Genomic DNA, 144179 nt, shown 5'->3' with positions numbered 1-144179 from the left:
GATGTCCAACAAATTTAATATAACTTATTCCAACAGTAGTGCAAAGTACATTTGACATTTGCCTCACTGGAAAACATTTCTTTCACTGGCACATGGCAGCAAAAATGTGATTTTGTCGTATTTAACTCCAGTAGACCCTTCGTCAAGAATGGTATGCAAAACACCAGTCTTGATGAATTGGGACTGTGAGGTTTATCAGGTATTGCTCTTTGTAGAGAATGGCTGGCATAAGGGTCCTGGGTGTCTGACAAATTTAATATAATTTATTCCAACAGTAGTGCAAAGTACAACTGACATGTCCCTCACTGGGGACAACAACTCATCTGTCGTATAGGTCATCAATATCCAATTGTTGGGTGTTATCTGGTCCAATGGTTATTAGCCTAATAGCACAAGGTTGGTGTTACCAGCTCCATCAGCAACCGCAACAGTGATCAGTGCTGAACAGCACAGCTCCACACACTATGCAGTGGATGATTTCAAGTAGTGTGGCTCAGCTCCTATTGAAGGAAATTGGAGCATACATAGAGTACGATACGGTGCTGTTTATATCCAACCAGCAATGAAGATGAATGAATAATCGGATCCCCACTGATCTAATATTAAAGAAGCCCAATCGTAAAAAGGATTTTTTTAGCCTCAATTGTATGTATTTAAGTAAGAAAAACAAATGGTCCCCAAAAGTGGTCAACCCCTTTAAACAGGATGTCTGGTCTTAGGGTACAAGTCTCCAGTCACTCTGGAGGCTTGAGTAAGAGGTGCCAAATTCATTGTGTGGGTGTGCCTCTTACAGGACTTGACTCATCTTCCCCAGTGTAATCCATTACTCCAGTGTAACCCTACAGGTCTATGTAGACAGTAGGAGGGAGGAGCTAGATACAGAGCTCCTCCCTCCTCGCATTTAGATAGAAGATGGCGGCTGCTACTGATACAATTCTATCTCAATAATGGGGAGATTTGTCTTGACTTAATACAAGAAATTTGATAATGAAACCTACCTGCCTATTCTGTCCTGCGACGATCTCTCCTGGATTCCGAGTGGTCATGGACCACCACTTCTTCAGGCCAATCTTCTGCTTCCAGTGACGTCACACCGACAGAGTAGCTCCTTCTCTTCCCCTGTCCCAGTTTATGTCATGCTGATTGATAGCCAGTTTCCTGCTGCCTAACTGCACAGAGCCAGCTGTCAATTAGCATGTTGTTTGAAGTGACAAGCCATCAACAGAGCAGACCTAAAGAGACAGAGCTGCTTTGTTGAGATCAGATGAAGCTAAAGAATCATTGCCTGAACTAGGAGAGATGACTCAGGACAGGGCAGGCATGTAGTTACAAAGTACCTGCCGGTAAGTTCTTAGCCCAATAGCCAAAAGCCCCAAAGATCTGGATAACCCCTTTAGTATTGATGGCTCATCCTTAGTTTAGGTCATGAACATAAAATAGGTGGCAGTGCGATACCTGGCACCATTGCTGATCAGCTGCTCCTGGTGTCAGCGGCAGCCAGATGTGCTTAGTTGCGGAGTGGAAAAGCATAGCTCCATCAATTGCATAATGGCAGCAGCGGGATACTGCAGATCCACACCAATTCACTTGAGTAGGAGTTAATGTACTATACTCAGCCACAGCTTTTGTGCAGTTGATGGAGATGTGCTGTGCAGCTCTGCGACTGCTCACATCTGGCTGCTGATGGCACCGGGATCAGTAGATTAGGTTAGTGGGGGTAACGGGTGTCATAGAATGACCGATCTGATATTAATGACATATCCTAAGGATTAGGATTAAGGTGAGAGTAGGCAAGGGTAAAATATATATTAGAATTATAAGAATAATTATATAAGTCTTTCAATTTAAGACTTTAATTTATAAAAGCACAGTGATAATGTCACTGTTTCATAACTGACTGTGGCATAGGGCCACTGTGAGTGACATCTCAGCAGCCCTATGGAATCTGGAGTGTCCTGGACTGTTGGTTGTGTGAGTGACAGGTCGGTCATCCAATCTGATCCTGGGGCATTCTGGGCTGTCAGCATTCTGATTAACAGCCCTGCTGCTCAATATGGTTTAATCTGCGGGTGTTTCCCCAGGTGCCTACCATCCTTAATCTTTTGCAAGGTATTTAGCTGGCTTGCTGTTAGTAGTCAGTGTCAATTGTAGCTCTGGTTAAGCTAGATGTGTTTGCTTAGGTCTGTGTCTCTTTCCTGTGACCCTGTTGCCAGACCTAGCATTTGTTGTGACTATTCTTGAGGATTCTCCCTTCTGCTTTTGACACTCTCTGAGTTCAGGTATCTGAACCCGGACTTCGCCTCTGACTATCCGTTTTTTTGTACTCCATGGTTTTGACATACCTTCCAGGCATTTGACGCCAGACTGTTTCCTGACCACGCATTTGACTCTGTACTACGAGCCCTTCTGGTATCTGACCCCGGACCACCTGACTACCGTATCTCATGGCTTGCACATGAGTACTAGCTCAGCGTCACAAATAACAAGTTTTTTCTATCATTTTACTAAAGTAAATTTGGCATTATTAATTATTATTGATTAGCCATTTATAAAGGAAGTGGAGCTGTGGTTGGAGTTAGATTTGGAAAATAGAAAAATAGAAGAGTAGGAAGTTTGTCTCTCTACAAAGATTCTACAGCCCTCTCTTCAATCAGCCACAATACTGTAAAGTATTTTCTAATCTTAGTAAATTTTAACCAAAATCGAATGTTATTCTTTTAGTAGTGTTGAGCGATACCGTCCGATACTTGAAAGTATCGGTATCGGATAGTATCGGCCAATACCCGAAAAATATCGGATATCGCCGATACCGATACCTGATACCAATGCATTTCAATGGGACGCAAAGTATCGGAATGGTTCCCAGGGGCCACCGGAGAGGTGAGTATATCCATATTTTTTATTTTAATTCTTTATTTTACACATGAATATGGATCCCAGGGTCTGAAGGAGAGGAAACTCTCCTTCAGACCCTGGGATCCATATTCATGTGTAAAATAAAGAATTAAAATAAAAAATATGGATATACTCACCTCTCCGGTGGCCCCTGGATCTTACCGCTGTAACCGGGAGCCTCCGTTCCTAAGAATGAGCGCGTGAAGGGCCTTCGATGATGTCGCGGCTTCTGATTGGTCGCGTGACCGCTCATGTGACTGCTCACGCGACCAATCAGAAGCCGCGACGTCAGCCGCGACGTAATCGAAGGTCCTTCACGGGCTCATTCTTAGGAACGGAGGCTCCCGGTTACAGCGGTAAGGTCCAGGGGCCGCCGGAGAGGTGAGTATATCCATATTTTTTATTTTAATTCTTTATTTTACACATGAATATGGTTCCGATACCGATTCCCGATACCACAAAAGTATCGGAACTTGGTATCGGAATTCCGATACCGCAAGTATCGGCCGATACCCAATACTTGCGGTATCGGAATGCTCAACACTAAGTATGACTTATTCTTTCCATCCAAAATGCCCAAATATATTCCTTGCGAAGTCTACATTACATGATTTTAGTAAGAAGTTGAAAAAATTGATTAATACGTTAGGAAACCAACTTACAACTCCAGAGTAATAACGAATTCAATGATCAAAGACTCATCCACTGCCAAAAAGTAGTTAAGCCATTTTTCACATCTTTTTACAAAACCTCTAAGTCTCTTATTTAATTAGTCCAGGAGCAACTGGTCGCAATGTTCTGCAAAGCTATCCGCAGCGGCATCTATGACTTTACTCATGTAATTGTTTTATGGGTCTGCTCTACCTCATTTGTATGGTACGTAGGTCGACTTACAATTAAAAATTGCTTGTGTTAAATGGGTTCCATCACTTTGAGTGATAGGCTATGTAACGTTGTCTGCAAAGAGACCTCTGAGCAATTGTTTTTGGCTAAGCAAGTCTTTCTCATCAAACATTTTTGAAATATTTTGCTATCCCTGGGTTTAAGTAACGCTTTCCTTCTGACTGCCGACATCATATTTCCGCAGCCTGTTACTAATTTGAACTGACTTGAAGGACCTTATCATTCGGGGCAGACTTGAGCAGCTGCAGACCTTTGTGTTGTACTTGGAGTGTAGGCAACATATGACCTCAGCAGATGTTTCTGTAAAGGTGCAATTAGGATTTCCTTCTTCCTAATTACTGGAATTGACATCAAGAATCAAAACATAGAAGCAAAAGGTGCTTAGAAGGACCTGAGGTCTTGGCTTTTCATGATGTAATATCTCAATAGCATTACAGATCTGGTCTCTACGGAACAGCAATCAAAGCTAGAAGCCTCCATGAGGTTAAAATAATATTGATAAAATAGAAAAAAGTGTGAAAGAATCAGAAGCCTTGACAAAAGGGGATATGAGAATAGTTGCAGTATAAAGGGCTACATAAAGAATTTCTGGAAATTGAGAAATACATTCTTGCCCATCACTGAAATGCCAAACTAGCTGACTGTTCAATCATTAACCATCTATATCAGTGTCATAAGGGGATTTCTAAAAAGAAGTCTGCATTTATTTTATTAAGCATGTTGAGAAGCACCACAAATAACATTAGTTTAGACCTAGCAATAACTAACACGTCTCGACTATTATAGCACAATGTCCTCCTTCTGGCTGCCTTAAAGGTGCCCCAGTTGGATAAATCACACTTTTTTCTCCATCACATGAACTGGGAAACTTTGGGTCCTGACATTAATATGACAGGTAGCATCTACATAAACATAGTTTTATAGTCAAGATATTCCTCAAATGGCAGAGACTATAGTGTTAATTTGGCCTCCATTTTTCCTAAATATCAACTAGATGAATTACCAGTGGAATTTTCAAATTAAACAACTCTAAAGCTGGCCATACACATAAGATGGCTGTTGGCCGAATGATACTTGGCCGATCGTTCGACTGACAGCCATCTTAGCCAACTCTCTGTTCTCCAGAAAAAACAATGCAATCGGCAGTTTGAAAATGGGCATGTCCAATCAACATCTCTCCTAACGATCAGTCAGCCGGCTCCCCCTTGCACATTAGATAGTCGTCCAAACCTGTCGATATCGGTAGGTAGAGTCAACATTAATCCAGTGTATGGGGGCCTTTATGTATGGATTCCACACTATTATTGGGGTTATGCATAACTCCATTTATTAATACAGGCTCAAGTATAACTCTTTTCACATACCAGCAATTCTACAATCATTACTTTAAAGCAAGAAAACTTAAAGTACTTGACCGGTGAAGAAAAGTTATCATATATCCACAGAAGAGGTGATAACTCATAGACCAGTGTCGAGGCTGAATGCTAGGACCCATCGTGAATGGTAGAATGGGGAACTTTTATCCCTATTAGAATAGAGTTTAAAGTGCACGTTCGACTGCCGCTTTTTTAATTCCCTATGGGACTATCGAGAGTCGTGCAAAGCTTTTTCTTTTTCTGGTAGAATCATAGACAATGAATGTAACGGAGGTTAGGCATGCACTTTAGAACGTGGATAAAAGTTTCCAGGTTCTGCTGATTTTCCAGTGGTTGGATCCCCATCGATCGATAAGTTATCACCTATCCTTCTCATAGTTGATAACTTATTTTCACCGGACAACCTCTTTAAAGCCATCTTGAACAAAGGTAGACAAAATATTTTACCCATAGCTGGTGTCACGTGCTTAACTCTAGAAGTGTTTGTAAGGAAAAGTCACCTGGCAGGCATAAAAGTAGTACACAATAGCTCCCGCTCTGCCATAAGTGTCTAATCAAGGTTGGGATTGATTACTGCAAGAGGCTGACTCTCAATTAGACTACTCATACTCATTGGGTGAAACATTAGGTCTGGGACATCTGAGGACATTATAGAGGAGAGTTGGAAATAGTATGCCAAACTGAAAGGATTTATCCATACAACCTCAACAAGAAATTACATTTGAACTTATTATTACCAAAGTGTGGCCACAATGCTTGTAGAATTCCTAATAACACGAATCAGACTCACAATTGAATGGTGAGTGGCAAGGAGGTAAAGAAAACTATGTGTAAAATGGAATGGCTGTGTTGCATCTGGTGACTAACCCAAGACACCATTGTAATACCAGTAGGCACAGTATTTACTGGCGTGGATTTGGTGCAAGTCCAATATGTGATAGACATTACAATGACCCTCATTAAAAGAGAAGACAGTTTTCTCAGATCAAAGTTTAGAGCTCACGCATGTTCTTAATGGCATCAGGAAGACATAGACTGCACCCTTTCACCCATCAGGGTATCAAGGTATACAAGTGTTTCAACCACCTACAACTATGCCTAGAAACCCTTAAAGAATAAGGAACAAAGCAATTCAGTGACTTGCTATGGTCTACAACCATACTTGTCACAAAATTACAAGGTGCGCCCCTACTAATAAATAAATACTATAGGTAAAAAACCACAGGACAACTTAAGAGTTCTCATGAAGTCCGTAGAGACCTACACAATAAAAAAAGATGGTGGTAATTTTATGGCTGATCTGATATTTCTATATGTAGCATGACATACAATTATATATTTTATTACTTATGGTACTCATTTTTCTAAAGAAGTGCATTTGATTTATTTTCTTAACATGTTATATTTAATTTTATAAATTTTTGGGGAGTGGAATAATTGAGGAGTTTGAACATTCCGCACCATTTTTTGTAGCAGTTTTGCAGCATTTATATTACAATTAAGCATGTATACTTCCTATAACTTTTACAAAAGAAAGTAATTGTAAAAATTATAGACTGTTCAGTTTAAATTTTTTAAATATGTTTTATCACTATGACGTTACTGTAAAGACAATATAGAATGCTACTTACTTCTATGCAGTGATATATTCAAGGCACATACATACAGTACCATAGATTAATTCAATTTGCTTAAAAGCAGCAGAAGTATGACAACAACTCTATTACATTCCCATAAAGCAAGGTAGTTATAGCCATCAAATACTTATTGGTATCAAACCCTCCATAATTGGTCAAAATTACCGTCAAAATGACCAATTACCATCAACTTTGCACTGGGAATATGGCTTGAATTTAGCTTGTGACAAATTGAAAAGAGCATTAAATATGATGACTACCTTTTCAAAGCTCTAAATGGTTTCATCACTTTAACTGGTTCCAGAAAATATTATACAAAATGTTCTTTTGCTTGCAAAGACTGGAAACTTTGAATTCACCAACATTTACACAAGCCGATTTACACAAACCACAAGCGGTAAACAATCGCTTGCTATATGCTAGCCAAATGGCACTCATTTACTGTCCAGAATTCCATATCTACAGTATAATTCTTAAAGGGGAATTTTCAAGTTGTCTCTTGAGCAACTCCGAGCTATGCAGTCTCCTCACTTCCTGATTTCTGTCCTCCTTGAGTGATAGTTCAGATGATTGGTAGAACTGTTGTATTAGTAGAACTATAAATCTCAGCACAAGTTCTGCTGTAACACATTCAGATATCAGTGGTTTTCTCTGAGTCTACACTGTTATCAGTGTATTTATAGAGGTAACAGGGGATTTGAACAAGCACACGGCTGCAGACAGTGAGAGTACTGAGATCAGCAGGATCTTACATTAAAAGGGGCATTTGATGTCAGCTGACTGTTGGTGATAGAGTAATCTATGTTGACCAAGCCTGGAGTAAGGAGCTCTCTGGTTGCAGTGGTGTATCTGCTGGTTTTGTGGAGTTTGTGGTCTTGGTGCCTACCCTCTGCTGTGTGGTGCTTTGCAGCAGAGAGAGTTGTTAAGTTCCCCTCTATCTGTCTGTCTTGAGTTTGCCACTCTCCCTGTCGTGTTCATCATTTGCAGTGGTGAGGCTAATGTCTTTGCTGGCCAGTGCACTAGTCAGGGATTAGTGAGGTGACAATCAGGGGTCAGGCACATGACGGCGGTGGGTGGAAGGACCTGCTTAGGGTGTAAGGGGAGTGTAGGGATAGGCTCAGGTTGGAGTTGAGAAGGTTCCCCCATCCCTTGTTCCCTATGGCTAGGGCCTTCCTCACCTCATTCCATACCGTTACAAGTATAAGTTGTGCCATCCGCTGGTCTTAACCTTGTCTGTGGAGACATTTTCACCGAACAATACTTTTTTTCGACTCTGTCAACAGCCCAGAAACAACAGTGCTGAAAACTGCTTCAGCGTGACCGGGACCTGTTTTCAGAGTTACCAGGATGTATGCAAATTGTTGAGCATGAAATCCTGACAGAACTGCATGTGCGGGCAAACCAAAATCTGCATTGAATTCGCAAAGCTTGCCGCAAAGTGATTTTGAAGGAGGTGAAGAGAGTGTTTAGCCTAGGCGTTATCTAGGAGTCAAAGAACGGCTGGTCCAGCCCCATTGTTGTGGTGCTGAAGCCTGATGTAGAATTGCATTTCTATAACAATTACAGGAAGCTAACTGAGGTGTCTAAATTCAACGCATATCCTGCCCTGCGTTTTACCTGTGGATTACCTGTGGATTTACTGCGGTTTTTGTGAGGAATTCACCTGCGTTTTTACACCTGCAGATTCCTATTAAGGAATAGGTGTAAAACACTGCGGAATCTGCACAAAGACTTGACATGCTGCAGAAAATAAACCGCAGCAAATCTGCGCTGAATTTTCCGCAGCATGTGCACAGCAGATTTGGGTTTCCATAGCTTTACATGCTACTGTAAACCGCATGGAAAACAGCTGCAGATCCGCAGCGTCAAATCTGCAACATGTGCACATACCCTTAGGGAGTTTCTGGGAATTGTGGGATCCTAGCGACGATTTATCCAGAATTCGGCCATGATTAGTGTTGAGCGATACCTTCCGATATGCAAAGGTATCGGTATCGGATTGGATCGGCCGATATCCAAAAAATATCGGATATCGCCGATAACGATACCCGATACCAATGCATATCAATGGGACACAAAATATCGGAATGGTTCCCAGGGTCTGAAGGAGAGGAAACTCTCCTTCAGGCCCTGGGATCAATATTCATGTATAAAATAAAGAATAAAAATAAAAAATATTGATATACTCACACCTCCGACGGCCCCGGCTCTCACCTGTCCAAGCGTCTGCCTCCGTTCCTAAGAATGTAGAGTGAAGGACCTTCGATGACGTTGCGGCTTGTGATTGGTCACGTGACCGCTCATGTGACCGCTCACGCGACCAATCACAAGCCGCGACATCATCGAAGGTCCTTCACTCCCTGCATTCTTAGGAACGGAGGCACCGCTAAGAGCCAGGGTCCGCCGGAGGGGTGAGTATATCAATATTTTTTATTTTTATTATTTATTTTTTACATGAATATGGATCCCAGGGCCTGAAGGAGAGTCTCCTCTCCTCCAGACCCTGGGAACCATACGCACCGCACACTTCCGATTCCGATTTCCGATATCGCGAAAATATCGGAACTCGGTATCGGAATTCCGATACAGCAAATATCGGCCGATACCCGATATTTGCAGTATCGGAATGCTCAACACTAGCCATGATGGCTACACCCTTAACTGACTTCTTAAAGGCGTCAATGCCTAAGTGGTCTTCTGAAGTAGAGATGGTGTTCCAGGAGGTGAAGCTCGCCTTAGCAAACAGCCGGTCTTGGTCACATCTGCCTTACTTAGAAATGTTTTGCGTTTTATTTTTTCTTCAGTACATTATATGGTGAAATGAATCAAAACTAAATCTCATCCCTCAATTCTTCAATCCCTCATTTGGCTATGTCAGTGGAAATATAACAAAAATAAATGGCTCTTGGGAAAAGTGGGGTAAAAAAAATTCTAATAGAAAAATTGGCGTTGGGTGATTAACATACAGTATTACAGAATACTCAGTTATTTGATAGGTGTACATTTGCAGGACACACCCAGAGTAGATAGCAGTTGCAAAGATGGTATATAGTGGAAAATTCCTTCAAGGACTTTTTAAAATGTACTGCAGGTGTTAGGCTAGTTTCACATTTGTGTTAGAATCCGCAGCGTTTAATCCGTAACCGCAAATGAAGGAAAAAAAGCATGGAAACGCGTACAAACACAGCATTTTTTAGATGCATATGGTAACGCATGCGGCTTAAAAAGCGTGGCATTTTCATGCTTTTGCATGCATTTGCGTTTTTTGTGCGCATGGTGGAAGATTTTACAGGAGAAAAATATAGATAACTAGACACTGCCAATGGGACTACAGAGGGCGTGTATTATGGGATATCTATATATAGACCCTAGGACTGCTGAAATCGTAACAGTGTGATACTGTATCCTGTGTCATGATGGATCTTCGCATGGAGAGCTTTTATTTCAACCTGGATTTAAACATCAAGCTGTTTCTTGCCTGTGCGTTTGCTTGGGAGCAACAAAGAAATCAAGAAAGACAGAGAAGGACACGGTGTCGGCGTTTTTGGCGACACCCCACTATCGAACTCCGGGAGAGCCGTGGAACCTATCACACGCTATATGGCGAGCTTAATGCCAACCCGGACAAATTCCCGGAATATACCCGGATGTCGCAAGACTCTTTTCGGGATTTGCTTGGTCGTGTCCAAGGAGCTAACCGGAGACAGGACACCCAGCTCCGCAGAGCGATTCCTGCAGAGGAACATCTGCTGGTTACATTAAGGTACGTAATAATTCTAAACAAATGCTAGTCATAATTATTGTTGGTCTGACATGTATTCTTTGTATTTTCCTTTATGTCTTTAGCAGAACAGCGCCATAAAGGGAATTGATTGTAATTTATTTTTTATTTACTTTATTACAGATTTCTGGCAACCGGAGAGAGCTTATCATCCCTCCACTTTCAGTACCGGCTTGGAATTTCCCCCCTGTCTGGAATAGTTGCGGTCACCTGCCGGGCTTTGTGGAATGTTCTCCGGGATGAATTTATACCTATACCCACCGAGGACATGTGGATGGGAATTGCCGAGAAATTCTGGAGTGAGTGTGATTTCCCTCACTGTTTGGGTGCGGTGAATGGAAAGCACATACACATTATCAAACCCGCCAGAACTGGATCGGAGTACTGGCAATGGAGCTCATGGAAATAGCAGATGCGGACTGTCGCTTCATCGCCGTAGACATTGGAGCTTTTGGCCGTGGCAACGATTCCCAAACTTTCATGAACTCGGATATGGGCCAACGTGTGTGTCGTAGCTGTTTTCATTCTGACCCAATGTCAGTACGCCAGATCACCAGTGAGAGCCAAATCAGGTAGTTACGCCCGTTATTTTACAAGCGCGCTTGGAGACAAAAAGATACCTCACACATATATGGCAAAAATTGTAATTTGCCACGACCTCTCCCCAACACTCAAGGCCCACCGATGCCATTTGTTATGGTTGGGGACGAGGCCTTTCAGATGTGTGAAAACCTACTGAAGCCATATTCCAGTCTGGACTTGTTCCACACTAAAAGGATCTTTAACTACAGACTGACCAGGGCCCGAAAAACAGTAGAATGTACCTTTGGGATTCTTGTCTCAAAATGGCGCATTCTTGCAACAGCCATTAATCTAAAAATGGAGACAGTCGATGAGGTGGTCAAAGCCTGTGTGGTTCTCCATAATTACATTATGGCTAAGGAGCGACCCAACATTGAACTGGATGAACCAGTTGCAAACCCATTGCCAGATTACCAGCATTACCCGCTGCGGTCAACTGTTGAAGTTAGCCACATGCTGGAACAATTGGCTGCCTTTTTTGATTCTGATATTGGACGTGTGGCATGGCAGGACAATATTGTGTAAAATGTCCTGTTGGGTTTGGGTCTGTACCAGTTATGTTTTAAATGTTGCTAATATTTGTTGTTAATAAACTACGTGTTTTGTTATCTTGATCGTGTCTCCTATGTATTTCCTCTACAAACCACTTAGGTTGTTAGTGGTAAGGTTGTTGACGTCATTGCATCCTGATTCTGTTCTGCAATATCAATTGGACGCAGACTGAAGAGACGATGGCTGCTTACAAAACAGATCTATACTCATCAAGTCAGGTGTCAGAAATAATGAATTCATGATGCACAAATAACAGCCTCATGAATTCACTATTTCTGACACATGTCCAGGTGAGTATAGATATGCCTTGTATGACCTCCATCGTCCCTTCACTTTGTGTGAAATAGATTATGAACACAGAAGATAAAATGGAGGTTATACAAGGCAGTTCTCTACACACCAGGTCAGGTGTCATAACTAATGAGTTTTTGGACACATGACCTGTTGAGTACAGTTCTGCTTTGTATTACCGCCATTTTCTCTTCAGTCTGCAACACAAATTCACAAAGTAAGCAGAAGGAAGAGATTGTGGAGAAAATACAAGTATTATTTTTTTGGGCCACCTCATATCTCTATACCAAACACACACAAAGCTGCAGTGTTGTACTTACTAACTACTGGAGCTATGAGGCTGCAAAAAAATAAAGTGTGCGGCGCAGTGTTTCGGCGCATGGTGTGTGTTGCCGGCGGCGAAATACACAATTAACCAAACATTATTGGGGGCAAAAAACATTATTATTTATTTTTACCCCCAAAAAAAATTAACTGCTCCTGCTTGGGGTAGAGTGCCGGAAATGGGGTGTATGTAGCTGTGAAGCTTGACTAACTGTGGACGACACAGGAGTGGCAGGAGAAGGGGCAATTAAATTACTGGGGTCTGGCAGTTTGGGGATGGGGCTTGACGCACGAGAGGGCAGAGACACACTGGAAGGGTGAGACAAACCAGACCTTACAGACACATTGGGAGGTGAGGGGGAGGGATAGCAATAGTCCTCTGTTTCTTTTTTCATTTCCCATTTTGGGACCGGCGCTGCGGTACGGGGAGCCTCGTTGGGCTCATTTCTAGCGGCCTGGCCGTGGTGGCCGACCTGTCAGGGTCCGTGTGCCATTGCATGGTTGTGGTGGTGGGGAAGGCCATGCCAGGGTCAGTGTGCTGCTGCTGCTGCATGGTTGTGGTGGTGGGGAAGGCCATGCCAGGGTCCGTGTGCCACTGCTGCTGCATGATTATGGTGGTGGGGAAGGCCATGCCAGGGTCCAGCTGCTGCTGCTGCTGCTGCTGCATGGTGGTGGTAGGGAAGGCCATGCCAGGGTCCGGTTGCTGCTGTTGCTGCTGCTGCATGATGGTGGCAGTGGAGGAGATCCAAGCAGGAGCAGCAGTTGTCATGGTGGTGGTGGTGGGCTGTCCAACAGCACTCGGCATGGTGGTGGTGCTATAGTGGTGTCCGGCAGTGCTTAGAATAGAGGTGGCCGTGCAGTGGTATGCAGCAGAGGACGGCATTGAGGTTAAGCATGACAGTGTAGGCACAGGTGGATATGCCGCCACTGTCTGCTGAAAATACCGACTCTGCTGCATAGCGTGCACATAAGCAGCATTGCAGGCCTGCATGACACTAAGCTGAAGATCAGGAGTAAGGTGTTCCGACATGCCCTGTTCAATTTGATTTAAAAAATGATGTGCTGGCCTCTGGAGGTCAGCTTTTACTTGGTCAAGGCTTTTGGTAACCTCCTGGATACGTGTATTCATATGGCTAATGGCAGTATCCAGTCGGTTACCCATTGCCTTGAGTCCATCATGAAAAACCAAGCTCAAGTGCAAAAACTCGGGCATGAGTGACCTGTCCAAGGCCCTCTGCCGCTGCTGGGAAGAGCCCCCCAAAAAATGGGCAGAGGCAGAGGACTGGGAAAGGGGAACACCTGATGGACCAGCTTCCTGGTCTCTAGTTTATGTGGCAGGCCCATTTGCTGCAGCGCTGCTGGATGGCTGGGACGGATCCGTGGCTGTCTGATGAAGGACCGCTCCAGATCTAGGGTCAAGAGTGCTGCTCCATGTGCTGTGAAAAAAGAAGGAAAAAAAATTAATACCAAACATTTACAAAACGCCAGCTCCTGTGGAATAGAAACCTACAGATTATGGCAATACAACACAACCTAATACACCAAAAAAATGCTTACGTTCTCTGGGCAAGGACCGGTCTCAAAAATGCCAGAATGTGGTGGTAGTATTTATATTTTTGGATCCTTGCTCCAGAACCACTAGGAACCCGGCTCTCTTGACGAAGGTCCTTGCCGAAGCGATCCTTCATCGAATGCCAATGTGTTTTGACTTTGAGCACTGTTGAAAAAACAAAAAAGAATGGTTAGACAATGGACTTTTGGCCGTGATCACACAACTGTGTGTGATGAGAGAAACTCCTGAGAGTTTCTCTCATCACACACAGTTGTGTGATCACGGCCAAGGTCACTGCTGCATCAAACTGCATTGCAATACTTACAAAATGCATTTCGGACCCAAGTTGGGGCGTTGTCCCAGCCATCCCACATCACTTTGGCCACGTTATTCCATAGCCACCGGATCGTCATGTTGTCCGAGTGCTGCGGAACCCGGGTGTCCCACAACGGGACTCGCTCCTGGACCAGGGAGATGAGGTGGTCATTTTTAATGAGGTTCTCATCCCGTTCTGGAACCTAAAAATTAAATAAAGACATTAATGTTGAATACATTAACATAAGGAAAAGAAAGAAAACAGAGACAGAAAACTGGCATGAATATTGAAAGTCAAGAAACAATAGGAGTCAAGAAGAAAAAGGGAAAGAAAGAGGAAAGTAAAGAAGTGAACATCCAATAGTAAAGTGAGGATACAATAAACAGTTAGCCAGGTATACTTACACGCTGCCGCCTTGCCACCCGACTGTGACCCCGCTGCTCCTGCTCAGCCTCTGCCGCAGTGGAAGAAGTGCTCCAAAAAGGGAAAAAAAAATTGTCATAAGTGTAGATGTGACAGTGAATACTTACCAATCTGAGGAGGTGTGTACTCACTTCACTGACATGTTCGGCTTGAGAAGGCCCATGACATTGCTCCTCCTCAGAACATGACATTCTGATGCACGCAGAAGGAAAGAAATGGCATAAATTAGGACATATAGAGACAGAAAATAGAAAATAAAGACATTGGCTAGGATATACTCACATTGCTGCTGAGTAGTGACCTGCCAATGTCCACTCCCTCCTCTTATCAGTTTGTATGCGCGGGGGTGGCTAATCAGTGTCTAGACATGTTTTTCTCTGGTGCAACACATGCGTTCACAAACGCAAGCAAACGCATGTGCTTGCGAACGCATGCGTTCACATACACAGCAATGTGTTTTTTTGCCGCATTCCTTCCACTAACAACTGCATACGTTTCTAGGCGGCAAATTGACGCCTCTAAAATTACTACATGTAGCGTTTACCGCGTCAAGCCGCAGACGACGAAACGACACATGCGTCGTCAAACGCGGCAAAATGCAATCGATCGCAGACACATGCGTCCCTAATGTTAAATATAGGAATACACAACGCATGCGGATAATTGCGGAAGAAATGCTGCGTACAGAACCGCAAATGTGAAACCGGCCTTAGCTGTCTCCTTGCAGACGGTGGCAGCATTTTATGTGGATATGAAATCTTTAGGATTCTGGGCCTGCAATAGATGACACCACAAAATCAACACAGTCCTTTCCACTGCTGTCGTCACCCTACATTGATTGGGGTACCCTTTTCCTGACCCTTTCACTGCGCTGCCCCAACACATTGAGCTCTGTCTTTATTGACCGTAACATGAGTAGGGGCTGGAGGTCACTGCCTCCCACAAAATCATCACACTCCTTTCCTGCTTCTGTCCGTAATTAATGTTATGATATCATAGGCTACTAATTGTTCTGCTTATGTCCACTTCTGACCCTTTCCTATAAAGTCCTGTTCTCAATAACATATAAATTCACATAAGTGACTAGTCATCACTGCCTTCCACAAGATCAGCACATGTCCTGTGTCTCCCGCGATAAGCAGCAATCTGACATCTATATTCTGAAACATTTGCACATACCTCTTCCAAAGTTTTATTAGACTTAAAGGGAATATGTCGCATTTTTGTGTATATTAAATATTTATTGGTTACATCATTTATTTTTAGGACAAAAGGAAATTACATGTTTTAACATATATTTATTATTTTTTCTGCAGCCATTTTCTATTTGCTGACGTGTAATGCTATGTCTACACTTTGCGTTTTTGAAGCGTTTTTTTTCCAGAAGCAAAACCTGCTCTATTGGCAGTAAGAAACTTGCTTCAAGAAAGCTGGTTTTGCTCAGTTTTTGCTGTGTTTTTTTTCTGCAATTTTTTTCTTGCGTTTTTGTCAGGGTACATTTGTCTCTTGTGCATGTTTAGAAAGTTTAGTGAAAAAATATCTGATTCTACTTCATCAGGATTTGGCACAAAAAAAAACACATCGAAAAGTGATTCCTATGTTTTTGCAGGTTTTTTGCAACACTAAGCAATGTGAAAAGTGATAAAAAATGCTGAAAAAACACTGAAAGAAGTGACAGGCTACATTTGGCAAGGACAAAGGTATTGCACCAAATGCTGAGGACAAAAAACCAAGCCGTGTGCATGAGATTTCTGAAATCTCATAGACTTTGCTGGTACTGTAAAACGCAGCTGAAAATTTGCATTAAAAAAAATGCTGAAAAAGCGCAACGTGTGGACATAGCCTTAGTATCCGAGTACAACACTTACTGCAATTATGGCAGCCCCTGTACATAGGAGACTGCAGTTGTTATCTGACGCCATCTACTACACTTTGACTGCCTCAGCTCTGAACTGTGCAGGCCCCCTGGTTTGTCCAGAGACAGACGGTCAGGGCAGCAATGGTGGGCAGAGATCAAGGGCAGCGACAGTGATCACTATCCCGAAAACCTGGCACTATACTACTAATCGCAGATTAACGAGCTGTTCCCACCACTGGGATATGTAAACTCCGCTGTGCTGCTATTACAAGTGAGAGCAGAACTGCGGTAGAGACTTTTTGCAGTGGTGAGAAAAGCTCAGTAGCCTGGGATTAGAAGTACAATGTCTGGCTGCCTGACTTGTGCTCACCACCGCTCTCATCGCTAGTGTTCAGAGCACAGCAGAGAAATCATCATGTGACTGTGCTGAAGACTGACTCAGCTCCACACGAGGAACGGCGTAAAAACAATAAAATCAATTCTTCACCTGCTGTAGATTTGTTTATTCTGCCTCCCAAAGATCGCAGTAAGGCTCGGTGCCCATTTATCCTGTGCTCCGTACTGAGCGCTCTCATCGCTAGTGTTCAGGACACAGTAGAGAATTCATCATGTGACTGCACAGAAGACTGACTCAGCTCTGCTCAGTCAGTATAAAGCCTCATTCAGATGTCTGTAATGCAAGGGCGACTAAATGAGGCTTTACTGGTGAGTCTGCAAAGCTCTTGGCATATGCAGAAGTAAAGCCTCATCCAGTCATCCCTGCATTACAGACATATGAATGAGGCTTTACACTGACCGATCAAAGCCATGTATCCAATTCCTTCATATGTGATATAATCCAAATAGCCATGTGTTGTTTAACCCTATCTTGTGTGATACTGTCTGCTGAGCCATGTATCTAATCCCATGAAATGTGATAGTCTGCTGAGCCATGTATCTAATCCTGTCATGTGTGATACAGTTTTCTGAGCCATGTATCTAATCATATCATGTGTGATACAGTCTGCTGAACCATGCATCTAATCCTATCATGTGTGATACTGTCTGCTGAGCCATGTATCTAACCTTTTCATGTGTGATACTGTCTGCTGAGCCATGTATCTAACCCTATCATGTGTGATACTGTCTGCTGAGCCGTGTATCTAATCCTATCATGTGTGATACTGTCTGCCGAGCCGTGTATCTAATCCTTTCATGTGTGATAGTCTGCTGAGCCATGTATCTAATCAAATCAAGTGTGATACAGCCCAATGAGCCATGTATGTAATCCTATCATATGTAAAATTGTCTGTGTTTCCTAATGCTATCATGTGTGATACAGTCCACTGAGTTACATATCTAAACATATCATGTGTGATGCAGTGTGCCGAGTTGTGTATCTAATACAATCATGTGTTATACAATGAGCAGCGCAGTAGAAACTAACAGAATCATCACTGCCCGCCATCCTTGGTGACACTGTCCACATGTCAGAATCGCATTGCGGTCACCAACAAAATGTCTCCGCGCTGTGATCCTGAGTGCCATCCTCCCTTATCCTTTTGCAAACACCCAAAAGAGGAGGGGAGGAAACATCAGACACATGATCAGACCCCGCCCACATTTACTGCAGTCGTAATGCGAGCTATCACCAAGCTAGCTTTTCATGGCAAATTTCAGCAGCTGCTCCCCCTAGTGTTTAAAAATTGAAAATATCTAAACTTTTTAAATTCTTGTTCATATTTATGCTATTAACCCCTTCAGGTTTATAAGTAGTTACCGATCTTGGACTTATGGATACATCCAGTCGACTTTGCATGCAAAGGAGCTGTGCATGCGTGATTGCCACCAGATGTTCAGGGATTCTGAGAGCTGAAACCTGGCACCCACTGCCAGAAGTGCCCGCACCACTTCCAGCACTTTAACCACCCTGTGATCGATATTGATCACAGCATTCAGAATCCAGGCAGAGGGAGGGGGATCCCTCTGCAGTGGCGTACCGCCAAGGTGCCCATGAGCTGGGAGAGCCTGGTTTAAGCGCATGCAAAGGGCCTCCCCTCAGCCTGTCTGTGCTGGCACTCTGCACGTCAGCACCCACACCGGACCCCTCTCTGGCTGTCAGCGGGAGCAATGATCCATCATTCTTCCTCCGTATCTGGCATCTTAGTGCTGTGTGCACGGTGATGTCATTACAGCGCGACCACTGTACGGAGATGTGCAGCACTTCACACAACATGCTCAGGAGTAGGGTGCATTGGGTGAAATGAAGAGAGGCTAGTATTGTATTTTTTTAACCCCTTCAAGACCTTTGTTGTATTGCTATGTCCAGGTTGCTAGGTACTTACCGACCTTGGACGTATGGATACGTCATGGTGCAGGGTGTCAGCTGATTCTGACAGATAATACCCGGCACTCAGTGCCAGGAGTGGTGCTCGACATCTGAGTCACCAGAGCTAGCAAACTTGCTACAACATGCTCAGAGCATGGTGTAGCAAGTTTGTTTTGTATGTCAGTGCAGCGCTGACCATTTGTAAAGCACAGCAAAGCTCCTGGACTGCTATGCTTTTTAAGGGTGGTTTCACACTTGCGTTGAGGAGGGCTGTGAATGGCAGCTTACTTCCTCCTTTCTTCATCCATGAAGCTCGGCCCACATCCGCATACAATGCATGTCCCTGCATACCCAATGTTAGAGATAGGTACGCAGGGAAACGCAGGATGCATGCGGCAGTAGGTGGAGCATGGGCAGAGCTTCACAGAGGAAGAAAGGAGGAAGTAAGCTGCCATCCGCAGCCCTCCTCAACACAAGTGTGAAACCAACCTAAGCAATCAGCCTGCAACAAGTGAAAGTCCAATTGTCACGGCTCTGTTGTTGGGTGTCCCCGGACCAGATGCTCCTACCCTGTCCCAAGGTGGATGGTCAAGGTGATACTTCAGGACTGACCTTAGGTAGATGGCAGCTGAGCCCCTAGAAACGGGTAGCTGGGATGGCCCGAGGGAATGTCCAATAGATGCAGGCAGGTGGAGTAAGATGACAGGTACCACAGATGCAGTCAGGACTGGCTGACAGAGAGGATCAGCACTGGCAAGTGCAACTGGACCTGGTGACATAGAAGTGGGTGAGCCCTGGCAGGTGGCAGGTGCTGCGGGAGCGGCTGACACTGAGATGACAACTGGCAGGTTCAGTGAGACCGGCTGACATTGAGATGAGGTCTCATGTATAAATATATATATACAAAAAAAACCAACCCAAAGAATAAAGTTGCCATATCACTTATACCACACGAGGAATGGCATAAAAAAAAAATAAAATCAATTCTTCACCTGCTGTAGATTTGTTTATTCTGCCTCCCAAAGATCACAGTAAGGCTCGGCGCCCATTTATCCTGTGCTCCATGCTGAGCGCTTACTCCGGGGTTTCAGTGTAAATTTCTTAAATACGTGATTCTGACGGAACCTCCGTCGGGATTATAATGAGGCAGATGGACGTATGTGAGGACGTATGAGGAATAGGATCAGTGATTTGGCTGTGTCTGTCTTTTTGGGATTGCATAAAAGTGCCGTCGGCCACAGTTTTGTGCGCTTCTCAAAAGAAAGACACCACTCAACAGAGGACAGATGGAGTCCAGAGTAACTCTGCTGCCTGATTATAGTGAATAGATCCTTCGGGAGTTTCATCTGAATCATGTCACTTGGAGTTTTAGGCGGAATCTCCTTGTAAGTGCTCAGCGTAGAGCGCCAGATAAATGTGATCCTTAATGTCATGTAAAATGTTGCCATTAAAACCTTCAAATCAATCCACAAAAAAAGAAAGTCCCAACTCAGGTCCATCATCTGTTAACAGAAGTATAGGGGGCTTCCATGTTACTTGTAGTACAAAGGCTCTGGAAAAATGCTATGATTTCTCACCCACTAAAGAAATCCAGCAAATTCTGTGCTTCCAAATACAAATGCCCCCCTCCCTTCTGAGCCTTACAGTGTGCACAAAACGACATTTAGTGTCTAAATATTTGGCATTTCTGTAGTGATGAGAGTCCGCCTAATTTACGGGTACATGTCTCCATAAACATGAACTGGGCACTATCACTTACAGGGCACTACAACGTACTAGTCACTACAATGTACTATTCACTACAACAGCAGTTTGCAATTATCACTCAGCAACATCCACTGCTGCTTGTTTCTGGAAAACACCCATGGAGTCAAAATCATCACTACACCTGTAGATGCATTTTCAAAGGAGTATAATTTCCAAAATGAGGTCACTTGAGGGGGAATTCTGCTCTTCTGGCACTTAGGGGCTCTGTATACGGAGTCTGCAAACCATTCTAGGAAAATCTGCGCTCCAGGAGGCAAATAGATTTCCCTTCCGAGTCTCCGTATGGCAATCAGTACTTTACAGCCACATATAGGATATTGCCACGTTCAGCAGAAATCGTGGAACAAATTTTGGTGCTATTTTTACCCACTTCTCCATGTGAATGTGTAAAATCTGGGGCTAAAACAAAATTTTGTTGGGAAAAATTTAATTATTTTTTTTCACTGTCCAATGGTATAAAATTCTGTGACACAACTGTGGTGTTACCATGTCACTGCACCCCTAGATGAATTCATTGAGAGGCGTCATTTGTAAAATGGAGTCATTTATGGAATGCTCTGCTGTTCTCCCACTTCAGACACCTCCCAGTGGGTCATGGCACCCGCAAACCTTAATAGTGAAATCTGCACTATAATTTGGCGCTCCTTCCCTCGTGAGATTTGCACTGTGCCTGAAAAGTGTTTCCTGATTACAAGTTGGCACACTAAGCAGAAATTTTTACAACAAACTGAGGTCTTTTTTTGACTCCTAGCCTGCAAAAAAAATTAAAAACTTGGGGCTAAAACAACATTTTAGTGTTCGAAATTGAATTATTCTTTCTTCACCACCCATTATTATAAAATTCTGAGACACATCTGTGGTGTTAATATGATCACTGCACATCGAAATTAATTCACTGAGGGGTGTAGTTGGTAAAATGAGGTCACATATGGGGGGTTTGTGCTTTTCTCGCATCTCAGGGGCTTTGCCAATGTTACATGGCATCCTCAAACCATTCCAGGAAAATCTGAACTCCAATATGACGCTTCTTCCTTTTGAGCTTTGCACTGTGCCTCAATTTTTTTTTTGGTATCGGTTTACTCAGAAGAAATTGCACAACAAATTTTGGGTTCCTTTTTCTCTTGCTATCCTTATGAAAATGAAGAAAATTGGGGCTAAAATAAAAAAGATTTTGGTGAAAAATATATATATTTTTTCATTTTCACTGATCACTATGGTAAAATTCTGTGTAGCACCTGGGGGTTCAAGGTGCTCACCACACATCTAGATACATTCCTTAAGGGGTCTAATTTCCAAAATAGGGTCACTTGTGGGGAATGTCCACTGTTCAGGCACCTCATGGGCTCTCCAAATGCGACTTGACACCCGCAGACCTTTCCATCAAAGTCTGTGTTCCAAAACGTCATTACTTTCCTTCCGAGCCCTGCCGTGTGCCCAAACAGTAGTTTTCCATCACGCATGGGGTACCTACTTACTCGGGAGAAAATGCACAACAAATTTTGAGTTACATTTTCTACTGTTACCCTTGCGAAAAAAAAATTAGAGCTAAAATAACATTTTTGTTTTAGGAATATGATTTTGTATTTGTATTTGTCCCTGCCCACAAGCATGTGTCCGTGGTTAGGTGGACTTTCCCAGTAACAGCATTGTTGGGGGCACGGGTAATGTTGTGGGACATGTGCTGGTGGAATGCCGGTACGGCACACTGGGAGAAATAGTGGTGGCTAGGGACCAAGTACCTTGAAAAGACCGCTGCCATCAGATTGCGGAAAGCTTCCATCTCCACCAGCCTAAAAGGCAACATTTCGAGTGCAAGCACACGGAAAATGTGTGAATTTAGTACTGTGGCCTGTGGGACATTGGCTGCGTATTTCCGCTTGCATTTCAATGACTGAGCAACTGAATGGACAACTGAATGCTGCGCTGGGACAAGGACGTGGACGTGCTTGATGATGGTGCTAGTTGACTGGGGGCAACGACAGGTGCAGGGCATGAGGCATCTTGCATGCACCGTGGACAGGGGATTGGCTTGCATGCACAACAGTGGAAGAAGCACTTAAAGGTGCATATATGTGTTAACTGTGTGGCTTAGTTGTCCAAAGAACTTGTATTCTCTGGTCGGATAGATGCTTTTAGCGTTTTTTATGGGACTTCTTTTTACCTGTGTCTTTCAGTCCTGTTGATAGCTGGTTTAATCACCTGTCTATCCTCACTAATATTATTATATTTTATATGTAATTGTCAATGTTGTATTTATGTTTAATAAATTGCCTCTGGTTATCTGATTGTTTGACTCCAATTGCTCTAATTTTGATACTGTTCAATATGTGGCCTGAATTTTTTACCCCAAAATACTGAATAGACCGAGGGTAACAGACAGCAAATACAGTGGAATGGAGGCCTGAAATGCCCAAATTTGAATTCCACACATAGGTCAGGGGTCTGACTGAGGTACCACACTGTTCAATATGTGGCCTGTATTTTTTACCCCAAAATACTGAATAGGACGAGGCTTACAGACAGCCAATACAGTGGAATGGAGGCCTGAAGCCTGAAATGCCCAAATTTGTAGCCCACAGATAGATCAGGCGTCTGACAGAGGTACCACACTGTTAAATATGTGAGCACGCAAATAAAAAAAATGGGGGCTCTGGATTGCTTAATCTGGATTAAGATGCCAAAAAAATTCTTCCTAGCCACTGATCCCTGGGGCTAGGTATATATGTAATAGGCAGCAACAGCAGACAGTAATGGAATGGACCCTCTTGATGTATACAATGATATCCAGATACCCACATACAGTGCCTGCAGGCCTTGCACTGATATGTATAGAGCCACATACACTCCCCTGCCTACCTAGATCTGCATTCTATATACTCCGTAATTAGTCCTTAGAAGGACTGCTGGTTTAGTTGGATTTGTGGATTTTATGATGGTAGACCCACACTAATAAATCCCCAAATCTGACCCTAACTTGACAGCAGCCCTCCCTACACTGTGTGAATCCGGAGCTGAATGCGCCGAAAAGCGTGGCGCCAGGTCTCTTATAGACCTGATGATGCTGTGCGGCCAGCCAATCACTGTAATACCACAACAAAAATGGCTGCTGCATTACAGTGTGAGTCGCCCACCAGGACAGCGGAGTACTCGGTACCGGGTCCGGTCTTAAAGGGGATGTCACGGTGGCTGTGACCAGGTCCGCGGCCCTGTGTGCCCAATTAAAGGGGAAGGTCTTTTAAGGGAATTTGTAATGTCTATGTTCGTGATGCCACCTGTGGTTTTTGGTCAGTGAGGACCAACGCTGCTTAAAGGGGTCCTCTGGGGTGATGGTATGCAGCAAGATGGTGACGCTTCCCACAGGTGAAGCGGGGTCCCCAGGGCTTTCCAAGTGTATGACAAGATGGTGTAAGCTGATAAATGAGCAAAGAACGAGGACACAGGTTCGCAAAGTCTTTAACTGGTTTACTGATGGTAGTAGTAGTCCTCAGTCCAGGGTACCAAGTGCAGGGTAGCTGTGGTCCGGCCGGCTTGGAGGCAATAGTAGGTCTCTCTCCCAGGTGAGGTCCATAACCCTTTCCTACTTGCGCTGTTTAGTTGGTTAGGTCCCTGTCACTTGAAGCTCAGTGCAAGTCCCCTCTCTCCTATCCTAAGAAAGATGTCTGTACGATAGGCAGTTCGAGCTTGTTTATAGGATCTCTATCATGCCCTGGGCTCTAAAGTTACGGCTTCACCTCAGACTTGATGCAGGCAATTGACATACAGTCCTATGCCCTCCGATTCTGCTAAGTGTCCTTGAGTCCCACTATAGCCTTGGGCTCCCGGTTCCCGGTTCTGCACTTTGGCTCCCAGGGTGTCCTTCCGCTGTTCCCCTGCTGAGCCTCTTCCTCCTTTGTGCTTCTTCCCTCTAAGCTCCTCCACAATTCAACTCTCCTTCTGCTTCTCCCTCTTTCAAAGGGTAAGCAGCTCCCTCGTGGCTGCTCGGCCCCTACGTCTGCTCCAGATATCCTTCTCTTCGCCTCACTCCTCTCAGACTCACTACAAACTGTCTGGCTCCTCCTCCAGACCAGGACACATAAAGTGTAAGGAAGCTCCCCTGAATCCGGGTCCTGAGCTCCCCCTCCTGGCCTAGATTCAGATATGTTGAATGCGAGTGCCTTACCTGAGATATAGAATCTCCCTTGCCTCCAAGCGTGACATCACCCTCCCCGAAAGGAAGGCAACATCACTGCAACAACCTGAGGTATTGCACAGTGCATGGCACACAATGCCTGCATGTTGATTGGCTCTGTAAAGAGCACCAATCATGCAGGGCAGAGACCAGAGCTGCCGCTGAGCAAACCCGGAAATGCTCCGTGCTCGCCAAGTACCACGAGTACAGCAATGCTTGGGTGAGCAACGAGCATTACCGAGTATGCTCGCTCATCACTAGTTATAACTGCACCATAACCAGCGACTATGGCTCCTGAATATCCAGATGAATCTGTCCAGTATGGCTATCCTCTATGGATGAAATAGGTGAGACTGACATTTTTTTGCACTCTTGTAGCACTGTGGCACTTTCTATTTCTGTTTGTCTTATTAGGTTGTGGTACATTTTTACTAAGGTGATGTGATTGGTAGTAAGTCTGGTTACAGTTTCTACGAAGAGTGTCTATACCAAGGATAATTAGTACTTATAGGTCTACTTATTATCAATGCGGGTCCTAAAATACCCACTTTTGGACCTACAGTTTAATTATTCTGTATCCAGTTTTGCATCTTAAATTATATCATTATTATTAAAAGTGATATTTTAATGAATCTTTCCATTCTAAAATAATAATACAGTTTTCTATGTGACATCATCTTTGTTGTACAGCTCTGGCAAAAATTAAGAGACCACTGCAAAATGTTCAGTATGTCTGATTTTTCTCTATATAGGTATATTTTTGAGTAAAATGTAAATTGTTCTTTTATTCTATAAACTTCTGACAACTTGTCTCCGAATTTCCAAGAAATAAATTTTGGATTTTTTTTCTGAAAAGGAGAAATGGTCAAAATTAAAAAAACAAAAAAAAAAATAGTGCTTCAGGATACATCGGGGGCTTATCTACAGCATTACAGAATTCTATAGATAAGCCCCTGATGCTGGTAGGCTTAGCTCACCTTCGATTTTGGGGGTGACAGGTTCCCTTTAAGATGGAAGGTAGTTTCAAATGAAAAGTGCCTGTTTTGATTTGCTCTTCGATTTTTAAAGAGACAAATAAACCTTGGAGTTTGTTGAAGTGAGTCTTCCAACAAATGTCTTTTGTGGACAGCTAAACTTTTTTACCAGAAGACATAGGAATTAGTTATCTATGTTTACCTGCTCTCCTTTTTTGCTTTAGCCACAGCCGTAAAAAGATTGGACTGCACCTTGATCCAGATTTTATGAACCTTTTGACAAACTGTTTACTGCTGAAAGTTGACTTTGAGAGGGAATTGCAAAGGTAGACAAAGTTCTAGACCAAACACTTTATTGAAAGATGGTTTTCTGGAAGGCTCATAAACTGAATTATTGTGAGCAAATTTAGCCGAAAGAAGCAAATCTATACCGTTGCCTTGGTTGGTACTGGAGAACATCTGAAGGTATTGTGTCATAGACTAAGTGATCCTCTAAGTTTTGCCATTTCTTTGAGTGTGAAAGGCAGAGCAGAAGTTTATAAAGATTATGAGTATCTTGCAAAGTGAACTTAATGAATCTTGAAACTAACTTAGTCAGAGATTATGAAAGCAAGAAGGCTCGGGAAGCGAAAAATCCCTCTGAAAAAATGTTTGCCCAGCTTTGAAGGAGATGGAAGACCAGACTGGTAATAGAACAAAACAAGACATCTTTGAAATAAATCCACCACAGCCCAATTGGTAATAACCACTTATGCCTCATGAAGGTCTTAACAAAGTCCTTAAAAATTTCAGCGCAGTGTTGTTGTGGAATAGGTAGTGGCTGCAGAGGACCAAGAGGCACTTAAATTAAGTGCATTGATGCCATGATGCCTCAAACTGTTTACGCTTAGGCCACCAATATAAGCAGAAAAAGAGTTCAGCAATTCATTAAACACCCTGTTGACCTGAGAGTAGTGAAGAATGGGCCAAAGATACAACCTTCCGGTAAAGTGTTTAGAATCAAGGTCCTTTTGGTGGAGTATTAGATAAAGAAAAGATAGGAGCAAGAAAACATCCTGGTTTAATTATATGAGAGAGTGTTTCTTCAGAGGCATCACAAGGCGAAAAGGATTTGGAGAAAATGTCTACCATGCTGCTCAAATGGAAGAAGAAAAGCAACTAACAAGCTCAACAATGATTTAGTCCACATGCAGATTGAGGATTCCCCAGATTTTATGGTCTGTGTGTTTGATCACCAGAAACTTAACTCATTCAGGAAAATGTCACCACTCCTCCGAAGCTTAGTTTATGGCTATAAGTTCTGTCACCAATGGAGCAATTTCATCCTTCAGAAAAGAATTACTGGGAAAATGAAACGAAAGAGATGGGTTCCAAATTCAAGATAGAACTACTCCTACACCAATTTAAGAGATATCCACTACAAGAAAAAACGTCCTTTTGACATTTGGATTGTGTAAAACCGGACCAGTGAAAAACATGATTGAAGTCCATCCAGTTCTTAAAATTTGTACCCTTCCAAGTGAAAGCTGTAAGAGGAGCAATGATTTAAGAATAGTTTGTGATGTACTGCCTGTAGTAGTTGGTGAAGCCAAAGAATCTTTGAAAGACTTTGAGACCTACATATTGTGGCCAATCAAGAATAGTTGAAACTTACTCCGGATCCACCTGCAGACATTCTGAAGAGATTATACATTCCACCAATGGCAATTCATAATGTTTAAAGAGGAAGTTTTCTAGTTTGGAGAATAGATGATTTTGTTGTAATCTTTTTAATACAAAACAGACATGCTGACTAGTGATGAGCGAGTATACTCGTTGCTCGGGTTTTCCTGAGCACGCTCGGGTGGTCTCTGAGTATTTGTGACTGCTTGGAGATTTAGATTTTGTCGACACAGCTGCATGATTTACAGCTACTAGCCAGCCTGAGTACATGTGGGGGTTGCCTGGTTGCTAGGGAATCCCCACATGTAATCAAGCTGTCTAGTGTTAGGGTTGGCGGAATGCACCGAATATATATACTAGTAGTAGTAGGTGCGTTCGCAACCTGGGGTCCACCGTGCAGGAGAGAACCTGCTGCTAGAAAACAGGCGGAACTATATGGTGGTATAAGTGAACTCTGTTACCTCAGAGTCGCTTTATGACAAGAGAATGCTGTGCCCTGTTATCCTCACAGAGGAGAACACAGCTATTAACAAGAGAGAACAGTGGCCATGCAGTCAACAGCTTGAGCAAAACTCCTCACCGGAGGTGCCGGTATTCTAGGGGCTTATTTCAGATGAACCCTGAAACCATATGCATAAGACCACAGTGGCGCTGAACATGTAACATAGTTGATACTAGCGCACGGCCGTGCGGCCATGCAAATCTTATATAGTTGCAGCAACTTCAGGACCTTCCAAGAGGACGAATGGAAGCTGCTACAGGACCTGCGCATGTGACCCCCAACCTCCAATGAGAGGTCGTGCCTTGGGCATGCTCAGTAGCGGAAAAGCAGGACTTAGTCCCAAAAGCATCTGCTCGCTGAGGAATAGGGCTAGTTAAAATGACAGAGCCTAGAAAGGCAGCAGTAACCATCTGCACAGTATCAGGCTGAGCCAGACGCTGGGACCGATGTCTCCGCTGAGCAGAGTCCACTGTGGCTGGACGAGAATTGGAGACCGCAGCAGACATGGTTCGAGATTCCCCCTGTGCAGCGGCGGGAACTCAACCCCTAACATCTAGTAGCCGTAAATCATGCAGCTGTGGCAAGGAAAACTAAATCTCACACAAATACTCGGAGACCACCTGAGCGTGCTCGTGAAAACCCAAACAACGGGTATGTTCGTTCATCACTAATGCTGACCGTTTAAGATTAAGTCTTCGAGCTTCTGAAAGTTTAATTAACAAAATGCTAGAACATGGCTGAAGAATTACACAGGCCACAGAGCATAACATCACATTCATAGTGTTCATAGTGACCATCCTGAGAATTGAATGCCATTTTGCATTTGTCACCTTATTTAATCCACAAAACATTGTAGATTCCACCAGGTTTATTTGTCTAATTTAGTGAAGATCTCAAAAGAAGACAATATTTTATGGCTTATCGGGTCCCTGCCAATAAGTTTATCTGTTACCCAACAAGACAAACCAGCATTGAAAGTTACCAATAGAGTTTCTTTGTTGCAGGCTAAATATGATGCAAGGCTGTGGAACTGAAAGGCATAATGTCCTACAGAATTTGTGCATGGTCGTAGCTGGAAAATAGAGTCAGTGATAGGTTAAGTTCACTCTATCTCATTAAACACTCTATGAAAGGAAAGAAAGAAAGTACTAGTAAATCATTGGATTGTCTTGTTCCCATGATGGTGTCATCTCAGATAAGACTTTGCTAGACATCAAAGAAAAAAATGTAGACCACTCTTGACTGATCACAAAAAAAATTGTAAGGATTTACATCCCAAATAAATAAATACATGAAAACGAACTGGAGTAGTGTAGGCAAATGTAAAAAATATCCCATAGAGGAGTATCTTGCTTGTGAAAGGGGTTGAGGTGAACGTTGCAAATCAGGAGATCAAGCAATGTGCATCTTTATGGGCAGAGAGGTTACTCACAGACTTTACTAATTCTCGCTGACTCACATGAAGGGCGGCGGGACGAGGGCTGTAGTCCCTTTAAAGTACCTCGGTGCTGCTTCTTCACGCCATCAAGGTGTTCCCGATACGGGACAGTTACCTCTGCAGATGATTCCAAAAATAAAGAGTCTCGGTCCGGTTTCACTTCAACTTCAACATGTTTACTCAGCAACTTGTCATCCAGGCCACACACTGTTACAGCATTGGGTATCGGTGTCTCTGACCCTTGCCTGTAGCTAAGTCTGCGTTCGGGACGGTCTGTACTATATGGTCCCCCAGTGTCCTCAGTGTCCAGTATTTCTGCCTTCCGTGGGGGCATTCCCTGCCGTTTCGCACCGCCACAATCTGCCACATCTTGGTGCACTTTCTCCCACTCCACTTAGTCTTCTTCTTTCCCACAGCTGTAGTCCCACTTATACTGCACTGCTGTTTCTGTAGCTACTGCATTCTTTGTACTTAATTCTGGCCCCCTGGATATTCCTGCTGGGCCCACTCTTCTGAGAAAAATGTTATGGGGCACGATGTGCCCTGGGCTAGCCAGCCCTCTGTGAGCTTTACGGGCGCCCAGGCCCCAACTGACTTCAAGCAGGAAGACCTAACTCTCTTATCCCATCGTGCCCCTCCTATCTTAACTATTCCTTATGCTATCCTTATCCTATGATGCCCCCATCTAGTGGCCAACCTAGGGTACTATACCCCTATCATTATACGGGCCCAGGGCACTTACTTTCCCTAACAGTGTACAGTACATAAGCAATTATGGCAAAACATATTATACTTTCGTTCAGTATATACATGCAGAGTAATACGCTTTATGCGTAGCGGTACTCAATACAAATAGTCATAATACATTAAGTAATGTAGCAGTATCACATGGTACATAAACAGAGGTTGGGGGAGAAGAAGGAACAATACCATTATCACATCCCCTACACACAGCTGGTCGCATTACCAGTCCAGGTAAATTCTCAGTATCTAACAGCAAAGGTTCTGATGCCCCTACACTTTTGGAATTCATGGCATAAGTAATTGTTATGGCTCAGGTGAGGTGGATTCACTTAGACATTGGTCTGGATAAACAGTATGGACTAAGGTGTTGGTGCAGCGAAATACAGTACAGTGAAGCTGGTTAAGCCAATGGCATGTGGAGCAACAGCTGGATATGCTGGAAGGCTTGTGAAACATTAGAGCTGAATATGCTGGATGGCATATGTAACACAGGAGATGGACATGCTAGATGGCACCTTAATACAGAAGAGCTGAGAATGCTGACTGGCACATTGTTACAGTAAAGCCAAATGATAGAGATGTGATTTTAGAGAAGTGAGACAGAGCCTTATGATTTAGAGCTGGGTTTATCTTGTGTGGAAGTCCTAGCAATTTAATCAGCAAGGACGCTGCCTTACCTGAATAATCAGGCAGTGTACCGCTGATGTGGAGGAGAGTGCTGAAGCCAGAACATGTGAGTAACATGGCGCCTATGGATTTAAAATGGGATGTCATGTAAGCTCCTGTATGAATAATGTGTAGGTGTCCCATACATTTGTTCATATAGTGTCTGTGTGTAGGTACAATGCACCTAAATAGCATAAAAAAGATGGATGGATGGATGAATGTTTGCAGTCAACTATTGAACCACTTCACCTGTGTAGTTTTGTGTTTCTGGAGGACCTTTGCCTCTCTACATCATTGTATTGGTGACCTGTCCACTTTCAATCAACTAAAGGTGCAGAAGAGGGAAGCCCTGAAGGACAATTAAACCTGTGCAACACAGCATTAACTGAACAGTACAAGTAAGTTCCCACTGGAGAATGCACTCTTCCTATAAGCCTCTTTGCTACCTTTGTGGTGGCCTGAAGGACATTCTTTTTGGGTTAATAGAACCCCATGGATATGCCTAGCGAACAGCACAAACATTACGTGCCCATAGTCTGTTGGCGGCATTATTCTCGCTATGATAATGTGGTTGGAACCCTTTTAAGCCTGAAAACAAGAAAAGTGTCCTTCAATGGAAATAATTTGAATAAAAAATTAAGTTTTCATTTTGTTCAGGAAATGTTATCAACAGAGGAGTTTTTCTTTTGTGCAATACAACAATAAATATGGAATCAGGAAATTTAAGCTTCAGGTGGGGGGAAGAACAAGTCATATTAAATATATCATGATTTATAACTAAACAGGTGTATATAGTGCGGTGTACATGTGATTAGTCCACATTGTTTCCTCTTGTTCCTGACGAGCCTTTCTTTTCTTTCCAGCTCTTCGGTTATTTATCCGCGTGTGATGGGTTCTGCATTGTGTTTGAAATGCGATATCCATTTTGATGTGACCAGGAATTCTCCATTTTCTATGTGTGTGTGAATTGGACGGCTCCTCTAGGGATGCCCATAATTATAACAATGTGTGCGTCCCTCAGAACTGCCTCCCTGAGGAAGTGATTTCCCATACGATGAAAACACGGCCTTCAAGTCCACTTTGAGTCCAGCACGGCGCATGTTTTGCTATTGTAACCTGCTTTTGTTCTGCGTCTATTGATGTGAAGCAGCCGGACTGTCTAAGCACATTATGAAGACATCAAGGGCAGAAACCCTGGAGCCTATCTAAATCCATTTGCCTTTTGCCCCCACTGTACTATTAATTTACATAAAAAAGAAATGTAATAGATACATAAATGTAAAGATTCTGGGCATTCTAAGGGAAGAACCCCCAAGTATGAGTCAACCTCAATTCCACTCCACTAGTTGTCTATTTTATTTCTTGCCCTGGTGTCTTCTGTCTTTGACCTCTTTTTTGCCCCAAAGTGTCTGATGAAATGTTGACAACATGTGTAGGAACTGGCAACTGGATGGTGGAAGTAGAATAAGAGCAAGGGAGCAGGCAAGGAAAATGAACCCACTCTGTGGAGAAGATGGAAACGTATGGGTAGGGTCAAGATCCCTGCCTGAGAATTTCCTTCAAGAAGAAATGTAGGGACTCTTATGACAGGTTTAAAAGGTTACATACTCGTAGGTTATGGAGGCTTCTCATATATAGAATGAAATTCAATCCTAATCAAGTTCTTCTTCTGATTTCTAGGGGTGCAAAAATGTGGGCACAGCAAAGACACTTGTAGAAAAGACATCAATATCATTATAGTATGTATTCCCATAAAATATGGAATTGTGCCCACACACATTTGAGAAAAGTCATCAGAACAAGCTGATCTAATGCTTATGGAGCTTTCTGACTCTCCCATAATGTCAGAGGGCAAATAAACCACCATGTTGCCTTGCTACCGAGTCATGAAGCATGTTATGCATAAAAACTACCTGTTCTCTTGGTCATCAGCAGGACAAGTAAGGAGGACTCAGACAAAAGAATGAGACAACACAGTAGTCAAGATACAAATTTGGAGGGAAACTGGATGTAAATCCGTGTTGCCAGAGGTCCAATACGTGATAGCAGGCAAAGAGTGTTTGGAGTTTTACAAATAAAAGCAGCTTCCAAACACTCTTGGTCTCCAATCGCATATTGGACTTCTGGTAGAGCATATTTAAATCCACTTTCCATCCAAGTTTGCATTTTATCACTCATGATGGATCAGTAGCAGCCTATTTCAACCCCATCAGGTGAGCCCATCCTGTTTTTGCTTACTCTTTTTAAACTGGATGAGACCCTATTGCGCTCACTGTCATTCCAGCTATTACTTCGCACATAATAAAGTAGTCAAAAAATAAACCAAAGTGGGACTGCAGGCAGGTATGAGACAACCAATCCTAAAAGTGAGACTATAACAGGAGCCGCGTGATAATGAACATCAATCTACAGGCAAGTAGACATGGCTGAGTGCGGCTTTAAATTGGCCACCTGAAGGACATCAGATAGAAGCAGCAGATGCCATACCAGCAAGATGCTTCCCCATTGGGGAGCAGGAGAGTCACTACTAGATCACCTAAGCTGCAGTTGGAAGATAAAGAAGTCTGTGGCACCCAGCAGAGAGTTCTTTTGCCTACCAATCTAACGCGGATGTAGGGTCAAAGCCACAGCTACCAGCAGAAATCCAACCAAGGAGCTTTGAAAAATGTGTAATATGTATGGATCTACTTTAAGGCTTTCTAGCAGGAGACAGCCCGCAGTATCCCGCTGCATCCATCAACTTATAACGGGGGGGGGGTATGGTGGTAGCCATGGTCGAGGGGAACGTGAACCTTTGGGTCCCTCGTGTGTGTGTGTGCTGTGGTGTTTCGGTGAATGAGATTTCTATAATCACTTCAGGTACGCCATCCGCAGCACCAGTTTCCTTAATCTTCAGAATGAGGAAACCACACTAGCTGAAAAACGTAAAGTCCTTTTTACTAACAGCAACAGTCAAATAACATTTAACAGTTTTTTTTCTTTCTCTACATACAACAGCATCTTTCCAATGGTGTTGGACAGAGATACAGATCTTGACACAAAGAAGATTTCGGAATGTTTCAGCCCTAAGAGAAACTCTTTTGATGGAAAATGGCGACCAACATGGGTACTCTGACTGTCATCGGACATACAGCTCCATATGCATCAAGCTTCCATGCACTGTGTTCTCTCACCTGTTTATCATGCCAAGCATTAAGATTTTGCAATTTGTTCTACAATAACTATTCTGTTGGATCAGACTTGATGGCTAGTCTTCATCTTCATACACATAGATGAGTGTAAGTCTTAGAACTTGGTCCACTTTTGATAGTTGTCTGAAAGGAGATGGACATACTGCCCACGTTTCCCCTTGAAGAACAAGTATATCGTTATGTTGTGTAATGTGAATTGTGTGATGCGTTAACGGTATTACTAATATGTGTTGCTTGACGGTAAGGAAAGTTAGAGTTCATGGTTGGGACAAGCCCAGAGTGGGAGGTCTAAGCTAAAGGGAAAGAGACATTTTTCCTGTTAGAACGTCAGAAAGGGCTCAGTGTGCATAAAGAAAAGACCTGAGGTCTAGTGTGAGCAGTGCCACATAAAGTAGGTGTCCCTACCGAGAGAGTAGACAGAGACAGAGGATAGTGAGATCCTGAGCCGAGAGGTACCTGAAGGAATACAGTGACGGAACGCAGATGGGTTCTGGATCTGGATGCTTAGCAGTATGGCCTGGAGTTTAACTCAGAAAGGAAACGGGCCTAAATGGGACAGAGTACATAAGACGAAGAGAGTGCCCTGGGTGGAAGTTCCTGAGCATCAGAGACAGAAGAGATAAGTAACTTCCCCAAGGGGAAAAGGACATGGAACAGAAGGTTGAACATAGGACTCTTACAAACTGGACTGTGGTACTGAGCTGGGCTGTGGTGAAGAAAAGAGAAAAGGTGAAAATGGAGGACAAGTGAGAAAAGAGGGAGGAATCTGTGTGTGTAAAATGCTCAGTATTGTAAAAGAAACGTTCAACAAGATATATGCCCGCTATATCCTGTATATAATCCCTTCCCAGTTATTGTTGAGTAAAAATGTTACTTTTAAATGGTGGTCTCCCACATTGAACTGTCTAATCCCTGGTCCTGGCAAACTGGCATCATCGGTTATATGCGTCATTGGTTACACACCCAGTCAGGACCTCCACCTTCACATAAGGTTCCAGGGAACAAGAGATGGTTCACTCGACCCAAGGCACATTACATGCTAACCATTGCATACTGGGAACACTCCACAAGTCTTGCCGTTTTAGAGATGCTATGAATAGCTGTCCACCCATCATGATTTGGCCACTGTTATAGACAACAAGTCTTTTTTTCCATTTTACTCACCGTTATGGAAAAGAAGAGCAGGTTAGGATGCACACTATGAAGGTGTATAATTGCCGAGCCCAACATTGAGGCAGAGAGGCGGTGGGTCAAGCAATGGCATAGATGGTTATTACCTGAATTCTCAAGCGCTCTGTCTTGCCTCGGAAAGTGATGTCACCACCGCCCGTCGGGTCACCACAATATCTTCAAGAACTGACTGATTATTTGCCATTGTAATGAGATACTCCATGTTATTCACGTCACCTGTTTTAATGGTATGGCTGATCGGTATATTTTTTTTTCTGCTAAACAGTTAACATTGACATTATCCAGAGCTAAACCGTTATGATAAAAGCATTTTCTTTAAAGTAAAGGGGAAAAAAAAGAAATAATGAAAGAGGGGGAAAAAAAAGATTATTTTACATACATCAGTGAAGGACAAACTAATAAATGTTGGGATCTGGAACATTTCTCTCCCTGACGATTGACTTATCAGCAATTGTCATTGTAACAAATCTGGAAATTACATAATTGCCAGAAACTGGAGCTATTTAACTTGGCAGTCTCAGAGGTAGAGGTGATTTATTTTTTAAAGCATCGAGCTTTCTAGAAGATGAAGGCTTGTTTAATGGTACGATGGAAATGGAAACAAGAACGGGTCCACTTTGAAAGGCCTTATGTAACTAAATTGTCATTATAGTGATAGAGCAAATAAACTAACGGCGCACACATTGCTTTCATTTACATGGCTGCCTGTTCTTCAGCTGTCATTTGGGAGCATTTTTTCCATATTTTTTCCCAGGATTTACTCTATGGGTCTTCAATAACCACCACCGCCCTCCATCTCATGTGCAAATATTCCAAAATGTCACAAAATCTCTTATTCTCAAGTAAAACTGTTTAGGGAATAGAGTCATTAGACTTGAAGTGTTTGTTAAATTATGGACCATTTAGAAGGTAATGTCGGCAATTACACAGAGCCAGTTATGATGATTGGATGAAATTAAGGGGAATTCAGTATGGTAAAATGTGAGATGGGAAATCATGTGAAATTCCCTTGATATCATTTAAGCCGTAATCTTTTCTACTAGAATGTGTTTCAAGGCTCTTATAATGAGGTTCTACGAATACACTTCTAGGTTCTTCTGTTTACAATCTTGATAGAAAGCTTTCCATGAAAATCATCTGATCTATGATAGAAACCTGGTACAAAGTGATTAATTCCCATGCAGGTACCACTGCAGGGAAAATTAAAGGGAACGACTGCAGCCAGGTATGATACTCTCTGAAACGCTTCGGCGTTTGAGAGAAAATATACTTTGTAAATTCGGCCATGCTGGAGCCAAAACAGTCCAGACTAGTCCAGCTCCACCCTTGGACAACTCTTCCCAGTCCTACTAGGGGTGATTGACAGGTCTCCCCCTATGTGGAAGATGAAGGAGAGACCTGTCAATCACCTGGATCGGCGCTGTGAGAAGCCGGATTATCAAAGTATCTTTTCTCTGAAACACCGGAGCCTTCCTAAGAATAATTGATGCTGTCTGAGGTTTCGACAGTCAGATATCAGGTTCCCTTTAAGTTTTACGCAGTAGTCTCCTGTGAATTAAGAAGCTTTTGGATTATGCTGGACACACCAGTTTCTCAAAAGCAAGATGTGTTCTTATAGCCATTCTCAACTTAGATTAATAGAGGAGGAATTCATATTTATCTCAAAATTGTTTTTCCAAAACCAAATTATTTCCACCTCCGAGTTTATGATTCTAGTGTATACAGAAATTATAGGAGGCAACTGTAGCTCCTGAACCTTTAAAAAAGTTATTTTAAAAGTAACTGAATTTTTAGTTTTTTTATGTAATTATGAATTTATGAAAGTTATGAAACTTTGCAAAACCTTGCAAAACTTCACTAGTGGATTTGTCTTCATTACTGTAAAATATTGCATGTAATTGGCTTCCGAACCCCCTGCTTGTCACCAGTCTGTTTGCCTGATGTCAGAATGAACACATTTGGAGTACAGATGATGGCAGTGAAAGGAATCAGCTCTAGAACTGTGTCTCACTAATTCTGGGGATAAGCAGCTGGCGGAGAATGTACTGAGGAGCACAATGCTCAAAAGAGAGGACAGGTTCTGACCTTTTCACTGCTATCCTCTGTACTCCAAGTAATTATGTTCTGATATCAATGTAGCTGAGGGCAGGAAAAGTGGGGAACAGCAGGGGACTGGAAGCTACTTACATGTAATATTATTTTACAGGAATGAAGACGAATCCCCTAAAAAAAGTGATTTGCTAAATTTCATAACTTTAACCCAGAAACCTCAAGTACTGTATGCAGTGGCATAACTATGAGACCCAGTGCAATTTTTGGACCAGAGCCCTCACCAGCATGATGGTCAGATGTACGGGCCTAGGTAATAATGTGCTCCGTCTTGACCCTGATCTTGTAATAGTATCCCCAATGTAGTAATGTGCTCCAATCTCTAATAATGTCCACCATCCTATGATGATGCACTCCATCCTGTAATAATGTCTCCATTCCAGGCACCTATACTGTAATATTGGAGCGCCCCCACTGCCGCAGGGCCGAGGGGTACCCGGTCTCGGGCCTCTGTGTCTCGGTTCTGGGGTTGTCATGGTGGCTAGGCCCGGTCCATGACCCTGCTGAGTGGCATCCAGTGAAAGTTGCCAATGTGAGGATGTTGTGGTGTGGTGTAGGTCGCGGTGAATAACAAGGACACCAGGTTGCAGTCTCTTTACCTCTTTACTGAAGGCTTCAGGATCCTCAGTCCGGAATACGGTTACCCGGTCTGCGGGAGTCCGGCCGGTCCGATGGCACCTCCAGAGTTCCCTTTGCAGGTGGAAATCTGTGCCTACCTTCTAGCGCTTGTGTGTTGCAGTCCTTCCCTGCTGTGCTTACGGGATAGTCCTCACAACTGTTGTGTCTGTTTCTCATGTTCCCTCACAACTCGATTATGATGTTCTTCTTCGTCCCCCAGATGATATGGCTAGGACGCACCCGTATGACGGGTAGGCTCGGAGGTCTTCCGGGACCCTAGAGTCGCCCCTCTCCAACTGTTGCCCCCTATGTCTTCTTAGGTGATTTGAGTGAGACAGCCCGCCTATAACTGACTGTCCTGCCGTAGGTTTGAAGTAAGGCCTGGAGCTCAATACTTCCTCGGCGTTTCCGTCCACCGGCTATACGCCTCAGTAGGATGTTGCCTCGTCTTACAGCACGACTCCTACTGGTGTTTCTCCTTGTTGCGTTGATCTCGTTTCTCACTCAGCACAATAAACCTCGCTTCTTGTCCTTTCTTGGGGTACCGCCGCGATGAAGTGCAGGCGCGGTCCCGTTACGTTCTTTCCTGTTCGCTAGGCCTCTGTCAGGATCCCACCCCTGACAGGGACCCCCCTGAATCTTCCCCTGCAACACCCTGGGCACCGGTGCTCAGGAAGGATATAATGGAACTAGAGAGAGTACAAAGGAGGGCAACAAAATTAATAAAGGGGATGGGAGAACTACAATACCCAGATAGATTAGCGAAATTAGGATTATTTAGTCTAGAAAAAAGACGACTGAGGGGCGATCTAATAACCATGTATAAGTATATAAGGGGACAATACAAATATCCCGCTGAGGATCTGTTTATACCAAGGAAGGTGACGGGCACAAGGGGGCATTCTTTGCGTCTGGAGGAGAGAAGGTTTTTCCACCAACATAGAAGAGGATTCTTTACTGTTAGGGCAGTGAGAATCTGGAATTGCTTGCCTGAGGAGGTGGTGATGGCGAACTCAGTCGAGGGGTTCAAGAGAGGCCTGGATGTCTTCCTGGAGCAGAACAATATTGTATCATACAATTATTAGGTTCTGTAGAAGGACGTAGATCTGGGGATTTATTATGATGGAATATAGGCTGAACTGGATGGACAAATGTCTTTTTTCGGCCTTACTAACTATGTTACTATGTTACCCTCTGCCACAGGATGTTGCCTGGTTCCAACCCAGTCAGCTTCTGCCTAACTTCCTATCCAACCCCCAGTTTTACCAGATTGTGAGGAGTGGCCTAATACATAGCACCCTTAGCTCCGGAGCATCAGTACTGCAATGACCAGGACTCTGGGGCGCTGCACTCCCCCCGGTTAAATCCAGTACTCCTGGACTGGGAAGAAAACAGCAATACATGTCAGCAAAAAGACATACAATTTTGAAATGCAATAACAATAAGCAGATTTGAACAGAGCTTCCCTTTATGGGAGGTGAGGACACTTGAACGTTACAAACATGGTTAAATATTTTAAATAACATACTATAAATAACTTATCTTACCCAACCGGGTATTCTACTTAGTGCAATTTCTGAACAATAATTTAACATTGCCTTTAAGGACGTACACACTGAATCCACTAAAGACCTTCTTATAAAACACTATAAGGCTAATCAACTTTTCTTCATTTTCCACCTTTACATCTGCAGGACTGCCTGTCTATCTGCCCCAGGCCTACTGCCTCTCGCTCTGTTGCAGGACCGCCCCTTTCCACCCGGGCCTACTGCCTTTCTGCTACTATACAGTATAGAACTTATCAACCTTCCCTCAGTTCAGGATCACTGAGCCATCTCGGTATGGCTCCTAGGAGGACTCACCGACTAACCCCATACAGGTTCACTTCCTGTCCTCATTCTTCTAGCAACATCATTAAACATTTCTCACAATTAACTAGCTCACTACATATAACTTTTATATGTAAGCATTATTAGTACTTCCTTTTAAAGCATCATCATTCTTTAAGTGCTATTGATGGATGTCCCCTTTAAGAGGGGACCAAGTCTCTATGAAGTAGTGCAACTTCTCAAGCCGCAAGTCCGTATGCAGCAAGGACTCCGATACTGCTTCCAGGAACAGTTTCTTCGCAAAGAGTCCTTTTCTTTGTAAAACCAGTAGAGGGCACCTTTAAGAAGGTGCAAACTATTTACAATAAGTTTGTATTCATGCAGTGTTCATGATCCAGCAGTTCTTTTCAACAATGATAAGACGAGAAACAAAAGCAAAAAGACAAAAATAGGGATCCCGGGTAAACTAAGGGATCCCTTTAAGAGTTAACCCTAATCGGGTTGTAGCAGCAAGAAGACACATAGAAAGACGGACAATTAACTATATACAGGTTCAAAATATTAGGACATTTACTTGAACTACTCAGGAGGCAGCACCGGCGGAGGCAACCCCTTTGGATATTGCCTTCCGCCTGGTACTGCGTAAGGGGGTTTGTTGTCCCATCTGAGGGTCTGCGTACCCACTGTCTTCAGTTCTGGGGCAGCAGGGGCACCGACCACCTGAGGAGGTGCCTCCTTGGCCACCACGGTGGTTGAGGTGACGATGCTGCAGGTCGTGGTTTTGACAATGGTGCACGTTGGAGTGACCACGGTGGTCTCGGTGACAATCGTGGGCTGACCACAAGGGGGCACCTTCGCTACGGGGGACAGCTTTACCGGCACCTTAGTCGGGGGTGTCACGGGGTTTTGCTTCTTATGGACATTCAGGGCAAACCACCCTTTTTCCCCAAAATGCCGGGTGTAAGTGACTTCGTCCCCCGGGTAGAGATCCCGGTCTGGATGGCCTTCTATGAGATGAGACTCCACATCCCGCCGGTTGACGAAGACTTCGGCGTACAGGCCCGGCTCTTTTATAAAGCCCCAGCCTCCGCAGAGCTTGAAGGCAAGGACGGTGCCCTGCCTGCGCGGGGCCTGGTGAGCGGTGGGGTCCTTGCGGGCCCGGTCCTTAACCGCCAAGTCCTTTTGGTGGTGGGCCTCTAGCCCGGCCTGGTACGCCTTTTCCTTCTCCTCCCACTGCTGTTCCAGCTGGGCCTGGTATTCCTCCCAGCTCAGGGCCTGCACCATCTCCCCTTCCTGTGTCTTCACCCCGGGGAACCCCATGAGGTTAGATCCTGGGTTCACCCAGCGGCACACTGTGCGCTCCGCATGGACCTCACACAGCAGGGTAGTTGGTGGAATCGGGGCTTTCAGGAAGTGTTCCATACACGTTGTCTCCTCCCATGGTAACAGGCGTTGGAGTCTATGGGTCCCAGGGAGAGGGGGTGCCACGACGGGGCCTATCAACAGACCCTCAGCAAGCGGGACAGGGTCGGCGGACTCACCAGTCGGTGCAGGCCCCTCCTCCTTGGTCGGCTCCGCTGGCGGTATTGTCGATAGGAACGTCGGCTGGAGTTCCGGCAGCGACGCAGGGTCAGGCGTTGGAAGGCCCTCCACCGGCGCCTCAATCCGCAGCTGGAGGAGTTGTTCGATCAGGCCCTCCATTTCAACCTGCAGGAGGCCGGTCCCAATCGCGGAGAGTTGACCACTGTGCTCGTCCGGGTGGCTGGGGGAGTCCTCTGCTCTGACCCCGCATTCCTGGTCTGAGCGACTGGTCATGGTGTCCTCCACGTGGGTCACCTCCTGGTCTTTTTCCCGCTCTCTTCATGGGCGGTTTCGTTATCTCTGCCTCCGCCCACCATTGAGAATCAAGAGGCGGATCTCGGCTGCTGACGGACACGTCCTCAAGGTACAGAAATATTTAAACTGGGCGGCCATTGTCTTTCGCGCTCTTCAGCTGGTCCACGCCTACTCCACGCCCTTCTTCTTCTCCTGCACTCTCCTTAGCGCTGTAATGGCGGCAGTTTTAGCGGGAACTTTTGGCGGCAAGTGGCGATGCACAGTCTTTGCAATAAGTCACAGTCCAAGTATAATAAATCACAGTTCCAAGGCACACATGACCTGATTCTTCAGACTTAAGTAGATCCTGTTCGTGACGCCAAGTTGGAGCGCCCCCACTGCCGCAGGGCCGAGGGGTACCCGGTACCGGGCCTCTGTGTCTCGGTTCCGGGGTTGTCACGGTGGCTAGGCCCGGTCCGTGACCCTGCTGAGGGGCGTCCAGTGAAAGTTGCCAATGTGAGGATGTTGTGGTGTGGTGTAGGTCACGGTGAATAACGAGGACACCAGGTTGCAGTCTCTTTACCTCTTTACTGAAGGCTTCAGAATCCTCTGTCCGGAATACGGTTACCCGGGCTGCGGGAGTCCGGCCGGTCCGATGGCACCTCCAGAGTTCCCTTTGCAGGTGGAAATCTGTGCCTACCTTCTAGCGCTTGTGTGTTGCAGTCCTTCCCTGCTGTGCTTACGGGATAGTCCTCACAACTGTTGTGTCTGTTTCTGAAGTTCCCTCACAACTCGATTATGATGTTCTTCTTCGTCCCCCAGATGATATGGCTAGGACGCACCCGTATGACGGGTAGGCTCGGAGGTCTTCCGGGACCCTAGAGTCGCCCCTCTCCAACTGTTGCCCCCTATGTCTTCTTAGGTGATTTGAGTGAGACAGCCCGCCTATAACTGACTGTCCTGCCGTAGGTTTGAAGTAAGGCCTGGAGCTCAATACTTCCTCGGCGTTTCCGGCCACCGGCTACGCGCCTCAGTAGGATGTTGCCTCGTCTTACAGCACGACTCCTACTGGTGTTTCTCCTTGTTGCGTTGATCTCGTTTCTCACTCAGCACAATAAACCTCGCTTCTTGTCCTTTCTTGGGGTACCGCCGCGATGAAGTGCAGGCGCGGTCCCGTTACGTTCTTTCCTGTTTGCTAGGCCTCTGTCAGGATCCCACCCCTGACAGGGACCCCCCTGAATCTTCCCCTGCAACACCCTCTGCCACAGGATGTTGCCTGGTTCCAACCCAGTCAGCTTCTGCCTAACTTCCTATCCAACCCCCAGTTTTACCAGATTGTGAGGAGTGGCCTAATACATAGCACCCTTAGCTCCGGAGCATCAGTACTGCAACGACCAGGACTCTGGGGCGCTGCAATATTGTGCCCCATCCTGCAATAATGTCCCCAACCCTAGTCCGTGCTTGTAATAATGTAATCGAACCTGTAATAATGTCCTCCATTGTGTAATAATGTCTCTGTCCTGGCCCCCATCCTATAATAATGTTCCCCATCCTGACCCCTTTTTGCAGTAATGTCCATGTCATGTAATAATGGCCCCCATAATAAGGACACAAATTCAGTTGAAAACTAGGCAGGCGATGGTGGGCCCCTGACACCATGGGCCCAGGCATGGTCACAAGTGTTTAAACTGTCCTGCTCTTTTCCTATCTATTGAGGCTGGCTAGAGAATAGAAAGGTTATACTTTAGAGATAGATCATCCTGATTGAGTAAACCTTGTTGTGGTGAGATGGCTAATACACTTTTCTGATCAAAGGAACATTAATTAAGTACCCTATGTTATCTATATGTACTATTTACTTATTTAATTACTGTAGGGTATTTGTAAATTTTATTTTTATTCTATATTATGTCACATCTAAGGCATATTTTTATGGCCATCTTGGCAAACATTGGCACAATTTTTTTACGATGTTGCTGTATCAGCTAACCACAGTATATTGTGATTGTTCCTCAGGAACCCATGAATCATCATCATCAACAAGTGCATCTTCAGGTTTCTCAGGGGCTATCCTCCACTACATAGCCTAATATAGTGGAACTGAGCTGCAATATACAATACAAGAGTGGTACTGTTTTTAGAAGAAAATAGGCATGTTTCTCTAATCCAGAACAAACGCTGTAATTTGCCCTTTTTGTCTGAACTGTCAAAAAAAATCTGGTAAACAGTAAAGCTGGCCATACACAGACTTGGTCTGGCCCATAGGAGAACAGGAGAATCCTCCGGTAGGCCACTGTGCAAAAGTGGGCCACCACCCTCTTATATGAGTAGTAATTGGCACAATATACTTGAATCACTAAGTTCAAAGGCAGCATCTTATTTATTTACCAATCTACCCAGTTAGATAATAATAATTGTTAGATAATTTTGTGATTGAGGATAATGTCACATTTGCTGAAAAGTGGGGCCCTTGAGTTGGATACTGATGGGCCCTTGGCACCAAAGTCCTACATTTGCCATACACATTAGATGACTGTCAGGTGAACGATGCTTTGGACGATCGTTCGGCCAACAACCATCTCAGTTGTTCCAACCATACACAGGAGCATTCATTTGGCCAAGCACTTCTGTGTCCTCTATTATAGAGAAAGCCGCCTACTGACTCGTTGGCCGGCTATTTACTGTAGCACATGAAGAACCTTGAAAGCAGCAGTCTGAAATCTGACATGCCCAATTGACTCCATCTCTCCCGACCATCAGTTGGCTGGTGACCTCATACACATTAGACCACTAGCCGGCCCTGTTGATATCGACGAGTCGGTTTGGCCAACACTAGTCTAATATGCATGGGGACCTTAATATTCTTTACCCTCTTATCACATACCTCCCAACTTTTGAAGATGTCAAAGAGGGACAAATTTTAGGCCACGCCCCTGACCCCACCTATTTCACAACTAGTCACACCCATATCCACACCCCAGCCACACCCATATAGCACTGCTGATCACACTGTTTCATAAACAATAATTATAAACAGAAAAAAATATGACCACACAATGCTCCATACTATATACTGGCCACACATGATGCTCAATAGTGTATAATGGCCCCACATGATGTTCCATACTGTATAATAGCCACACAGTGCTCCATACTGTATAATGGCCCCACATGATGCTCCATACTGTATAATGGCCACACAGTGCTCAATACTGTATAATGGCCCCACATGATGCTGCATACAGTATAATGGCACCACATGATGCTACATACTGTATAATGGCCCCACATGATGCTCCATACTGTATAATGGCCCCACATGATGATGCATACAGTATAATGGCCAAACACATGATGCTGCATACTGTATAATGGCCCCACATGATGCTTCATGCAGTATAATGGCCCCACATGATTCTGGGTACAGTATAATGGGCCCACATGATGTTATGCACAGTATAATGGCCTCACATGATGCTGGGTACAGTGTAATAGGCCCACATGATTCTACGCACTGTATAATGGCCTTACATGATGCTCAGTACAGTATAATGAGCCCACATGATGCTGCATACTGAATAATGGCCCCACATTATACTGCATACAGTATAATGGCCCTACATGATGCTGCGTACAGTATAATGGCCCCGCATAATGCTGCATACAGTATAATGGCACCACATGATACTGGGTACAGTATAATGGCCCCACATGTTGCTGCGTAAAGTATAATGGCCCCACATGATGCTGCCTACAGTATAATGGCACCACATGACGCTGGGTACAGTATAATGGCCCCACATGATGCTGCATACTGAATAATGGCCCCACATTATACTGCATACAGTATAATGGCCCTACATGATGCTGCATACAGTATAATGGCACCACATGATACTGGGTACAGTATAATGGCCCCACATGTTGCTGCATAAAGTATAATGGCCCCACAGGATGCTGCCTACAGTATAATGGCACCACATGATGCTGGGTACAGTATAATGGCCCCACATGATGCTGCATACAGTATAATGGACACACATAGTTACCCCACCCCATCATTGCCCGTACAACCCCATCATTGTCTTCATCCCCACCCCCATCATTGCCTTCTCCATCACCCCCCCACACACACACACACAAACACACGGTACCTCAGTCCAGTAGACCACCATACATGTCCTCTCTCCCTCTGTGAACCACCGCACTGGAAGAAGATATTGAAGGGGTGTGGTCTAATACAAGGGGGCGTGTCCGCTGCATCTCCTGCTGTGCGGGAGAAGTAGAATCCCATGCGGGACTGTGGGGCACAGCCTCAAAATCAGGACAGTCCCACAGTATGAGGGACAGTTAGGAGCTATGCTCCCGCCAAGCTCCATCTTGACTGTTTCTTCACCATTCACCATTCACAGCCAATATCACACAATAACGTTCTATTCTCTAAATGGACAATCGCTTGTGAAACCTCAGCAGAAAGAGTCAAGAAGTCTCTGTCATGATATGATATGCAAGATATACAAACTTACAAAACAGACTTTAAAATCAGGCCGAGACGAATCATAAGAGACAACGTTGATTAAATTGATGGAAAAAAAAACCTTCAGATAGTCCAATATTGTACATAAGTGTCCGCAAATCACGAAGATAATTGTACAATGATAATATTTAACTATGCAAAAAAGACAAAATAATAATAAAGGTTGGACAGATCTATTACCATACATCATAACATCAGAACCATGGTCACAAGATTTGGCTCCAGAAAACAAAAACAAAACAATTGAGAATGAAAAGAAAGTCAAACAGACTCCGAGGAATACATTGGCTCATAAAGCCAGAGTTCTTATCTATGTGCTGGAAACACATATTCCTCATTTATTATAACATGTATAATACTCCAACAGTGCCATGATGCAATATGTATTAAACATGGCCAGAATGACGAGGTCATCTCACAAGGCTAATGCCGCAACCTGCAGTTAAAGGCAAAGTTTATATAGCAAGTTAACTGTTCATGTGCACAGTTGCATTGTAGTTGATTTGGAGTCCATAGACATTATATCTCAACTAGTGATTGGGATCCTGGATGCCCTTGGTTATTATGCAGCAAGGACAGATGACATTGGTGCAGAGGAGAGATCCAGAAGAAACAATGGAAGTTGTTGTGGCAGAATGGCAGGGGGAAAAAACTGTAATCACGTGAACTCGGGGTCGTAAAAGAGTTGTAATCCATAAGGAGAGGGGAGCTCAATGAGGACTAACTGATGGATCAGAGTTAAGTTGCAACAGGGTTGACTCAGCAATTTTACAGAGCTGAGTTTGTCCCAGAGTCCAATGTAGAGTTGTCAGCAGTATGGCCAAGTTGATTCATTGATATAGCAGTGCAAAGTTTATCAAAGGTCCAAGGCAGAGTTGGCAGTAGTATGGCAGAGTTTACTCAATGATATAGCAGTTCTAAGTATGCCACAGATACCAAGGCATAACTGGCAGTTGTGTGACAGAGTTGACACAGCAATAGAGCAAAGATGGGTGTTTGTCACAGAGTCCAAGATAGAACTGGCCAGCAGTATTTCACAGTTCCCCTGCAAAGTACCAGAGCTGAGTTCATCACAAGGTCCAATACAGGACTGGCCAGTGAAATAGTAGAGTTGCCCATCAATATAGCAAAGCTAGGTTTGTCACAGAGTCCAAAGCAGAGCAGAAAAAAAGTTCACAGTAGCAGTGTAGAAAACAGCTACCTGAATACTTAGGCATTCACATGCCACCTGAGCCAGCCTATATGGACTGGGAGAGTGATATCAGAGGTTCAATCCAGGCTGCCTTGGCAACCAGATGCAATCAGAAACAAATATCTGGCAGAAAGAAGAGGACACCTCCAGAAGTGGTGAGTAACACTAGAGAAAGGCTCAGACCAGATTGGTTACATTCGTTATTTCAATGGGTGTGTCATATCTTCTGGGGTCCCACATATAAAAATCTAAGGGTTTTGCCCAATAAACATAGAAAATGCATCCTGTCCTCCTAATGTAGCTCCTAGATACATGTTGCCTTAATTATAGCTCTACAATTTGGTGTTTTTGAGAGGAGTAAAAGAAGTCAAGGCTCTAATGGGAGAAGTTTGATGTTCTGTATCACCATGATAAAATAGCAACAAAACTTTTACTCTAAAATTGGGGCACAATGCAATATATGCTGCTCACAAAACATAGTACATAATAAATGGGGCACAACACTTGGTGATTTCTATATTTATGGCTAAACAAGTATGATGACACAGCATTTAATCTTAATTATGCCAAATGCATGTTAAGTAGGTCCAAGGACATAGGCCATTGTTCATATAAGGCTGAGGTCACACTTGCGAGTGCAATGCGAGAAATTTGAACGAGTCTCTCTCCTCAATACTCGGCACTGCCGCCGGAACTCAGAACCGGAGCGTGCGGCTGCATGTGTTTCTATGCAACATCACGCTCCGGTCCCGAGTGCTGGTGTATTGAAGCAAGAGACTCGCGCGATTTTCTTACATTGCACTTGCAAGTGTGACCCCGACCTAAGTCTGAACATTGACTCTTGAAATTGATGTTTGTGAATTGTTGACTGGCTGCTGTTTACTTCTTATAACAACTCCTACAGTTTATTGTGTTACTATCTTTGGAGGACAGGGACGCAGGGTTATTGAACAATCAATGTTTGCTAATACATTGATTACCCATTGTATAAGTCCATGTATCTTGTTGATCTGCCATACAGTGGAGGACAATCTATGCCGATTGATTAAACACTGAAACATTGAGCGATGACCTTATGCCACCTTCCCCTTGACCTGTAGATGATGGCCTGAAGGACAGTTGTGAACTATAAAAGGAAAGCCTCTACATGACGACAGTCAAGGCATCATGGCTCCATCAAGGGGAACACAGATTTTACATTCAATGTGATGACCGCTTAAGGGACAAAAGACCCTAGCAGGAAAAATACAGATCTGCTCCATTGACTATCATTGAACCATGCAGACATTTGGGGAAGCCAGGTTGGTACCCTCCAATTACCTGGCCCCATGGACACATTTGGAGAAGCCAGGTTTGGACCCTCTGGTCATCTGTCCCCATGGAGACGTTTGGAGAAGCCAGGTTGGGACCCTCCAGTCACCTGACCCCATATCTAAGATTATTATTACCTCCTCTCTGTAGGTGCCAGCCAAATGTAGGGTGCTTCTGGTGGGGGTAGTTTGCCTTGGAAGCACCGATGTCAAAGCTGCTCTAATCCTGGTACGTAAATGGAAGGATGAAGCTCTGTCATTTACACCATCTTGTGTATTTGCTGGTACTGTTCTATATGTTATTGTCTGTTTGGTGGTTCAATAAAGCATTGCCACGCTGTTTTACTTGCACTCTATACATATATACATCTGTGTTGTCTGTGTCTGAGTAGTAATATGCACACGGAAAAGGAGAGGGGGCATTCAGTGGGATGAGCCCTGGTCTATGTGATCATTCTAAAAACAGCCGGGGCAGTGGACGAGAGCACCCACTGACCCCCATGTATCCAGAACAAGTAACGATGGTAGCAGAACTTTGTGATGACATTTTTGGAAAACTCGTATTAGACTTTGGCTAGTTTCATCTGAGGAGGATCAGTATAACTCACTTTCTCTGATACCACTTAGTGGTCCAATTTGACTTTTTTCTCCTTTAGTTCAATTAGATCTCCATTGACCACTGCAGCCTCTTCTGCCCATGTGGTTGTTCCCAAAGAAGCCAGTCTCAATGTGACAGTGGCTCACTACCATTAGAGTTACCATTGGTATCCCTCTTCAGGACTACTAGTCTCAGTAACCAAGACATTGCATTCTGTCTTAACCACCGACCTGACTTCTTTCAACAGAAATCGCAATTATTGCCTCTGGATTGATCAACTGAGCCACACCATCTAAAACTGAGTCACACACATCCTTTGGAATGAATACCTACTAATAAGGTATATTTAGAACAAATCTCTGTCTTATAAAGATATATTTATATACCATATATCTATAGTTTTTTGCTATTTAATTTGAGAGCGGCATAATGTAGAGAAAGAGAGCATGATTCCAGGGATGAGTTTGCTGTAGTTTATATACAATCAGTGTTTTACCAGCTGGAGATTATCATTAAGGACTAAGTGTCGAGTGCCAGGCAGTCCAGCTAATCTGTGTAACCATGCCTCCACCACTGATTGGCAGCTTGCTGACACTGTACACAGGAAGATGCCAATCAGGGGTGTGGGCGGGGTTATACAGAGCTCAGAGAATTCTGACCACTGCTGTGTCTATAGTAGAGAAAATATAGATTTTATCAAAACTGTGCCAAGCAGTCCAGGAGGTGATACGTCACTGGAATCAGGCTCTCCGTCCTTACATCATGCTGCTCTAAGGTTATATAGCAGAATCATGCTGATAGATTCCCTTTAACTCTTCATTAACCTTTAGAGCCTTGACGCCCTTGTGGCTGTTCTCAATGTAACCAGTCTTGATGTGACAGCGGCTCACTAGCACTATAATAACCACTGTCAGTCTTTTTTCAAGGTTACAAGGTTCAGTCTCTAACCAGTTTGCTTATTTCTGTCTCGGCCATTTACCAAATTCTTTTCAGCAGAACCTACAGAACCTTTGGTACCAATCGTTACCTTAAAATCTGGAACTGTCTCTAGTCCTATGATTAGCCAATAAATTGGTATGGTTAGGTGTCTGACATCTCCACACTTAGGGTTACAGATCTTTGTAATATTCCTGGAGTTGTCAGTATACATAACGCTTTACATTCCCACATTTTTTAATCAATATTAGCAGCAGTTCTGTCCTCCTTGGAAGAAGCTTTGTTTAACGTCCTCAAATCGTGATTACATGACCCGATCTCCGGTAACAAAATACTGGAGTAATATAAAAAGAGATAAAATTCTGGAAACATCACAATATTCACATACCGTCTACTGTCCGAAGCAATGTTTAAACTATGGTGGATACCTCCCTGTAGATGAATGTTTGAAGGTCTCCTGCTATTTGCCTTTTGTGCTATATTACCTTTTGCAAAAATCAGTAACATTTCAAAATAAAAAAACATGAACAATATAAAAAAAAGATGTTCATTTTCCAGAGGATGAAGAAGAGTGGGAGGTGGTGGGGTCATATTATTCTAAAAGCATGGGTAGCAATTCTGATAACATGATTTGTCCTCTTTATAGAGAGGCCCTCCAGATCCAGGTAAAGAGTTTCCGGGAGAATGAATGAGCCAAAAAAGCAAATTATATCACTTACAAAAACAAATTATATTGTTGAGTAGGAATGATAAAAGACCCAACATAAACCATGAATTATGATATCTCAGAACTTTCTTACACTAGACCGTTAGCATGAAGGCTGAAGTTCCTGGGCCACTATGGGACTCTATCGAGATAAAGTTAAGTGGCTTCAATTTGTCAAGCCCTCTTATGAGCTATGAGGCAAGGTCCTTGGCATGTTTTCCTCACCCTGTACTAAAATAAATCTTCTGATTTGGAAATGGGAGAAGCAAGTGATAAACTTATTTAAGCCAACATTAGGTCATCCTATCGTGACCAAAGCCAATGTTAAAACGACAGATGGATTCCATTACGGAGGTTATGGGTGCCTTCAACTTTTGACTCATGGAGAACTTGGTGGAAATCAGAATTCGATCGGGTCCCAAAATACATGAATATGTTTTTAATACTAAAATGTAATAGTAAATAAAAGTGGTAGACTGCATCCGATAAATGTATCAGGCAATTTGGCTTGAACAGTGCGGTTGAGTTTATGGAACACAACTGGGCACTACACTCTTATCACTATGGGGCACCGCCTTGGTCCGGTCATCTGGTTTGGTCACCTCTTCACTGGGTTATGTTCAGCATCTTCTGTGTTGATTTGGCTGCAAAGTTATAATTTTGAGTTAAACCAATGCAGGAGACGCCAAAGATGCTGGAAAATGACAAAGATGGTCTCGTTACTGAGTGAAGAAGACAGGGTCAATATTTTTTTTATTTGTTTAACCTCTTCCAGACCCGCCTAAATCAAGCAAAATGGCTGCTGGCAGGTAAAAGATTTTGCTGTACAAAAATCAAATTCTGGCAAACTTGAAATATTTGTGAAACACCAGGAATGTTTCCATTATCCCTTCACTGCCCTAGTCCACTGGCAATGTTACCAATATCCCTTCACTGCCCTAGTCCACCAGGAATGTTTCCATTATCCCTTCACTGCCCTAGTCCACCAGGAATGTTTCCATTATCTCTTCACTGCCCTAGTCTACCAGGAATGTTACCTATATACCAGTAGCATAGCTACCAGGGGGGCAGAGGGTGCCATCGCCCCGGGCCCAGTACTCAAAGGGGGCCCACCCCGAGCTATACTACTGTAACTGTATTTGCGTGCACAGAGTGCTGATACAGGTACATTCTGTGGCAGAGCAGGGAGAATCGATCTCCCTGCTCTGCTGCCGGCCGCTATGGGGCCCCTGAGCAGGCGGGAGGGCCGGTGCCCACAGTGGGCCCCCCGCCTGTCATCGCAGGGTCAGCTGTATTGGCATCTAGTTAAAGCAGCTGACCACATTGATGTGAGAAGTAGCAAACTCCTCCCCATCCATGTCATATAACCAGCCCCCACCCCCTCATTAATAACCCCTACCTCCCCCAACCATTGTCATGACAGCCTCCGTCCATGCCGAGGGGTGTGGCTTTGCGCCGGCCTGTTCTTGACACTGATATTGGCGAATTCTCACGGGGATAGCCACCAACCAACCCCCTCCTTATCACCAACCCACCCAAAAATAAGCCAATTAAAATAAAACCAGGACACCAAATTATTTTGGAAAAAATATGGCCACAGCAGCCTTTATTTAAAACAACAAACAGGAAAACATTCAAGAATAAAATAACATTGAATGCTGGGAGGAGTCCTTGAAGCTCCCAAAATCTGGTGATTAACAAATATATAAAGTAAACACAAATCAGCCCCAAATTTTACTCCCAGCCGTTACCCCACTGTCTCGGGAGCACCATAACCACAAGGGTTCCAATGTTCACTCAAACATCCTGGGGATCCAAGAACCTTGCCGACTTCCCAACCCCATTTCAACAGATCCAAAACCTATTAAATGACAGAAAGGAATAAAACATATGTCCATGGATTCCAATTTCCAACCAACTTTAAGGACTCCCCAACCTCCACAACGCGAGCCTTTGAACACCTCAAAGGCCTGAGGCCCTCACCACACCAAACAGCTATGGCCCTTTAAATGCAGACACTGCCCTATTGACCTTAATCCTGGTTTTCTTAATTTTGGCCACCGACCTCGCATTCTGCCAACATATTCGTGGCACAATCTCAGACCACACAGTAGTAATCCCACAGTATGACAACCACAGGCGCAACAAGTCATGCTTAATATCCTTTACTAACTCCCTGAAAGGCCGGACCCCCAAATCGTTGCCGCCCACATGCAACACCAAAATGTCTGGGCCCTGTCCAACCGGGCGCTGCCATGAATTTCACGCAACACCCGATTCCAAGTCACCCCCGGAAGCCGAGCCACCTGATGACGGCCGCACTCCTGGGAAAACCAAGCTGTCTACATTCCTTCTTCACAACAGCTCGCAAAGCTCCCCAATGGACATACGAATGGCTGAAAATCCACACAAGCAGCGGGGTGGAACCTGTAAAAACAACAAAGAAAAACAAGGCTCTAAGAATCTAACAGAGGGGAAAAATGTTAAACAAAAACTCTCACCAACTAAAGCTCGGAAGCACCCCTTTCGGCCCGACATAACCCCGATAACACCGCCGTCTCCCAATACGCTGAACCGCTGCAGCTCCAAGCCCTCCTTATGTCGCCCCAATATGAAATATATGAGGCGCAAAATGAGATTCGTCCAAACCCAGCCTGCGCACACCATTTCTAAATATGGCAATGAACTGGTACCTGGACAAAAAGGTCCCGTCCGCATGACATAATATAGGACCAACACAGCTGGGCTGCTAGGCAAGAAAACGTTGCAAACACTCAACTAGACACAGAAATGAACCCTGGATGGGGCCCAAAACAACCTGCTTACCCTTACCCTCCTGGTCCATTTTAGATTGATGCAGCCAGAACTCCACTCCATTCATGGTAATCACCACATCCTTGTCCAAAAGAGTCCCCGACAAGCTTTTACTCGGCGCAACTAACTCACCGGCCCTATGAGCCCCAAAAAATTAGAGGGAAAAGGCCAACCTAAAAAGACAGATTTCGAAAAATGAACTGCAAAATGACCCCATCAACCCCCCCCCCCACACCACGGGGGCGTGGCTTTTGTTAATGTGGGCACTATAGTTGTAAGATTTGTACCCCATCTTTTAAACAGAGGCCTATACTAAGAGTGGTTCTTACTCCGCGATCTTCTGATCTTCTTTCTTCAATTAAAAAGCAGCCATCCTGGTAAGGATAGCTTCACATTAATACGTTGTTTTCTGCCGACGTCAAAAAACAGTATTCTGATGAGAACTCCGACGGAGTCTCGAAAGAGACACTTGAGTGAAGCTGAGAGTGTGACATGGCCTGAAACATGGACTGACAGAGAGATGCATATTCCACAGTGCCTATTCCACAATGCCACCATGCCTATTCCACCATGCCTATTCCACCGTGCCTGTTCCACCATGTCTGTTCCACCATGCCTATTCCACTATGGCTGTTCCACCATGCCTATTCAACCATGAATGTTCCACCATGCCTATTCCACCATGCCTCTTCCACCATGCCTGTTCCACCATGCCTGTTCCAGCATGCCTGTTCCACCATGCCTGTTCTAGCATGTCTATTCCACTATGGCTGTTCCACCATGCCTGTTCCACCATGCCTGTTCCAGCATGCCTATTCCACTATGGCTGTTCCACCATGCCTATTCAACCAAGACTGTTCCTCCATGTCTGTTCCACCATGCCTATTCCACCATGCCTGTTCCAGCATGCCTATTCCACTATGGCTGTTCCACCATGCCTATTCAACCATGCCTGTTCCACCATGCCTGTTCCACCATGCCTATTCCAGCATGCCTATTCCACCATGACTGTTCCACCATGCCTATTCCACCATGCCTATTCAACCATGACTGTTCCACCATGCCTGTTCCAGCATTCCTATTCCACTATGGCTGTTCCACCATGCCTATTCAACCATGCCTGTCCCACCATGCCTGTTCCACCATGCCTGTTCCACCATGCCTATTCCAGCATGTCTATTCCACCATGACTGTTCCACCATGCCTGTTCCACCATGCCTATTCCAGCATGTCTATTCCACCATGACTGTTCCACCATGCCTATTCAACCATGAATGTTCCACCATGCCTGGTCCACCATGCCTGTTCCACCATGGCTGTTCCACCATGCCTGTTCCACCATGCCTGTTCCACCATGCCTGTTCCAGCATGCCTATTCCACTATGGCTGTTCCACCATGCCTATTCAACCATGACTGTTCCTCCATGTCTGTTCCACCATGCCTATTCCACCATGCCTGCTCCAGCATGTCTATTCCACTATGGCTGTTCCACCATGCCTGTTCCACCATGCCTGTTCGACCATGCCTATTCCAGTATGCCTATTCCACCATGACTGTTCCACCATGCCTATTCAACCATGCCTGTTCCACCATGCCTGTTCCACCATGCCTGTTCCACCATGCCTATTCCACCATGCCTGTTCCACCATGCCTGTTCCAGCATGCCTATTCCACTATGGCTGTTCCACCATGCCTGTTCCACCATGCTTGTTCCACCATGCCTATTCCACCATGCCTATTCCACCATGCCTGTTCCAGCATGCCTATTCCACTATGACTGTTCCACCATGCCTATTCAACCATGACTTTTCCACCATGCCTAATCCACCATGCCTATTCCACCATGCCTATTCCACCATGCCTGTTCCACCATGCCTATTCCACCATGACTTTTCCACCATGCCTATTACACCATGCCTGCTCCACGATGCCTATTCCACCATGACTTTTTCACCATGCCTATTACACCATGCCTGCTCCACCATGCCTATTCCAAAAGACTAAAATGAGAGAACTGGAGACTGTACATTATTGTGAATGGTTGAACGTCCTAAGTACCAGTACCTCCATATTTGATAGTGCTTTCCATGTTAGTGGCTTTTTGTGGAAGCAAGCAACACTCAGTCAAGGCTAGTGAAAGCACATTGTTCCCAGCCTGAGCCCTTGCACTTCCACATTTCTGAAGGCACTACCAGGTCCAAGAATTTTCAGTAGCGACTTGCACTCTTCGTCTCTCTCTTCTTGGCAGGTTCAATTTGTCAGCAGTCCAGAGCAGGTCTCCTGGTCTCTTATTGCTCTATCTGACATTAACCCCTTTGGCTAGCTGCACTCAGTCACTTGTATTACTATCACCCACTGAATCTGACCATGAGGCGCTGAGGAGTCTAAAGTGTATGCTTACATGTAGAACCCAATTCGCCAAAGTGATTACACCAGAAAATTGGTGTAGAACACATTGCAAAGTCGCAAGAGGTTTATGTCACAAATCGTAGTGCAAAAATTTTGCAGCATTTGGACGCCAGTCCTGACTACCTCCACTAAAGTGGTCGCAGCATTGGCAGGATAGGGACATAGCTTACGCCAGATGCAGGGTAGCTTACTCCAGAAATCGGAGGCACCCCACTTGTAAGATGCACCTGATTCATAAAGTGGCCTTCTGATGAGGCCACTTACTCGTACTCCACCACGCTTTTCTTTAAGACTTGGTGGTTTTAATGAATTAGGGCATGTTTTTCGAGGCTTTCAGAAACAAAGACATTTTCATGCAGAAACCGCCACCCCGGAAAGTCCTTTTATGGTGAGTTTTACTTTTCATGAGCCTGTTTTGAAGAGGTTTTGAAGGAAGAGTTTTTCTCCTTGAAGCCTTTTTTTGAAGCGTTTTATTGGGCAGTGCTAGTGTGGAGCAAATTCCATAGGGATCCAGGCTTTGCTAGGTTTTGCTAACACACCGTTTTTTGTTGTGGATTTTCTCCTAAAAAATTGCTTCAAAAACTTTTAGAAACCCTTTTTTATTATCTTTTATGGGAAGTTCACTGTGCTGTTCTTTTAAGAAGTTTTTTTGATATTTTTTTCCTGAAGAACTGTTAAAAAAGGCCTGGTGGGTGAAAAAAAAATGCATGTCAGTTTTCCGAAGTGGATTCTAGTGGAATCTGTTCCACACTAAATACTGCAAAATCAAAAGGCTGAGTGATTCAGGCAAAAAAAAAAAACTTTTCCAAAATGTTTCATAAAAATTTAAAGGGAATCTGTCACCAGGTTTTTGCTACCTCATCCGAGAGCAGTATGATGTAAGGGCTACCTGCTGTCATTTTGATAAAATCTCTGTTTTTTTCTGCTGAAGATCTAGTAGTTCTCTGAATGCTGAGCTCTGTATAAACCAACACCACTGATTGGCAGCTTTCTGTGTACACTGTGCATAGGCAGCAAGTTTACCAGTCCTCCAGTGAAAATTTCCTACTGCTAAAACAGTGACTTTATCAAACCTACAGCAAGAAGCTCAGCAAGTTACACATCACTGGAATCAGGGCCTCTGTCCCTACATTATGCTGCTCTCAGATTAAGTGTTAAAGTCTTTGTGATGGATTCAGATTTGGGGGGAGTTGTGTGTGTGGTCTGGATTTATTTAATGGATCAAGTCTGCATTAGTTTATGGAAGTCTGGTCTGTCATCTACATTCGTTTTAAGGTTAGATAAAGGGGGTCATAAATACTCTTTGTGATTCAAATGCCATAGGTGTGCGGAGGCCAAAAAACGAGGCCATTTTCAATACCCCTTTTGTTTGTGATCTGAACTGATGTTTTCATCTATACAACTTTGTGGCAAATAGATAGTTGAACATCCACACAAAAAAACTATCGAAAAATGGCAATTCTGGCATCCTGATTTTTTTCTTCATTTTATAATTGAATATACGGTTTAAATAATGTTCGATTTTGATAGATCGGAGTATTTTTTGGACAAGATGATATGAAGAATATTTGATTTAGGTTTGTTTTTTATTTCTTTATTTTTAATGAAAATGATTAGAATTTTGTATTTCATTTTAACACTTTTTTTCTCATTTTTACTTTATTTTTTTTTTTGCTTCCTTAGGGGACTTGAACCTGCAAATATTTGATCCCTTATGCTACATACTGTATTACCACGGTATTTAAGTATATAGAGAAATTGCGGTTCTCCTATGAAGCTCAGCTGATGGTTGAACTTCACAAGAGGACCAATATGGCAGCATTTATTCAGTGTGTCAGCCCTCTCGTAGGATCTTTGTGCTCTTTTTGCAGCATTTTGTTGCGTTGTGTCCCATGATGCTCCATGCTTCCAATCCCTTATTCGTTACTGTTGTGTATATGTATTATTAGGTGAGTATCCACCACTCTTTGGTTTATGATTTATTTAGGTTCTCCACTGCACCCCAGGTGGCCATTTTCCAGGTGGTGCAATGTGGGGTGCGGAGGGCCGGGACGGCTGTGGTTACTAAGCAACAGGAAGCAGAGAAAGTGAAAGTGAAACACACTCAGCAGGATTGGTAGAGTGTGCACAGCGCTGATTGGTCAGCAGGAGCCTCTCCACCAATCAGAGAGCTGGATACTCGCTGACAGAAGAGCGCTCCACTGCCGCACAGGAAGTAGGAAGCTCCATTGCTGCCTGCCTACCGTCACCCCGTCTGCCCGCCTACCGTCACCCTGCCCGCCTGTAATCCCAGATGGGAAACACTGGCAGGAAGCAGAGAGCTTACAATATGTAAAGGTTGTATTACATGTGAGATGATGCTGATACGGCGCTGAAACACGTAGTGGTTAATAAAGAACCTTCAAGAAATATCAAACACAAGAGACTCCTTTTGCAGCAATTTTTAACCCCTTCAAGACGGAGCCAATTTCCGTTTTTTTCTTTGTGGTTTTTTTTCCTCCCCTTCTTCCCAGAGCCATAACTTTTTTTATTTCTCTGTCTACTTAGACATATTAGGGCTTATTTCTTTTTTTTCTTTTTTTGTTCGGGACTAGTTGTACTTTTGAATAACACTATTCATTTTACCTCATGGTGTATTGGAAAAAGAGGGGAAAAAATCCAACTGGGGAGAAATTGTTTAAAAAAAAAAGGCAATTCTGGCATTGTTTTTTGTTAATTGATCTTACTGAGTACACTTTGTGCTAAATATGACCTTTCACTATAATTCTACTCATCAGTACGATCGCAGTGATACCCAACAAGTCCAGGTTTTTTTATTATTTTTAGTGGTGAATAAAAAAATCTGACATTTTAAAAACAAAAATGGGGGATTGTGTCGCCATCTTTCGGAGACCAGTAACGGTTTTCTTTTTGGTCGATAGAGCTATGTGAACCATTATTTTCTGAGGGACAAGATGAGTTTTTTTATATACCATTTTGGGGTAGATGTGACATTTTGATCGCTGGTTAGAGCATTTTTGTGGAATTGCAGTGACCCAAAAAAACATAATATTGGCGTTCTTGATTTTTCTTTGTTTGCGGTGTTTATCGATTGGGTCAATTATTTTTATATTTAGATTGATCGGACTTTCCTGAATGTGACGATACTACATATGTAGTGAAAATGTAGGTGATTTAAAGTTATGATTTTTTTTTACATTTTCACTGGTCTTAGTCATTGTATGGGGGTATTATTAAGTGATGATATACTGGTATTATTCAGTGTCTGTATGACATTGTATTATTATATGATGGGATAGTGATATTATTCAGTCTATATATGGGGTATTATTAGGTGATAGTATAGTGGCATTGGTAGCAATAAACTTGGCACTCAGGATTGTGTGAACGTACAACAGAGTTATTGGCAATCCACAAATGTGTGGATCGCCAATAAATCTGTTATACGTTCATAAAATCCTGAGCGCCAAGTTTATTGCTCCTATTGGATTATGGATTGGAACCCTACTTAGGCACCAGAGTCGCTCACCGGAAGTGTCATATATCCCTTTTCTACAGTACAGTGGTATTACTCCGTCTCTGTATGAGATTGTATTATTAGGTGATGGTATAGTGCATTACTCAGTCTCTGTATGGCGGTATTATTAGGTGATGATATACTGGCATTATTCAGTCTCTGTATGGTGGTATTTTTATTCCTTGGTATAGTGGCTTTATTCAGTCTCTGTATGATATTGTATTATTAGGTGATGGTATACGGGTATTGCACAGTCTCTGTATGGCGGTATTATTAGGTGATGGTATAGTGGCATTATTCAGTCTCTGTATGATATTGTATTATTAGGTGATGGTATACTGGTATTACTCAGTCTCTGTATGGCGGTATTATTATTCCTTGCTATAGTGGCATTATTCAGTCTCTGTATGGCGGTATTATTATTCCTTTTTATAGTGGCTTTATTCAGTCTCTGTATGGTGGTATTATTTGATGATGGTATAGTGGTGCATTATTCAGTCTCTATCTCTGTATGATATTGTATTATTAGGTGATATACCGATATTACTCAGTCTTTGTATAGCGGTATTATTATTCCTTGTTATAGTAGCTTTATTCAGTCTCTGTATGGCGGTATTATTAGGTCATGGTATACCGGTATTACTCAGTCTCTGTATGGTGGTATTTTTAGACCTTGGTATAGTGGCTTTATTCAGTCTGTGTATGGTAGTACTAGTAGATGATGGTATGATGCTATTATTTGGAGTAGTGATAATCTACATACACAGACCCCAGTTTCTGGTGCAGCATAGAGCAGACTATATTCTCCAAAAGAGCCCATGGTGGGGTGCACCGTCCACACCACTGAGTACCACAGTTTGCTTGAACAACTGATGATAATATTTTTTACAGAATCACAACTGGTATTCAGTTATAAATGTGTGGCATCCCAGGAGTCCGGATGCGACAGTGTCATTTTCTTCCTCGGGGGGGGTGATGCCATGGCTGGAAGCAAGAGGAGTCCCCTTTCTAGGTAATTTCAGCATACAACACCTTTCCTGACTCCAGACCAGAAGGGGGAGCTCTAACAGATGTTTTAGGGGAACTTCCTTAAAAATTCTGGCCTGGAGGAGGGGTTAGTCAGTTCAGTGTGAGAGAGCAGTCAGTGAAGGAGGAAGAGATAAGAAGTGAGGAGAATCTGGGGAATATGAGCTGCGACTGAGCTCACCCCAGGACTAAGCGCCGAAGACTGGACACCGGAGTCCATGTTTGTGTGGGAACTTCATGCCCCGCAACCAAATCCAGAGGACAGGAGATTGCAGGTCTCCTGGCCCCAGCTGACACCTGAAGGCACAGCAGCATACGAGAGCCCGGAGTCACCATGAGGGATTGACACCTGGGACAGGCTCAAGCTGCCTGCCATACGGGTAGTGTTTCACTAAGTGGACAGACTGAGAGAGGGACTTGAGGAGAACTAAAAGCACCAAGCACCCAAAGAACAGCACAGTAGGAAGGCCTCCAACCCCACCTGGCTAGGGGGACTCTGAATTGTTTCCAGGCTGCCTGGATCTCCATCGCCAGTTGTGACTTGTGCCCCGGACAGCACCTTCAACCTGAGATTAAAGGTAAAGGAACTACAGTCCTTGTGTCTTCCACTCATTTCCTGCATCCTCATTCCTGCACCCCAACATCCACCATCCCTCATAAACTGTTCTGGTAGCCCTGGGGCCCCGCTCCACCTGTGGGGAGCTGAACCACCTTAGCTGCAACACCACCGGCCCCAGCGGTCCTCTTAAGCAGCGTCGGCCATCTATAGCCGAACACCACAGGTGGTGTCACGAACAATCCCCTCTTTTCCCTATACAAACTTTATTCCCATTTCCACTATCATCCTTTTTCTATTCTCCATCCCTTTAATTGTGTACCCAGGGCCACAGACCGGGTCACCGCTGCCGTGACCACCCCTTTAAGAGCAGTGCGACCTGTTTCCAAGTACCCCAAGGCCCTAGCAGGTGTTGCAAACGCGCTTGTCCTTAACAGAGCAAACCCTACCAATAAATGTTGAGTTTACATGGACCTTTAGGCTATGCTCTCGTGATGAGCTTTTGGTGCGTTTTTGATGCTGCGCATTTTTATTGCAACAAAACCGCAGCGTTTTCCAGTTCCAGCAAAATTGATGGGATTTAGCTTGTTGGTAACTCAACGTAAACTCAGCTGCAATGTGAGTTTCATATCTGCAGCATGTCGCATTTGCATGCGGGCATGCCAAATTTTCTATTTGGATTCTCCTCATCGATTTGCATTAGATGCACAAAATCCGTAGATATGAAAGGTGGAGGAAACACATAAAAAAACGCATATAATCCACACCTAAGTATATCAATAAAGTTTTGTCAAAGCTCAGGAAGTACCAGGAAATTGTTGTGAGTTCCGTTCTCGAACTCCCTCCTGTGGTCATGAATGGTACTTCGGTGAGTTCTGTCCGTGGACTCCCTCTGGTGGCTGTGAGTGGAGCTGCTGGTTCTGAGATTCCTTCTCCAGCTGCCCTCGTTTGGGGCTAGGCTGATTCTCTATTTAACTCCACTCAGATCGTTACTCCATGCCAGCTGTCAATGTTCTAGTACTGGTTCAGATCTCTCCTGGATCTTTCTGAGGACCTGTCTACTCCAGCACAAGCTAAGTTCCTGCTTGTTCATTTGTTACATATGGTTTTTCTTGCTAAGTTCTAGTGCAGCTTGCTATCATGAAACTACCTGGCTAGCTGGAAGCTCTGGGGGTGCAGAGTGGCACCACCGCATCGTGAGTCGGTGCGGGGGTATTTTTTGCACACTCTGCGTGGTTTTTGTAGCTTTTTGTGTTGACCGCAAAGATCCCTTTTCTATCCTCAATCTGTTTAGTTAGACTGGCCTCTCTTTGCTAAAACCTATTTCATCCTGTGTTTGTGATTTCCTCTTATCTCACAGTCAATACTTGTGGGGGGCTGCTTTTACCTTTGGGGAAATTTCTCTGAGGCAAGTAAGGCTTTGTTTCCTTTCTTTAGGGGTAGTTAGCTCTTAGGCTGTGAAGAGGCGTCTAGGCAGAGTCAGGCACGCTCCACGGCTGTTTCTAGTTGTGTTGATAGGAGTAGGGTTTGTGGTCAGCAGAGTTCCCATTTCCCCAGGGCTCGTCCTGATTCCGTGTTTAACTATCAGGTCATTCCTGGTGCACCTAACCACCAGGTTCATAACAGTACAGCTGGCCCACAAAGTGTTAATGCATCTCAATAGAGAGAAAAGAGAAGTTCTGAGACCATTTTTTTTTTCTCTGCAGTGTGTTTTGCCTTTCTTTTCCCCTTAAACTCTGGGTGGTTCAGAACTTAGGTGTGGATATGGACATTCAAGGTTTGTCCTCTAGTGAAGATCAACTCGCTGCAAGGGTACAAAACATTCAAGATTATGTAGTTCAGAATCCTATGTTGGAGCCTAGAATTCCAATTCCTGATTTGTTTTCTGGGGATAGATCTAAATTTCAGAATTTCAAAAACAATTGTAAACTGTTTCTTGCTCTGAAACCCCGCTCTTCTGGTGACCCTATTCAGCAAGTAAGAATCATTATTTCTTTGTTGCGTGGCGACTAGTGTTGAGCATTCCGATACCGCAAGTATCGGGTATCGGCCGATATTTGCTGTATCGGAATTCCGATACCGAGATCCGATATTTTTGTGGTATCGGGTATCGGTATCGAAACAACATTAATGTGTAAAATAAAGAATTAAAATAAAAAATATTGCTATACTCACCTCTCCGACGCAGCCTGGACCTCACCGAGGGAACCGGCAGCATTGTTTGCTTAAAATTCGCGCGTTTACTTCCTTACGTGAAGTCCCGGCTTGTGATTGGTCGCGTGCCGCCCATGTGGCCGCGACGCGACCAATCACAGCAAGCCGTGACGTAATTTCAGGTCCTTCAGGATTTTAAAATTACGTTCCGGCTTTGTGATTGGTCGCGTCGCCCATGTGACCGCGACGCGACCAATCACAAGCCGTGACGTCACGGGAGGCTGGACACGCGCGCATTTTAAAATGCGCGCTTGTCCTGCCTCCCGTGACGTCCCGGCTTGTGATTGGTCGCGTCGCCCATGTGGCCGCGACGCGACCAATCACAGCAAGCCGTGACGTAATTTTAGGTCCTTCAGGATTTTAAAATTACGTTCTGGCTTGTGATTGGTCGCGTCGCGGTCACATGGGCGACGCGACCAATCACAAGCCGTGACGTCACGGGAGGCAGGACAAGCGCGCATTTTAAAATGCGCGCGTGTCCTGCCTCCCGTGACGTCCCGGCTTGTGATTGGTCGCGTCGCCCATGTGGCCGCGACGCGACCAATCACAGCAAGCCGTGACGTAATTTTAGGTCCTTCAGGATTTTAAAATTACGTTCTGGCTTGTGATTGGTCGCGTCGCGGTCACATGGGCGACGCGACCAATCACAAGCCATGACGTCACGGGAGGCAGGACAAGCGCGCATTTTAAAATGCGCGCGTGTCCAGCCTCCCGTGACGTCACGGCTTGTGATTGGTCGCGTCACCCATGTGACCGCGACGCGACCAATCACAAAGCCGGAACGTAATTTTAAAATCCTGAAGGACCTGAAATTACGTCACGGCTTGCTGTGATTGGTCGCGTCGCGGCCACATGGGCGGCACGCGACCAATCACAAGCCGGGACTTCACGTAAGGAAGTAAACGCACAAATTTTAAGCAAACAACGCTGCCGGTTCCCTTGGTGAGGTCCAGGCTGCGTCGGAGAGGTGAGTATAGCAATATTTTTTATTTTAATTCTTTATTTTACACATTAATATGGTTCCCAGGGCCTGAAGGAGAGTTTCCTCTCCTTCAGACCCTGGGAACCATCAGGGATACCGTCCGATACATGAGTCCCATTGACTTGTATTGGTATCGGGTATCGGTATCGGATTGGATCCGATACTTTGCCGGTATCGGCCGATACTTTCCGATACCGATACTTTCAAGTATCGGACGGTATCGCTCAACACTAGTGGCGACCCTCAAGACTGGGCATTCGCCCTGGCGCCAGGAGATCCTGCATTGCGTAATGTAGAAGTGTTTTTTCTGGCGCTGGGTTTGCTTTATGATGAACCGAATTCTGTGGATCAGGCAGAGAAAATTTTGCTGGCTTTGTGTCAGGGTCAGGATGAAGCGGAGGTATATTGCCTGAAGTTCAGAAAGTGGTCTGTGCTTACTCAGTGGAATGAGTGTGCCCTGGCAGCAATTTTCAGAAAGGGTCTTTCTGAAGCCCTTAAGGATGTTATGGTGGGGTTCCCCACGCCTGCTGGTCTGAATGAATCAATGTCCTTGGCCATACAGATCGATCGGCGCTTACGTGAGCGCAAAACTGTGCACCATTTGGCGGTATCCTCTGAGCAGAGGCCTGAGCCTATGCAATGTGATAGGACTTTGACCAGAGCTGAACGGCAAGAACATAGACGTCAGAAGGGGCTGTGTTTTTACTGTGGTGACTCCACTCATTCTATCTCTGATTGTCCTAAGCGCACTAAGCGGTTCGCTAGGTCCGTCACCATTGGTACTGCACAGCCTAAATTTCTTCTGTCCGTTACTCTGATTTGCTCTTTGTCATCCTATTCTGTTATGGCATTTGTGGATTCAGGCGCTGCCCTGAATTTGATGGACTTGGAGTTTGCCAGGCGCTGTGGTTTTTTCTTGGAGCCCTTGCAGCATCCCACTCCTTTGAGGGGAATTGATGCTACGCCTTTGGCCAAGAATAAGCCTCAGTACTGGACCCAGTTGACTATGTGCATGGCTCCTGCGCATCAGGAGGATATTCGCTTTTTGGTGTTGCATAATCTGCATGATGTGGTCGTGTTGGGTTTGCCATGGCTGCAGGTCCATAATCCAGTATTGGATTGGAAATCAATGTCGGTGTCCAGTTGGGGGTGTCAAGGGGTACATGGGGATGTTTCATTATTGTCAATTTCTTCCTCCACTCCTTCTGAAGTCCCTGAGTTTTTGTCGGATTACCGGGATGTATTTGATGAGCCCAAGTCTAGTACCCTACCTCCTCATAGGGATTGTGATTGTGCTATTAATTTGATTCCTGGTAGCAAGTTCCCTAAGGGACGACTTTTCAATTTGTCTGTGCCAGAACACGCCGCTATGCGGAGTTATATAAAGGAGTCCTTGGAGAAAGGGCATATTCGCCCGTCGCCGTCACCATTGGGAGCAGGGTTCTTTTTTGTGGCCAAGAAGGATGGTTCTCTGAGACCTTGTATAGATTACCGCCTTCTTAATAAAATCGCGGTCAAATTTCAGTACCCTTTGCCTCTACTGTCTGATTTATTTGCTCGGATTAAGGGGGCTAGTTGGTTCACCAAGATAGACCTTCGAGGGGCGTATAATCTCGTGTGTATTAAACAGGGCGATGAATGAAAAACAGCATTTAATACGCCCGAGGGCCATTTTGAGTACCTGGTGATGCCATTCGGCCTTTCTAATGCTCCCTCTGTGTTTCAGTCCTTTATGCATGACATCTTCCGAAAGTATCTGGATAGATTCATGATCGTATATTTGGATGATATTTTGGTCTTTTCGGATGATTGGGAGTCCCATGTGAAGCAGGTCAGAATGGTGTTCCAGGTCCTTCGTGCTAATTCCTTGTTTGTAAAGGGATCTAAGTGTCTCTTTGGAGTTCAGAAGGTTTCCTTTTTGGGCTTCATTTTTTCCCCTTCTACTATCGAGATGGATCCTGTTAAAGTCCAAGCTATTTATGATTGGACTCGGCCTACATCTGTGAAGAGCCTTCAGAAATTTCTGGGCTTTGCCAATTTTTACCGTCGCTTCATCGCTAATTTTTCTAGTGTTGTTAAACCATTGACTGATTTGACCAAGAAGGATGCTGATGTGGTGAATTGGTCCTCTGCGGCCGTTGAGGCTTTTCAGGAGTTGAAACGTCGTTTCTCTTCGGCTCCTGTGTCGTGTCAGCCAGATGTTTCGCTCCCTTTTCAGGTCGAGGTTGATGCTTCTGAAATTGGAGCAGGGGCTGTTTTGTCTCAGAGAAGTTCTGATTGCTCTGTATTGAAGCCATGCGCTTTCTTTTCGAGAAAGTTTTCGCCTGCTGAGTGTAATTATGATGTTGGCAATCGGGAGTTGTTGGCTATGAAGTGGGCATTCGAGGAGTGGCGACATTGGCTTGAAGGAGCCAAGCATCGCGTGGTGGTCTTGACAGGTCACAAGAATCTGACTTATCTCGAGTCTGCCAAGCGGTTGAATCCTAGACAGGCTCGTTGGTCGCTGTTTTTCTCCCGTTTCAATTTTGTGGTTTCGTACCTTCCGGGTTCTAAGAATGTGAAGGCTGATGCCCTTTCAAGGAGTTTTGTGCCTGATTCTCCTGGGGTTCCTGAGCCGGCTGGTATTCTCAGAGAGGGGGTAGTTCTGTCTGCCATCTCCCCTGATTTGTGGCGGGTGCTGCAGGAGTTCCAGGCTGATAGACCTGACCGTTGTCCAGCGGAGAAACTGTTTGTCCCTGATAGATGGACTAATAGAGTTATCTCTGAGGTTCATTGTTCGGTGTTGGCTGGTCATCCTGGGATTTTTGGTACCAGAGAACTGGTGGCTAGGTCCTTTTGGTGGCCTTCCTTGTCGCGGGATGTGCGTTCTTTTGTGCAGTCTTGTGGGACTTGTGCTCGGGCTAAGCCCTGCTGTTCTCGTGCCAGTGGGTTACTTTTGCCCTTGCCGGTCCCGAAAAGGCCTTGGACGCATGTTTCCATGGATTTTATTTCAGATCTTCCTGTTTCTCAAAGGATGTCGGTCATCTGGGTTGTTTGCGATCGCTTCTCTAAAATGGTCCATTTGGTACCCTTGCCTAAATTGCCTTCTTCCTCTGATTTGGTTCCATTATTTTTCCAACACGTGGTTCGTTTGCATGGCATTCCGGAGAACATCGTGTCTGACAGAGGTTCCCAGTTTGTTTCAAGGTATTCAATATTGCCTTGCACAGGCGTGTACTCCGGAGGACAGAGAATGAACTTCAATCCAATATTGCGGCCAGCATGCAGCCAGCGGGTAAGGAAAGGGTGAATCAAACACCCGAAAACCCCGCCCATATGACCCAAAACTGGTCCCGCCAAATTCAGGTGACAGGTTCCCTTTAAGAGGCTGGAAATGTGGTGTAATAGTGTTGCCATGGCAGGTGGGGGCTCTACTGAAGGTTGCCCATATCTGCCATGTTTGTACACTAACGAGCTCATGTCTGCCATGTTTGTACACCCAGGAGCCAATGTCTGCCATGCCATGTTTGTACACCTATGAGTCCATGTCTGCCATGTTTGTATACCTATAAATCCCAGCAGGTGGTTTAAAGGGACTCTGTCACCTGAATTTGGCGGGACCTGTTTACGGTCCGATGGGCGGTGTTTTCTGTTCTTTCATTCACCCCTTCCTTTCCCGCTGGCCGCAATATTGTCTTGAATTTGATTAGGTTTCCTCTTTAGAACATGCGTGCGCAAGGCAATCTTGCCTTCACACGCACAGTATGCTTTGCCCAACTGCGGGCAAAGCCGAAAAGCATTAGTGCGCATGCGCCGACGCACGATGTCCCGGAAGTATTTCACTGTGTTCCGGGACATAGTGCGCCGGCGCATGCGCACTAATGCTTTTCGATTGCCTTGCGCACGCATGTTCTACAGAGGAAATCTAAACAAATTCAAGACAATATTGCGGCCAGCGGGAAAGGAAGGGGTGAATGAAAGAACAGAAAACACCGCCCATCGGACCGTAAACAGGGCCCGCCAAATTCAGGTGACAGAGTCCCTTTAAATCATCCTAATCTTCCTGCAACACATAAAGATAACACTTTTTACATTGCAGAGTGCAAAACTATCTAAAATAATAAAATATCATAATATTTAGCATGTGCAATAAATACCGAAACACTAAAAGAAAAAGAAAAAAGAAAAAATGGCAAAAATCTTTTTTTTTTTCCGTCACATCGCCTCCCAAATGGAATAAAATGATTAAAAAGTTATGATTAAAAAGTCATACAGACCCCAAAATGGTGCCAATAAAAACTACAGCTCGCACTGCAACAATGCATGGCCAATTACAATGCTTTCGACTAAAACAAAAAAAAATATATGTGTATATATATATATATATATATATATATATATATATATATATATATATATATATATATATATATATATATTGTGCTCTTAGAAGGCCAGTAAGAAAAATAAAAAGGAAAGATCATCAATATCATTGATCTGGAAAGCCCCTTCCAACATGTCAGCACCCTTACATAGGACTGCAGTAAGCTAACTAGACTACATTATGTTGCAGCTGTTGTGAAATTACAACTCCAGGCTTGCTGCTGTTGTGACATGCTGGGAGTTGTAGTTTCACAATAGAGTTACCATTAACTATGTAGCTTTCTCTCTGTCTTTGTTAGCAAGCAGAGAGAAAGCCCAGGGCAGACAGCTGACACTGGAAGGATATCATACAGAGGGGTGGGTAATGTGTGCAGGAGAACACAGGAGGGGTGAGCAGCCCTGCCCCTCAGTACCCGCCCTATGGCATGTTAATTGCCTGGTATGTGTAAGGCCTGAGTTTCACCACTCCCTGGGCCAGCCTCCATTACTTCTCTAATACTAGCTTGCACATTAACCCTCCCTCCTGGGGTGAGTCACACAGCGGAGGGCGTTGGTTCAGCTTCCTATTCATGTCTTGTCTTTTTACGTAAGTAACAAGGAAGTGTCCTAACTCTGTAAATGTACAGCCCAGCCGGCTCTCGCTGAACCCTCGCTGTCATTATTTACAGCCAAGAGATTGGCAGACTTCATCCCAAGTCCATCGGTGGAGAATCTCCAGACTATCCCAAGTCCATCGGTGGAGAAACCCCGGACCATCCAGAGTCCATTGGTGAGGAATCCCCAGACCATCCGGAGTCCATCGGTAGAGAATCCCCAGACCATCCTGAGTCCATCGGTAGAGAATATCCAGACCACCCCAAGTACTTCCGTGAGGAATCCCGAGACCATCCCTAGTCCATCAGTAGAGAATCCCAAGTCTACTGGCGAAGAATCCCAAGTCCATCCCATTCGTTTGGTGGAGAATTTCCAGTCCACCCCAATTCCATTGGCAGAGAATCCCAAGTCCATAGACAAACAACCACCTGCAACATCGGACCCTGTCCAACAGCGCGACACAATGAGCGGAGCCAAGGATAACTCGCCACCGGATGCAACCCAAGCATCACCCGCCAATGCTGAAGAAAATAAAGGCCAGCACGACTCTTCTGCGGCCAAGGCCTTCTACGACAGCATTGCACCCAAGAAGAAGCCCAAGCTGGTAAGTAGCCCAAGTATTTGCAAGAAACCGGTGCAGAACCTGAGGAACATATTCTAATTCTCTGCTTTTTCTCTACAGCCCAAGCCCCAGAATGCAATAACCATCGCGGTGTCATCCCGGGTTTTGTTCAACATGGTTAACGAGAGGACTCTGTATGAAGATGAAGGTGTGGAGAAATATGTGCTGTACCAACAGGAACATGAAGAGGAACCCCTGAAGCCTGGGCCTGCATTTCCTTTCGTGAAGGTAATCTATGTCCCACACTTCGTCGCATCTCACTTTATGTGAGGGCATTTACACGGTGGATTTTTCGGCATGGGGGACAATCCACTCTGTATCACAAATATTCTGCACTTCATGGTCCAAGTACGGACCACGATTTCCGGACTGACTGCAGGTCTATGTCTCTATATGAGGACCATGAAACACAACCAAAAGCATTACAAAATGCAACACATTCACTGCAGTGAAGAACCGGGTCAGAAAGTCCGTGGCCGGGGAAATCGGCAGCATGTTGGTTTATGCTGGGGATCGGCCTTGTAAGGCAAATCAGTAAGATTTCAGCATCAAAATCAGCAGCAGTTTTCGCCGCACCCTTCAGTTAGGGCTGCACAGAAACCTGTAAACCTGAGATCGGAGTTTCACATTTACTACTATATACAAAGTTTACCAATGTGTTTGTCACTTGGTGACAATCCCACGTGACTCTCCTGCCATAGCCTTCAATGGAAATCACATGTGGCTGCAACTTTTCTGAGATTTAGGTGTGTTTTTTTTTTTTCCCAAGCAAAATGGCAACTTAAAAAAAGCAGTTTTAACTGGGCACATTGTCTGAGAATTTATGTTGTGCGACACTTGTGTAGCCCAAGATTAGGAGGCACCGGATGGACGTGTTATTAGTTATGTCAGCCTCATCCTAGACTGGCTGATAACAGGGAACAATAAATTACATTTAACTGAGCAGCAGATGCAAGGGATATTGACTATAGTTTCCATGTCAATGTCCAGATCTAGAGGCCTGGATGTGATAGTCTGTCTTGGGTCAGAGGAAGGAGGCTGTTGGGGGTTGTCATCCCTGTTAGATGTCGCCTATCCTCCCAGTGCTGTGTATGCAGCCGCCCCCCTTCAGATGTCACATCCAGCAGCGCTGCCTGCAAGTTGCTTCCTATCTCAGCTTCTTGACATTCTTCTTCCTCAGCTGCAGAAATCACATTCCAAATACAGCAGCACTAACACAACCTGCAGGCATGGGGGGAGGTGGACGACGCTCATCTCTGACAGCTCTCAATGCAAGAATTTGGGATGGGAGTGTCAGTTCTGGACATAACTTCTTAAAGGCGCAGTCAGGCGCAGCGAGATTGGACCGCAGTGCATGGACTGGCTGGCTGCTCTCCCGACCCAAGCGTGACAGCTTCATAGAAATATATAAAACGGTCACGCACTGGTCGGGAGAGCCAACAGCCAGTCTGTGCACTGCGGTCCGATGTCGCACCGATTTATACGACCCTCTGACGGCGCAGTAAGAAAGCTATGTAGAAATAACTAAGGCCTCGATTCACTAAGTCCGGTTTCACACATCAGTTTATTTCCAGTACCGGAAAAAACGGTACTGGAGAAATCCGTGTCCGTGTGTATACTACGTGCGGCACACGTGTGGCAACTAAGTGCCACATCAGTATCACATGGACGGCCGCCGGGGAACAGCGCTTACTGTAGCGATTCTTCCCCGGCAGCCGTCCGTCTGGTACTGATGCATCACACAGACAGCATCCGTGTGCGGTACGTGTTTACACGGACCCATTGACTTGAATGGGTCCGTGTGATCCGTGCAGCTGCACAAAAACGGACATATCGACGTGTGGGTCACTCAGACACACGGTCCGTGAAAAAACCCAGATATGTGGGTCTACGTGTGTCAGTGTCTCTGGTATGTGTGAAAACCGTCACCTCACATACTGGAGACACTGACGTGTGAAAGAGGCCTATGGGTATGTGCACACGCTCCGGATTTCGCTGCAGATCCGCAGCGTTTCCGGAGCTGCGGGTCTGCAGCGGTTTCCCATAAGTTTACAGTACAATCTAAACCTATGGGAAACGAAATCCGCAGTGCACATGCTGCAGAAAAAAACGCGCGGAAACGCAGCAGTTTATATTCCGCAACATGTCAATTCTTTGTGCGGATTCCGCTGCGGGTTTACACCTGCTCCAATAGAAAACTGCAGGTGTAAACCCGCAGCGGAAACCGCGATAAATCCGCAGGAACAATCGCAGCGGTTTTGCACTGCAGATTTATCAATTCCGCTGCAGAAAATTCCGCAATGGAATCCGCAGCGTGTGCACAAGCTATAAGACTAGGTTTTCTACTCCATACTTAATGAGGGGGCAGGAATAAGATGTTCCGAATTCATTAAGAGGCGGTCGAATGTCACTTAAGAAATTTGACGCATCTTCTCAGTGACATGTACCTTGATAGAAATTATGACTTTCTTGGTGTAAGAAATGTCACCACTGTGGATGAATTTTTGACGGGCGGGCATACTCACATCTCCCCTCGCCATGGCGCCTCCCATATTGGCATAAAAACATCAAAAATCGCTAATTTTGGTGCATCTTTTCAAAGGGTTTTACATCAATTTTCTGGTCTGAACACTTTGATGACTTAGGGCCTAAAACTTCTACTTTAGGAAACGTGATTAGTATCTAAATGGCAGAGGTGGCTTATTGGTAGCACTGAAGTCCTGGAAAAGACTTATTAGTTGCAGTTAAGAACATGTTATTGAACTGTCATCATGTCATGTTCAGGGGTACCACACTTTCCAAGATGGTTAGAGTTTAGATCAGAGGTCTCAAGCTGCATTCCTCAAGGGCCGCAAACAGGTCATGTTTTCAGGATGTCCTTGTATTGCACAGGTGATAATTTAGTCACCTGCACAGATAATGATTCTAGCACCTAGTGCAATGCTAAGGAAATCTTAAAAACACGCACGGTTTGTGGCCCTCGAGGAATACAGTTTCCCTGGTTTAGATCCTCCAGAGCATTGATCACAGACTGTAAGACCACATTCACACTAGCAGGATTTGGTCAGTATTTTACATCAGTATTTGTAGCCAAAACCAGGAGTGGGTGATAAATGCAGAAGTGATGCATATGTTTCTATTATACTTTTCCTTTGATCGTTCCACTTCTGGTTTTGACTTACAAATACTGAGGTAAAATACTGACCAAATACTGAACGTGTGAACGTGGCCTTATACTTTTCCTCGGATTGCTCCACTCCTGATTAAAGTGTTATTTCCATGTTGGATTTTGTTGGATATTTGTCAAAGCAGGCGATTTACTGCTTATTATAATTTGCAGACGTTGATGACATGTTAACTCTTTTGTTTACAATTTGTTGCCTAGGCGACCGACCACTGCTGCTGTCTAGCCTGTAAGAACTGCACTGTAGCTGGTCAGGATTAGGAGGTAACGGAGTACTACAGCGATCCTAACCAGCTATAAAACAGTGCTTACAAGCTCAATAGGAAAGAACTTGTAAGCACTGCACATGTTCTGCTCTCTGGCAGTGGTGGTCGATCTCCATCAATGAGCTGTAAACAAGCTGTAAACAAGTGATAAGAAAAGTGTTAAAAGGAACCTGGCAGCTTATCCATTTTGCCCAAGCACGGACATCATGAATCGGGGACTCGCTGCACGATTGCAGACAGGTATATTTTTCTTTGAAACACCAGAGAAGATTAGCCGGAGACTAGAGTCATGTGGTGTTGCCCCTGGCCGGCTTTTCCTATCACTGCCCTACGTGATAGACCGGTTGCTTGCTATGGATGAGACCTGTCAATCATCTGCAGTGGGCCGCTCCGGACCCTCGTCTCTGCATATGGTCCGCGGCCGGACCTTTTAACTATATGGCTCTGATCCATGCTGCCCACGGTTGGGGCCTCATGAATCAGGTGACAGATTCCATTTCATGGCTCAAGATTCTCTGAAAATTATTCTACGCAGCACATTGCAAAATTGCTTGTATGTACAAGCACTATCCGACAATTTATATCTATGAAAATCAGAACACCCCCTTAAGAGCTTATTTAGATGAACGTTTTTGATCAGTGTCAACGGACCAGTTGTAACCATGTGCAATGCAGATGAGGACACAGACCTAATCAAGTCCCCAATTTTCAATATGGCGGTCTGAACCCGACTCAGGCCTCATTCAGACATCTGTGATTTTTCACGTACGCAAAAAATATCAAAAAGTTTCATCAGTGTTTTGGTCCGTTGGTAGTTTTTACCATCATTGACATTTCATGTATGAAAAAATAAATTACAAAGCCTTTCCACTTGCCCATGATTTTCTCTGACCTATAGACTTGTACAGGTAAGTTTGATCCGACCGTGACCCTAATCAAAAACAGTCAGGTCTCCATTTTTTTGGCAGACGCACAGTCCACAAAAAGCACACATGTGAACAGTTCTATAGATAATGGGTACAAGTTCTATACGTGAAAAACACAGAACACATATGTGAAAAACAATTGCCTGAATGAGGCCTTAGAAGTAAACAAAAATCAAAACGAGCTTTGCCAAAGGAACACCCCAAAACTGCCATTTTGGGAAGAATTGTGCTAATATATGCCCCTTTTTTTTATCTAGATTCTCCCATCAAATCAGGACTGTTGTACTTATATTGTATTATATTTGTATATTTATATTGTGTATTATATTTATTTATATTGGAATCGGGCACATAGCTATAGGAAGTCCGACGGCAACGATTACACCCAGACCCTGGTGGCTAAAAGGCCCCGAGCGTCTCTTTGCCTTACAAGAAGATACCAGTATGACAAATGGAAGATAATAGATTCTAGATCTGTCACATGTTTTGTTTTGTGGAGCAGGAGTTTCAACATACAAGCTGCCCCTTAGGCTACATTCCCTTTCCACGATGAGTTTTTGACACTGTACATTTTCACTTACAATTCCAGCATGGTGGATGGGATTTATAGAAATCTCATGACCATGGTGCTTCTTTTTTTACTTCGAAAAAGCTGAACTGCGGTGATGGTTTCAAATCCGCAACATGTCAATTTCTCTTGCGGATACCTTGAGTTTTCTATGTAAATTTTCCCCATAGAATTGCATTAATGTAAAAAACACATATAATCCCGACATGACTGTATCAATAAAGTTTTGTCAGAGCCACACACCAGGAAGTATCAAAGACAAAGCAGCTTTATTTAAAGCATAACACACAAAAAAAAGACAAAAAAAATGCAGCATCAAAAACGCAATAAAAATAAACTTAAATAATAGTTGCTTAAATGCTGCTAGTGACCCCCGATGTGAGAGACACTCATGGCTAAGGACGCCATTAAACACACTAAAATGAAAAATGTTCTATAATATATTGCACTTGCCTTGCAGCTCTGGAGTCCTGGGTTCAAATCCCACCAAGGACAACACCTGCAAAGAGTTTATGTTCTCTCCGTGTTTGCGTGGGTTTCCTCCGGTTTCCTCCCTCGTTCCAAAGACATACTGATAGGGAATTTAGATTGTGAGCCCCATTGGGGACAGTGATGATAATGTCTGTAAAGCGCTGCGGAATATGTTAGCGCTATCTAAAAAATAAAGATTATTATATTGATGTACAGTACTATTCAATAGAAGAGTAAAAAACACCTATTCTTATTAAATCATGCTGTGTGCAACGTCATGCTGCATGAAAAGTAACTGTCAAATGAAAAAGGGCTGCATATCTACACAACTATCATACACCACTACCAGGCACCTCTGATAGCCTGTGCTAGTCCTGAATTAAGAGCAATAAACCCTATACAAGAAAAGTACCCCTGATTGCAGCGTGTGGAATGTGAGCCAGAAGCCTCTCAATAGTACTTACATGCTGTGTGGAGTCGATGCTGCGTCCCTCTACCCCGACGCACGTTTCATCCACACTTCTTCAGGGGGCACAGCACTCACATAGTGGGCAGTCATAGTTCTTTGGTACCGGTGCTGGGAGAGAGTGGTCTTGCGACCGAAAGTATGTGATCTGTATTCTTCCGGCCGCACTCTGACTAGTCGTGTCCGGCCTCGCTCAATTCACTTGTATTGAGCAAGTCTAGTCAGCATGTGACCACATGTATTCAAATCACATTCTTGCAGTCACACACCCACCTGCTCCAGAAAATGCCGACAACATTCACATTGTGGACAACCCCTTTCCCACAATATCTAAAAAGTTGCATATTTATACACAAGACATAGTTCTACTTCACATCACTATTACTATCAGTATGAAGTGGGGAGAAACAGTTTTGGCAGTAAATATTCCTGCAGTTCCTAGATAAGGAGTGTGAAGGTTTTATTGTCCGCTAATGGAGATCTTGGCGGGCTGTGATGCCCCCAGGAGGTCTGATGCACACATTCCTGAGTTGATAAAGAAATGCATAAATCCATGCAACCTGCGCCATTGTCAGTTTGTGTCCTGAGCTTGTATCCCCAGACTCTTCTGCCTCTCTGGGATTTGAAGATTCAGAAAAGTCTTCTATCTTGCGACTATATTAAAACTGTGATGATGCTGTTATTTAAAACAGACAAGTTGCATGTGTGTCACATGTCGCGTGTGACTTGCATTGAAGTCTATGGCAAGTGTATGTCAAGTGCGACTTGCAAAAAGTGATAGAAAATTCTACAAATGTGGAAAAATATTCGACTGCGGCACAGCATGCTGCAGGGCTAAAGCTACACATGATATACTGTATGTTGTGTGACACTAAAATCACACATTGCACCGTTGGATGGAATGAGTTCCTGTGGTGCGACCTGTGGCATACTGCGATTCAGGGTCACTTATGTTTCCAAATCTGCTGGATTTTCGGTCTCTGGTTGCTGTCGCACGTGATAGGTGACTTGCCGGCAAATTGGCTGTTTTACATACAGAAATATCACAGCCATGAAATGTCGCGCTACGACAAGTCGCAGAATTTTTTTTTTTTTTTTTTGCACGACTTTTCAGAGAGCTGCAGACATGGCACACATATCACAATGTAGCCCTAGACGTATTGAGAACCAATTTTCCATCATACATAGAATAAAGAGCGCCCCATAACTATATAGCAGGCCACTTGCTGCAATTTCCAGGACCATTAGACGACTTCCCACTATACATTTGATAACAATGCACTTTTTGTTGAATTTTGGACAGGTCCTATACAGGCCCCAACCTCCCAATAGCGCCCTTGTAGTACCTACACCTATTTATTTAATTAGTATACACTTGTGTAGTCCTCCTAGCAGTAATAATAAAGGCAGAGCTCAGATGGACGCTGCCGGCAGTCAGTCGTTACTTGCTCTACGACATTTTTGCGTCCCTACCCCTGTCCTCCCACCCGCTGGTTACATTGTGGAGTTTGGTGTGACGGTCCACGTCAGGGAATCCACAAACGGGCAGAAAAATGTTATCGACGTCCCAATCCTGTCTCACAAGGGTTTAGAGGGCGATGTGGTTACAAGGTTGTGTTGTCTGTACAAATAAGAAGCAAAAATATGAATCGGTAATCAGAAAATCTAGCAAAAGTATTGAAACATGCTAAAATGATGCTAAAAGTTTACATAACCAACAAACGAAGATATATAAATAGATTTAGTTAGAAAAAGGCCTGTCCAAAAGTTGCAGCACGTTGGCTCAGTGGTTAGCACTGCAGCTTTGCAGCACTGGGGACCTGGGTTCAATTCCAACCAAGGACAACATCTGTAAGGAGTTTGTATGTTCTCCCTGTGTTTGTGTGGGTTTCCTGGTTTCCTCCCACATTCCAAAGACATACTGATAGGGAATGTAGATTGTGAGCTCCAATGGGGACAGTGATGATCTATGTAAAGCTGTGGAATATGATGGCGCATAAGCAAAGCATAACAAATAAATAAATTGGAGGAAAAAAATCTATAACCTGCTTAGCTGAAAGGGGTTGCCCGGGTTTAGGATGACAGTATGCAGTTACCCTATGTGGCTGCAGACTTTTGTATCCTGAGAGCGTGCACAATGCGTGCTGTCAGGATTTTCTGCTGCTGGAGATGAGAACACGTTCATGTGACCACAAGTATGTGATTTGCAGACATGCGGTCACCTGCCGACTAGACGTGCGTGGCATCACTCAGCTCGCTTATATTGAGCCAGGCCACGCACATCGCAATGTGTCCGGAAGTATGCAAATTGCATACCTGGGGATACATGACCTTCAGCTCTCGCCGCTGCCACCGGAGAATCCTGACAGTATGTGGTGCGCACTTCAATAGTTTGCAACCCCATAGTAACTGCAGACTTTTAGGCCACGTGCACACGTTGCGGAAAGTTGTGCGGATTTTTCCACACTGATTTTGGTAAATCTGCAGTAAATCCACACTGCGGAATTACTGCAGATTTACCCCGTTTTTTTGCTCGGTTTTTATACGGATTCCACCTGCGGTTTTACACCTGTGGATTCCCATTATGGAGCAGGTGTAAACCGCTGCGGAATCCGCACAAAGAATTGACATGCTGCAGAATAAACAATGCAGCGTTTCTGCTCTTTTTTTCTGCAGCATGTGCACTGCGGATTTTGTTTTCCATAGGTTTACATGTTACTGTAAACTCAGGGAAAACTGCTGCGAATAAGCAGCGGCCAATCGGCTGCGGATCCGCAGCAAAATCCACAACGTGTGCACATACCCTTATTCCAAAGCTGGACAACTCCTTTGAGGGTATGTGCACACGTTCAGGATTTCTTGCAGAAATTTCCTAACAAAAACTGGACATTTCTGCCAGAAATCCACATGCGTTTTTTTTGCGTTTTTTGTGCGGGTTTTTTTGCGTTTTTTTCCAGAGGTTCCCAATGCATTAAGTAGCGGGAAAACACGAAAAATCCGCAAAATTAATGAACATGCTGCTTTTTTAACCGCGATGCGGTTTTTTTCGCGGAAAAAACGCATCATGTGCACAAAAATTGCAGAATGCATTCTAAATGATAGGATGCATATGTATGCATTTTTTATGCATTTTATCGCAAGAAAAATCCTGAACGTGTGCACATACCCTTAAACTGCTTTTGGTGCAAACTAATCTAAAACATCCAGAAACTGCCATTATTTTCATGCTGTGTAGTCTATTATTTATCCTTTTTGATCAAGTGGTTCCTCTTTATCAGCATTCTGACAGCACTATTGTGTCTAGAGCTTCCTTTTCGTAACTTCCTAGCATGCATTACTCCCGTTATTTTGAATTGGTTTGTCTGTCTGCTCCTCTGTTATGCCTGACTGCAGTCTGTCAGACAGGAGAGCAGGAGCAGAGAGACAATGCCCTGCCCTACTTCCTGTAATCCATCATGGAGTCTGTGATGCTAAAGAAGGATAGCACTTTACAACTTTACCATTGAGGAAAGCAAAGGAAAAGAGCGAGGCACTAGCCAAATAAGATCATTCTTCTTTATTAAATAATTGACTTTAAAAACAACGGTAAAAAGAGGATGGTCACAAGGATTACACGTGACGTTACTACAGGGAGTGGACAGCAAGTTACATAGACAGAACCTTCTATGGCTCTTGTATAGCCAGAACTGTCAATCAAGGGAGGAGGGGGCAGAGATTAATAGAAAACAAGTTATTGGCGTGTAAAATTTATTTTATCAATTCTAAATTATAAAGTCCGACCGAGCATTTCAAGAGATTTGTCTCTGAGGGCTTGTATTTTTCCTCTGCATGATGTTAACCAATCATAAGCTGAAGGAGTCATGCAGGGGAAAAAAAGAACACACCCCAGAAGTTCAGGAGAACACACTTTCTGTTGTGAGACATGTAATGACATAGTCCTTCTCTTAACCCTGATCTCTGCACCTGCTGCGTAGTATAGCGCACAGCTGAGTGTGATTTCAAGCATCAACAGCTTTCATCTCACTGCAGTCTGAGGGGTGAGGGGGATGACAATGAGCTGACAGAGACATGGAGAGAGAGCTGCAGCTGCAGAAGTGTTTTTAATCACGCTCAGCTATGCTCTAATTATTGCTGTGAGATGAAGTCTGCAGGAGGTGTTTGTAATTACACTCAGCTCTGCTCTATACTTCACAGTAGTTGCAGAGAGCAGGGTTGTCATTATTACAACTCAGAAGAGAAGGCGTGTTCTTTTTTTTCCCCTGCTTGACGCCTCCTACTTATGATTGGTCAGAAGAGAAGGCATGTTCTTTTTTTTTTTCCCCCCTGCTTGACGCCTCCTACTTATGATTGGTCAGAAGAGAAGGCATGTTCTTTTTTTTTTCCCCCCTGCTTGACGCCTCCTACTTATGATTGGTCAGAAAAGAAGGCATGTTCTTTTTTTTCCCCCTGCTTGACGCCTCCTAGTTATGATTGGTCAGAAGAGAAAGCGTGTTCTTTTTTTTTTCCCCCTGCTTGATGCGTCCTACTTATGATTGGTCAGAAGAGAAGGCGTGTTCTTTTTTTTTTTTTCCCCTGCTTGATGCCTCCTACTTATGATTGGTCAGAAGAGAAGGCGTGTTCTTTTTTTTTTTTCCCCTGCTTGACGCCTCCTACTTATGATTGGTCAACGCCATGCAGGGAACGAAGTACACGCCCTCAGAGTCAAATCAATGTACCAAAATTAATTACCAGATAATCTACATTTAACAAGCTAATAGCTCTGCAACAGAGAGGACAATTTAATAGATAAAAACTATGTTTATCCAACTCTACATCCTCTAATCTCTGATGTGACCAGTTTAATAATGAGCAGAAACTGCTGAAAGATGCTTTTTAAGAGTTTTTGTTAAGTGATTTTTCAGGCCTTTTTTTTTTTTTGGAACAGTCTCCCTAAAAAAAAATCAGTATGCACATAGCGTAAGCCTGTGGTCAAATCAAGTGGTGCCAAGATAATTCCATATTCTGAACAAAAAGTTTCCTGTTGGCATCTATCGGGCTGAATAGTGTTAGGAAACCTTACTTGTATACGGCATAGAAAAGCGAGCCAGTGCAAGGGCCCAAGAGCTGAAAGGGCCACTTCTAACTCCAAAGCAGGTGAAATTGTGCATTATGAGGAGCTATTGGACTGCAAAGTGCCCATATACTGTTCCTGCTCAGGGGCCGTCTTCTGTCGGTGTCCGCCCCTGGGAACTACATCCAATCGGTGGCATTAAAGAAGCCATTTTCTTTCTTCTGGAGACGAGCTTGTATCATATTCTGACGGCCCAGAGCATCTAATGACTATTTTCACTATTCCCCCCACTTATTTAGTCACGACAGTCAGCGGAAACTCGCCTTTCCCTGGGGATATGGCTAATTAAATGGCAACCTTATTATTCTGAGATGATGTTGACAGGTTGGATAAATAGATGATACTTTTGTTCATACCATAAATATTGTCATTTTTCCGTCTACGGATCATGCGCAAGTCCCCATTTAAGTTCCTGTAAATCTCCTACTGATAGGTGTTTTTATCCAGAGATTAAAGAGGATCGAGCAAAGATTTATGCAGTCAGAATTTATGGGACTTCCCATCCTCCATGTCAGGAGCTGCGGAGTAAACAAGGAGTAAGTGAGAAAACCATTGTGGATAATTGTTAGGACCTGTCTGTAGTCATCCTGCCTCCTGTTTATCTGATACATGACGTGGGACCTTTAGGTGCCTGCATAGGGCCACTTCTGGGGAGCTCAGCTGCAATACTAGATGCCACCTATGGACAGGTGTGGCGCTGTTTTCAAAAGACATTTTGGACAACCCTCTGTACCAATAAATTGGGAAAGTGCAGTCGGCTTTATTAGTAAATCTTTATCCCAGTTGGACCCTGCTGTCAGAACGAGTTCACTGATTAATAAAAACTGATTTGTAAAGGCTGAAAAAGTCCAGAAATATTAATAAGAGCACAATGGAAAAGTACTCTTAGCCAAAAATACAGGCATTAATGTAAAAACAAAATGCCCAAAAAGCAGACAATACTCTATATAAATGTATTGATAATTTACATATTCAGCTCAGTGTTCACAAATACTATTTGTCTAATTAGACCAAGCTGTGAAGGGTAATTTTTATTTTTCATGCAGAAACCTTCTAAAGCGAAAAATAGATTTCATATTACAACCTGTATACAACATTAAACAGGTGTCTAAGAATCCATTAGTCAGAATGGCGGTATAAAATGAGCATTTTTATAAGTCCAGCTATGGTATTGGGTGCAAGATTTCATGAGTTTATTCAATCTAGGCCCATCCAGCCTGACTGACATCTGCAACTTCTTCTGAGCAGTGTGAGATCTCAGCAGCAGGGAGGAGAGACATTGAGGAGCTTTCAGACTGGGTGAGTGGAAATTCAGCAGCAGCAACATGGAGGAGAGACAATGAGGAGTTGTCAGGCTTGGTGGGTGGAGACTAAGCGCTGGGGAGGTGGGACACTGAGTGACTGAATCAGGCTAGGTGTGTGGAGATGCAGCAGGGAGGAGAGATACTGAGGAGCTGTCCAGCTATATGGGTGGAGATTCATCAGCAGGGAGGAGGGACACTGAGGATCTGTCCAACTTGTTGGGTGGAGACTCAGCAACAGGGAGGAGGGACACTGAGGATCTGTCCAACTAGTTGGGTGGAGACTCAGCAACAGGGAGGAGGGACACTGAGGATCTGTCCATCTAGTTGGGTGGAGACTCAGCAACAGGGAGGAGGGACACTGAGGATCTATCCAACTAGTTGGGTGGAGATTCAGCAGCAGGGAGGAGGGACACTGAGGATTTGTCCAACTTGTTGGGTGGAGATTCAGCAGCAGAGAGGAGGAACACTGAGAGACTATGAATCAGGCTAGATGGCTGGGGATTCAGCAGCAGGGAGGAGGGGCCCTGAGAGAGTGCACCAGGTAGGTAAATATTGAGCAGCAGGTAGTAGAGATGCTATAGAGTTTTCAGTCAGACTAAGTGGATGGAGAGTAAATATTTATGCAAAAATGGCTGAATAATTATTTTTCTAAGTTTAACCCCTTAACGACCTTTGACGCATACGCTGCGTCATGAAAGTCGGTGCCAAAACGACCTATGACGCAGCGTATGCGTCATGGAATGATCGCGCTCTTGCAGATCGGGTGAAAGGGTTAACTCCATTTTCACCCGATCTGCAGAGACAGGGGGAGTGGTGCTTCAGCCCAGGGGGGGTGGCTTCACCCCCCCGTGGCTACGATCGCTCTGATTGGCTGTTGAAAGTGAAACTGCCAATCAGAGCGATTTGTAATATTTCACCTAAAAAACAGGTGAAATATTACAATCCAGCCATGGCCGATGCTGCAATATCATCGGCCATGGCTGGAAAACCTGAAGTGACCACCCCCCACCCCACCGATCGCCCCCCCAGTGCTCCGGTGCGTGGTCCGGTCCCCTCCGTCCTGTGCTCCGCTGCCCCGTGCTCCTGCCCGCTCCCCCGTCCTGCTGTCCGCTCCCCCCGTCCTCCGATCACCCCCCCTGTGCTCAGATCCACCCCCCCACCACCCCTTCATACTTACCGATCCTCCCGGTGTCCGGCCGTCTCCTCGCTGGGCGCCGCCATCTTCCAAAATGGCGGGCGCATGCTCAGTACGCCCGCCGGCCGGCAGATTCCTTACAGGTACATTTTGATCGCTGTGGTAGGTTCTACCACAGCGATCAAAATAAAAAAAATAATAAATAAACCCCCCCCTTTATCACCCCCATAGATAGGGACAATAATAAAATAAAGAAAATATATATATTTTTTTTTCCACTAGGGTTAGGGTTAGAACTAGGGTTAGGGTTAGAACTAGGGTTAGGGTTACGGGTAGGGTTAGGGTTATGGCATGTGCGGATTTGGCAGCGGATCCGCAGCGGATCGGCCGCGGATCCGCAGCGGATCGGCCGCGGATCCGCAGCGGATCGGCCGCGTATCCGCAGCGGATCGGCCGCGGATCCGCAGCGGATCGGCCGCGGATCCGCAGCGGATTGGCCGCTGCGAATTCGTAGCAGTTTTCCATCAGGTTTACAGTACCGTGTACACCTATGGAAAACCAAATCCGCTGTGCCCATAATGCGGAAAATTCCGTGCAGAAACGCTGCGTTGTATTTTCCACAGCATGTCAATTCTTTGTGCGGATTCCGCAGCGTTTTACACCTGTTCCTCAATAGGAATCCGCAGGTGAAATCCGCACAAAAAAACACTGGAAATCTGCTGTAAATCCGCAGGTAAAACGCAGTGCCTTTTACTTGCAGATTTTTCAAAAGTCGTGCGGAAAAATCTCACACGAATCCGCTACGTGGGCACATACCCTTAGGGTTAGGGTTGGAATTAGGGCTAGGGTTGGAATTAGGGTTACGGGTGTGTTGGGGTTAGGGTTGTGGTTAGGGGTGTGTTGGGGTTAGGGTTGGGATTAGGGTTATGGCTACAGTTGGGATTAGGGTTAGGGGTGTGTTGGGGTTAGTGTTGAAGTTAGAAATGAGGGGTTTCCACTGTTTAGGCACATCAGGGGTCTCCAAACGCAACATGGCGCCACCATTGATTCCAGCCAATCTTGCATTCAAAAAGTCAAATGGTGCTCCCTCCCTTCCAAGCCCCGACGTGTGCCCAAACAGTGGTTTACCCCCACATTTGGGGTACCAGCGTACTCAGGACAAACTGGGCAACAACTGTTGGGGTCCAATTTCTCCTGTTACCCTTGCAAAAATAAAAAATTACTTGCTAAGACATAATTTTTGAGGAAAGAAGAATGATTTTTTATTTTCACGGCTCTGCGTTGTAAACTTCTGTGAAGCACTTGGGGGTTGAACGTGCTCATCACACATCTAGATAAGTTCCTTGGGGGGTCTAGTTTCCAAAATGGGGTCACTTGTGGGGTGTTTCTACTGTTTAGGCACATCAGGGGCTCTGCAAATGCAACGTGACGCCCGCAGACCATTCCATCAAAGTCTGCATTTCAAATGTCACTACTTCCCTTCCGAGCCCTGACGTGCGCCCAAACAGTGGTTTACCCCCACATATGGGGTATCACTGTACTCACAACAAACTGGGCAACAAATATTGGGGCCCAATTTCTCCTGTTACCCTTGTGAAAATAAAAAATTGCTTGCTAAAACATCTTTTTTGAGGAAAGAAAAATGATTTTTTATTTTCATGGCTCTGCGTTGTAAACTTCTGTGAAGCACTTGGGGGTTGAATGTGCTCATCACACATCTAGATAAGTTCCTTGGGGGGTTTAGTTTCCAAAATGGGGTCACTTGTGGGGTGTTTCTACTGTTTAGGCACATCAGGGGCTCTGCAAATGCAACGTGACGCCCGCAGACCATTCCATCAAAGTCTGCATTTCAAATGTCACTACTTCCCTTCCGAGCCCTGACGTGCGCCCAAACAGTGGTTTACCCCCACATATGGGGTATCACTGTACTCACAACAAACTGGGCAACAAATATTGGGGCCCAATTTCTCCTGTTACCCTTGTGAAAATAAAAAATTGCTTGCTAAAACATCTTTTTTGAGGAAAGAAAAATGATTTTTTATTTTCATGGCTCTGCGTTGTAAACTTCTGTGAAGCACTTGGGGGTTGAATGTGCTCATCACACATCTAGATAAGTTCCTTGGGGGGTCTAGTTTCCAAAATGGGGTCACTTGTGGGGTGTTTCTACTGTTTAGGCACATCAGGGGCTCTGCAAATGCAACGTGACGCCAGCAGACCATTCCATCAAAGTCTGCATTCCAAAACGTCACTACTTCCCTTCCGAACCCCGACGTGTGCCAAAACAGTGGTTTACCCCCACATATGGGGTATCAGCGTACTCAGGAGAAACTGGAAAACAACTTTTGGGGTCCAATTTCTCCTGTTACCCTTGCAAAAATAAAAAATTCTGGGCTAAAAAAATATTTTTGAGGAAAGGAAACACATTTATTATTTTCACGGCTCTGCGTTATAAACTTCTGTGAAGCACTTGGGGGTTCAAAGTGCTCACCACACATCTAGATAAGTTCCTTGGGGGGTCTAGTTTCCAAAATGGAGTCACTTGTGGGGAGTTCCTACTGTTTAGGCACATCAGGGGCTCTGCAAATGCAACGTGACGCCCGCAGAGCATTCCATCAAAGTCTGCATTCCAAAACGTCACTACTTCCCTTCCGAGCCCCGGCATGTGCCCAAACAGTGGTTTACCCCCACATATGGGGTATCAGCGTACTCAGGAGAAACTGGGCAACAACTTTTGGGGTCCAATTTCTCCTGTTACCCTTGCAAAAATAAAAAATTCTGGGCTAAAAAAATATTTTTGAGGAAAGGAAACACATTTATTATTTTCACGGCTCTGCGTTATAAACTTCTGTGAAGCACTTGGGGGTTCAAAGTGCTCACCACACATCTAGATAAGTTCCTTGGGGGGTCTAGTTTCCAAAATGGAGTCACTTGTGGGGAGTTCCTACTGTTTAGGCACATCAGGGGCTCTGCAAATGCAACGTGACGCCCGCAGAGCATTCCATCAAAGTCTGCATTCCAAAACGTCACTACTTCCCTTCCGAGCCCCGGCATGTGCCCAAACAGTGGTTTACCCCCACATATGGGGTATCAGCGTACTCAGGAGAAACTGGACAACAACTTTTGGGGTCCAATTTCTCCTGTTACCCTTGCAAAAATAAAAAATTCTGGGCTAAAAAATATTTTTGAGGAAAGGAAACACATTTATTATTTTCACGGCTCTGCGTTATAAACTTCTGCGAAGCACTTGGGGGTTCAAAGTGCTCACCACACATCTAGATTAGTTCCTTGGGAGGTCTAGTTTCCAAAATGGGGTCACTTGTTAGGGAGCTCCAATGTTTAGGCACACAGGGGCTCTCCAAACGTGACATGGTGTCCGCTAATGATTGGAGCTAATTTTCCATTCAAAAAGCCAAATGGCGTGCCTTCCCTTCCGAGCCCTGCCGTGTGCCCAAACAGTGGTTTACCCCCACATATGGGGTATCATCGTACTCAGGACAAACTGGACAACAACATTTGGGGTCCAATTTCTCCTATTACCCTTGGAAAATTAAAAAATCCTGGGCTAAAAATCATTTTTGAGGAAAGAAAAATTATTTTTTATTTTCACGGCTCTGCGTTATAAACTTCTGTGAAGCATCTGGGGGTTATAAGTGCTCACTATGCATCTAGATAAGTTCCTTGGGGGGTCTAGTTTCCAAAATGGGGTCACGTGTAGGGGAGCTCCAATGTTTAGGCACACAGGGGCTCTCCAAACGCGACATGGTGTTCGCTAACGATTGGAGCTAATTTTCCATTCAAAAAGTCAAATGGCACGCCTCCCCTTCCGAGCCTTGCCGTGCACCCAAACAGTGGTTTACCCCCACATATGAGGTATCAACATACTCAGCAGAAATTGCCCAACAAATTTTAGGATCCATTTTATCCTGTTGCCCATGTGAAAATGAAAAAATTGAGGCTAAAAGAAATTTTGTGTGAAAAAAAAGTACTTTTTCATTTTTACGGATCAATTTGTGAAGCACCTGAGAGTTTAAAGTGCTCACTATGCTTCTAGATAAGTTCCTTGGGGGGTCTACTTTCCAAAATGGGGTCACTTGTGGGAGCGCTCCAATGTTTAGGCACACGGGGGCTCTCCAAACGTGACATGGTCTCTGCTAGCGATGGAGATCATTTTTCATTCAAAAAGTCAAATGGCGCTCCTTCCCTTCCGAGCCTTACCATGTGCCCAAACAGTGGTTTACCCCCACATGTGAGGTATCAGTGTACTCAGGAGAAATTGTCCAACAAATTTTAGGATCCATTTTATCCTGTTGCCCATGTGAAAATGAAAAAATTGAGGCTAAAATAATTTTTTTGTGAAAAAAAAGTACTGTTTAATTTTTACGGATCAATTTGTGAAGCACCTGGGGGTTTAAAGTGCTCACTATGCTTCTAGATAAGTTCCTTGGGGGGTCTAGTTTCCAAAATGGGGTCACTTGTGGGGGAGCTCCAATGTTTAGGCACACGGGGGCTCTCCAAACGCGACATGGTGTCCGCTAAAGATTGGAGCCAATTTTTCATTCAAAAAGTCAAATGGCGCTCCTTTCCTTCCAAGCCCTGCCGTATGCCCAAACAGTGGTTTACCCCCACATATGAGGTATCAGCGTACTCAGGACAAATTGGACAACATCGTTCGTGGTCCAGTTTTTCCTTTTACCCTTGGGAAAATAAAAAAATTGTTGCTAAAATATCATTTTTGTGACTAAAAAGTTAAATGTTCATTTTTTCCTTCCATGTTGCTTCTGCTGCTGTGAAACACCTGAAGGGTTAATAAACTTCTTGAATGTGGTTTTGAGCACCTTGAGGGGTGCAGTTTTTAGAATGGTGTCACTTTGGGGTATTTTCAGCCATATAGAACCCTCAAACTGACTTCAAATGTGAGGTGGTCCCTAAAAAAAATGGTTTTGTAAATTTTGTTGTAAAAATGAGAAATCACTGGTCAAATTTTAACCCTTATAACTTCCTAGCAAAAAAAAAATTTGTTTCCAAAATTGTGCTGATGTAAAGTAGACATGTGAGAAATGTTATTTATTAACTGTTTTGTGTCACATACCTCTCTGGTTTAACAGAATAAAAATTAAAAATGTGAAAATTGCGAAATTTTCAAAATTTTCACCAAATTTCCGTTTTTTTCACAAATAAACTCAGAAATTATCGACCTAAATTTACCACTATCATGAAGCCCAATATGTCACGAAAAAACAATCTCAGAATCGCTAGGATCCGTTGAAGCGTTCCTGAGTTATTACCTCATAAAGGGACACTGGTCAGAATTGCAAAAAACGGCAAGGTCATTAAGGCCAAAATAGGCTGGGTCATGAAGGGGTTAACCCAAAGTAACTCCCAAGAGTCACATCGGGTCTATTTATTAATGTGGGCAGTTTGTATTGTGGAATCTGGTGACAGGTCCCCTTTATTGCCTCAATTTTGTTAATTTGGGAAAGTAACCCCCTTATGACCATAGTGATCATCATGAATTATAGGGTCGTTGCAGCAGTTTTTCAATGTGAAGACCTCACCAAGCATCGTACTGTAACTCGCCTTCCTAGACTTCTGTGAGCATGACACATACAGTTGATCAGGTACATTATTAGTTTTTTGGAGGAACAATGCGTTTTAAAAGATGTGTTTTTTGTATTTTAAATTTTTGGGGACGGGTGTAGAAAAAATCACGGGAAATTTAGAAGTAATTAATATTTTGAGAAAAAAACTGGTTGAATAACTGAGTTTTTTTGTTTCTTGTAGACACTTCATTTTAATCCTTACAAATTATACTGGATTATCTGATCTGCGTTTTATGAGAATCCCAATTTATAAATTGGGGATTTTAGTTTGATTTATTAAAAGTCTCACCCTGACGGCTGATTAAGTAGTGTAAACCGACTTCTTATGTGATCAGGACTTTGCACATATTTCAGTTGCAGGTCCCACCTGGTAACAAGCCCTGACCTGTAGGATTAGATAAGATAACATATGGGATATATTAGCACACTATACTTTGTTAATGGCAATGGTAATATACAGTGTTTGATACTTCACATTATAGAAAATGAAGGTTCAAAGAGCATTTCTTTCTTAAAGGGATCCTCCCTCGGGCAGCATGTTTAAAAATCTCCGCAGTTTATCTTGATAACCCGGTCGGGGACTATGTCTCAGCCTACTAAATTGCTGAGGTCCTTGGCAGCGTCTCCCCACTCTGCTCCCTTTTGACTTTCTGTGTACTCACCTGTCAGTCAAAGAGTTTTGGGGAAGGGATAAACTGATGTGGGCCCGCCTCTTGGACTAGTTAGCCGAGACATAAAGTCACCAGCTGGGTTTTCAAGACTTGTTTTCTGATGAATGCTTCATATCTGATGACAGGTTCCCTTTAAAACCCGGATGGCAACCAATGTGGCACCACCATCATAATGTTACTGAGGATACCTAGGTTGGCAGAGCTGCCACTGATCAGCAGTGATCGCCGTAAGCAGCTGGGAGCAGCAGCACATTACTTCTACACTGACCACTACAGGAGAAATGTGGTATTACGCATTTGGTAATAAAAGCAGAGTATCCCACTCTATAGGGTCCACCATTTTAATTTTCCTATCTATGTCATCTAGCTTTCCCAGCAACAGATTGCTAACTCAGGTATTTTTAATTACTATTTTTTTTTTTACTAGCATGAGTAAACTGTAATAAGTGGTAATATGTAGGGATGTTACACCAGTCACACCCATCAAAATATTCATTCATGTATAATCATACTACGTGCACAGTTTTGTATAGATCAGAAGATAATTATTGGTTGGCAATTTTACTTAGGTTAGTCTGTAATGTCAGGACAATCAGTTATTGCCCAAATCATATTATTTTTCTCAAAGCACAGTAAATGAATACCTACTGTTAACATACAGACTAAGCCCAACGTAACGTTTCTTTCTTATACTTTTGTGTCTTTTTTCATCTTTATCTGCACCTCCGTGTATCCGACTTCACATTGCCGAATGGGCCATCCCCTTAATACACTGCTAAAACTACATTTCCCAGCAGCACTTGTTTCTCCTCAGTGCTACTGTCATGAGGGTGCCACGTCCCCCTGGAAGACCTGGAGTTAGACAGTCATGTCCGATAATGAAAGCAGGTCTTTAGAGATGGTGTGATTTGTGTCCCTTATTAAATGGATTTAGTTTCCTTTAGTGCTGAAGAGGTTAATGACCCTTTACAAAATGTGCAGTTTTTCAGCTGCTTCTGATCTGGACATTACCTCTTCCTATAAAATCTGTTCAGACCTTCTTGTCCCTGCCATTGAATGCTTCATATTCCTCTGCTGTGTTCTAAAGCTAAGTGGTTGGAATACAGTTGCTGTAATAGTGTTGGGTGGTTTGCTGTAGTATGTGCGTGTTTAGTTGCTGTTCCCATTTATTCCTCCCTGTCCCTATCCTCCTACCTATTGTTGGTTAGTGCTTTTGTATGATAGCGGTTTTCTGTTATCCCTGTTTTATCTTTTTGTCTTGTTTACATTTCTGTCCCATGCCTCATGGGGTGGAGGAGAGGACAGATCAGTGTTTAACAGGAGAATAGTAAGGTCAGAGACTCGGGCCTCTCTACCTTCAAGAGTACCCCCAGAATAGGCAGAGTTAGGGCCCCAGTTCCATGGCCTGTTTGAGGCCCTCCTTTCTTAATAAAGACAGTCACAGGTTGACAGCTACAGACTCCTTTCTCCCACTCCTGTGTATCTGTCAGTCCAATCTCCCATCTACATCAGTTTATCTGCCTGTGTGTTTTACGTCATTGGTCTGCTAGCCAATTTTCAGCAGAGCTCAACAATGCTGCACTCCTCCACAGCGGTGCTTGTAATAACCAAGCTGAGCAGAGCTAACAAGTAGAGCTGAGCTGTGTTTGATGCTTGCAGCAGACGATCCAGCAATGTTAAACTGCACCTGCTGCTCTATTGATGCATATGTCAGAGGATTATAATGTAAAAAGAAAATACAATTTTAGTTATCATTAACTTTGTAGCCAGGAAATAAAATATATAATATACAGTGATTGGTTCAGTGCCCGGATGACGGACATATGTTCTCATGAACAAAGTTAATTTTAATCAATAGATCTTTGAATAATATTAAGTTCCATAATTGGATGTTTTGAAAAAATAATCTTATAAATGTGCCCCTGCTGTGTACTTTGTAATGGCTGTCTGACCGTGCAGGAACATGGTCTGGTCATACCACAGCTCCTGGGCAGGGGAGGACACAAAAGAGAGTATGCAGACATTACAGCATGCAATCACAGCTGATTCTTTCCGTGAGGTAAAACATTGCTTAAAAACAGGCAGTGAAATGTTTTACTTCACAGAAAGAATCGTCTGTGATGGTAAAAATACACACAGAACAAAAATGGAGGAAAATTGGATCCATTAATTATGGAAAATGGTCAATATTTTGTCTCGTATGCTTCTCGTTATTGGCTTATTTTCTGGACCCTTTCTTTTTTTTTAGCTGAATGGGTATATATAAAGTGTACAATCCCTTTAACATTTGTACACAAGCAAATATGAAAACGATTCAGCTTTACCAGCAGATTTATGGAAGGTTCAGAGCTGAAAGTTTAACCTCTTTCTTACTTCATTTATCAAATACTTACACACAAACTGTTTTGATTAGCCAACCATGACCACAATTTCCTAAACTTTTACACATAGCCTCCTATCCTTTCCCACTGCTTTCTCTTAGTGGCTTTAGTAGCGCCCATATGTATGTTTAAGTTATCAATGATGGAGTCGTTTTGCGAACTTCTCGTCATCCCATAACCCATATGTATCATTCATGTCCCCTTACACAGGCGGTGGAAGAGGTGAACAAGCAGCTGAGGCTGCTTTATCCGGAGAGTGAGGAGCTCTTTGATATTGTACTGATGACCAATAACCATGCCCAGGTCGGCGTACGGCTCATAAACAGCATCAATCACTACGGTAAGTATATAAATGTCTATTTCCAGATCAGATAGAGAGCAGCAGCCTCGTCTCTGTGTAATATGATGCCTCTTTAATGTCCAGATGTTTATTTGCCTATGTCAGGGTATGGATGACAATGCACATTTTTCAGCCTTCATTCCAGAACAGTAGACTTAACTTGTCACATTGAATGGTGAGGCTCCCTATCTCCATTGAAAAAACACTCCCCATCCCCATTTTAAAAGATACAGGAGGATTAAGTGCAGATGTCCCAAGCAGTGAGTAATGATGACATCTCCCCCTTGCCGGTGGGTCCTGCGGGATATAAAAGAATAGAGACCCTCCGATGGCCAGCTAGGGGAAGAAATGGCTTAGAAAATGTGAGGTTAGCAAATAGAGCGTTGGATGGAGTTAATCAGGATCGGTATCTGCCCCCGGGGTGGTCTTGCCGAAGACTTTCATCATGACACCTACAGTATGTCAAGAAGTGAAGAATAACAAGCTCAAGTGATGCTAGTTCAAGTCAAACACAAAGTAAACCCCGGGCTCCCACCATCCGGATGAGAACAGTACAAGTCCTGATGTTTCCAGTTCTAGCTTCAAAGTACGACTTATTTTCCTAAAGTTGATTCATCATTTTTAAACGCCGCCTACGACTACAACCTGGAACTTCTCCGCCCAATTGTTGGTCTGCAACATTCAGACAAAATCCACTAATACTGGTGTTTCACGAACAGTGCCCTGGACGGAATTAGATGCACCAAATCTAGGTCTTAAAAAAATTATATATATAGGCAACTTTGTCCTTAAGTCATTAAAACTATGGGTCTCTATTCATCATTTGTGATTTATGGGAGTCACTTTTCCTTTCGTTTTGTCTGGTGGTAATCGCTGACGGTTTTCTGTACCAAATTCTTCAAAACGGCTAAAGTGGGTCATTATTTGGGGCAAATTAAACAATTTTTTTTTCTTTAACCCGTTTTTGTGCACCAAACGAAGCAAATCGTTTAATAAGTTGCAAAAGGGCACCAAATTGGAAATTGCTTTCCTCCAGAGGTGGAGGACTGGAATGAGATGCGCTAAAAAAAAAAATGTGACATTTAGTTAAAATCGCATTTCTTGAATCTGTCTAAAACTTCTGGATAAAAACATTTATTGTGGAAAAATCAAAAAGAGAAAGAGAAATTAAAAAGTGGTGCAAACATTTAGAAAAGAAGCAAATTACCCCAGAAAGTGGAGAAACAACAAAGTCCCGGGGCCTGTGAACTGGGATGGATTTGTGCCATAATTTCTTATGTAAATTATAGTAAATCTGTGGGATCAAAACCTTCCACTCATCTTTTTTAAAGGGATACAGAAGACACAGATGAGGCAAAATTAGCACATTTTTGAGCAGAAACCATATGTGGCAAAATTTGCAAATGCGGCTTGTTTTATCCAGGAGGAGCTGTAGTTTTGAATAACACAATTAATTTTACCTTGTAAAAGTTAAAAAAAAATAAATAAATAAAAAAACAGAAAAAAAAAATCAAACTGCAGTGAAAAGGTTAAAAAAACAATTTTGTCATTTGTCTTTTTGGGGGTTTGATTTTACCGTAGTCAGCATTTGGTAAAAATGGCCTGGCAACATTACTGTTCTAGTCAGGATGATCATAACAATGGCTTGTGTAGAGGGTTTTTTTTTTTTTTTTACAGTTAGCTTGCTTTACCATTTTTTGAGACTTGTAACTTTTTTTTTAATTTTTGGGTTGATAGACCTGCGTGAAAAATTGTTTTATTTTTTCCTGGCTGTCTGTAGTTTTATTTGTATACTATTGGGGTACATACAGCTCTTTGATCTGCTTTTAGCTTTGAGGGTGGGTGCCACGACTAAATAACAGCCACACTGGTTTCGTTTTTTTCATTTTTTACTGCACAAGTTAGAATAATTTCCTATTTTGATATATTTGACTTGTGCAAATGCAACAATATCAAATATGATCTTGTATTTCTTTATTGGGAAAAAGACAATGATTAAATTTTTTTTATTTTTTTTTAGTCTTTCTAGTGGACTATGTACTACAGTACCATAGTATTACATTATATAATGAATGTAGCAATAATTGTCATGCAAACATGGCAGTAATGGTGGCCTTCGGTAGGCCCCAACTGCCTTGGCAACTCATCGGGACCCCCCAGCTAGCTCCGATCACTGCTCTTAGTGGCAGGTGATGGCTGTGTAACACAGCTGTCACTCACTGTTATGGTGCACACGCGGCTTCATACTTCTGAACTTGACATGTGCTATGTAAACGGATATCAGGAAGGAGGTTAAAAAATGGTAGAAAGCAGAAAATGTGCTAAAATAAAAACCTATCCACCACTCGCCTGCTCAATCCTCCGCCAGCCCAGCTCTGATGCTCCAATGGTCCCTGCTTGTTTCCTTCCTTCAGCCAGCGATGTCCTTCTCCCATGTGATTGCTGCCATCAGTCTCTGGCCTTGAGCCTTACATGCAGACATCACCGCTGAGGAACTTTCTTCAGCATTTGTTCTGGCGAGTTTATCTGAAATTCTGCATTTTTTTATGTTATTGCTATTAACCCTTTCTATTTTAGACCTGAATATTGAAAGATTCTGCATGACAGGAGGGAAGAGCCCAATCGGGTACCTGAAGGCGTACCTCACCAACCTGTACCTGTCGTCAGACTCTGAGAAGGTACAAGAGGCCATTGAGGAAGGTAAGGATCGCTCTCCAAACAGGAAAGTAAATTGCCGCAGTCTGGAAAAGTCTGTGAATGAATGCTGTCTTTTCCTTGCAGTCCTATGCAGATCACTAGGGCAGTGTGTCATGGGGCATGCTCAATGAACTCCGGCCCTACCAGTGTAAAGTGAAGCTTCTTGTGTGACCGGAGGTGTCTGGTACCTGCCTTCTCCATGTCATTCACAAGACCCCTATTCATTCACCTCCAGGCACTTGACCTGGGTCTTGTATTTCATCTCCGCATCTCATTTTCTCATGCTTCAAAATTAAATCTCTCATTTTCTTCTGTTAGTAGACACAACAGGGGCATTTGTGTGCGACTGGTCAGCGAGAGGTCATTGATTTCACTTTAGTCGGTGACTACTTCGAGAATGTTGACTCGCTCAGACCTATGGAGACAAGTTATGTCTGTTCCGGTGCCATAAAATTCTGTAGCTCATTAATTTTTTTTGGGGGGGTAACACATTCATTATTTGCACAATGCTTTAGGTAAAAGCCCACCTATTGTATATATCGGATTACAGTATCGGAAGAATGTGGAGGGTGGATATAAGAGGAAAAGGTGAGGCTTACACAGCTGTGGTCAGGTGTTGTTATTGGGGGACTCTATATAGAATGTTAGAGTTGGAAGAGACCTCAAGAGTCATCATGTCCAACCTCCTACATGGTAGAGGCAGCCTACTGCTTAACAACTACATCTTCAAAGTAGTAATCCTTAAGGCTCCCATACACATTAGATTAATGTAGGCTAAACCTGATGATATCAACGGATTAACTGATGGTCAAGAGAGATGTCGATGACGCATGTCCGATTTCGGACTGACAATCACATTGTTCTCCTTGAGATAAGCTGTGAGACGATGTGTCATTTGACGGCTTTCTCAGTGACTACCGGAGCGCTCCTGTGTATGGGAGAGTCGGTTTAGATGGCTGCCAGCCAAATAATCATCCGACGCCATCTAATGTGTATGGTCAGCCTCAGGGTATATTTACACTGGCCAATTATCAGGACTGAATGTTCTTAGTAATGCCTTTTTTTCCAATAATTGGCCAGTGGAAACATGCTGCCAATCACCCGATAAGCAAACTATTATTCCCCTTAGACTAGAGGACAGTTCACATATCCATGATTCCTTGTGGACCTCCATCGGTTTTTGTCCATAACATAGCTTAGGGATCCCTTTCCACACTGCATCATAGTGTCAATTTTGAGGGTGTTTCTTGGCCTTTTTATGCGAGTTAATGTTTGCTAGGAGTCTGGTAGTAATTTATATAACTCAATATATAAACAGTTTTATTTTTTCTTTGTCTCTTTTTTTTGTTATTTGCTTTTTGTGATTGTGGCTATTTTTTTTATCTTTTAAATCGCAGCATGCTCTACGTCTGATGTGTTTTCTGTCAGTTTTGGGCAATGTTCTCCCACAGACATGAATTTTTTTTTTTTTTTTAATTTTCTTAAAAACACAAGCCATGTAAGACTTTTTTGTGTTTCTGATATTGCAGCTCATGCGATTCCGTGAGGAGTTTAGGAATCACATGATCCGTGAATTAAATTTACTTGTGATGTTAAAAACTCAATAAAAATGCAGGTACTAAAACACCTGAATGTTAAAAATACAAAAAAAAAACCATTAAATTAAAAAGGCTGACCACTTTACTGGAGGACCACTTTAAGGCCGGCGTCATACCTAATGTATGAAAAATCGGTCCAATTCTCTCGTCCGAGAGTCGCACAAATGTCCGTATAGTCATCCGTGTGTAATGCGTTTGTAATGCAATAATGCGATTTCCTCGCATCTATTTATCCGTACAACATCCATATGGAATCCGTATGACATGCGTATGGCTTTATATTTCTCACTGCTTTTCACCAATAAATTTAATGGCTTATGGGGCTGAAATGAGGAAAATATGTGCGTATTTCTAGCAAGTCACATGGATGGTCCCTGTGGTGTCCGATTTTTCCTCGCACCCATAGACTTGCATTGGTGAGACTCGGACGATATACGCGTACAGTCTCAGCATGCTGCGATTTCACTCACACATAGAATACGCCTGAGGAAAAAAACGGTGATGTGAGCTGCCCCATAGATTAATACTGGTCCGAGTGCTAGGTGATGTTTTCTCACATAGCACTCGTCCGTGTTATACGCTAGTGTGACTGCGGCCTGAGGCCCAGAGTTGCTCCTCATAATTAGGTTCTAAATTGGTCTCGTCCTGAAGCTCTTTGTAGGAAGTGTCCGTCTGAGGAGTGTGAAAGCCGGGTCACTTTGGAGACTTTCCAGAGCCCGTCAGTCACTCGCTGGGATTGTGTAACAGCTTTTACGCGTATATTATTGTGTACATAGTTTGTTATCCTTCTCTTGGCACCGCCGCACTCTTGTAGTAGCAACATATTCCACAGAAAGGTCCATCAGAGGGTCTGACACACGCCGGCCCGGCTTCTGTGGCGTAAACCTCTGCCGTCAGGGTCAGGGCCAAACAGGAGGCTCATTCAGGCCCTCTGACAGGCCAGACAACAGGAGGTCTGAAAGCCGCTACGTGAGAGAGGCCATGTCTGCCCGGCCAGCCCAGGGGCTACAGCTGACCCCTCCACACATTACTGCTGAGGATCGAGAGAAAGGATAGATATGATGGACTTAAAAATAGTAGATAAAAACATGTGAGATAAAAGATATGGACAACTACTATAGTATAATACAATTTTATGCTTTCAGCGTGGAGACCTGATCTTAGCGGCTGTGTTATTGTACTTACCCAACTTACTCACTTTCTCATTTCAGGAATCGCAGCCGCCACCATGTTTATTGCAAAGCGAGACGTCGTTCTCCCAGAGAAGGAGTTGCGGGTGGCTTTTGATGGGGACGCCGTCCTGTTTTCTGACGAGTCTGAGCAAATTGTTAAAGAAAGAGGCTTGGACTCTTTCTTTGAACACGAGAAACAATTTGAGAACAAACCCCTGGCGCAGGTACGGCGTCTTGTACAAGTTACCTGTAGGGACATAACCGAGCTCTCTGTATCATATATATTACTATTTAATGAAAGGTTTTTTGAACTTTTCTAATAGATTTTGACCACGATTCACACCAAAATTTTCTCCAGAATTCTAGGGTAAAACTACTTGAAATTTTGCAAACAAATTTGCGCAAATGTACTAGAACCCCTGGTGCACAGATTCATTAAGAAGTGCACGCCTCATCATCAATTTGGAGCATCCTACTCCAGCCATCTCTTCTTTAATACTATCATGCAAAATGGCAGTCTTAATGAGTCAGGACTAATGATGAGTGAGTATACTTGCTCGGGTGATCTCCGAGTATTTGGATGTGCTCGGAAATTTAGTTTTCGTCACCTCAACTGTATGATTTGCGGCTGCTAGACAGGCTGAATACATGTGGGGATTCCCTAACAAACAGGCAACCCCCCCATGTACTCAGGCTGTCCAGCAGCCGCAAATCATGCAGCTGCATCAACAAAACCTAAATTAACGAGCACACTAAAATACTCGGAGATCACCTGAGCATGCTCCGAGAAACTCGAGCATACTCGCTCATCAGTAGTCAGGACCTTTTGTATTTTAATTCCTCACCATTTTAAAGATATTTCTTTGCTGTCAGTGAATGAGAACACAGCGTGAAACAATGAACGTATCCAGCTCTCAGCTGAGAAGTGGATGCAATTTATTGGAGTAGACCATGCTCTGTGAGCTAAAACAGCAGCAGTACAACTTTATGGTTTGTTACAATCTATCAGTCTTGGGTTTTGGCCATTTTTCGGCTGATTATGCAGCATAGGATTATAGTAGTGCTTCTATTCACTGGCAGCGAGCTAATATCTTAGTATTTAGTAAGAATAAAAACAATATATTAGAAAGTAGTTGAGCTTATTTTTTGGGTAAATCCACTGCTGATACAATTGAAAAAAGCTCTGATTACATTCAGAGAGGCCGATTTATCAACACTGACGTGAAGAAATAATGGAGCAGTGACGAATCTCGGGAAGAATGAGATCAGGATACTAATCAGTAGCTATAAGCAATTATTATAATTCTCACCTGGCTTTAGATATAATAGATCCCTGACAATAAAATTCTGTTCATAGACCACAAAGGGGCACGGTGAGCTCAATAACACCATAGATGAGGCCGAAAGAGAGGACAACTGCATCGTATAAAATTATGATTAACAAGATGGACCCATCTTTCTCATGGATGACCCCTCAAGAGTAGATGGATATTAGGTAGATGATAGAGCGATAACGGAAATATATGAAATAAATTTAACTTATTGGATAGCTTTAAGACAGATAGTTATGGGATAGATGGATGGATATGAAATAATAGTAGTAATGAGTGAACGTTTTTGGATAAGGTGTTATCCGAGCATGCTTGCTCTTTGGCTTGCCCTTGCTCGCCTAATCCGAGCACATTTGCTCGTCATCACTAATAGGTAGATAAATAGGAGTAAGGAACCTATTGGATTCATTCAGGATAGATAAGCGATTAATACGTCTGCCTCTTCAGAGAGGGAGCGGACATCTTGCAGGGGTTGGATTATTAGGGTCTATCATTTCGCATTTGGACCGCTCAGAATGAGTCCGTTGGAGCGTTCACCACTTAGCTATGGACAGATTATGCCGCTGGTTTTCTGTACATCTTACAGCGGTTGTGGACGAGGCCGGTTCCTCCACTGTAGACATCTTGTTTGTCACTCGTACATGGTTCCAAGTCCTGTAAGGGCCGAAGCTGCTAATTCCTGCAATGTTGTGACTACGGGCTGCATTCATTTAGCGGAGACCGGTACAATGTAGCCAGTATCGCACGACGCTCCGAGTATTTGTTATTCTACGTTTTCACAACACTGGAGCAGAATTGTTATGTGATTTTAGTGCCACAGTGCCCGGTGCCAAGTCTGTGCCCAGTGCCAGACAGCATTACACAATCCCGGCCGCCTGCTTTAAGCAGCTTCTATTAGCAAATATTACAATTATAATGTGATTATTCCTTGCAATGTGCTTGAGATTTTGTAACCCGAGTTGCCCAGAATCTCAATAGATGTAAATGTTGTAGTCGCCACAGAGAAAAAAAATGTATATAGTGTCTAATGGAAAACATACCCATGTCTCCTACAGGGTCCATTGAAATGCTTTCTAGAAGCATTGGGGAAGTTGCAAAGGAAGTTTTACGCTAAAGATGCCCGTCTGAAGTGCCCCATAAGGACCTATCTTGTCACCGCCAGAAGTGCTGCCAGCTCTGGTGCTCGAGCCTTGAAGACCTTGCGTGCTTGGGGTCTGGAGGTTGATGAAGCACTTTTCCTTGCCGGGGCCCCAAAAGGACCAATTTTAGACAAAATTCGGCCTCATCTTTTCTTTGATGACCAGATGTTTCACATCGAAGGTGCTCACGAACTGGGTACTATTGCTGCTCATGTTCCCTACGGGATTGGTCAAAAGTACCACAAATCAGCCTTAAAGGAGGATGCCAAGAAGGAACAGGAAAATAAATCAGCCTTAAAGGAGGAAGCCAAGAAGGAACCAGAAAATAAGGTAGCCTCAAAGGAAGAAGCCAAGAAGGAAGCGGAAAAGAAATAGAGATACCATGCTTAGGCTCTCTTCTATGTAAATAATTTGGGTTATTTGGAGTTTATGATAAAAAAAGGATCCCATCCACTGTTTGAGTTACGTAAGAAATTGGTCATTGTGTCTTGAGGAAGGTATGGATGAGCATGTGTGTCTCCAACGCCGACTATTGGTAAGACATCAACTCATCCTTGAAGCCCAGATGTATTGGCACTACAGCAGGGATCTGGCCCACATGGAGGAATCAGGTCACTTATGGCCAATTATTGCCTCCTACATCAAAAATAGCCATTTATTGGATCCACCCGTCATTCTTCTAGTTCAACTTGGAGAACATTGGTGTTTTTTTTTTCTTCTTGTCCTTCATATTTTGTAATTAGGAAATTCCTTGACAGAAACAAAACCATAAACCTTTATTAAGTTGAAGCCAATAGTTTCTTAGTTGTTCACCAACCCAATAAGTACAGAGAAAGCGGTAGGGTGAATAGAGTTTGACTTCGCTTTTTCTTATTACCCCCTTTTCATGGGTTCTGTGCCATAAATTCCGTCAATTCCTGATGTACATGATATGGCAGAATCTATTGTCATGCTCACCAACCTTTTTACAAGTATGCCTGCTTGTATTCTGAAATGCTTGGCCCGCTCATTGGCTTCACAAACTTACAAGAAATATCAAGGTCCAGCAACTTCTTAAATGCCATTTGAGTTTCCTTAAAAAATGAGCCAGCCCTGTTCTCATGATGTTCAATAACACTCAACATACAACCCGTTTCGTACCAGTATAATGTAAGGACTTTATAATAGTTCGAAGCATGTTGAGAGTTATTGTCAATAATATCGAGAGAACTGGGCTGTTAATACTAAATTACGCCTGTCAGGGTTACACCGATAGGCTGCCTATTATGCCTCATCTTTGGCACTTGGAGTGCCACAGAGGCAATAATCGGATGACTGAGGGAGCCTTCTCCATCTGTCTCTTGGTCAAAAGTGGCCAGTTTTAGTTCTTATTTTACTCCCACTTCTGTTTGTTTTTTAACAATCAGATAAATCTTTTTTTTTTTAGTTAGGGCTATTTTTTAGAGTCTTTACCAAGTGCACACAAGGTAGTAATGCGAAGCTGCCTAAAGACACCGATTCGTGAAAGCAACGCCCTCTTGGTAAAGACCATAAAAACTAGCCATATCTCTGGAAATTTATAGCGGATTTCCAAAAAAAACTAAACGGATTACTAAGGAGCGCAACGGGAATAAAACCAGAGCAAAACTGGTCACTTTTCACCTGGTCCCCATATATATATATAGTAGTGATAAGCGAACGTGCTGGGATAAGGTGTTATCTGAGCATGCTCGGGTGTTAACCGAGTGACTTCGATGTGCTCAAAATATATGCTCGAGTCCCCGCGGCTGCATGTCTTGTGGCTGTTCAACGGCCGTAACACATGTAGGGATTGCCTGTTTTTTAGGCACAGTGACTCAAACATATTATTCGAGCATGCCAAAGACATTCAGTTAGCACCTGAACATGCTCAGATAACACCTGATACGATCACATTCGCTCATCACTAATAAACAAAAATTAAAATGTGCTAATCGTCTCAGACAGTGGACTCCAATTTGGAGGTTGGAGATCCATGGGCTAGGTGGACATGATTACATGTGGTCCCTGTAGATTTAAGGCTATAAACAGGATAGATATTTTTAATTGGGCCAATGGGAAGTATTTAGTGCAGGTGCAGATGACTGTATATTCTCTCTAGGTATATCACATTGATTAAATTTTGACCGGCTTGTCATCTGATTCTCTCACATGAGGGGAAGATTGGAAAACAAAATGTCTCCAGCTTCTCAGCTCGTAGAAGTTGGACTGCACTCATATGTCATCCGAGTTCAGTCAGATGTTTCCCATGCACTTATTGACTTGCATGGCCGAGTATGATCCGAATATCTGATCAAACTCGGGCATGCTGCAATTTATTTTTTCCTTCAGGCTTTGTCCAAGGAAAGAATCGGACACGTGCATGGTCCTATAGACTGACATTGTTCCGAGTGCGATCTGAAAATACAGTAGTCTGTACGAGCCCTTAGGAAGATTGACAGAACTGTCTAGAAGTGTAGAATACAAATAGATTGGCCCCGGTGGTAGGATAATGATTTTTATTTTTTTAGATTTTTCACACCCTACAATATGGTGTTTTAAAATCGGACTATAAACTAGTAGTCCATGACCTTCCTTAGGACCATCCAGGTGGTGGCGTCTCTAGTGCCTTTTGCGATGAGTCTCTGTAGTTTTGGAGCCTTCAGCTTCTTTGTTTTTCCTTAGGCAGGTTCCTTGGTGATATTTTCATTAGTGTAACCTATTTCTTCTATGCACTGGGTTTGTCAGAGTGAAAAATAAACTTTCTAAACAAGTAAACAGTATTGAAGAGTGAACTCCACCATAACTGCATTTTTACTTTAGGCTGAGCTGTTTAGTTCATTGTTCAAAGATGCAAAACCCTTTAGGGGATATATGTTAGATATTACAGCTGCCGATAAAGGTAGGATTCACCCCACGTCGTCCTCCCCACTCAGGGCCCTGTTGGAGCACTCCATCTAATTAGCCAAAAAGTAGTCTGCAGTTATAGCCCTTAACATATCCATTTACTTGAAGTGAAAAATAAGAAACTGGACTTTTTTGGCTTTTTTTGCCAGACAGAGTAAAGTAATTTACTGTATTATTGTTTCTGACAAGGAAATAAGGCCAATTAAGATCCAATGTTTCATATTTGAGAGTCTACATGCCGGTTTAAAGAGAATCTGTCAGCAGCTTTTTGCTATGGAATCTGAGAGCAGCATGATGTAGGGACTGACACTCTGATTCCAGCAATGTGTCACTTACTAGGCTGTGTTTTGCATTTTAATAAAATTAGTGTTTTATCAGCAGGAGATTATCACTAGAGGACTAGGTGTGCAGTGCCTCCTGGTCCAAACACTCCCCCAGCACTGATTGGCGGCTTTCTGCCAATCAGTTTTATGGGCGGGGTTATACACAGCTCTGCACTCTGAGCTCTGCTAGATCTTCAGCAGAGAAAACTGTGATTGTGTCTCAACTGCTGCACCCAGTAAACTAAGTGATACATAGGTGGAATCAGGGTATCTGCCCCTACATCGTGCTGCTTTCAGATTACATAGCATAAAGCTGCTGACAGATTTCCTTTAAGTCAATGGATACATCAGGGGCATGCCTGAATTGAATTTTCCAGCTGTTCAGGTGGAAGCTACAATGGAGAGCAGGGCAGGGAGGAGAACATGGTGTAAGCCTAGCCTTACAAGTAAATTTGTCTTCAAAGTTGTATTCCATTTTCTGTTCATGTATCCAGAGGAGGGCTTGGTAGTAAACCGCATATTGCACTGAGGGGCTGTTTATTAGGGTAATCGATGGGTAAAAGTAATGTAAGTAAGTACAGTAATACAGTACAGTAAGTAATGTACACATTACATGGTATAAACATACGTACATATTTTTTGCTGTATACATTAGTTTTTTTAGTTAAAAGTACAACTACTCTGTTCTTTAAAGGACTTATTACTGTAAAAAAAGTGTCCCAAAGTGCATCCCAGTAACTCAGCTACTATGGTGCAGAATAGTTACTGGTGCAGTGAGACATGCTGGTCCTTGGTCGCCAATATTCATTACTATGTGCATCAATGCAATTCATTTGCAGTACTGACCAACATTCACTGTATATAGAATATATGTGGGTGGAAGCTGGTAAATAATGGACATAGGAACATAAGCTATTTATCCAGGACTTAACACAATCGGTAATGTTTACAGAAAAAAATACCAAAGATCCCTAAAATGTTAATGTGTAATGAATGGTATTTTTCACCCTATTTTTTCATCTTTAAATATTGCATATATTTTTTGGGGAGGGGAGGATTAAAATATTTTTCTACACCACACGTTATGTTCTGTAATGCTGTTTTAGAATAAAAATCTGTAAATTTCTGGTGTCTTTTTTTTGTTTCTGTGTTTGGTATACGTGAAATACCTAAGAGCACATTCACACTGAGGCCATTTCACAGGCAAAAGCCAAGAAAAAAAAATAGAGTATACCCTACAGTAAGTAAAAAAGGAAACAGTAATAAAAGATGTAAATAACATAGGGTACTTAGATAACACTATTTTGATTAAAAAAAAGCATAATAGTCATCCCACCGTAACAAGGTGTACCCAGGCGGTAGGGTCTTCATCCCACTTTAACAAGGTGTCAGAGGTATATCTAGGGTCTCTGGCACCCGGGGCAAGAATTCATTTTGGCGCCCCCCCACCCAACCAAGGACATATGCGATTTGCACACTTAGTCATGTACCGACGAGCTCCTCTCCCTAATGCTCTCAATCTTCAGTGAAAAACAGAGAAGCAGGAATAGAAGCTCGTTGTCACAGGACCACGAGTATGAAAATCGCATATGAGTGAAGTGTCCATGTGACGACACTTGCAGAGCTGAATCCTGACATCGCAAACTTCTGAATTCTCTCAACAAATGCACTGCACACTTTTAGGATTCTCCCTTGCCGATGGACAGTCATGTCAGCACAAGCATGTGATTTGTATACTTCTGACCACATTCCGACTAGACGTACCCGGCCTCGCTCAGTTAATTATCATTGAGTGAGGCCACACGTCTAGTCAGCACGTGACCGCATGTATCTAAATCGCCAGCACGAGAGAATCCTGACAGCGAGCAGTGCACACTGTGATAATTCAGAAGTCTGCAGTCACAAAGAATGTGTGCAGACTCAATACAAACCTGAACCTTCCCTTTAATGCTCCTAACATAAATAAAAACATGAGAGTTAGTTAGTATCACAAATAACATTTACATCCCGGTACCTTATAGATGACGTCGCCTCTGGAGTCGTTCTCCTTCTTTTCTTCATCTTGTCCAGATCCCATGATGCGTTTTCTCATCCACAGCTCATCGCTGCAGACTTCCATCTTCTCCATTCTTTTGCAGAAAATCTCCACATGATGCCCTTAAAGATAGAAGTGTCATTATAATGCTCCTGAATGAAAAATTGCCCCATCCCCAAATTCTCTCCACACATAATAAATCCCCCTATCCCCACTCAAATTGTCCACACACATATTATTGTCCTCTACTCCACCCCATCATTGGTCTCTTCACCACCTCCAGCATTTCCTCCCCCCAATCCCATCATTGCCCTTTTTACCACATCCATCGTTTCCTCCTCCCCCACCATCCCCATCTTTGCCCATTCCACCACTTCCATCATTTCCTCCTCCCCCACCATCCCCATCATTGCTCTCTCCCCGTCAGCCCCATCATTGCCCTCTCCTCCCCCACCAATGCTCTCTTCCCGTCAGCCCCATCATTGCCCTCTCCTCCTCCACTTACCCCATCATTGCCCTCTCCCCGTCAGCCCTATCATTGTCCTCTCCTCCCCCACCATCCCCATCATTGCCCTCCCCTCCCCCACCATTGCTCTCTCCCCGTCAGCCCCATCGCCCTATCCTCCTCTACCATCCCCATCATTGCTCTCTCCCGTCAGCCCCATCATTGCCCTCTCCTCCCCCACCATTGCTCTCTCCCCATCATTGCCCTCTCCTCCTCCACCATCCCCATCATTGCTCTCTCCCGTCATCCCCATCATTGCCCTCTCCTTCTCCACCATCCCCATCATTGCCCTCTCCTCGTCAGCCCCATCATTGTCCTCTCCTCTCCCATCATTCCCATCATTGCCCTCTCCTCCCCCTACACACACACACCATTTACTTTTCTGCACATTCCCCTGCAGCGCACAACACACACACACACTCCTCTCACCTCTCCTCGCGCTCTGCCGCAGCATCTCCATTGCCTTCCTCTGACACAGCCGGCCACTGAATGATGAAGTCATCCAGCGGCGCGTCTGTGTGAGAGGAAGTGTGGGCAGGAAGACAGATGGCTGCAGCACCGCTGCTATTTTGTCTTGTAGGCAGCGGAGCTGCAGGGATCTCTCCCTGCCCACCGCAGCCACCCTGCAGGGGCCCCCCTCCATCTCCACACATGTTGGGAGCCGGCGCTCTGCAGGTTCTCTGTGCTGGCTGTCAGCTTGACAGTCGGCATAGAGAACAGCTGACTCGCAGACCGGGGGCGGCAGAATGCAGCCGCCGGGGGAGACACTGCGGAATGCCACATTTGGCGGCCCGTCTGCGCCCCCCTGCCGGCTGCGCCCGGGCACATGCCCCGGCTGACCCCCTAGATATGCCACTGCAAGGTGTACCCAGTCAGGACGGTCTTCATCCCACCGCGACAAGGTGTACCCAGTAGGGACAGTCTTCATCCCATTGTGACAAGGTGTACCTAGTCAGGACGGTCCTCATCCTACCGCGACAAGGTGTACCCATTTAGGACGGTCTTAATCCCATTGCGACAAGGTGTACCCATTGGGGGCGATCTTAGCCTGTCTCTAGTATGAAAACCTTACCCTGTGTCAGACAATCTCAATGTGAATAAGGGGAGAGCAGGACATGGGCACCAGCTGTCCAGACACCTGCCCATGGTAAGCTTAGTGTGCTTTCACACTAGCGTTGTACGACGCACGTCGCAATGCGTCGTTTTGGAGAAAAAAACGCATCCTGCAAAATTGCCTGCAGGATGTGTTTTTTCTCCATACACTTGCATTAGCGACGGATTGCCACACGTTGCATCCATCGTGCGACGGATGCATCGTGTTGTGGCGGACCGTCAGCACAAAAAAAGTTAGATGTAATGTTTTTTTGTGCGTCGTGTCCGCCCCAGCTTCCCCGGACATCACAATGGGGCAGCGGATGCATTGTAAAACTGCATCCGCTGCCCCCATTGTGCTTTTTTTTCACAGTATGCGTCGGTACGTCGCATTGCGACGTGCATCGTACGACGCTAGTGTGAAAGTAGCCTTATATAGATAAAGGCCAGCTCAGAAAGGAAGGGTCATGCCCTTGTTTGTAGAAAGTACAAAAAAATAGCAAAACCAAAGAAATGAGCTGGAGTATTAGTTGGAATACGGGCAATACGCACTTTCACACTCTGCCAATTTCACTGACAAAATGCAATATATATGTGGCACTCCAGGAGTTCAGGTACCACAGTAGTGCTGCCTTCCTCTCGGGGAGGGTAGTGCTATGTCTGGAGACAAGTGGGATTCCCTTTGGTAGGTTATCACACTCACAACACCTTCCAAATCCAGGCCAGGAGGGGGAGCTCAAAACCCTGTTTTAGGGCAGCTTCCCTGGATAAAGATCCTGGTTTGGAGGCAGAGTTATTTCAGTGAGTGCAGACAGTCTGTGTGTGAGGACAGACAGGGACGGAGCACAGTGGAGAAACAGGAATCCATGAGGCCACGAGTAGGCCCCCAGGGAGTCAGTGTGCAGAGAATCCGGGAACCGGGAGCCCGAGGCTTATGTGGATTATAATACACAGAGCAGAGCCGGAGGGCATTGAATTACATGGACTTTGCCCATATTTACCTGTGGCACAGCAGCACCTTGGAGCTTGGAGTCACCATGAAAGACCCCAGTAGGCACGGCTCAAGCTGCCTGCCATACAGGTACCTGTCCCAGGACAGGAGAATGAATAAGGACCTTGTTTGAGACACTTAGTGGCAGCAGGGACCTCAGAGACAGTGAGCGCAGAGTGGAAGGCCCCTACCTGACCTACCCAAGGGACCCCGCTTGTCTCTGGACTGCCCGGACTCCTAACCAACCTGTTGCTGGTACCCTGGACTATGGCCTGTCACCCACAAATAAACCAGGTAAAGACTTATCACTTGTCTCCTCCATTTATTCACCGGCTACACCATCTACGCCACACACCATAGGACCCCTGAGGACCCTGCTTCACCTGTTGGAAGTGTAACATCTGGGCTGCCACAACATCCCCCAGGGGACCCCTTTAATGCAGCGTCAGTCCCCCTATTGACCGAACCCCACAGGTGGTGTCACGACAAACTTTGAACATTTAACCCCTTTAACGTTGATACCCAGGGTCACGGACCGGGTCGCAGCCACCGTGACATCCCCCTTTTGCAACCGGACCCAGTACCGAGTACCCCACTGCTCTGTGGGCGCGTTATATAGAACTTGGTATTTTATTCACAGAAAGTTAAAAAGAAAATTTATTGGGAAGATCAAATTGACCATTGTTGCCTCGTATAGTAAAAATATATTGTTACTTCTCAATAATGTCAGTTTGGTTATGATTCTGAAACTTAAAGATAAATTTGAAGAAGGTACATATGTCACTCCTTCTAACGTTAGTAAATAGTACAGTAAGTACTTAACCCATAAAATACCACATTTTGGAGTGTCATCTCTGTTGTAATGCCTTTCTGTTGCTCCTCCTGGAAATGTATACATTAATTGACTAGTAGGTGTTATAAGATGGGAGGGTATATGTGTGTTTTTTTTGTTTTAATAAAACTCCTTGTCCGATCAGTGCCGACAAAGTGTGGAGTCATATCGTACTGACAAGTGCAATGGTATGGAATGGTAAAGGAATGGCACAAAACTAAGCGCTAAGAAAAGATGCTCAACTTAATAGAGAATATAACATTTATTCAAATTTACATTAGGAGACTCAATATGTCTTATTAACTCCAAAATAGCCTATTCAATTGGTATACAGTTTAACCCCTTAACCCCCGAAGGTGGTTTGCACGTTAATGACCGGGCCAATTTTAGCAATTCTGACCACTGTCACTTAATGAGGTAATAACTCTGGAACGCTTTAACGGATCCCGGTGATTCCGAGATTTTTTTCGTGACGTATTGTACTTCATGACAGTGGTAACATTTCTTCGGTATGACTTACGTTTATGTGTGAAAAAAACGGAAATATGGCGAAAATTTCACAATTTTCCAACTTTGAATTTTCATGACTTTAACGGTTTTGTGTAACATATCTCTGTGATTTAAAGGGAACCTGTCAGCAGTTTTGGCCGATATAAGATACGGCCACCGCCTTTCAGGGCTTATCTACAGCATTCTATAATGGTACTTTACTCTGCCCTCAACGGGGCAAATCAGTGCACCTGCGCAGGAGCGCGATGCCGGGGAGCAATGAAGCAACAGGAGGGCGGCATCGCAAGATTATGGGAGGGCCGGACCTGGACCTGCGACACCCATCGGACCTGGACCTGCGACACCCATCGGACCGGACCGCACCAGACCACCCCCTCGGGTGAGTATAATAAAAGTTATTTTTCTTATCTTCCAGGTCGGACCGGGGGCTTATCTGCAGCATTATAGAATGCTGCAGATAAGCCCTGAAAGGCGGTGGCCATATTATATGTCAGCCAAAACTGCTAACAGGTTCCCTTTAATAAATAACATTTCCCACATGTCTACTTTACATCAGCACAATTTTGGAACCAACATTTGTTTTGTTAGGAAGTTATAAGTGTTAAAAGTTGACCAGCGATTTTTCATTTTTCTAAAAAAAAATTTCAAAACCCTTTATTTTTAGGGACCACATCACATTTGAAGTCACTTTGAGGGGTCTATATGATAGAAGATAACAAAAAGTGAAACCATTCTAAAAACTGCACCCCTCAAGGTGCTCAAAACCACTTTCAAGAAGTTTATTAACCCTTCAGGTGCTTCCCAGGAATTTTTGGAATGTGGAAATAAAATTAACATTTAACTTTTTTCACAAAAAATTTACTTCAGATCTAATTTTTTTTCTATTTTGACAAGGGTAACAGAAAAAAATGGACTACAAAATTTGTTGTGTAATTTCTCCTGAGCATGTCGATACCCCATATGAGGGAGAAAACCACTGTTTGGGCGCATGGCAGAGCTCCGAAGGGAAGGAGCGCCATTTGACTTTTTAAATGTAAAATTTCCTGGAATGATTAGCAGACATTATGTCCCATTTGGAGAGCCCCTGATGTGCCTAAACAGTGGAAACCCCCCACACAAGTGACCCTGTTTTGGAAACTAGACGCCTCAAGGAATGTATTTAGATGCATGGTGAGCACCTTGATCCCCCAGGTGCTTCACAGATGTTTATAACATTGAGCCGTGAAAATAAAAAAAAAATCTAATTTCCCCCACAAAAATTTTATTTTGGCCCCAAATTTTTCATTTTTATAAGGGGAACAGAAGAAATCGCACCATACAATTTGTTGTGCATTTTCTCCTGAGTGCGTCAATACCCCAAATGTAGGGGAATACTACTTTTGAGGCACAGTGCAAAGCTCAGAAGGGAAGAGGCGCCATATTTGAGTTCAGATTTTGCTGGAATGGTTTGAGGGTGGCATGTCACATTGGCAGAGCCCCTGAGGTGCCAGAACAACAGAAACCCCCTATATCTGAACTCATTTTACAAACTACACCCCCCAATGAATTCATCTAGGAGTGCAGTGATCACATTGACACCACATGTGCCTCACAGAATTTTATACCACTGAGTAATGAAGAAAGGATAAATTACATTTTTTACCACTAAAATTTTATTTTAGCCCCAGTTATTACATTTTCACACAAGAAGTGGGTAAAAATGGCACCAAAATTTGTCCCACAATTTCTACTGAAAGTAGCTATACGGAGAGATTCAGGAGGAACAGAACGCTGTTTTCGTCCTGGAGTGCAGTTGTTTCCAGAACAGTTTGCAGACTGTATATACAGAGCCCATGATTGCTAGAAGAGCAATCTGTAGTGACCAGTACATTTTAATGACCAGTACTTTATAGTGACCAGTACGTTGCCCAGCTCTTGCTTCTTGAGACCTGTCCCGGGTACACTGGGCTCCGTTTCCTTCCCTTGGGTCCGCTTCCCTCTGTTGTGCTCCACATTGGGTTTTAAGTTGTTCAGAGTGGATCAAAGAAATCATCTCCATAGACCTATTTAAGGCCCATGTAGACCCACACCTGTGTCTTGGGAGTGAGACTCTAGCCCTAAGTTTGATGATCTCCACAAACTGTTTTGTGCTTTCATTCATCCCTACCATGTTCCTCTTCATCCATCCTGAGATTCCTGTGTATGCCCTCATGCCTTCCTAATTGTTGCATCAACACCCGGGGTCCGTGTACCCACTGGACCTCAGGATTAGAGGATTCACCTCCACTGGTGAGCCATATTCTCTCTAAAGGACTAATTTTCTAGTGCTGTGTAGTCCTCCTGCCATGTGTAACATCACCCAATGTTCAGAAATCTGAAATTCCTGGACAATCTGTAAAAATAGGGCACTTTTTTCACTTAATTTTTTTTTTAAAAAAATTGATACATCCATCATTTTTTTGGAAACTATAGAAGCTTGTTCAGGTTTTGTTTATGTCTGTCATTACCATTTTACAGTACAGTGAATGCAGCTTATGTTGCCCGATCAGAATTATGAGCTGTAGACAAGTCTTACCTTTACTCATAATTATTCTTCATGATTTTTCAATATTTTCTAAAAAATGTCTGTAATTTTTTGATAAGCTGTCCAGAAAAAATAAAAAAAATCAAATTGGCAACTTTGACCCCACCCCTGTCATGTCCCACGACTTGGGAATCATACAATATTTTATTGTTATCATCATTGTGCTGTGTGTGATCTGGGCTATAGAGAGCTCAGCATTCAGAGAACTGCACTGCTAGATCTGCCTCAAAGAAAAGAGTGATTGCATCAAAACTGCAGCAAGCAGCCCAGTAAGTGATACATTGCTGGAATCAGGGTGGCTGTCTCTATGTTGTGCTGCTTTAAGATTACATAGCAAAAACCTGGTGATAGATTCCCTTTAAAGTGGAGATGACTGAGCAGGTGTAGGGCTTCTCTTTGCACATATTTAAAAGGTATCACATGAGGTTAACCAAAAAAAAAACACCCAAGATCATCGCCCCTGCCAAGAACCTCTGTTTTATTTGGCATTGGTATGTTGACCTGGAGCAAAAGACCTGGCTGTATAAAACAGGTACTTGCACATTCAATTACGTCTATCTTATAAAATGTTCACTAGACTATTATTTCCACTTAAGAATTTATTAGGGAACAGATTTCCAAATTCTAATCAGCCTTTTGGAAATGGTATGTAACCAGGGGGGAGAGTAAAAAGCATTAGGATCATGCAAATGTATTCATCATTGTTCAATACTTCAACTAAGAAAATCAAAATCCAAAAGGATTTTTTTTTTTTTACAGAAAATCCTTATTTAGACAAAGGATTATTTTCACAATTTATTGATGCAGGTGGAGGATTGTAGCGAACGTTCCCGTGGATCAGTGACAGAATCGCTATATCAAACCGAATATTACTGATGAAATATGGGATCAGAAGAATGTGCTTTCCCAGGCTGTAAAAACGATGTGATTTTGGGTTGTGTTCTAGGGTCTAAGCTTAAGGAATTCTGGAAAGACATGGGATCCATTATCCGGAAGCCTACTATAAAGAGTGTAAGCCCACTATTGCTGATGCACATCCGCCATGCCAGAACACATTGTCCTCCTCCTACGAGCGCTGTCACCAAACTGATCGGAATATTAGGAGTACAACTTTTTTTTCACTGAAAACCTCAAGTTTCATAAATCACTGTTATGAATATAATCCTTGTGAAAATGTTAAAAAATGTAACTATTTCATATTCCAAGAATACATATTTTTTAAAAAAGAGTTTTTGGTCAGAGTCTTTCATTCCTAAGGCTACTTTCACACTAGCGTCGTACGACGCACAGCGAATTGCATCGTTGCGGCGCACCGACGCTAGCAGTGAATGCGCCGCACAATGGGGGCAGTGGATGCTGTTTTTCAACGCATCCGCTGCCCCATTGTGAGGTGCGGGGAGGCGGGGGCGGAGTTCCGGCCGCGCATGCACGGTAGGAAAAGATGGTCACGACGCACCAAAAAACGTTACATGCAATGTTTTTTGGTGGTGACGGACCGACGCAACACGACAGAACCGGCGCACGACGGTTGCGATGTGTGGCAATGCGTCGCACTGCATTGCTAATGCAAGTCAATGGTGAAAAAACGCATCCTGCAAGCACTTTTGCAGGATGCATTTTTTCTACAAAACGACGCATAGCGACGTGCAGTGCACGACGCTAGTGTGAAAGTAGCCTTAAAGGGGTTATCCAGGTCTCTTTAGTTTTTTTTTTACTATGAGTCTAAGAAATAAAATGAAGTTGCTAACTACCTCTCTGTCACCAACCTCTCCTTCCAGTGATTCAGTGGCTTCCACTAATGTTACGTTGGCAGAGCAATGGTTTCTCTTCTGCTCTGCAATGTTGATAGAGTCTGACTAACGATGTCATGTTGATTGACCTACAGCAGGGAGGTAGCTGTCAGTCAGCATGATGTCGGCAGTCATGCCCCCTTGATCGAGCAGCCCATAAGAGCTGCTCTGTTAATGTAGAGTAGCGGAATCGCTGGCAGGAGTGGTTGGTGACCACTCTGAGTTGGCACCGGGTAGAGCAGGCATGTAGTTGCCTCTGTTAACAACAACCTGCCTTAGTTTTTAGCCAGGTATGACTAGGTTAAATTCTAACACAGCAGGTATTAAATCAATGAACCTGGCTAACTTTAACCCCTTAACCCCCAGTGCTTTTTTCAGTTTCGCATTTTCGTTTTTCTCTCCCCTTGTTCCCAGAGCCATAACTTTTTTATTTTTCTGTCAATTTGGCCATGTGAGGGCTTATTTTTTGCAGAACGAGTTGTACTTTGAACGACACCATTGGTTTTACCATGTCGTGTACTAGAAAACGGGAAAAAATTCCAAGTGCAGTGAAATTGCAAAAAAAAAGTGCAATCCCACACTTGTTTTTTGTTTTGCTTTTTTACTAGGTTCACTAAATGCTAAAACTGATCTACTATTATGATTCTCCAGGTCATTACGAGTTCATAGACACTAAACATGTCTAGGTTCTTTTTTATCTAAGTGGTGAAAAAAAATTCTAAACTTTGCTAAAAAGAAAAAAAATTGCGCAATTTTCCGAGACCCGTAGCGTCTCCATTTTTTGGGATCTGGAGTCGGGTGAGGGCTTATTTCTTGCGCACCAAACTTATATTTCTAATGATACCATTTTGGTGCAGATACATTCTTTTGATCACCCGACTGTCACGGCAACCAAAAAAACGTAATTCTGGCAATTTGATTTTTTTTTCTCTCTACGCTGTTTAGCGATCAGGTTAAACCTTTTTTATTGATAGATCGGGTGATTCTGAACGCGGCAATACCAAATATGTGTAGGTTTGATTTTTTTTTTTCTTATGATTTTATTTTGAATGGGGCGAAAGGGGGGTGATTTGAACTTTTATATTTTTTCTATTTTTTAAAACATTTTTTTTACTTTTGCCATGCTTCAATAGCCTCCATAGGGGGCTAGAAGCTGGCATAGACTGATTGGCTCAGATCGCTCCTATGTAGCAGCAGAATTACTGCATTGCTATAAGCGCCAACCAAAGGGTGGCGCTCACAGCAATCTGGCATCAGCAACCATAGAGGTCTTCAAGAGACCTCTGGTTGTTATGCCAACGCACCGCTGACCCCTGATAACGTGATGGGGGTCAGTTGTGGGCTCATTTCAGGCCCGATGACCGGAAGTGCTTGTTAAATGCCGCTATCAGCATTTGAACTGGGGCATGATAGAGTCCCTATAAAAAGCCTCACGCCACCGGTCATACTGGTTTGTCCCATCCAATCGGGGACAGAGAGAGGCACAACATCTAGAACATCTACCACAGTTGTGAGGACCTTATGAGAGGCTTAGCAGTAAGGTACTACAACACAGGCGCTAGTAGGAAGGCTACTGATTTCCACCTGGATAAGGGGACTCTGGATTTGCCTTCAGACCGGCCGGACTCTGCCTACCCTGTGGTCTGGTGCTCTGGACTGTCGAGGCTGAAGCCTTCAGTAAAGAGACTGCAACCTTGTGTCTTCGTTCTTCACTGCACCTCTCACCATCCACTACCTACACTCTGGGAGCCCTGGGGACACACTTCACCTGTGGGAAGGTATACCATCTAGCTGCTATAACATCACTTCAGCGGACCTCTAAGCAGCGTCAGTCACCTTGACCGAATACCACAGGTGGGGTCACGAACATATCCCTTTAAAGACCTTTCCCCCTTTTACAGCGGACCTCCCGAGGGACCGGGTCAACCACCGTGACATCCCCCTTGAGAACCAAAGGACCCGGTACCGAGTACCCCATGGCCCACGGGGGTGCTCCATATGTGTCCTGCTAAATTAACTATTTGCTGTGATACCTTTTGTGTCCAGCAAATGAATGGCGATGAATCCTTTAAGTTTTATGAAAGCAATAAAACGGCACCATTAGGACCAAACCGCATGGTTCGTGTGATAACTATCTTATGTCCACCTGAGAGAGTGAATCCCCGCAGCCCATAGTAAAAAATAAAATAAAATAGGCCTGGACAACCCCTTTAAGTAGACCAATTGAATATAGGGTCTTACTGGCAAAGACCTGTGGGAAAAACATGCACTTTATCCCTCTGGGTGGGAGCTAATTTGCACAAAAAGAGATTATTTTACAGCAGGTGAAGAACTTTTCAAAAGAAAGCCAGCCCAATATCCGGCTTATTGTTTTGGATCAGACTTCGGAATACTCCAAGAAAAAATTGTCACAACACTAGGTAAAGACTTTGACTATCTCACCATGTAGCATAAAACAGAATACAAGACAAGGAACCAGGTACAACAAAACAGAAAACTTAAAGGGACAGTACAAAATGACTGTTCAAACCAAGCACTCGTGCTTGGTGAACCTTTGGTGTGACGGAACAATCAGTGCACCTTCTCACCTACCTGTTTCCTATATATTTGTGTCTTTCTGTAGCCAGAACTGTCAGTCAGAACAGAGGATGGCATTGATGGATATAGAAAATTAAGTGAGAAAGTGCTCAGCTAGGGTGCACCAAGGGTTTGAGGTTGGTTTGAAAAGTCATTATGTGATGACAGACTCCATTTAAAGTGGGCAAAATGGCAACCGACAGGCTGCCAAAGCTTGACACTGGTATAGTCGAAGACGATCCGTGAACTAGCAAATGACAACCGACCATTATTCCCCCCACCCCACCCCGTACCCCGATTAACAACAGAGACCAAATTTTAGTTGGAATAATATAGGCCACAGCAGCCTCTTTTATTAACATAACAACAATTAACATTAAATGTAAAAGCATTACATTCCTTTTATTTAAAACTAGGAGAAGTCCTTGGAGCCCCACACGAATCTGGTGATTTAAAAACCCATAACGTGAACATAACTAAAACCAATGATTTTTACTCCCAGCCGTTGTAAACCTGGCTCGGGAGCACCAAAAAACCCACAAGTGGGTTCACTGTTCACGTTAAATCTGGAGATCCGAGCCCCCCTGCCGGAACTCCCCACCACCATTCACCAGATCCGAAAAATAGTAAACACCAAAAACAGGGGAGCCCTATGCCAATGGACCCCCCCAAACCAATTTTAACCAACTCCAAGGACTCCCCCCAGCCGCCTAGGCCGCAATGACCCAACATTACCAAAACTAAATAAAACTAACATTCCCCACTCATCATGTCACCCCAAATAACCAAAATATTAAGGGCGGGAGGGAGGGACGCTTCAAGGAGAGGTGAGCGGGAAACTGCCAGCCCCCACCCCCTGCCCTCTACACTACCCCCCCTTGAGTCAGGCCACCCCCCATTAATTTCCCTACAAAACGCCCACCTCCTCCTCTCCTAATCCATGTCATGATGGCCTTCACTTAGGCCGCGGGGGGAGGGGGGCGGCTCGTTCCGGCCTGTCCTTTCCTGTTATTTGCCCATTGAATGGTCCCCTTTATTGACCCCAGCAAATGTCTTGCAACACGACTTGGTGGTCGAGCATACTGTGCATATGTTGCCTAGCATCTCTGCCAGAACGGATGAGAAGACTAGAAACAGTGAGTTAAAAAAAAACAACAGTAGCAGGAACTAAAATAATATATAAATTGAAAGCCTGTCCATAAAAGAAAACAAAGAGATCAAGGATAAATCTCACTACATACAGTATTATTCAACAAAAAGGAAAGAGACTTGTCTCAAGGAAATCTGCCAACAGGCTTTTGCTATGTAGTCTGACAGCAGAGTAATATAGGGGCAGAGACCCTGGTTCCTTAGTTTACTAAGCTGAGATGTTGAGCTCCGTGTAACCCGCACACACCACTGATTGGCTGCTTTCTGTGTACAGTGTATAGTGAAAGAAAGCTGCTAATCCGTGTTGGGGTGTGGTTGGACTAGGAGGCACGAGACAACTAGTCCTGTAGTGTTAAAATACTGATTTTATTGAAATGACAAAACGCTGCCAAGTAAGTAATACATCCCTGGAATCAGGCTTTATTGCACTACATCGTGGTGCTCTCAGAGTACGTAGCAAAAACCTGATGACAGATTCTCTTTAAGGAACACAGACAAGGTGATACCTGCTTTCCTAGGAGTGGAGGAGACTGCACACATTAGATCATCCATAAAGCTTAACTAACAGCAGAATATCAACTGATCAGTCCCATTACCCAAAATATAATGTAAAAAATTGTACCAGAAAAGAGCAATGACGAAGGTCCATAACATATGCTATAACCTTCAAAAATTCACAGAGGGACTCACCTCTCAGCGAGGAGGATCAATACCTTAACCATAGAATTTGAGGATATTTCTAGGGACCCCCATATTCCGTCTACTGATCATTGAGGGAGGATGACTAGGTCAGACACTGAGCTTACAGATACATTGCTCTCTATTTCATTATTACCATAATGTGAACATTTCATCCAGGGACGCTTCGACCTTGAAGAGACCATGGTTTCTCTGGCAAAGCTTGCAATGGGGTGAGGTTTATCACAATACCCTAGTTCTTCTTTTTTTTTTTTTTAAATATTCCCTCGATATCGTCCTCCCTACGAGGTCTTATTGCACTCACAAATGTAGACCACAGATCGGACCTACAATTCCCATGCCAAATCAGACCCCTCTAGTTACTTTCAGATCCTGATTTCTTTGACTTCTCTTTGACTTCATAAGTTACCAAAAAGACAGAGTCCTGAGTGGCCAGAAAGATAAGGAGTCAGGAGAAAAGCGGGGGAAGTCGTATTGTTAAATTCGGTACTGTTGGAAACTATGTGATCTGAGTCCGAAAAAGCATTTTAAGCACTTCTAGGACTTATAGAAACAGCCTGTGAGTCTGGTTTTCAGTTTCCAGTCAGAGAAATCTTGTGAGTCCTGCTTCCTCCACCCACTCATATAGGAAGCATATGAATCCTACATTTTCTGGCTGAAAGCTCTTTTTTCATACAAACACAGAAAAAAGCTGTCAGTCACTGTGTGTGGGTGAGGAACCAGATCTTAGTATTTCTCTATGAGCGAGTGGGATAAGTTGGACTTGTGTGCTATCTCTACAAGTGGGCGGGCAACGCTGTGCTCCCAGGCTTTCTTTATAAGTGGGAGGAAGAAGTTGGACGGAGATGCTTTTTCTAAAAGTGAGCAGAGGAAGCTAGACTTACAGGCTTTCTTTATAAGATGACAGGGCAAACATGACTCACGGGCTTTCTCTGTGAGTGGATGGTGAAGCAGGACTCACAGGCTTTCTCTGTAAGTGGGCAGAGGAAGCAGGACTCACAGGTTTTCTCTATAAGTGGGCGGAGGAAGGAGGACTCACAGGCTTTCTCTATAAAAGGGTGGGAAACAGACTCACAGGCTTTCTCTAGAGGTAGTCAGGGGACTCTGGACTCACAGACTTTGTCTTTGAGTGGGTGGAGAAGCAGGACTCCCAGGCTTTTTCTACAAGTGGGCATTGGAAGATAGACTCACAAGCTTTCTCTATAAGTGGGCAGGGGAAACAGGACTCACAGGCTTTCTCCTTAAGTGTGCAGGTAAAGGACTCACAGGCTTTCTCTGAAAGTGTGCTGGATAAGCTGGATTCACAGGCTTTTCTTTTATACGTCGGGGGATGCTGTACTCATATGATTTCTCAGTCTTTGCAGAATTTATACAGCTATATTTAAAAAATCTTTATTAATTTAATATTTCAAGTGTCTCTGCTCCATTTTTTCTCTTTTTAGATAAAGTAATGTAGAAAATATAACTGCTCGATTAAAATTAATAAAATACACATGAACAGAACATAGTAATGAATTATTTCAAAACAATATGCACTGAACATAAGATAACTGAAACACACAGATAGAGAAAATCAATTAAACCCCCCAAAACTTTAAGGAATAGCATTGTACCGCTGCTCTAAAGAGAAGAGAATTGCCTATAAAGCTTTGGAAATGAAGGCACCACTCCAAGGTCAACAATGGAGATTCTCTAGCTAGAAAGGCATGTTACCGAGCTCACGCGTAGTCTTTCCTAGAAGTAACACTGGGGAGAGAACGACTATCCTGGCCAATATTGTACGTGAATTTCCTTGACTATTATGTGCCTTTGTGCAACCGCAAGGATGACACTAAAGTCCCAAAATCTGAGCCAGAGGAAATAACTTCTAAAATGCACTGGAAAGATGAAACTCTCCTATTTCCTCAGAAGACGTTTTGAAATGAACTTGTAAAACTGGTCAGGCTAAAAAAAATGTGAATGAAAGAAGTTTCACTTCTCACCAATGATTAGTAAAAGTAGGTTACTATTTGCCTATAAAGTGGCATGTAAAAGTTTGGGCACCCCTGGTCAAAATGACTGTTATTGTGAACAGTTAAGCAAGTTGAATATTAACTTATCTCTAAAAGGGCTAATGTCAAAGATGACACATTTCCTTTGTATTTTAGGCAAATATTTATATATATATATATATATATATATATATATATATATATATATATACCATATTTTCCGGCGTATAAGACGACTGGGTGTATAAGACGACCCCCCAACTTTACCAGTTAAAATATAAAATCTTCTTAAAAGTCGGGGGTCTTCTTATACACCCTATGTCATCTTAGGCTACGTTCACACTTTGTGGGTTTTGCCGCGGATCCGCAGCGGATTTGACACTGTGGATCCGCAGCAGTTTTCCATGCAGGGTACAGTACAATGTTACCCTATGGAAAACAAAACCCGCTGTGCCCACGCTGCGGATTTCCGCGGAAAAAGCCGTGCAGCTTTTCTGCGGAAAAAAAGGAGCATGTCACTTCTTGGTGCAGAATCGCAGCGATTCTGCACCCATAGAAATGCATTGATCCACTCACTTTCCGCATGGGGCTGTGCCCACGTTGCGTGAAGTTAAGCAGATAATGTGCAGATGGTACCCGGGGTGGAGGAGAGGAGACTCTCCTCCAGGCCCTGGGAACCATATTTTGGGTAAAAAAAAGAATTAAAATAAAAAATGATGCTATACTCACCTCTCAGCGCTGCCCGCGGTGTCCGGTCTCAGTTGCTGTGCGAGCAGGACCTGTGGTGACGTCGCGGTCACATGACCGTGATGACGCCGCGGTCACATGACTGTGACGTCACGAAGGTCCTTGTCGGCACAGCCGCCTGCAGCACCGAGGAGATCCGGACATCGGAGGGTGAGTATAACCAATTTTTATTATTTTTTACATTACTATTGATGCTGCATATTGCTGCATATGCAGCATCAATAGTATAGGCGGAAACCCGCAGCGGAAACCGCGGAACAAACCGCGATAAATCTGCAGGGATAACCGCAGCGGTTTTGCCCTGCAGATTTATCAATTCCGCTGCGGGATTAACCCGCAGAGCAGACCGCAAAGTGTGAACGTGGCCTTATAGGGCCGGTTAATATGTGCCTTTTGGGGGGGGGGAGTGGTCCTGATGACGACGAGGGGGCGTCTCACAGAAAAGTGAGTATCCTCCATTACCTCATCGTAGCGCTGCAGCGTGGGGTCTCTGTGCTGGGAGCGGCGGCTGCTGTGCTGTGGGGCGGCGGCTCCTCTTCTGCAGTGTGGGGCCTCTGGTGCTGTGGGGCGGCGGCGGCGTATCTTCATGCAGTTGGGGCTCCTCCGGCATCTCCTTAAAGCTCGGAGGCCCCGCTGGCAGCTCCATCGGTACAATGCGGTGGCCTCCGGGAAAATGGCCGCTGCTCAGATTCAGATCTCGTCCCGAGATCTCGGGAGACGAGATCTGAATCTGAGCAGCGGCCATTTTCCCGGAGGCCACCGCATTGTACCGATGGAGCTGACAGTGGGGCCTCCGAGCTTTAAGGAGATGCCGGAGGAGCCCCGACTGCATGAAGATACGCCGCCGCCCCACAGCACCAGAGGCCCCACACTGCAGAAGAGGAGCCGCCGCCCCACAGCACAGCAGCCGCCGCTCCCAGCACAGAGACCCCACGCTGCAGCGCTATGATGAGGTAATGGGGGATACTCACTTTCCTGTGAGACGCCCCCTCGTCGTCATCAGGACCACTCCCCCCCCCCCACCCACCATATACACCCGGCGTACAAGGCGATACCCAGTGTATAAGACGACCCCCGACTTTTAAGAAGATTTTAAGGGGTTAATACAAAAAGGAAAATGGGCCGATGCAATGGTTTGGGCACCTGACCACCCAATGCAAACTCGAGTAGCGAGCACTTTCGCTCATCACTGACGATTAGTTTTGCAGATTCTTGTTATGTCACTGCATTGTCACTGTTTTGCTCCTAAAATCTAAATGTAATTTTTTATTATTTTGTTAGTATTTTGTAGATCCACCTTTGGTTTTCAACACTGCCTGAATCCTTCCAAGCATGCTCTCAATCAGATTCACATATGTCTCAACCAAAATCTGATACCAGGTCTCTGCTATATGTTCCCAAAGTTGATGCATACTGGTTGACTCACTTTGGCACTTGAAGAAAAAACTGTATATCTGTACTCACAAATGTTCGATTGGGTTGAGGTCTGGGGACTGTGAAGGGGAATCCAGCACCTCTACTTCATTGTCACTGAACCATTTCTTTGCCAATCTCATTTTGTTGTCCTGCTGGAACACTGTCACATATACTGTAGCTCAGCATTGAGACCCCCATCAATCTTGTTAAAGTATCCAACACCTTTGGCTGTGAAACAACCCCATATCATCAGGTTTCCTCCACTGAACTTGACAGTTCCTTCAATTTCTCAATCAGTTAGTCCCCCTTTCTCTTATTTCTTCCAGACCCATTTGCACCCATCAGAGCCTCGTCTATTGACTTTCGTCTCATTGATCCAAATTACCCATTTCCAATCTTCTATTGTACACTTTTCATACTTTTTTACAACTCCAGCCAACACTTCTTATAACAATATTGTAGTCCAACCTTGTGTAACGTGCATGGCACAGTGCTTGCCTGGACATCTGTAATCTCACTATTATGGAGCATATGAGCCACCTCCACTGCCATTTGTCAAGCCGGAACTAATAGACCTTGTGATGAGCTGACTTGTTGATTCCAATATTTTGCCGGGACGCCCACCTCTTGGCTTTTGAATGGATGGACAGAGTTCATTTCATATTCTTCCAACTGTCGTGGAACTCACATGACGCAGTTTGAGAATTTTCTTGGCCGAGACAACTATCGATGAGCTGGATGATGATGTTTCTCTTTTCTTTGGAAATCTTCTTCATTGCTGCTCCTCAATTCGAACCAGAGACCTTTCGCTTGGGAATCAACCTAATGACACACTGAGCTGTTAGGGAATGTGATAACAGGTTGTAATTTGTAGTATACAGAAAGAAAAATATATTTCCACCACCAGGAGCAAAACAGTAACAATGCAGTGACAGGACAAGAATCTGCATAAACTAATTATATGCTAAATGTTTTAAAGTCAAATTTTTGTTTGAGATAGCCAAGATGATTGTCTATAAAATAATAGTGGTCTCAAGTTCAAAGCAGTAGTGGATGGTGAGATATGGAGCCTGAAAGTCAAAAGTTTTACATATTGTTACTCTTTAGTTCATCAGTGTATATGGGACGTATTTCACTCACTGTGTCTGACATATACAATGTGCACTGACACATAGCTATATAGGGTCCAGAGGCAGCAGTTATATATCGCCCATGTTCCTCAGTATCCAATAGGCCAGTGTTCTAAATGATGGACGAAACGGACAATGCTGGTGGCAGAATCTGGCAAATGACTGGACCCTGTGCTTGTTGGGGTCCCACTTGACCTCGTGTGCTCTCCTAGGATGTCATGGTATTTACAGTGGGTGAAATAAGTATTGAACATGTCACCAATTTTCTAAGAAAATATATTTCTGTTGACATGAAATTCTCACCGGATATAGGTAACAACCTGTCCAATCCACACAGGCAAAGAAATCAAACCATGGATGCCCATAAATTAAGTTATGTGAAATAATGAGAAATTACACAGGGAAAAAGTTTTGAACACATGAAGAAAGAGGTGCAAAAAGCCATGGAAAGTCGTGACACCAACCTAAATCTATCAGTAATTAGAAAGCAATCCTGCCTTTTAGTGAAAATTAATATCAGTTCGTTCAACTGATGGCCTATAAAAAGGTGTATCATTACCAATGTGCCACTCAAGAAGCATCTGATGATAGGTTAAACCAGTGAGCTGTCTAAAGACCTTCACAACCTTATTGTTGCAAAACATACTGACTGCATTTGGTACAAAAGAATTTCTAAACTAATGAAGGTGAGCACTGTTGGGGTCGTAATCCGGACATAGAAAGAACATCATATAACATATAATTCCCAAAACAAGTTTTGAGATGGGAACATCATGGTGTGGGGCTGTTTTTTAGCATAGGTCACTGGCAAACTTCGTATTATTGAAGGAAGGATGTATGAACAAATGTACAGAGACATTCTTGATAAAAATCTGCAGCCATCTACCAGAATAATGAAGATAAAACGAGGGTGGACATTTCAGCAAAACAATCATCCCAAACACATTTCAGAGAAATAAAATTAAGTTGCTAGAATGGCCCCCCTAATCACTTCAATTAAATTCAACATAACATTAACATTTATGGAAGTAAAGAAAGGTCAGAGTTGATAAAAGAAGCCCATGGGACCTTCAGGATCTGTGGAGTGTTTGTGTGGAAGAATGTGCCAAAATCACGCCTGAGCAATGCATGCAACTAGTTTCTCCATACTGGAGGAGTCTTTAAGCTGTCATCACTAGTGTTGAGCATTCCGATACTGCAAGTATCGGGTATCGGCCGATACTTGCTGTATCGGAATTCCGATACCGAGATCCGATATTTTTGTGATATCGGGTATCGGTATCGAAACAACATTAATGTAAAAATGTGTAAAAGAGAGAATTAAAATAAAAAATATTGCTATACTCACCTCTCCGACGCAGCCTGCACCTTACCGAGGGAAGCGGCAGCGTTCTTTGTTTAAAATTCGCGCTTTTCTTTCCTTTACGTGAGTCCCGGCTTGTGATTGGTTGCGTGCCGCCCATGTGACCGGGACGCAACCAATCACAGCAAGCCGTGACGTAATTTCAGGTCCTTCAGGATTTTAAAATTACGTTCCGGCGTTGTGATTGGTTGCGTCGCAGTCACATGGGCGACGCAACCAATCACAGCAAGCCGTGACGTAATTTCAGGTCCTTAAGGATTTTAAAATTACGTCCCGGCTTTGTGATTGGTTGCGTCGCAGTCACATGGGAGACGCAACCAATCACAAGCCGTGACGTCACGGGAGGCTGGACACGCGCGCATTTTAAAATGGGCGCGTGTCCAGCCTCCCGTGACGTCCCGGCTTGTGATTGGTTGACCGCGGCGCAACCAATCACAAGCCGGGACGTCACGGGAGGCTGGACACGCGCCCATTTTAAAAAGCGCGCGTGTCCAGCCTCCCGTGACGTCACGGCTTGTGATTGGTTAATGGCGGCCATGTTGCCGGGACGCGGACCAATCACAGCAAGCCGTGACGTAATTTCGTCACGGCTTGCTGTGATTGGTCCGCGTCCCGGCAACATGGCGCCGTGACCAATCATAAGCCGGGACGTCACTGGAGGCTGGACACGCGCGCTTTTTAAAAAGCGCGCGTGTCCAGCCTCCCGTGACGTCACGGCTTGTGATTGGTTAATGGCGGCCATGTTGCCGGGACGCGGACCAATCACAGCAAGCCGTGGCGTAATTTCGTCACGGCTTGCTGTGATTGGTCCGCGTCCCGGCAACATGGCCGCCCTGACCAATCACAAGCCGGGACTTCACGTAACCAAGTAAAAGCGCGAATTTTAAACAAACAACGCTGCCGGTTCCCTCGCTGAGGTCCAGGCTGCGTCGGACAGGTGAGTATAGCAATATTTTTTATTTTAATTCTTTCTTTTACACATTTATATGGATCCCAGGGCCTGAAGGAGAGTTTCCTCTCCTTCAGACCCTGGGAACCATCAGGGATACCGTCCGATACTTGAGTCCCATTGACTTGTATTGGTATCGGGTATCGGTATCGGATTGGATCCGATACTTTGCCGGTATCGGCCGATACTTTCCGATACCGATACTTTCAAGTATCGGACGGTATCGCTCAACATTAGTCATCACCAATAAAGGCTTTTGTAAGAAGAATTAAGTTTCAGTGATTTCAATACTGATACTTCTGTATCATTTCTTATTATTGCACATGACTTAATTTAGGGACATTTATGGTTTGATTTCTTTGCCTGTGTGGATTGGATTGGTTGTTACCGACATCTGATGAGAATTTCATGCCAATAACACCTTTAGAAATGTATTGACTTAGAAAATTGGTGATGTATTTAAATGTTATTTCACATACTGTATCTAGGTATGTAGTGAGTGTTTTTTATGAGTTTGATGGAAAAAATAATAGTACATGTTTGGCTATAGGGAGCAAATAAAGATAGATCCTACCTGCAGCTGCTCGCTTCCAGTCAGCGGGCGGTGGCGGGACAATGATCAGAGCTCAACAGTGACCCCACTATAATCACTCCCCCTGCATCTTGACTGACAGCCTGCTCTGCACGCACTCTCTGCACACACCCACTGCTGAGCAGGATTTCACAAAAGGTGCAGGTGTAGTGAGTACTAAGTGATAACTGCCGCGCTGCTGCCTCAATAACTGAAGCAAGCAGCTGCAGGGAGAATATCCCGTAATATTTCCCCTGCATCCATTTTTCCAGTTAGACAGCTGAACATGTTTAAAACACTAAGGGCGCAATTCATAAAGCCCGGAGTGGGGGGTCCCACCTCTGCTACACCCACTTTGAAAGAAAGAATGGCGTAAAAACACCAGAAACACCTTTTTTTGTGCAACCTCGCTTTGCACAAAAAATTGTGACTTTTCAAACCTTTTTTTTTATGTCAGAAATCTAGCTAAAAACTTTGATGAATCGCCCCTATTTACCTGCAGATTATCACTACGACTGCAAGTAATAGCAATTTTTTTGCCTTTAAATTTGGATCTGACTTTGCTGGAATCAAAATTTTTGGGTGGAAATATAACAATGCGAAATTGAAGTAAAAAAATAATAAAAAAAAAAGAAAAGAATGAAAAATTCTAAAGGCCAAAGCAGAAATACAAATCAAATAATGTAATCATTCTAAGAAGTCCATCCTTATGCTGTTTTTGAAACCTACAAGATATCTCTTTTGGGGCTGTCTTTTATTAGCATTTGTGGGCAGTCCGAAAGTTAGGGGTATTGGGAAAAAATTGTTCTGGGATAACCTTGCTGGCCTGGCTGGAAGTTGATGCCATATTGTCCCCACCCTGGTTTCCCAAAATTAATTTTTTTATTACTAGGTAGTCGATGTAAAATCCCTGACTCCTTGCCTTCCTGTAACTTATAAGCCAATTACAGGGCACCTGGATTTTCTTATGGTGCTACAGAGTGGCAGCATTTGGTCATCAAAGTCCCCGCTATCCATATTTTTTTTGTACTGTTGTATGTAGTGTGTCTTGGATTCAATGGTGTTTTCCCACATATTCGTGCAGGGCTGCTGTCAATTGCATGGATGGAGACCAAAACAGGAGCAGGTTCATCAACCTTTTAATTTAAATTTGCAAAGGGTTTTGGAAGGCCTTGTTGGCGTTGCCTGATTGGACCGCAGGTAAAAGTTTTTTATTCTACAAAGTACTTCCAAAGAGGTGCCCTTGTATACAAGGTGTCAGTATACAATGGTACCCCTTATCGAGCTATGGATAAATCAGATCTCATACTATGCAGTCACTAATGAAAAAAAACAGGCAAAAAAAAAATCTCAAAACATCCCGAGGACGCAAACTATATGTATCCTACCGCTAAACCTAGCTAACCTAATTAATTCCCAGTTGTAATTGACCTAAACCCTAACACTCCTCATAACGGAAATTAACACTTGTTATTACTAACGAAATTTACACCCACCACATACCCTAAATGCCTAGCTATCTACTACCTAACCCTAATAAAAAAATAATAATAATTCATATTTATTTATATAAGACCGTGCAAAAGTTTTTGTCAGGTGTGGAAAAAAGCTAAAAAGAATATTTGCAAAAATAAAACTGTTAATAGTTTTTTTTTTCTCAATTAAAATGAAAAGTGACTGAGCAAAAGAGATATCTAAATCACATAAATATTTGCTGTAACCGCCTTTTACCTTCATCAGGTCTTCTAGATACACTTGCACACAGTTTTTGCAGGAGCTCAGAAGGGAGGTTGTTCCAAACATCTTGGAGAAGTAACCACAGATCTTCTGTGGATGTCAGTTGCACAAATCCTTCTGTCTCCTCATATAATCCCACACAGATTGGATGATGTTGAGATCAGGGCTCTGTGGCGGCGGTACCATCACTTCCAGGATTTCTTGTTCTTCAAACTGAAGATAGTTCTTATTGCCATGGGATGTTTGTTCGGGGTAGTTTTCCTTCTACAGAATAAATTTGGAGCCAATCAGATGCCTCTCTGATGATATTTCAAGATGTAAAGTATCTGCCTGAATGATACGCTCAGGAGGAAGGGGAAAGGAGGGGAGAAGTGGCCCATATGTACAGAAAAAAAGCATATGACTATGCAATATAATTCTCATGAATACGATAACGGTGATACCCAACATGTTCGGTTTTTATAAATTAATTTAGTGGTTAGAAAAATCATAATTTTCTAAAAAGAAATGGGGGGGGGGTTTGTGTTGCCATTTTCTGAGACCCAATTAGTTAACATAGTTAACACTATTTTGATAAAAAAAAATTAAGAACCCTATATTATTTTCATGCTATGTTGCTAGTTATTTACTTACTGCAGGATTTTTGCTTATTATGTTTTTTTATCTATTTTTTTTATGTATTTTGCTATTTTGCTTATTATCTTTTTTAAACTGGAAAAGCTAAAACGTGTGTGCATCTTATAGTCCGGAGACAGCTTCCTGTGATAAAGAAGAACACAATCACCATGTCCTTCCTAATTACAGGCAGAACTGCCCTCTCTCCTCCTGCCCCACACATAGATGCTGCAGGTCCGAGCAGCTGAAAGACCTTCCCCTTAGGATCTTTCAGGTCATGGGATTAGTCACACGTATGGAAGGAACTGCAAGATGTGGCAATGTATAGTGTGTGTAAATGTGCATGTAGGAGAGTTGTGTGTATGTAAATGTGTAAGTAGCAGAACTGTGTGTGTAAATGTGCAGGTAGAAAAGCTATGTGTGTTTTTAATTATGCATGTAGCAGAGCTGTGTGTATGTAATTGTGCATGTAGCAGAGCTGTGCGTGCATGTAAATGTGCAAGCAGCAGAGCTGTAGCATAGCTGTGTGTGTATGCAAATGTTCATGCAGCAGAGATTTGTGTGTATGTAATTGTGCATATGTCACGCACAGTGTAGGAAAGACTAAGTGCAAAACGAATGGATAAGGGGAATGGAACCTAACACTAGGGAAGGGGGAGGTGGAGACCCCTAGGCAGATCTAACATCACCCTGTCTGCCCTGACGTCCCTATATAGGTTCTGCACCTTTTGCCTTGCAGGATACCTAATCCCTGCCTGACCCTAGCAGTAAGCCCTGCATAGGAAAGGACAGGAGGAGCAATAGACAATCCCTAACCATTGCTCCTTATCTCCAGAGGAGTAAGGATGAAGTTTAAAGTACAATTTGCATGCCTCCTTAAACACAAACAAACTGTCCCTACTCCCAGAAAAAATGTCCAGAGTCCCTCACAATAGGAGCCTGCAGCCACTGCCATTGCTGTTTAACCTCAGAATGAAGGTCAGTCACCTCCAGTGCCAACCTTTGTTGCTGCTCTGCCAGCATAGTAACGGGATCCATGCACCCAGCAAAAAAAAAAAAAAAAACGTGAATGGCTGGTGATAATGTCACACATAGTGTAGGAAAGACTAAGTGCAACACAAAGGGATAGGAGAAAGGGAACACAACACTAGGGAGGGGGGAAGTGGAGACCCCTAGGCAGATCTAATGTCACCCTGTCTGCCTTGATGTCCCTATATAGATTCTGCACCGATTACCAAGCAGTAACCTAATCCCTGCCTGATCCCAGCAGTAAGCCCTGCATAGGTGTTACGCCGCCTAATACCTTTCCATCTGAATTCTCCGGTGCTTATCCCTCCGGTGGTCCATGCATGCGCAAACGTGCTCCTCTCACCACTGGGGCTTCTGGGAGGTCGTGACCCAATGGCTCCACCCCCAATATGGCGGCGCCCATTGGGTACTTCTTCCCTGCGTCTACCCAGGTAAGATGCCTTAGTGTCTATTGTTTGCGCTGGTTTTGTTTGCGCTTCCATAGATTCCTTTGGCTCCTCTGTCTCTGTTTTCTCCGCTGTGTCTCTGCTTTGGTTCTTTACTCATTGTCTCTGCCTTTCTTTTCACCCTGTGTCTCTACCATCCCTGCCAGTCCTGTGTCTCTACCATCCCTGCCAATCCTGTGTCTCAGCCATTCCTGCCAGTCCCTGCGTCTCTACTGTGCCTGCCAGTCCCTGTGTTCCTGCCATTCTCGCCAGTTCAGTGTCTTAGCTGCCCATGCCAGTCCTGTGTTTCTGACCATCCCTGCCAGTCCCCGTGTTTCTGCCATCCCAGCCAGTCCTGTGTCTTTACTGTCCCTGCCAGTCCTGTGTCTCTGCTGTCCCAGCCACTCCGGTGTCTCAGTTGCTCCTGCCTCCTCTGTGTTCCCTATTGTCCCTGTCGGTCCTGTTCCTCTGCTGTTTTGTCACCGTTGTGGCCCTGACATTCTTCCCGGCTTCACCTCTTCCTAGGTCTAGTCTTTAGTCTCCCATTTGGCTCCGGCAATTGCGGCTTCATCCTCCTTGGGCCTGTTCCAAACATGCCCTGTATAGGGGTGGCTCTATCTGGTCCGCTCGTCCTCGGAGGCTCTGTAGCCGTGACCCAGAGGGTCCACTTCTCAGGTTTCTCTCTTCCGAATCCTATTAATAGAGAAAGACAGGATGAGCATTAATCAATCCCCACTACAACTAAAGACAGAAGAGAATAGACAAGCAAGGGAAACACTTAACTTGAGTAGACTCAGAGAGAAACACAGACGTCCTTCAAACACCAAGGAGGAAGCTAGCTAACTGCTATAGCTCCAAGGCTCAACAGGGAAATGGAAATGGAAAAATCACTGGCAACATCCAGCAGCAAGCTGGGAGTTATAAACATCCCAGTCCAGGTGTGTCCATTAGAGCAGAAGGAAGGTTGCCACTGGTTCTAAAGTCTGAAGGACCTGGAAGAAGTCTACAAAGCAAACTGCTGTTATCTTCTGCAGTCAGATACAGAGCGACGGTCTGCAGCCTCTGACACACCCGTGACAGCATGTTGTAGAGCTGTGTTTGTATTTAAATGTGTATGTAACAGAGATATGTTTATATATAAATGTACATATAGTAGAGCTGTGTTTATATGTAAATGTGCTTTTCTGTTTGTCTACGAGTGGTCTGTTTATATGTGCATGTACAGTGCCTTGCGAAAGTATTCGGCCCCCTTGAACTTTTCAACCTTTTTCCACATATCATGCTTCAAACATAAAGATACCAAATGTAAATTTTTAGTGAAGAATCAACAACAAGTGGAATACAATTGTGAAGTTGAATGAAATTTATTGGTTATTTTAAATTTTAGTGTACTAAAAATCATGACAAAAAATTGACCTAAATATGTGATTCTCCATAGGAATATCCCCAAACTTTGTAGTGCTACTAATCCAAAAGCAGCCAAGCCATTCAACATCTCATAAATCCAGTATTTGCATATGTATCCACTTCAAATGAAGTCATAATATTAAGGAAGTCTGCCAGTGTCCTTACCCATAGTCTCCACTGCTGGAACCTAAGCGATACAGCCCCCCGAGGAAGCCCACGCGAAACGCGCGTTGGGGCTGCATCGCTCAGGTTCCAGCAGTGGAGACTATGGGTAAGGACACTGGCAGATTTCCTTAATATTATGACCTCATTTGTAGTGGATACATATGCAAATACTGGATTTATGAGATGTTAAATGGCTTGGCTGCTTTTGGATTAGTAGCACTACAAAGTTTGGGGACATTCCTATGCACTTGGCACTTTAAAAATAGTATCAATTTATCACACCTGGCTTTTTATAGCGGCTGCTCCATTAAATGTGATAGTGACATCTATTAATTATAGGTCTTGTGTTATTGTGTCCTCCCATCCACACAGTTTTGCTATCCCTGGGTGTTATACCTGTGAAGTCAATCTTTTTCACCTTGTCTATATATGATTACCTTTGTTGGTCATTGTTTTGATTTATTTGTATTTATTGAATACAATATTTAGATTTTATTCAGGACTTTGTGTACTCTCTTTTGGTTCTCTTGTGTGGTATAGTTATTCGAGAGGGTTCTGAGCTAAATTTAGCATCCCCATGATGTTAATGGAGGGGAATTGATTTCTTAGGAAATGTCTGCTCTGGAGTTTGTGTTTCTTATAACACTGCCCATGTAGTATATAGCACAGCCCCCGCAGTATATCACACTGCCCATGTAGTATATAGCACAGCCCCCGCAGTATATAACACTGGCCACGTAGTACATAGCAGCCACGTACTATGTAAGACAGCCCATGTAGTATATAAGCCCAGACACCATATCCCTGTTAAAAAAAATAATTAAAATAAAAAATAGTGATATACTCACCCGCAGGGATCCAGCGAAGCTCCGCCAAGCTGCACGAGGCTGCCATCTTCCGTTCCCAGGATGCATTGCGAAATTACCCAGAAGACTTAGCAGTCTCGCGAGACCGCTAAGTCTTCTGGGTAATTTCGCAATGCATCACTGGGAACGGAAGATGGCGGCAGCCGCGTGCGGCTCGGCGGACTATGGAGGGTGAGAATAGCAGGTTTTCTTTTATTATTTTTAACATTACATTTTTTTACTATTGATGCTGCATAGGCATAGATACCGCTACCATTAACCCTGTGTGAGCGCTGACTGGAGGGGAAAATGGAGCGGGCGATGGGCACTGACTGCGTGGAGTAAGGAGCGGCAATTTCGCCGCCGGACTGTGCTCATCGCTGATTGGTCGTGGCCGTTGTGCCACGACCAATCAGCGACTTGGATTTCCATGACAGACAGAGGCCGTGACCAATGAATATCCGGGACAGACAGATAGACGGAAGTGACCCTTAGACAATTATATAGTAGATGAGCGAGTGTAGATGTTGCTTGGGTTTTTCCGAGCACGCTCGGGTGGTGTCCGAGTATTTATGAGTATGACTGCTTGGAGATTTAGTTTTCATCGTGGCAGCTGAATGATTTACAGCTACTAGCCAGGCTGAGTACATGTGGGGGTTGCCTGGTTGCTCGGGAATCCCCACATGTAATCAAGCTGGGTAGTAGCTGTAAATAATTCAGTTGCCCTGATGAACACTAAATCTCTGAGCAGTCATAAATACTCGGAGACCACCCGAGCGTGCTCAGGAAAACCCGAGCAATGAGTACACTCGCTCATCACTAGTTTTAATGCAGTAAGGTAGAATATGGAGGTAATATTAATGAGCTGCGGCCAAACAGTGGTGGCTCATTGGTGTCAGGCTTCACGTGGCACAACAAAGTCATATTACTGCCAAGAACATCGGTGTGCCGACATTGGTGGAATGGCACCAATATTGCCTTGTGCAGGCGTGTACTCCGGAGGACAGAGAATGAACTTCAATCCAATATTGCAGCCAGCATGCAGCCAGCGGGTAAGGAAAGGGTGAATCAAACACCCGAAAACCCCGCCCATATGACTCAAAACTGGTCCCACCAAATTCAGGTGACAGGTTCCCTTTAAGCTAGGGTGGTCCAGTAGAGGTCAGCCCCTTTAAACGATAGAGCCTTACAGTGTATAAATAATCCAAACACTCAGTAAGTGACAGTATGTGCAAGCGATAAATAACAGAATACAATGTGGGACCACCATCAGGGCCAGTGTCAGCACCCGGGCAATTGCCGAGGTCCTGGCAAGATGGGGGTCCCATTCATGGTATGGTACACAGAGGCTCTGGGGGGCCCCTGCAGGCAGGGCTGGCGTTAGGGGCAGGCAGCTGCCTCAGCTAGCAGCACATCACACAGCTGATATGGGGCCCCTGTCAGGCAGGGGGCATGCCTGCCACCAGCGCCAACTCCCCTGCCGCATTGAACTATACCTGCCGGTACAGTTCAAAGCATTCTAGAAGAGAACGTCAGCTGATGCTTCCTCTCCCATCATTCACCACTCTGCCTCTGACACTGCGGGTGCATGATGACGTCATGGTGCACTCACTGTGTGCCAGGCAGTGCAGCCGCTGAGAAAGAAGCAGGGAGCAGCATGGGCACAAGGAGAGGTGCGGAGTGTGTTTTTGTTTAGTTTTTTTACTATAACAGTGAGTACTGGACTGTGGGGCCATTCTCGAGGGAGGGGAGATGCGGGCTGTGCTATATACTACATGGCTGTGCTATATGCTATGTGGGCTGTGCTATATACTATGTGGGCTGTGTTATATACTACATGGCTGTGCTATATACTACATGGGCTGTGCTATATACTATGTGGGCTGTGCTATATACTATGTGGGCTGTGCTATATACTATGTGGCTGTGCTATATACTACATGGTTGTGCTATATACTACATGGGCTGTGTTATATAATACATGGCTGTGCTATATACTACGTGAGCTGTGCTATATACTATGTGGCTGTGCTATATACTATGTGGGCTGTGTTATATGCTATGTGGCTGTGTTATATGCTATGTGGCTGTGTTACATGCTGCGTGGCTGTGCTATATACTATGTGGCTGTGTTATATACTACATGGGCTGCGTTATATGTTATGTGGCTGTGTTAAATGCTACGTGGGCTGTGCTATATACTACATGGCTGTGTTATATACTACTTGGGCTGTGTTATATGCTATGTGGCTGTGTAATATGCTCTGTGGGCTGTGTTATATACTACATGGCTGTGCTATATACTACGTGGCTGTACTATATACTACATGCCTGTGCTATATACTACATGGGCTGTGCTATATACTGCATGGCTATGTTATATACTACGTGGGCTGCGTTATATGCTCTGTGGCTGTGCTATATACTATGTGGGCTGTGCTATATACTATGTAGCTGTACTATATACTACATGGCTGTGTTATATACTATGTGGCTGTGCTATATACTACGTGGGCTGTGCTATATACTACATGGCTGTGTTATATACTACATGGGCTATTTTATATGCTATGTGGCTGTGCCATATACTACATGGCAGTGTTATATACTACGTGGGCTGTGTTATATGATACATTGATGTGCTATATACTATGTGGCTGTGTTATGTACTACATGGGCTGTGTTAGATACTATGTGGCCGTGCAATATACTACGTGGGCTGTGCTATATACTATGCCGCTGTGCTATATACTACATGGCTGTGTGATATACTATGTGGGCTGTTTTATATGCTATGTAACTGTGCTATATACTATGTGGGCTGTGTTGTATGCTAAGTGGCTGTGTCATATACTACGTGGCTGTTTTATATACTACGTGGCTGTGCTATATACTATGTGGATGTGCTATATAATACATGACTGTGCTGTATACTTTGTGGCTGTGCTATATACTGCGTGGCTGTGCTACCCATTTTGCACTTTTAAAAATGTTCTACATTAATAGTTTCTAATGTTTGCTTTAAAAGTTTTCCATTAAAAAATTGTCATATTCAATGTATGCAGTTTTTTCTTCGCAGCAAATTCAGCTAACAATAAAATGCCTACTGGTAACTGAGGAAGAGGGCATAGGTCACAAAAATTGGCATATAAGGTGTTGACTTCTGCTGTATGGTATTATAGAATTTACAATAGGTGACACTCATGTAAGAAGTGAAATCTGGCATTGTACTATACCTATATTTCTCTGCTGTATCTGTGCATCATGAATCGTGGTATGTGTTAAAGGGGGGGCCCACTGAGACTCTTTCGCCCGAGGCCCTCAAAAACCTGGAGCCGACCCTGACCACCATAGTACACTTAAAGGGGCATTGTAGCCAGGCATCCACGGTGCTAAATGTTACATTTAAATAATATGTTATCATAAAGTTATTTCTTTATACTAAGCATACATATAACCCAGATTTTTTTCAGTAAAAAAGGTCAAAAGTAATAGTCTCCTAATGGGACTAAAAGAAAAAAAACAAAACACAGTTACATTGACTTGTCGGAAAACATATTGGATCCACCACCTGAGCAAATACAGCATTCAAATTTCCAGTAGCGAAAGGGTCAGTCCGGCAGGTCAGCACCTGCATTGAGTTTGTATGTTCTTACTTCTTCTATGATACTTTTTGCAGTTGCATGGATTCTTCACTTGCTAAAAAAAAAAATATGATGACATGTAATCAAGGATCTCCATAGTAAAACTTGACCTTCAGCAAGACCTCACTCCACCATAGGCACCATTACCAGCAGGTGATGGGAAGGTCATGGTGTCTCCTTGTTCTCCTGTATGTCTTCTTCTTACCGGGAGATCAATGTACATAGTGTGCAGCTCAGTTTTCATCATCATCTTCATAGTTTACCCTACTATCAGTGATGATGTACTCTTTAGAGAGGGGGATGTAAGGAGCATGCGATATGGCCACATCGGATGGCATGAAGTTGTAAACGGGTACACGGATGCATTGAGTATTTATTTCCGACAAACAATTTAGGTGATCAGGAATGTAAGGACTAAAGGTTTAGTGATTTACAAGAAACATTAAACAAATTCACAATACCAGGATTTATTATTCTAGGTATGCAGGATCTTACAACACAGTTTTAAAGCACAAAGTTAACTAACATACTAGATGATATTTCTACTGGAGCGTGTGGTGGTTATCACCGTCATCACCTAAACGCTTTGTCTGTCTTGGTAATCAACTGGAGTCAGCTCTCGTTCTCTGTAAGTCTCTTGCCGTAGCGTACTGATGAGTCACTTCACCATTGTGCCGTTCCGGATGCGTTCATCTCTTAAAGCGTGGCCCCAGTGCTCTCCGTACCATTGTCTAGGCCTCCGGGTTTCAGCTCACTCGGTCATCCACATCTTCAATTACACATTGGATTGTCCATATCACTTTAACCGCTCGCTGGATTGTCTACATCCTTTTAACCACACGCTGGATTGTCCGTATCCCTTTAACTCCTTACTGGATTGTCCCTATCCCTTTAACCACTCACTGGATGACCTCATCCTACTGCATCACCTGAGCGATTCTCCAATTTGTTAATAGGACTTTTTTGTCTGATCTCATCCTGCCATCCTAAATTCTTTTAGAAATGGCTGTAAGCCGGTTCTGCTAGGACTACGTGTCTGACCTGACACAGGTCCAGACGATGACTCCTCCTCTGCCCTAGTTTCAGGGAATTTTTATATATTCTAAGTGCAACACAGCTTGTCACATGACTTTGTGCCTCTTGCTTCTTCTTGCTATCCGGCATCACATATTCTCTTTCTAGTTCCTGCTAGCTTTCTTTTTATTCCTGTTCTTTTACTCTGCGCTCGCTAAATGGCAGTGTTCATTTATTTAGGCTCCACTGTGCATTCAACTACAGTGGGGAAGATAATTATTGGATTAACTGACGATTTTGCAAGTTTTCCCACTTACAAAGAATGGAGAGGTCTATAAGCTTTATTGTAGGTATTCTTCAACTGCAAGAGACAGAATCCAAAAATAAAAAACAGAAAATCACATTGTATGATTTTTGCATAATGAATGTGCATTTTATTGCATAAAATAAGTATTTGGTAAAATAGAAAAATAGAACTTAATATTTGGTACAGAAATCTTTGTTTGCAATTACAGAGGTCAGACGTTTCCTGTAGTTCTGGACCAAGTTTATACACACTGCAGCAGGGATTTTGGCCCACTCCTCCATACAGATCTTCTCCAGATCTTTCAGGTTTCGGGGCTGTTGCTGGGTAACTTTGAGTTTCAGCTCCCCCAAAGATTTTTTAATGGGTCTAGGTTGGGAGACTGACTAGGCCTCTCCATGACCTTGAAATTCTTATTATGGAACCACTCCTTATTTGCCTTGGCTGTGTGATTCAGGTCATTGTCATGCTGGAAAACCCAGACACTACCAGATCCGAGGAGAAGCAAGGGAGGTGATCCAGGAGCTTCTCCAGGACTAACCTTGGGTAGGTGGCAGCTGACCCCCTAGGACTGGGTAGCTGAGGTGGCCGGAGGGAATGTCCAACAGATTCAGACAAACTGAGTAATAGTACAGGAACCGCGGATACTGACTGGAACCGATGATGGAGAGATGGGCACTAGAAAATACAGCAAAACAAGGCAGAGATGCTTACCTGCCTAGGCCACCAAACAAATGCACTCTCAGGATGCAGTGGACCTATGTGGTAGAAAAAACACAGGTGCAGCATAACCGATGAAGCAGCCACTCGCAACCTACCAAATTAATGGAGGGGGTGGCTGCCTGGCACATTGCTGCACATAAAAGACTTGTATGCGGCGCTGTTCACACAATGGAGATGCACAGCATCCAGGCAAGCCTAGTAGTGACACCCTTCTATTAGATCAGGCGGGCCTGCCCAGCGCTATCCAAATGCACCCCATGTGAACAGACACCACAGTTTACAAGACAAAAATGGGCCCAACTGCACCCTGGAAAAAAAGTGCAAAAAACACATAAAAAAAAAATTTCTATGTGAGGTATTGGTTAATATTTTGGCCAAAATACGGATGCTCATGACCCACGTCAAGGGTCCCCACGCTCATGAGTCCTAACTCTAAACAGCAAAAGCACAAAAAGAGGATTCAAAGATCCTCCAAAAATAGGCCTGCCTGATCTAATAGAAGGGTGTCACTACTAGGCCTGCCTGGATGCTGTGCATCTCCATTGTGTGAACAGCGCTGCATACAAGTCTTTTATGTGCAGCAATGTGCCAGGCAGCCACCCCCTCCATTAATTTGGTAGGTTGCGAGTGGCTGCTTCATCGGTTATGCTGCACCTGTGTTTTTTCTACCACATGGGTCCACTGTTGTGAATTCTGTTTTTGGGCTCCCTCTGGTGGTTACTGGTGGTACTGTTTGACTTTTGTCTTGCACCTGTTTCCATCAGGAAACTGGGAGTTTCCTATTTAGTCTGGCTTCTCAGTCATTCTAGTGCCGGCAATCAATGTTACCAGAGCACCTCTGTTGCTTGCTACCTGCTCCAAGTCTGCAATTCAGCTAAGTTGGATCTTTGGCATTTTTTGTGTTTGTTTGTCCAGCATGCATTTATATTTCCTTTGCTGCTGGAAGCTCTAGTGATCTGAAATTACTACTCCGGTGTCATGAGTTGATAACGGAGTTAAAGTAATTTCAGGATGGCTGTTTGGGGTTTTGAGGTGACCGCGAAGTCCTCTTTTGTATTTTCTGCTATCTAGTCAGAGGGCCTCTCTTTGCTGAATCTATATTCATACTGCGTACGTGTTTTCCTCTTACCTAACCGTTATTATATGTGGGGGGCTACTATCACTTTTGGGGTTTCCCTGGAGGCAAGCCAGGTCTGTGTATTCCTCTGCTAGGGGAAGCTAGATCTCCGGCTGGTGCGAGGTGTCTAGGGATAATCGTAGGCACACCCCCTGGCTACTATTAGTTGCGTGTTAGGTTCAGCGTCGCGGTCATCTGAGATTCCATCATTCCTAGAGCTAGTCTGTTTTTGCCTGAGTCCCTGCCATTGGGAACCATGACAGTATTGCCGGCCGCAATGTATTAAAGGTATTGGCTGAAGAAAGAGAGAAAAAAGAAGTTTCTGACACTTTTTTTTTTTTTTTTACTCAGAAGTTCTGTCTAGCCATAATTGCAATCTGCTGCTTTTTTCTCTCCTCTTAACCCCTGAATGGCTCAGATCTCAGCTGTTGAAAAATGGATATCCAGAGTTTAGCTACAGGCCTGAGTGCTCTTGCTTCTAAGGTTCAAAATTTCCAAGACTATGTTATACATGCTCCTATGTCAGAACCCAAGATTCCTATACCTGAGTTTTTTTCTGGAGATAGATCTCGTTTTTTGAATTTTAAGCACAATTGTAAATTGTATCTTTCTCTGAGATCTCGCTCCGCTGGAGACTCCGCTCAGCAGGTTAAAATTGTGATTTCCTTGTTGCGGGGTGACCCCCAGAATTGGGCATTTGCATTGGCACCAGGGGATCCTGCGCTGCTCAATGTGGATGCGTTTTTTCTGGCACTGGGGTTGCTCTATGAGGAACCTAATTTGGAGATTCAGGCTGAAAAGGCCTTGATAGCCCTTTCTCAAGGGCATGATGAAGCTGAAATATATTGACAAAAATTTCGAAAATGGTCTGTGCTTACTCAGTGGAATGAGTGCGCCCTGGCGGCGAATTTCAGAGAAGGTCTCTCTGACGCCGTTAAAGATGTCATGGTGGGGTTTCCTACGCCCACAGGTCTGAATGAATCCAGGACTATGGCTATTCAGATTGATCGGCGTTTACGGGAGCGCAAACCTGTGCACCATTTGGCGGTGTCTTCTGAGCAGACACCGGAGATTATGCAATGTGATAGAATTCTGTCCAGAAGTGAACGGCAGAATTATAGGCGTAAATATGGGTTGTGCTTCTACTGTGGTGATTCTGCTCATGTTATATCAGCATGCTCTAAACGCACAAAAAAGGTTGATAAGTCTTTTGCAATTGGCACTTTACAGTCTAAGTTTATTTTGTCTGTAACTTTGATCTGTTCATTATCATCTATTACTGTGGATGCCTATGTGGATTCTGGCGCTTCCTTGAGTCTTATGGATTTGTCTTTGCCAGACGCTGTGGGTTTAGCCTAGAGTCTTTGGAAGTTCCTATCCCTCTGAAGGGTATCGACTCCACACCATTGGCTAGGAATAAACCACAATACTGGACACAAGTGACTATGTGTATGACTCCTGACCATCGGGAGGTGATTCGCTTCCTTGTGTTGCATAACTTGCATGATGTCTTAGTGCTTGGATTGCCATGGTTGCAAACTCATAATCCAGTCCTTGACTGGAAAACAATGTCTGTGTTAAGCTGGGGATGTCAGAGGGCTCATGGGGAAGTACCTTTGGTTTCCATTGCTTCATCTACTTCCTCTGAAATTCCGGCATTTTTGTCTGACTATTGTGATGTTTTTGAGGAGCCTAAACTTAGTTCTCTTCCCCCTCACAGGGATTGTGATTGTGCTATAGACTTGATTCCTGGCAGCAAGTTTCCCAAGGGTCGTTTGTTCAATCTGTCTGTGCCTGAGCATGCTGCTATGCGACAGTATATTAAGGAGTCCTTGGAAAAGGGACATATCCGTCCATCCTCATCCCCTTTAGGAGCAGGTTTTTTTTTCGTGGGTAAAAAAGATGGCTCCCTGAGACCCTGTATTGATTATCGCCTGTTGAATAAGATTACAGTCAAATACCAGTATCCTTTGCCACTATTGACTGATTTATTTGCTCGTATTAAAGGGGCAAAGTGGTTCTCTAAGATTGATCTTCGGGGTGCGTATAATTTGGTGCGGATTAAGCAGGGAGATGAGTGGAAAACTGCATTTAATACGCCCGAGGGCCATTTTGAGTATTTGGTAATGCCTTTTGGTCTTTCTAATGCTCCTTCAGTCTTTCAGTCCTTTATGCACGATATTTTCCGTAAATACCTGGATAAAATTATGATTGTGTATTTGGATGATATTTTGATTTTTTCGGATGACTGGGAGTCGCATGTTCAACAGGTTAGGAAGGTTTTTCAGGTTTTGCGGGCCAATTCTTTGTTTGTAAAGGGTTCAAAGTGTATTTTTGGGGTTCAGAAGATCTCCTTTTTGGGGTATATTTTTTCCCCTTCTTCTGTTGAGATGGATCCTGTCAAGGTTCGGGCTATTTGTGATTGGACGCAGCCTACTTCCCTGAAGAGCCTTCAGAAGTTCTTGGGCTTTGCTAATTTCTATCGTCGATTTATAACTGGGTTTTCAAGTGTTGCTAAACCTCTGACTGATTTGACTAAGAAGGGTGCTGATGTTGCCAATTGGTCCTCTGCGGCTGTGGAGGCCTTTCGGGAGCTTAAGCGCCGCTTTTCTCCCGCCCCTGTGTTGCACCAGCCTGATGTTTCGCTCCCTTTTCAGGTCGAGGTTGATGCTTCCGAGATTGGAGCGGGGGCGGTTTTGTCGCAGAGAAGTCCCGATTGCTCAGTGATGAGACCATGTGCATTCTTCTCTCGAAAGTTTTCGCCCGCCGAGCGAAATTATGATGTCGGTAATCGGGAGCTCTTGGCTATGAAGTGGGCATTTGAGGAGTGGCATCATTGGCTTGAGGGTGCTAGACATCAGGTGGTGGTCTTGACTGATCACAAGAATCTGATTTACCTTGAGTCTGCCAGGCGTCTGAATCCTAGACAGGCGCGCTGGTCGTTGTTTTTCTCCCGGTTTAATTTTGTGGTTTCATACTTGCCGGGTTCAAAAAATGTGAAGGCAGATGCCCTTTCTAGGAGTTTTGAGCCTGACTCTTCTGGTGATTCTGAGCCTACGGGTATCCTTAAGGATGGGGTGATTTTGTCTGCTGTCTCCCCAGACTTGCGACGTGCTTTGCAGGAGTTTCAGACTGATAGGCCTGATCGTTGTCCGCCTGGGAGACTGTTTGTTCCAGATGAGTGGACCAGTAGAGTCATCTCGGAGGTTCATTCTTCTGTGTTGGCAGGTCATCCTGGAATTTTTGGTACCAGAGATTTGGTGGCCAGGACCTTCTGGTGGCCTTCCCTGTCTCGGGATGTGCGTGCCTTTGTACAGTCTTGTGATGTTTGTGCTCGGGCCAAGCCTTGCTGTTCTCGGGCTAGTGGATTGTTGTTGTCCTTGCCTATTCCGAAGAGGCCGTGGACGCACATCTCTATGGACTTTATCTCGGACCTCCCGGTTTCTCAGAAAATGTCCGTCATTTGGGTGGTGTGTGACCGTTTTTCTAAGATGGTTCATTTGGTACCCTTGCCCAAATTACCTTCTTCATCTGAGTTGGTTCCTTTATTTTTTCAGAATGTGGTTCGTTTACATGGTATCCCGGAAAACATCGTTTCTGACGGGGTCTCAATTTGTGTCTAGGTTCTGGCGAGCGTTCTGTGCCAGGATGGGCATTGATTTGTCTTTTTCGTCTGCATTCCATCCTCAGACTAATGGCCAGACGGAGCGAACTAATCAGACCTTGGAGACTTATTTGAGGTGTTTTGTGTCTGCTGATCAGGATGATTGGGTCGCCTTTTTGCCGTTGGCAGGGTTTGCCCTTAATAATCGGGCCAGTTCTGCCACTCTGGTTTCTCCTTTCTTTTGCAATTCAGGGTTTCACCCTCGTTTTTCATCTGGCCAGGTGGAATCTTCGGATTGCCCTGGAGTGGACACGGTGGTGGATAGACTGCACCGGATTTGGAGTCATGTGGTGGACAATTTGAAGTTGTCTCAGGAGAAGACTCAGCAGTTTGCTAATCGTCATCGTCGTGTGGGTCATCATCTCCGCGTTGGGGACTTGGTGTGGTTATCTTCTCATTTTGTCCCTATGAAGGTCTCTTCTCCTAAGTTTAAACCTCGGTTCATAGGTCCTTATAAGATTTTGGAGATTCTTAATCCTGTATCTTTTCGTTTGGACCTACCAGCATCTTTCACCATTCATAATGTCTTCCATCGGTCGTTGTTGCGGAGGTACGAGGTACCGGTTGTTCCTTCTGTTGAGCCTCCTGCTCCTGTGCTGGTGGAGGGTGAGTTGGAGTATGTTGTGGAGAAGATTTTGGACTCTCGCGTTTCCAGACGGAGACTTCAATATTTGGTTAAATGGAAGGGATACGGTCAGGAGGATAATTCTTGGGTGACTGCCTCCGATGTTCATGCCTCTGATTTGGTTCGCGCCTTTCATAGGGCGCATCCAGATCGCCCTGGTGGTTCTCATGAGGGTTCGGTGCCCCCTCCTTAAGGGGGGGGTACTGTTGTGAATTCTGTTTTTGGGCTCCCTCTGGTGGTTACTGGTGGTACTGGTTGACTTTTGTCTTGCACCTGTTTCCATCAGGAAACTGGGAGTTTCCTATTTAGTCTGGCTTCTCAGTCATTCTAGTGCCGGCAATCAATGTTACCAGAGCACCTCTGTTGCTTGCTACCTGCTCCAAGTCTGCAATTCAGCTAAGTTGGATCTTTGGCATTTTTTGTGTTTGTTTGTCCAGCATGCATTTATATTTCCTTTGCTGCTGGAAGCTCTAGTGATCTGAAATTACTACTCCGGTGTCATGAGTTGATAACGGAGTTAA

At 44.0% G+C, this 144179-nt stretch overlaps 1 protein-coding gene and 1 long non-coding RNA gene across 3 annotated transcripts; both read left to right on the top strand.

The window, feature by feature from the left end:
• Window positions 1-58190: 58190 nt before the first annotated feature.
• On the top strand, window positions 58191-104560 carry NT5C1B (5'-nucleotidase, cytosolic IB). 2 transcript variants are annotated; one of them, XM_077291473.1, is made up of 7 exons: window positions 58191-58312; window positions 69301-69830; window positions 69909-70076; window positions 92141-92270; window positions 94848-94970; window positions 97777-97961; window positions 100124-104560. In XM_077291473.1, exons 2-7 carry the CDS (start codon window positions 69690-69692, stop codon window positions 100580-100582), a joined length of 1206 nt encoding a protein of 401 aa, XP_077147588.1. In that variant the 5' UTR covers window positions 58191-58312; window positions 69301-69689; the 3' UTR covers window positions 100583-104560. The 2 variants fall into 2 exon arrangements, with proteins under 2 accessions (XP_077147588.1, XP_077147589.1); XM_077291474.1 differs by lacking the exon at window positions 58191-58312 and adding an exon at window positions 69118-69218.
• Window positions 81007-89812, top strand: LOC143810179 (uncharacterized). The gene is made up of 3 exons (XR_013222688.1): window positions 81007-82138; window positions 88798-88896; window positions 89675-89812. It is a non-coding gene; the product is annotated as an uncharacterized LOC143810179 (long non-coding RNA).
• Window positions 104561-144179: the final 39619 nt, after the last annotated feature.

This window comes from Ranitomeya variabilis, chromosome 2 (genome assembly GCF_051348905.1).
Source record: "Ranitomeya variabilis isolate aRanVar5 chromosome 2, aRanVar5.hap1, whole genome shotgun sequence".
Taxonomy (NCBI): domain Eukaryota; kingdom Metazoa; phylum Chordata; class Amphibia; order Anura; family Dendrobatidae; genus Ranitomeya; species Ranitomeya variabilis.
The sequence above is the reverse complement of the archived record's forward strand: the minus strand, read 5'-3'. Positions and strand labels throughout refer to the sequence as shown.

What these genes read in the sequence shown, in the direction of transcription:
- NT5C1B (XM_077291473.1), top strand. Translation starts at nt 69,690, where the DNA reads ATGAGCGGAGCCAAGGATAACTCGCCACCGGATGCAACCCAAGCATCA. An exon ending in CCAAGAAGAAGCCCAAGCTG is followed by an intron (nt 69,831 to 69,908) that starts GTAAGTAGCCCA and finishes TTTTCTCTACAG; the next exon opens with CCCAAGCCCCAGAATGCAAT. An exon ending in AGAACAAACCCCTGGCGCAG is followed by an intron (nt 97,962 to 100,123) that starts GTACGGCGTCTT and finishes TGTCTCCTACAG; the next exon opens with GGTCCATTGAAATGCTTTCT.